Consider the following 132,083-nt stretch of genomic DNA (forward strand, 5'->3'; position numbering starts at 1 on the left):
TGATATAGAAGATCTCCCAGAATCCCAAGGAGGCTCTCCAGGGTGAGGATGGACAGAATTCCTACTGTCGTGACCATCAAGGCCAGAGTCAAAGAAAGCCACATAGCAAGAAAGAGTGAGGCATATAACCCTAGTAATCAAGTCACCTGTGTTTGGAATGACGTAGCAGGGGTCTTTGTGTAATTGAAATTGGTCTATGACAAGGTTAATCAGAGGTCAGGACAGGCTTCCTCCTCGGGAGTTAAGTTGTATCAGAAGTAATGCCAGAGCCAGGTGGTGGTGGCACATGCCTTTAATACCAGCACTCAGGAGGCAGAGGTAGGCAAATCTCTGTGAGTTCAAGGATAGCCTGGTCTATAAGAGCTAGTTCCAGGACAGGCCCCAAAGCTACAGAGAAAACATGTCTCAAAAGAAAAAAACAAACAAAAAAAGTAATGCCAAGATGAAAAAGGAGACCAAATATTGCCCAGTGAGACAATTTACTGAATCGGGGCGCCTGGAGCTCTGTGATCAGCAGTCACTATCCTGTGTTGGGAGACATGGCAAGATACCCCACCCACCATCTCTAACACCCCAGTGTTACAGATGAACTAGCTGGAAGAGAGACAGCCTTGCATGTATAAGCTCAGAGTCACAGCCCAGAACAGCCTGTATCAGGGTTGTAAGATGGCACAAGCAGGCACCTGAGTCTCTGGAATCCCTGGGCCTTTGAACTCAGACTGGGTCCAGCCTAGATTCCAGGAGTGTGCGCTGTAGGGTGCTCCATCCCCATATCTGCTTGGGAGTGCAGAGCTGTCTGCTTGGCCTCCCTCAAGTGGTGCTGCCCTGTGAGACTGCCCACAGCAGCTCTACAAGCCTGGTTACCACGAGGTCAGTTACATCCAGGTCTTCCCCATAGAATCAGTCCTCAGCTGTCCTAGCCAACTTCCTACCCTGCCATGACAGCGTATCTGTTGGGACTTCTCTCAGTTCCACGCCCGGCTTCTGCTCTGGGACCCTACAGAGCACAGACTACATTTGTCCCTGAGTCTGCGTTTCCTCAGCTAACACCTGCAGTGCTTGGGAAACCTTTGTTTCTGCCTCCCCCTAGCATGCCTGCTCTGCAAAGACCCCGAGCCTTGCCCAGCCGATATCTGGCACTTTCAGCCAACTTAGATGCTAACACATGTGTGCTGAGGCTAGGTGAGCTGCCCCCTCCAGCCCTACGGAAACTTCTGGTCTACAAACTCGAAAGTGAAATACAAGCATTAGTATTTTACATTGTCCATAATGCATCATTAATATAGGGCTAGGTATATGAAACACAGGCACCAAAGAAACCAAGAGTGTAGCAGGACCTCAAAACCCCCAATACAGCAATCACATACATTGGAATCTGGTGTGCACCAGCAAGGAGCTTTTATTGTTCATCACACTGACATGACAGGGCTCACTGGTTCCTGGAACATGGAGCGGGGCCTGTTTGCTGCACAGACACTAAGGTCCCAGTCCCACTTACTAGGCAGAAGGGAGGGAATATTTGAATTGAATTGTTGGATTATCCACTAACCTCCAGAACGTACTGAAGAAGTACTGTCCTGTCCTCGTGAAGCCCATGTTCACGTAGAGGGCTATAGCGCCTTGTTGCAAGAAGCTGGTCCCAAGGATGACATCACTGTAGCCCTGGTCCCTTGCAAACTGGAGGACAGTTCTGACCAGTGCTTTTGCTATCCCCTGTCCTCGATGCTGTGATGACACAGACAGGTGAAAGAGCTCCATCTGCTTCCTCCCTAATGGGGGATCCTTGACTGGCAGACAACCCACGATGCCCACCACCTCTCCCCCAGACTCAGTCACCCAGAAAGAGCCATGTGCATTCAGGTAGGACTTGGTGATGTCACTCATGTCTGTGTGCAAACACTTGGCCACATACTCCTTCCACGGCTGTCTGGCAAGGAGCCGCAGCAGAAGGAGCACAAAGAAGATACTCATAGCAGCTAGCAACCAGGAGCCAGACACCAGGATCATGGCAAGCGGCACCCCAAGTAAGAGCAGAAGGGTTCGGGGCAGCGTCAGCAGGTGGCGGAAGGTGGTGGGGATGTACTCCTCAGAGCCCCTTATGAACAAGTCCAGGACACTTTTATAGTCACTGTTCTGGTACTGGCGGATGTGATAAGGAGCCATGGCAGATTTCTAGGTCTCAAAATCAGCATCCGGGAGAGACAGGTATACCTGCCTGGCACTTTCCCTGAGGCATGAAGAGGAAAGAAACCATGTAAGTCCCCGACCTTCTGCCTCCCAACCTCCCAAGACCCATTTAGCCTCTCTTCAAGGGTGTATCTTCCTGCTGTCACCAGACAGGAAGCAGACACTGACACTGGGAGAATGTCTGTCCAGCAACACCTGACTATACCCTTCTTCAGCCTACTAGAAGCCTTCTGCAGCTCTGGGTACATAAAAAAGCCCAGTGCTGCAGATGGACCCCATGCACCCATTAGGTCACTGTCTGTGGACTGTGCATTACAGGCATTCTGTGTTTCCAGGTGTTTTCCTGCAGATCTCCTTCCCAAGGATTATAAAACTTTAGATGACAGAGCTGACAGAAATAAACAAACAAGACCACCCATTGTTGCAAACTTTTATCCTTGAGCCCTCAGGCAGGTTCTAGGACTCCAGTCCCATGCTGACACCCTCCCCACAGTGCTGCCAGTCTTACCTGCTACTGCACAACCAAGAGTGTCTGGAAGGGCATCAGCCTCTGGTCGCATGCAGTACAGGTAGTCTGGGTCTGCCTAACAACTGGTGAGCAGACTTGAGTTGGCACCTCACTGGTTGGCTCCTGGATATTTGTTAATCATAAAGCCCGGGGTCATAGATCTGGAAAGTGACATCCGGGAGGCAACCCCTATTCACTTTGTGAACTCTGAGTAATAATTTGTAGAGTACAGTGAAATGTAGATGCTCAACATTTTTCAGCCCATGGGAGGCCTGTCACCTGCACTGTTCTATCCAGACTGAGCAATCTCTGTCCTCTTTCAAGGCCAGCCTGGTTCTGCACATAACTGTTCAGAGCAGCCTGGTGTTGGGATGCACACACACTGGGCTCCCATGTCCTGTCACAGCAACAGGTTCTTATAGATGGACTTTTCTCTGTCCATGCTGTGCCTGGTCCTGACAAAATAAATCCTAGGGGTCCCCACACTGCCCTTCTGCCCCTGCCTCCTCACCACCAGCCTCAGTCAGCACTAGTGTCCTTTTCAGTCCCAGCTATGGTGCCATCCAGATGGCGGGCACTAGACAGGGCACAGCTGCCTGAGTTCAGGGCCTGCTCAGAGCTTAAACATCATGCTTCCCACATGGGTGACCGAAGGTGTTGCTCTCCTACAACAAGAGAGAGTGACATCTGTCTCTACAGAGTGTCCCTGTGGAAGGTGTCTCTGCCTCTGCCTCCAACCCTGGGCTGACGGCCAGTGGGAGCTGTACTGGCCCCATTTCCTCCAGAGCCACCTTAGCCAGAGAAGCAGGCTTTGAGCAAGGTGGAGCGAAGGCTATGGCAGGATCTTACTTTGTGGAAGTTTTCATGCCAGCAGAGAATGGGACACTCTCAGAGCTGTGACAAGGTCCAGTGGAGATGATGCTGAGATGTCAGGACAGTGAGGCTTCTCAGAAGGACGAGCAGAGCAGAGCCAACACCTCAGAAAAGGTTCATCTCCTGAGCACTGAGGGGAGAGAAGCAGGGAAGCTCCTGAGACAGCCCTTCTGAAGAGGGCCCTTAAAGGCATGTGCATCTAACACCAGCAGGAACCTGGTTATACAGGACCCAGAACACAGTCAAGTAGTGCAGATATCCCATTCCAGATGCACGTGAGACCATGTGGATGCATTTTAGCAGGGAAGCAAAGTGACAAGTGTGGAGAAGAGAGCCACTTGTTCGTCCCGGCCACCCAGAACCGAAATAATCACACATCAACTATATTAATTAAAATACTGCTTAGCCCATTAGCTCTAGCTACTTATTGGCTAACTCTAACATCTTAATTTAACCCATTCTATTAATCTGTATATAATCACGAGGATGAGGCCTACCACCAAAGTTCCAGCATGACTGACTCTGGGGGAAGCTTCAAAGTGTCCCTTTCCACCTCTTCTTCTCCTCAGAATTCCGTTTAGTTTTCCCCACCAACTCTGTTCCCCTATCGCTCAGCTATAGGCCCAAAGCATTTCCTTTATTAACCAATGAAAGCAACACATAGACAGAAGAACCTCCTACAGCATTTCCCCTTTCCTTTTAAACAAATGAAGGCTTTACCTTTAACATAGAAAATTACATATAGCAAAACAGGTGTCAAATAAGAATTACAGTTATACTATTTATATCTACTTTTCTTTTATCATAACTAAGGAAAACTATAAATTCTTCAACTCCATCAAAGACTCCAGAAAGATATACTATTGCCTAAGGAAACAGGTAGTACATTATAAGCAACTAAGAAAACTCTAGAATTGACAGAGTCATTTAGATACCTAGACAGTCACCCAAAGTTCTTCTGTATCATTGAGGTATCTATCTTCAGCCTACAGGCCCATAGTATCCTTCAGACATTTCCATGAAGCAGGAAATTTCAAAGACAATTCAGTCACTTTCTTCTGTATCCTACAGAATGTCTCATAGACTCTTTTATGAAGCAGGAACTTCATCATTTAGGCATCATGAGATGCCTAGAGATCATCTCATCTTTAGGCAAGTTCAGTAGTCATTTCTATGTGGGTACTGCTTGTCCAGTTAAGCAGTCTAGGCAAGAGCAGTTTCTTGCCAAAATGGCTAACCAACTCCATAAGGAGCCTCTTTGATGCACATCTTCCTCTTGAAGTTGCTTGGTGCTGCCAAGAGAAGATGTGTCTCATTGTCATGAAAAGTCCTAAATTATTAAAACACTTTAAAAAGCCATATTCTGAAGGTCTTTGAAAGAATTGAAGAACACCTATCTAAATGAAATATATCTCTATACATCTAGAAAATCTAACTAACATGATGACAAGCTTAAATATTATAGATGATATCTATTAACCTATATTTCTTAATTATACATTACATTTTTAAATGAACTACACAAAGACAATACCTTAGTCAAGATCAAAAACACATATACATATAACAAAATTGGCCTTAAATTTGTGTCAATAAACCAAGATCCATACCAATGCTAATTATTCATATCTACATCATATCTCCCTTTAAATGTAAAGAAACAATTATAAACAATATTTGGGAATATGGGCATAATTCTGTCCATAGTGCTTCTTGTTGTTTATTGGGTGAAGTATTTTCTTTGTGGGGTATTTTTAGGGTGTTCACAGTGCCCTTTCAGGGGACCTTGGTCCATGAAACCATATTGGTCTGGAAGCAATCCACAGGTTCTCATCTTCTGTAAAAACAAAAAAAGAACCTCTTTTCCAAAGCAACGTTTCCTTAGATCCAAATTTGGAAGTCGTGATGCCTTTATAATATACATGCTGGTTTAGCTTAGTCCCCATACAATGAAATGTCTCTTTGTACTTAACTCATTCACAGTCAAAATCTCAAAGATAACACAATAATATATGTAATCCATACTCTCTGTGCATATTTCATCTTTATGTGGCTTGTTTTTCTTTACTCCTTTTAATCTATGACTATCTGTACTGTCTCTTTAAAGACTTTACCCTTTTTTTAGAATTAACTTTATGACTCTCTATACTCTTTTTCTTCTCTCTTCCAAGTCTATGCACACTTATCCAACACTATGTCTCACCTGGATTTGTCTTTATTGCATATCTGTAATTATTTACTGTCCAGGAATGCTTTTTTAAAATGCTAAGTGCTTCTTAAAACTTAAGTGGTACAACGATTATGGTGTGTATGGTACTACTTGCTTGCTGGCCCAGTCTAAAACTTAAGCTGTGCAAATACTAGGATATATATGTTACTGACAGCATGGTGGAGCTGGTGGCAAATCTAAGAGCCAAGCACACTGCCCCACTCTCAGGCACACAGCCAATTCAGGTTGCCATTAAGCAAGCTGCAGCAGTCTGCTCACAAACCCCATCTAAATGATCAGTCTCCCAAAAGAACCAGAGGTCACGATGGCAGCAAAGCCCAGAAAGTTGGTATTTCAAAACTTGCAAGGTTTCTGCTATCGCTGAGTCAGGAAATCCTCTCTTAAAGGAGCTGCGACAAGCTGCCAACAAACAACAAGAAGATGTATTAAACTCTGTGGGGTTTTTGTCTAGAAGTTCTTTTCAATCCTTCTCAGGGTTTATGTGATTTAGTTGGCCATGTGGGCACTAATCTGTTGGAGAAGCGAACTGCTTGTTTGTCCTGGCTGCCCAGAACAGAAATAATCACACATCAGCTATATTAATTAAAACACTGCTTGCCCCATTAACTCTAGCTTCTTATTAGCTGACTCTTACATCTTAATTTAACCCCTTTCTATTAATTTGTATATCACCATGAGGTCATGGCCGACGAGCAAAATTCCAGCATGGCTGACTCAGGGGGTGGCTCCATAGCATCTCGCTCTGCCACTTCTTCCCAGCATTCTGTTTTCCCCCCGCCTTGCTCTGTTCCCCTATCTGCTATAGGCCCAAAGAAGTTTTGTTATTAACCAATGAAAGCAACACATACATAGAAGGACCTCCTACACCAGACAAATGTAGTAGTTGAGGCATATGAATGGTTCTGGCAAAACAAGGGTCCCAGGTGTGCAGGTGGCATGCTTCAGAAGCCCCTGGCCAACAAGATGTCTTGAAATTCAATCAGTCTGAGGTTCAAAGAAAATTCCTGTTCAATAGCTGAGAGTTAGGCACAATAAGAAGCACTTTGTTCCCTAATTGCTTAAAGGTCCTGTTTATCCAAAACACGGTGGACCTACCTGGGCTATTGTTTGCAAGGGGAGTCTCGTTCAATATAGACTGAGGAGACACCAGCACTAGCTGTGTGAAGAAGATTCGTGTGGCCTGTCCATTAGGACACAGGCCAGACATCTGCACCACTTGAAGACATTTAGTGCAGAAATGACCAGGATCAGCACCAGTCAGCTAGGGATAAGCAGGGCAGCTTCACAGCCTGCAGCAGCCTGCAGCAGAGCATCTGGGCTCACTCTTGGCTCTGGGTATAACTCAGCAGAAAACCCTGACTTCCCTCCCCAGAAATCAGCTGTGATGCTGACAGCAATGGAAAGAGCAAGGACAGGTTACATCACCTGAGCACAAAACACAAAAACACAGCCAAGCCTTGGAATTTTGCTTATTTATTTGAGCAAAACAGAAAGTTTTTATTAAGCAGAAAAAAGAAAGTTCTTGGTCTCTGAAAGGTGATCCAAGAGTGTCAACTCCTTTGCTGTTGTTATAATTATTTGGGTTTCTGGAAGGTTTCATCATGTAGCCTAGACGATCCAGAAACTCACAGAATCTTCCTTCTCCTTCACAAGGGCTTGGGATTAGAGGCATGCAGCACTAAGTAGTGTCTATTAAAAATGTGGACAAAAAATATATTATAAAGAACAAATTCCACAAAGTTAAGTTTCATTTCTGATTTGCTGGAATTGTCTAAGGATTTAGTGAAAGGAGGTATGGGTTCTTTGCTGTGCCCAGATTATGATCTCCAGAGAGAGACCACCAGAGAGGCCCAGACTGTAATTAACAAGGTTTATTACATAATGCCCAACTCTAACCCCACTGCAGTGAGGCAGAGAGGAGTTGAGCTCCTTCTACAGGGTTAGTCTTTAAAAATGTAACTACAAAGATGCTTTTTGGAGCTGTTTTGGCACGGGTGCTAGGTTTTTTGCTCTATCTCATCCTGCTGTGTCAGCTAGCTGTTTTGTTTTTCGAGCAAGGCCAACCTGTTTCTGAGTCAGGCCATCTTTATCAGCCTGTACCAGGTGGCCAGGCGTAATTTCTGGGTGGGAGGGGGAAAGGCCACTGTCTTCCTGGGACAACATTCTGCTAGGAAATTTCTTTTCACTCCTTTGAGAATAAGGGGTGATGGTCTTACATTCCCCACTCCTCTTGGTCCTGGGGGCGGGGAGGGAACACTCAATCATGAGCCAGCTTTGCTAACTTTGGCCAAATTGTCTCGTATTCTTTTGACTTATCATTTTAACCTGGGATTATCAGACGTTGCATTCTTTTAACTGCTTCCAGCTGACTTTGGGCATCATTGTCAAGGGTTAACAAAGGTGAAATGTTAGTCAAAAAGATAAAATTTAGACAATGGTGTATTTATCAGGAACATTTGGTTTGTGGACTTTGTTGAAGAGTCAGGGAGCATTCACATCGGCTAGACTGGTCCACATCAGTTTGTAGCATGTCCAAGGTCCACAGTCATATGCAGCAGGTTGTAGTCAGCAATTAATGCTTGTTTGTGTCTGCCAAGAGAGGGGAAACCTGCTGAGACAAATTTAAACTAGGAACAAAAGTTAACATATTTGAAGCTTTTAGGTCCATATTAAAATCCGGATTATAGAAAAAGCAAATAACAGATATCTATACAACAGTAAAAATAGACTCCTACTTTTGAGTCCTAGCAAAAATACAGATTTGGGTTAGAAAATCCTGAGCTTGTGACCCAAACAGTATGTAGTCATTGTTTTTCCACTTGTGAACTTTTATGTCCTCAGACTTTTACATATAATGAGCTAACAAGCTGGCTATAGCGTTGTGGAAGGATCTGGCTATCCTTTGCTCCTAAACTGACATTATAGTTGGCCTAACCATCAATACAATCAGAGATCTTTAGAAGGATAAATAAATTATATTTAAGTACAGACAAAATAGTTTTTAAAACTATAAAAATGACAGAGACCAGCCCATATACAGTCATACCCAGGTCTCCAAAGCATTGGAGGCAGATGTATCAGAACAGCAGGCTTTACCAGGCCCATGAGGTGCCTGTGGAAGAGGGACATGGAAAAGACTGATTTGATTTTGTCTAGGCAATAGTGGTACAATCAGTTCTCCAATGTCCACAGTCTGGGCTGGGTCCTGGCAGCAGGTCCAGCATCGGGGCGTCTTGCCCAGCGGTCAGCGTCATCGTTATCCAGGTGGAGACATCGTGGTGTCCCATAACTTCTTTGGAGACCTTGGGTCACTGCTAGGATCTATGAGTCTCTGTCTGATATAAGCCTTTTAATCGTTATTTTAAATGCCATACTTCATAGATCTCTGAAGTATTTAGGGCTGTCCAGGTATCTCTGATTAGACAAACTTTATTTTAAATTATTTGCTTTAAGCTTTAAAACATTCACAGGGGACTTATCCCTGTACTTATATCAGTACTTTGAGGATGACTGATTATTAACTTGTATTTCTAACAGTTTGTATCTTTAAGAAGACCAGAACTTTATACCATATTATTTGTCAGACTGAACATTTAAATTAATGATTTTAGCAAAGACAATGAGACTAAAATCTAAACATTAACAATATAGCTGACACTTATGGTGACTATCACCTGGCATTGGTGGTTTTTCTCTTTTTTTTTTAAGATTTATTTATTATGTACACAGTGTTCAGCTTCCATGTATGACTGCAGGCCAGAAGAGGACACCAGATCTCATTACAGATGGCTGTGAGCCACCATGTGGTTGCTGGGAATTGAACTCAGGACCTCTGGAAGAGCAGTCAGTGCTCTTAACCTCTGAGCCATCTCTCCAGCCCCACGGTGGTTTTTCTCTTGCAACTGTTTTTTCTTTGAGAGTCTAGTCTCAGCTGTTCTCGGTGGTAACTGACATTTTTGTGTATAACATTATATCAAAAAGACATTTAAATGTTTGCTAACCCAAATTTAATAACCGGAGCTCAGAGAAAAATTACAAGTGCAGAATTTATAATTACCATAGACTAACTTTTTAAGCATACATAATTTTTTAAAGAAATAACCATACCCCTTTAACAAGACAAACAAGGCTTTTTAAAACCAGAATTAACCATTAAACATTTAGGTACAAGAAATTATAGCAAACATCTTTTGGCCTTTTACAACTTTAAGTCTGGCTCTCTTTCTCTCTTTGTTTTATTGGTTTAGCCAGACATTTTTAGTCTTCTACCTTTTTTATTAAAGACCCTTTTTTGTCTCTTATGTAAATTTTTATTAAACTCTTTTTTGTGATTTTGTAACCCATTGGATATAAATGACGAAAACCCATATATATAATTCCCCCTGTGGAAACAAAAGCATTGCCAAACAAAGATTCTGTGTTTTTTGTTTGTTTAGTTTCTTAGTTGGAAGTAGTCAATTCCCTGTCGCCCGCGAGCAGGCCCCTCTCTCCTGCCCAAGGCAAAGACCCTTAAGATACAGAGAGAGGACATGGGGGCGGGACTGCTTTGGTGTGCTGCAGTCCGCCTCTCTCAGTCATTTGCTCCACTGTCTGCCTTCTGAAGAGGCATCCTTCTGCCCTCAGCCGGGTGTGGGCAGACTTTACCATCCATTTTTATTCTAGGTGTCTCTGGCCTTGGAGCCCCGCAGGCCCCACCGCAAAGCTCTGCCCGAGTCATCATCCCCAGAGGGACCTCAGGGCTGAGCGCGGGGCATGTGTCCAGCATGCATGGAGCTTGTCACCGCTGAGTCCCACCTCGGTCCTCTGCCACACTGCATTCCTCAGGGCTTGGTTCTCAGCGCCCAGGCAATGTGTTCCCTGTGATGTATTCCCTACCCTCTCTGCGGGCTGCAGCGCCCCATGGCTCATCGCCCCATGGCTCATCGCCCTCCAGCTGCTACAGGCCTTTCGCTCTCCCGCGCCCTGGCCTCGCCGAGCTGGGGACACCGGTGGCCCTGCTATCTCCGTCCCCGACGGCTGGTGCGCTGGGCGCGAGCCGCGCCGCCGCTGCTCTCCCCCGCGCTCGGGGGCCGAACCCCGGCATCTCGGCGCAGCTCGGGAGACGGAGGGAAGCTCTGTCTCGGTTGTTTCTCCCTCCTATAGGAAACCTTTTTTGATTATTCCCGGTGGGACAGCTGCTCCGGAGAGGCCCAGAGGGCCAAGGTGAAGAGGAGCAGACACAGAGGGGCACCGGCACCCAGAGGGCCTGGTGGCCCTGCCTTCCTACCCCTCTCCCTTCCCGAGAAAAGTCAGGCAGTGGCTGGGGGTCATGGCTGTGTTAGGAAGCATAGGAGTCGGCATGCCCCGGCTGCAGAGGCTCGAGGAGCGTGTACAGGTGCCGCACCACCTCGTCGGCCCGCCCGGTGTCCTGTCCAGCACGGCTGGAAGGGAGGGAGCGGGGACTGGGAATCGGCTGAATCCCCTGAAAGCCTGGCGGCCAGAGCGGCTGGAACAGGGGAACGGCGGAAACCGAGGTGAGAACCGGCCCTGGGTGACTCTAGGAGTCCAGGAAGGGCGGCGGCCTTGGCCGGTCCAGGCCTCCATCCTCCCTCACCCGGCCGGGCGCTCCTGCAGACCGCTGCCAAGGCCGCCAGAGGCCGCCAGGCGAGCCGCGTCTTGCCCTAGCCTACAGGTGCCTCTGTCCTCTCCTGCCAGCCGGGTTCAGCCTCCCTCAGCTCCAGCCTGGGCTTCCCTGCTGGGTTCCTGGCCTGACTTCCGACTGGGCTGTCCCGGAGCCACCTCCTGAGGCAGTTCTGAATGCAGAGCCCCCTACTCTATTAGCCCCCTCAAAGTAACAATATAGAGGACTTGGTCAGGATGGCCACCGCGCGAGTGGAGGACCATCCTTTCCACCTGGTGGATGGCTGCCACATCAAAGGTTTTGCCTGCTGGCCACCTACCTTTATTTATTTGTTTGTTTATTTGTTTATTGACAGTTACACTGTTGTTGCTTACATCCTGCCAGTGAGCAAAAGTTAAATTTAGGGGTGTGATGGAGTATTCCCCAAGAGAGGAAGAAAACAAAGCAACAATTAGCACATTAAAACACAAAAGACTTTGACAAATTCCTGGGACAAAATGCTCCCCAAAGGAGATCTCTGAAACCAAAAGGCTGCTTCTGAAGTGGCCACAAATGACTCCCGTGGCCACAAATAACCTGGGATCACATGGTCCCTGTCTACTGACCTGGGAGTAAACTCCCTGTCTCCAAATGACCTGGTCACAAGGGCCCTTGTCTGGAAATGACCAGAGACTGGGAGAAGTCCGGTCCCTGTCTAAAAATGGAAGATAAGGCGTCACTTGCTTCTTCAGATTCACTACAAGCTTGTTTGCTTCAGAAAAACCTGTCAATTTCAAAATCCTAAATCGGTAGACCGGTACAAATCGAAAGTAACAAAACAGCCATAGACACACAAACAAGACAAACAACAAAGAGACAAAGAGCTGCCGCTTACCAGAAGATGCTAATAAACCTCTGGACTCTTGTCCTGGTGAGATCTCTGCTGTTCCTGGCCGACGCACCAAATGTTGTGCCCAGGTTATGACCCCCAGAGAGAGACCACCAGAGAGGTCCAGATGTAATTAACAAGGTTTATTTAGCGTAATACAAACATGTTCGGAACCCATCTCTAAGTCCACTGCAGTGAGGTAGAGAGGGGTTGAGCTCCTTCTGCAGGGTTAGCCTTTAAAGGTGTAACTACAAACAGGCTTTTTGAAGCTGTTTTAGGTCTGTTGCTCTATCTCATCCTGCTGTGTCAGCTAGCTGTTTCTGAGTCAGGCCATCTTTATCTGCCTGTACCAGGTGGCCGGGTGTAATTTCTGGGTGGGAGGTGGGAAGGCCACTGTCTTCCTGGGAAAACATTCAGTTAGAAAATTTCTTCTTGCCTCTTTGAGAATAAGGGGTGAGGGTCTTACGTTCTTGATACACATTCAATAGCTAGTATTACTATTGTCAAATAAGAGGGTACAGACAACTATGGTCAATGTGGCATCAGTTACAGAGGGTGTATTCTGGTAGCTCAACAGTCTTGTTTACTGAGATTATTGCTGTCTTCTTAAAGGACCTTGTGATCTATAATCTGGTCATTGCACACTTAGCAAACACAATCTAAAAGCTTTCCAACAGGGAGGAAAATGTATCTTTATCCCCCCTGTTGGTTTTGTGTTTTTAACAGTGGGGAGAAGAACCCTTGGCATGCCTCAAGACAGTTTGCTCTTATTTTAAAAATCCTCATTTAAAAAACCTTACAATAGTTACACACAAGTCCCATTTTTCACCCAAAAATTCATGTTGAAATTTATCAATATCAGATATTTTAAACATAGGCCCTTTAGAAGGTAATGTTGACTTTGCCCTCATAAATGCACTAATTCAACAAAATAATTATCAAACTGTTTATCTCCAAAGTGACTCTATTTTAAAACTAGTTTGGCTAGGTCTATCTTGCTACCTATCTCTTGCTAATTTAGTCCCAGAGTCTCAGACCAAAAGCCTGAACCAAACTAAGCCATTCAAAGCAAAACACACAAGAACCCCCAAAACACAGAAGGTGGTCTAAGGCAGATGCCTCTACTACCACGTCCAGTGTCATACCCTGACTACCTAGAAGTCGAATTCTGACTCACCCCTCATCAATAACACCCCAAGAGTATCCTCACCAAGTCCTGTACACCAGTAACGCAGTTCTGGCCTATCAGGATGGTCACAGGGCCCTTCAGGAGGAATCAGAGCTGAAGCAAAAGCCCTAACTTCATGGCGTGGGATCCCACATGTAGTGTCTGGACCCTCCCTGACTCCTGTCTGACCCCAATGACCTGGCCTCAGCTTCCAGAGGTCAGGCCTCCCATCGGAGAGGTGTGTGTGTGTGTGTGTGTGTGTGCGTGCGTGTGTGTGTGTGTGTGTGTCCTTGTCCTCGGTCCCTCCTGCCGAGGTCGCTGTCCCAGGCACTCCAGGAAAAGTTCTCTGATGTGCCTCCCTCCCAACATTGGGCATCCCTGCGGCTGTATGGTCTGCAAGCAGTTCTTCCTGCCTCAACCTAGGACATTGCTTGAAGGGGGCGACTCGGAGCACACAACCACACAGCAGAGCAGCCTTCTGACCCTAGCAATCCCCTGGATACTACATTGTTTTCCACCAGCAGCAAGAGGCATGACAAATAAGAGCAGGATGGTCCTGGGCAACCTCAGCAGGAGGTGGTGGGATGTGCTCTTCATGCCCCTTATAAACACATCCAGGACACCTTTATGGTCGCTGTCCTGGTACTGGTGGATGTGATAAGGAGCCATGGGAAATTTCTGGGTCTCAAATCTTGAAATCCAGGAGACAGGTATACCTGTCTGTGCACCTTCCCTGAGCCCTGCAGAGGAGAGAAGTCATATGAGTCCCTTGACAGGTGAATTCCCAATACCCATTGTGGCCCTGTTCTTTTCTGCTGTCACCAATGAGGAAGCAGATGCTAACACTGGGAAGAGAGACTGTGTCAGCAGCACCTGATCACTCCCCTGCCTCCTCCCCGTTCCACCCCCAGTCAAGGCATCCTCAATGTCTCCCTTTCCTCTGAGTGTGTGTCTCCATCCGCAGAACAGGAAGAAAGAAGACCTGGTTTTAACGTTCCAGCTTGTGTGTGGCACACATAGAAACTTTTCCTTCTCTATTGTTACCCAGTTGCAGGCTCTTTGGTCTTCTGTACTGAGATGGCACTGCTGTGCATGACGATGTGGTATCCCTAGAACTGTGTTTCCTCTTCAGGGTTCCCATGCTCACATTCCAGAAAAGCCTCTCTTTCCCTACTGTAAAGACTGGATCCAGGGGAAGGCAAAGGGTTAATTCCCAAACACACCACCTTTAAATGCTGGGATAGCAGCCCCAGCTTTGCCTCTCTTTCCTCTCACCTGGCAGCACAGTCAGGAGTGTCTGGAACAGCATTAGGTAGAAACTGACGTCTGCCCTTCCTCTGGACAACAGCCCTGGAGAGGCAGCTCCTTGGTGGCTCCAGAATAATTGTAAACCAAAGGCCAAGACCTGGAGTGTGTGACAGTGGAGGTGGCACACATGGCCAGCTCTGCATGGCACACTGGGCTCCACCTTTGGGAATCCTGCTCTCTGCTTCCTGTTTCTTTCACTTCCTAGAGTTTTTGTCCAGTTCCCGGCCTCATTGCCTGAATAATCCTGCTAGGACAGTGGTTCTCAAACTCTGGGTCATTACCCCAGGCATATTGCATGACCCTTTCACAGGGGTCATGTAAAACCATAGGAAATATCAGATATTTACATTATGATTCATAACAGTAGCAAAATTACAGTTAAGAACTATCAACAATATTAATTTTATGGTTTGGGGTCACCACAGCGTGAAGAACAGTATTGAAGGTCACAGCATTAGGAGAGTTGAGAAGCCCTGCACTAGGAGGAACCTGGGGTCTGGCCGCACACACCTCCTGGCTCAGTTAGGGCCTTCATAGCAGGGCTTGTCCCTGCCTCAGCTGTACCTGTCCTACTACAATGGATCCGTAGCCCACACTGGCCTCCCCAGTTTTTATCCATCATGTTGAAGATCCAATTGTTGAGCCTCACGGGCCCTTTGCAGTCCCAGCAGATCCATTTTCCAAATGACAGTCCCCAGGCAGGGCAGGTGCCGAGCCATGCTCACGTTCAATGATCTTATCATACCAGCCAGCAGCAATACCACCTCACCCATAGAGGCAAGAGGCCTCAACTGGTACCCTTTTCCACATAAACATGGGAATATTTTTTTTTAAAAAAGTAAGAGAATGTTTTTTGTCAGAAAAATAGTTTTATACTTTAAAAAAATGCTGGCGGTTCCCAAGCGGCCTGCCCAAGATCCCCGGAGAGACGGTAGGCAGTGGGCTCTGGGAGCAGCCAGTGAAGTGGCAGGCAGACACATGGCAGGCCGGCAGGAAACAGAGACTGGATAGACACCACATGTAAAGTGAGATTGAAATATTTATTCAGGGGGTTATGAAGGGGAAGGAGAAAGGGAGGGCAGGCGAGAGAGAGGGACAGAGAGAGACAGAGAGAGGGGGGGGGGAAATGGGGAAATGTGCACAACCCCAAGAGGACAGAAAGAGTGTGTGATCCAAGATGGCGGGGAGAGGTCAGAGGTCGCCAGGAGTGGGCCTGGCTTGCACCTTAAAGGGCCAAAAGAATAATAAATAGAAAGGACAATTATATATATTTATTGAGCTTTATTTTTCTCTGCTCCCCTCCCTGCCTCTCCCCTTCCCCTTTCAATTCTCCCCCAAGGTCCCCATGTTCTCAATTTACTCAGGAGATCTTGTCTTTTTATACTTTCTACGTCGAAAGAACAATATTTTGTTTGTATTATTTATTTTCTAATATAGAGTCTCTTTACATAGCTACATAGGTGTTCTGAACTATGTAGACAAGGCTGGCTTCAAACTCACAGAGATCCACCTGCCTCTGCCCAGTGCTGAGATTAAAGGTATGTGCCACCATGCTCAATGAAAGGGAATATTTTAGATACTGAAGGATTTTGTATGGTGAAATAGATTTTGTCCTGGATAAAATGACTGCATTTTTTGAAAATGAAAAAGAAAGAAGAAAATATGAGGGCTAAAGCAGGAAGCTGAATGAGCTGCAAACAGCCCATGTGAGACGCACAAGGGTGGCCATCGCCATTACTGGGTCCTTAGTCATGGGCACTGTGCTCCCACAATATTACTAGGGTCCTTAGTCACAGGGCACCGTGCTCCCTCAATGTTACTGGGTCCTTAGCCATGGGCACTGTGCTCCCACAATGTTACTGGGGTCCTTAGTCACAGGGCACCAAGCTCCCTCAATGTTACTGGGTCCTTAGAGGGCACTGTGCTCCCACAATGATACTGGGTCTTTAGTCAGTGGGCACTGACTGCTTCCCCAGAGGGAACCACCCTCTGCAGAAGGGTTCCCCAGGAACGTCTTCCTGGGCGCCCTGCCTGTGATCTTTTTTGGGGGGCCGCAGATCATCTTCAGGCGCTACGGTTACTGAGCCTGCACATGAACAAAACACAGAAAACTTACTGACACGCATGAAACAAAACACAGAAAACTTACTGGCCGGTTGAAGACTCTACGGGTGGTAGTCCTAGTGGGCTTTAGGGGATCCGCGACAAGTCCCCTGTTAAGCATAGTTCTAGCCCCTGACCTGGGAGTTGCTTTTCTCTGGACTCCACAAATCCCAGCATGAAAGGAGGGGTCAGGACCAGTTCCACACGATCTTTAAGGGACCTCCTAGAAGAGGAACACGTGGTTTTTCAGGTCTGCATGGGTTTCTTGCTGTCCTGTCTCCCCGCCATGCGCTCGGCCACCCGAGACCTTCTTGGTTTGACCTAATTGGTCTTGCGCTGGCAGGGCTGCTCTTATTCTTAACACCCCAAAATGTTATGATGCCCAAATCTGTGCAATCGCCGCAAGCCAACAAGGAAACCAAGTCCCATATGTAAGAGCAAAGAGCCTTTATTTTAATCAAGTTTGCAAACTCGGTTTCTCTGTATGTCCACATGGGGGTCCCCAGGCTCGTCTGCCTCTTTTAGTTGTTTCCAGAGCTGGCACCTTACTACTTCAAGGGCCTTCAGATGAGCAGATAACGGTCTAGGAAGAACAACATCAGGATTATGTATCCCACCCGCCTCAGTAATCGGTGGCTGCCCCCCACATAGAATTTTATAAGGGGTGAGTTTAATTCGCCCTGGGGTGTTTCAAATCTGGAACAGGGCAAAGGGAAGGAGGGCTGTCCAGTTGTTTCCACTGATCTCTAGGACTAATTTTGTCAAGGTCTCTTTTAGGGTTCTATTCATCCTTTCTACCTGACCTGAGCTCTGGGGTCGGTAAGCACAATTTCCAATTGATCCCTAGTTGGGTGGCCAGTCCCTGACTTACCTGGGCAACAAAGGCAGGTCCATTATCAGACCCAATTACCTTGGGTATCCCAAACCTCGAGAAGATTTCTTCTATGATCTTCTTAGCCACCACATTGGCCGTCTCAGTCTTGGTAGGAAAAGCTTCTACCTAGCCCGAAAAAGTATCTATAAAAACTAATAAGTGTTGTTGTTTAATGCTGGCATGTTCCCTGTCAGGCTCGCAGAGCAGCTGCTAGTCCGACAGGGATGGCTGTGGGTCCCTGCAAGATCTCCAGGGTGGCAGGCTGGTCCCGCCATGCAGCCAGACGAGTCAGGCGGGCGGGTGTGGCGGATGGCGGAGTAAATAAACATAAGACTATACATAAAGTTAAACATTTATTACTTAAAGAAGAGGCAGAGAGGGGGCTGGAAAGATGACTTAAGTGGTTAAGAGCATTGCCTGCTCTTCCAAAGGTCCTGAGTTCAATTCTCAGGAACCACATGGTGGCTCACAACCATCTGTAATGAGGTCTGGTGCCTTCTTCTGGCCTGCAGACATACACACAGACAGAATATTGTATACATAATAAATAAATAATTTTAAAAAAAGAAGAGGCAGAGAGACAAAGAGACAGAGATAGAGAGATATAGAGACATAAAAACATAGAGACAGAGAGAGACACGTGTGCACAGAAGAGAGATGGGGACAGAAGAGAGGTTAAGATGGCGACCAGGAGGTCAGAAGTGGCTAGGAGTGGGCGTGGCTTTCCCCTTAAAGGGACCAGAGTCAAAGGAATAACAATAAGTACTTGTTACCATATCTGGCTGGCTTAATTACTGTAAAATCTACTTCCCAGTAGGCCCCAGGCCGGTCGCCCCTGAGCCTCTTCCCAGGAGTATATATGGAGTATCCTGCATTAGTCATAGCACAGGCCTTGCAGGTTTTGACTACTTCTTCTGCCAAGTCAGAGAGTCCTATAACATAATAGTCAGAGGCCCTAACAACATCTTTTAGTTTCTTGGCCCACAAGTGGGTCAGGCCATGTAAGTTGGTAACGTACTTGTGCCCTTCTTCTTGTGGGAGGACTAGCTTTCCTCCTCTGTCTCTACTGCCCCGTAATGGGTTCTTTACCAGTCCTAATTTGCCCATAACTTGATAGTCCTCGGGGGTGTATCTAAAGTTGGGTTCACTGATATCATGATAATCTTTAGGCTCTTTGACTGCCAGGGTCATTGCTCCTTGGACCGCCTGTTTAGCAATTAGGTCTGCCATCTGATTTTCTTTAGCCACAGCACCTCGAGCTTTTTGGTGTCCTGGACAATGTATGATGGCTACCTTCTTTGGCAAATGTATGGCCTCAAGGAGTCTCAAAATTTCTTCTTTATTTTTTATGTCTTTTCCTGCAGATGTCAACAGTCCTCTTTGTCTGTATATTGCCCCTTGTATATGGGCAGTGGCAAAAGCATACCTGCTGTCAGTGTAGATGTTGACAGACTTTTCCTCTGCCATTCGTAGAGCCTATATCAAAGCCACAAGTTTGGCTTTCTGGGCCGACGTCCCTTCAGGGAGGCTATGCACAGATTACTTGTTTCCCATCCACCACTGCTGCCCCTGCCTTTCGCTTACCTTCAACCACGAAACTGTTACCATCCTTATACCAGCTCAGACTCCCCGGCCAAGGCTGATCTTCCGATCATTTCGGGTACCAGCTTTCTTCTGCCAGAATGTCAGCGCAGTGATGAATAGGTGAGGAGTCATCAGTCTCAGGCAGTAGGGTGGCGGGATTGAGGACAGCAGGGGAGCGAAGTTCACCGGTTCAGTCAACAAAAGGTTTTGATAATGTGTCATATGAGCGTTGGTCATCCATCGGTCAGGGGGCTTTCGAATAATGCTTTCTAAAGCGTGGGGTGCCATTCCAGTTGTCTTTTGTCCCAGAGTGAACTTATCAGCATCTTTGACGAGTAGGGCTATAGCAGCAATAGCTTTCAGGCAAGAAGGCCATCTGCTGGCAACAGGGTCTAATTTTTTGGATAGGTAAGCTACTGGCCTCTTCCAAGGTCCCAAAGTCTACTAAGGACTCCTCTGGCGACCCCTGCTCTCTCATCCACATAGAGTAAAAGGTTTAGTTAGGTCAGGTAAGGCTAAGGCTGGGGCCATCAGTAGGGCCCTTTTAATCTCTTCAAAGGCTTTCTGGTGATCCGGGGTCCACACAAACACCCCCCTTCTTTGGTTAGGGGGAACAATGGGGCAGCTAGGGTCGCAAACCTGGGTATCCATAGCCTGCAGAAGCCAGCAGTGCCCAAGAATTCTCTTACATGCCTTGGTGTAGTTGGAGTTGGGATCTGAGTTACAGTCTTTTTCCTGGCTTCTGTTAGTCACCGCCTCCCATCTCGGAGGGTGTATCCCAAATAAACAACCTCCGTCTGACACAGCTGAGCCTTTTTAGCTGAGGCTCGGTACCCCAACTCACCTAATACCGTTAGTAATTTTTCAGTTCCTTGTCTGCACTCAAGTTCACTAGTTGTTGCCAGAAGGAAATCGTCAGCATACTGGAGCAAGGTTACATGTAGGTTTTCAGCTCTGAAGGTGGCCAAATCCCAGTGGAGGGCTTCATCAAAAAGAATGGAAGAATTTTTGAACCCTTTGGGTAGTCTTGTCCAGGACAGTTGACATATCAATCTGGTTTCCGGGTCTCTCCATTCAAAGACAAAAATAGGTGGGCTGGAATGATGTAACCTCAGGCAAAAGAAAGCATCTTTTAGATCTAGGACAGTGTACCATTTCTTATCTGGTGGGAGCAAGCTGAGAAAGTTGTATGGGTTGGGGACAGTTGGGTATATGTCCTGGACCCTCTTGTTAACTTCCCTTAGGTCTTGTACTGGTCTGTAGTCATTAGTGCCAGGCTTTTTGACGGGCAATAACGAAGTGTTCCAAGGAGACTGGTAAGGCACCAAAATACCTTGTGGTATAAGCCTCTGGATATGAGGTCTAATTCCTTCTCTAGCCTCTCAGCTCATTGGGTACTGACTTACTCCTGTGGGGGAGGAATCGGTCCTTAGTCCCACTACTACTGGGGGAAATCTCACTGTCATTCCCATACTCCCAGTCTCTGCCCAAGCCTCCATCATCTGTATTGCTCTCAACTTCTCTCCCAAGATCCCACAGAACAGGGCACTGAGCTCTTAACTCTTGGTGGATTTTCTAGGCCACAGATACAAAGTCTTTCTCCAATCCTCCCCACAACAACACGGTCAGGTGTGAGGCAGCAGTACTCCACTATCCTGCTTCCAGCTTCTTCCTAGTTTCATTGCACCTGCTGCAATGAAACACCATGACCAAAGCAATGAGGGGAGGAGAGGGTTTATTTGACTTACATTTCCATATTACTGTTCAGTGTCAAAGGACATCAGACAGAAACTCAGAGGGCTGGATCCTGGAGGCAGGAGCTGACACGGAGGCCTTGAAGGGATGCTGCTTAACACTGGCTTCCCATGACTTGCTCAGCCTGCTTTCTTATAGAACCCAGAGCACCTGCCCTGGGGTACCACCACCCACCGTGAGCTGGGCCCCCTCATATCAACAACTAGTTATGAAAACGTCTGCCTCTAGCCTGATCTTACTGAGACATTTTCTCAATTGAGGCCCCCTCCTCTCCAGTGACTCCAGCTTGTGTCAAATTGACATAAAACTAGCCAGTGCACCTCCAGTCCAACCTGAACAATCCGCCAATGAGAACCAAATATTCAAGCGTGGGAGCCTGTGGAAACCATTCTCATTCAAACCAGCACAATTGCGGAGTGGTTAATAGCGCACATTAAGACCTGAGCTTCCTACTGTGACTGAGAAAGACACAGCCATCTATATGTGGCACGTAAAAATGTGTGCTGTTGTGTCCATGATGCATATCCTGCCGTTTACTGCTGCAGCCAGTGTGGGCTCAGTTTCCTGGTCATCAAAGTTTAAACCACATGAGGTTGGTATTCTCTGCCCTGCCCACGTTGTCTTAAGTAGACCCTTTGAGCATTTTTGCTTAACAAATTGGCAGAAACCCAGGTGATAAAAGCGTGAGGTGTAGATGCATTTTGTGTCACTCTTCCTGTAAACTAGAGATGGAATGTGTGCTTTTATAGTCAGTACCAGAAGCTTCTGTAACCTGGTAGAGCAGTTGACACCTGCTCCCACACACACCCAGGGCATAGAAAAACCCATGGTTTGAAATCCTCATAGGAATGTTTCCCTCACCCCCACACATGTGAGTGAATGCATGTCTGTGTGTGAGGTGCATATGTTCATGTATTGAGTGCCACAGTGTTCTTGTGAAGCTCTAGAGGACGACCCCCATGGTCCTTGCTGTCTTCCAAAGGTCCCTGTGTTTCTCCACTGTGTACACCAGCCTATCTGGCCTTCAAGCTTCTTGGATTTTTGTGTCCCCAACTCCTATCTTGCTGTAGGAGCACTGGGGTTTCAGACAACTGCTATTGTGCCTGGCTTTACACACAGGGAGATAGAGATTTGAACCACAATCCTCGCACTTGTGTGGTGAGTGCTTTACCCACTGAGCCATCTCCCCAGTCCAAGAGTGCTTTTCAAATGAAAGTTACTGAGGTGTTGGCATTCTGTGTGTGACATATGATAAAGGTGTCTGAACCCTGCTGAGGAAGTTTCCGTATTACTACTGCTGTTACTAAGAACCAGGTGGTAATATTATCAAAGGGAAGGTTAAGAAGCCTGTGGCAAGAATTAAACCACAGTTGGCTGGAAAGTTTATAAAATGCAGTCAGCACGGCAGCAGAGTCACCATTAATAGAGTCACGGGAAACAATTGAAGTCATCACATTCCTGCATAGGACACAGCTCTAGGGCCAGAAGAGGCAGGTGCAGTGGAGAAGCAGAGGAATAGGGCAAACGTTGAGCTGCCTGAGAGAAAAGACAGTAGGAATACAAATGCTGACTGGAAGGTCACCTGGAGGTAGAGGCACGGGTGGTTATGTGCAAAGCCCAGAAGTCAGGGCTTGGTCCAGAGGAGCAAAGTGCAGCTGTGCACAGGGACAGCCATGGGAGGGGCTGGAAGGGAGTGTTGAAGGGCAAGGTGTGCTATGAGAAGCAGGGACCCCTACTGAGCAGGCAGGGACTGGGCCACACAGAAGACAATGCCTCGTTTTTTGTTTGTTTGTTTTTTGTTTTCTTTCCTTTTTATTTTTTTATCCTAGATTTCAGAGGCTTTGAAGAAATTTGGTATCTCAGAAAGGGACACTTCAGTTCTGATGGTTTACGTTGAAGAGGGAGATAACCAAATACACCACCAATACCTCATATCTCAAGTGTAAGGCCAGCAGGTGCCTTTGGAAAGCCTTCCAGAAATAGCAAAGCTCTCAGAAGTCAGAAAGGTTTGTAGTGCACATTTTTACGAGCTCAGTAGATGAATTACACTGATGCTGGTTTCTCATTACTGTTATGAATTTTGAACTATTAACTCTTTATTAGCATACAATAATGGTGTTCCTTCCATTTTCACAAATTCTATTGCATTTACTCATGGCTGCCTCCTCTCACTCCCATTACCTCTTGAACTTGTAAGAAACTGTGTGGACTGGAGAGAAGACTCAGCAGTTAAGATCACTTGTGGTTATTCCAGAGGGCCTTGGTCTGATTCCCAGCATGCTCATAACCTTCTGTAGCTCCAGTTCCAGGGGATCTGATGCCATCTTCTGGCTCTCATGAAAACTGCACACATGTAGTACTCATCCCAACATGCAAAACACCCTTACAAGTAAAATGAGGTTGAGAAATACTACAATAACTTTACAGATATTGGAAAGTATTTGTGGATGAAAAGAACCGGGACATACAAGTTTGTGTAATGATTTCAGAATGGAGTCACTGAGAACTAAAAGAACAGGGATTTCTCTCAATATTCCATGACTATATGAAGTTAATCCCTAATGTGGGCTCTTTAATACAAATGTGATTTGCATGTTGCTACATCCACAGCTGTCACGCCAGTGTAGCAGAAATGCTGACTGGGCAGGCAAGTGTTGCCGGAGGATTGGGATCTGTGCTTCTCGGAGCTGTGTTTCAGGCAGTCCCTTGGCAATCAGTTGTGGTGTAATGCCACCTGAGTCGCCATTTGTACTGACTCGACCTGGCTGTCCTTGGCGCCATATGTCTGTCTTTTCCCTTGTCTGTGTGTTCTTTGTGATCCTTGCATATTGCTAACAGATCAGACTATTCCAGGCAGTCGTGGATACAAAAAAGACTGCTGAGGACATTTTTGAGCTCTGCCCCACTATTCATTAAAGCCTTTAAGGAAATAGCCAGTTCTGGAAATTGGGAAGTCATCGTTAAAATAATTCCTTAATGTGGATCAAAAGGAGTTGCTCTTATCAGGAGAAACCTTAGAAGCCTTCTGTAGGAAAACAGCTGCAGCAACACTAGATGTTTGCCTGAGAAATACGTGCAGTTTAACAGGAGGTCTATGCAGCCTTCCTTATGGCCAGAATAAACCTAGGCTAATTACAACATCTGACCCTGAGAGTCGGGGAGGGAAGAGAGTTGAGATTAATGGTATGAGACCAGTTTCAGACAAGTTTGAGATCATGTCTTTAAAATTTCCTAGCAGAAAGTTTTCCCAGGAAGATAGTGGCCTTCTCCTATCACACCCCAACATATTCTGAACACAAGGTCACTTAGCCCAGCCAGCCGCCTGGTACAGACTGGGCGGAAGTCTTTGTGCCCAAGTCAAAGCATTTTCAAAGATTCTTTTTGTAAACTGTTTTATGCTTTTTTTTATGATCTGATGATGTATGCCTTTGCCAAGTGCTTTGTTTGTAAAAATATAAAAGCCTCGCACTGAAAAAGTAAAATTGCAGCAGCATTTTCTCAATCACATTGAGTATGACTGTCTGTCATTCCTTGCCGTTTCTGAATTCTCCTGAGCCTTTTGCCCTGATTCCCCCACGGTCTGAGTGGCTCACCTGAGCTGGTCCATATCAGCATGTTTAGGAGATTTGCTTTTTATATTAATAATTACAATTTTTAAAATGGATATTTGGTATGATTGACTAATTTCCAACTACTTTGAACACTTTAAACATATTTGTGATATCAAATCATCAATACCATAGTAAAGTGATAATGCCACATATAAACGTGTGTAATAACAGTGACTGGACATGCAGGCACTCATGGATTGTCATTCACTTTACAGGCATACAAACTGTCACCACAAGAAGAGAGCATTGGGACATTATTGGATGCCATCATTTGTAGGATGTCAACAAAGGATGTTTTATAAGATGCCCAAAATACCAACACATGATCTCAGAGTTAATCACTAGCTGTTCTTTCCTGGTCATGAATTAACATATTCATCACTGAAAGAGGGAAAAAGAAATCACATTAGCCTGCTTTTTCACTTCTTAGAGATGATTCCTGTCGTGGTATTTGTCATTGTCATCTAGTCTTCTATTTGTATTTCAACGTATTTTATTTTTATACAATTGAAAGAAAAACTGTAAGCCCCTAATTACGGATACAGTGTTCATGGTTCCTGCTCAGTGAGTCATCCTTCAGTTTGCATCTCCCCTTGTACTGCTGGTGTGTCCACGTGGCTCTTCTCAGCTTCTGGATCCTTAGTACTTTATGTGTAAGTATTTCTTTACCTCTAAACCTGGTGTGGTGACTCCATCCTCCATCCCAGGTACTCAGGAGGCTGAGTCAGGAGAAAGCCACAAGTTTGAGGTCAGCCGGAGATAAGCCACAAGTTCCAGAACATCGCAGAGGAACGCTCTCACAGTTCAGGTCTACGGTTGTTCTCTAGGTACACCATACCCAGAATCCCCTTCTCAGTGCACCTGACTATGCTGGGGGCAGAGGATGAGGCAGAGCCAGTGAATCTTCCCCAGGATTCTTCCAAAGGAAGGAAGTTTTTATTCTCTTCCAGTTACTATGGAGAGATGCTGCACGGTATCAGCATCCTGTCAAAGGTGGTCACTAGGTACTACATTGGTTGTGCACTGGAACTTTAGCTCAGGGGAGTGCAGTCACCTCTTGTGGATACTGGCGGTCTTTGGGAGATATAGAAGATCTCTCAAAAGCCCAAGGAGGTTGTCCAGGGTGAGGATGGACAGAATTCTCACTGTGGTGACCATCAAGGCCAGAGTCAAGGAAAGCCACGTAGCAAGAAACAGTGAGGCATATAACCCCAGTAATTAAGTCACCTGTGTTTGAAGTGATGTTGCAAAGGGTCTTTGTGTAGTTGAAATTGGTCTTTGACAAGGTTAATCAGAGGTCAGGACAGGCTTCCTCCTTGGGAGTTAAGTTGGATCAGAAGTAATGGCAGAGCCGGGTGGTGGTGGCACATGTCTTTAAATCCAAGCACTCAGGAGTCAGAGGTAGGCAAATCTTTGTGAGTTCAAGGATAGCCTGGTATACAATAGCTAGTTCCAGGACAGGCCCCAAAGCTACAGAGAAAGCATGTCTTGAAAGAAAAAAACAAACAAACGAAGAAAGTAATGCCAAGATGAAAATGGAGCCCAAATATTGCCCAGTGAGACAATTTACTGGCTCATGGGTTGGTTCCTGAAGCTCTGTGATCAGCAGTCACTATCCTGTGTTGGGAGACATGGCAAGATACCCCACCATCTCTAACACCCCAGTGTTACAGATGAACTAGCTGGAAGAGAGACAGCCTTGCATGTATAAGCTCAGAGTCACAGCCCAGCGCAGCCTGTATCAGGGTTGTAAGGTGGCACAAGCAGGCACCTGAGTCTCTGGAATCCCTGGGCCTTTGAACTCAGACTGGGTCCAACCTAGATTCCAGGAGTGTGCGCTGTAGGGTGCTCCATCCCCATATCTGCTTGGGAGTGCAGAGCTGTATGCTTGGCCTCCCTCAAGTGCTGTTGCCCTGTGAGACTGCCCACAGCAGCTCTACAAGCCTGGTTACCATGAGGTGTCAGTTACATTCAGGTCTTCCCCATAGAATCAGTCCTCAGCTGTCCTAGCCGACTTCCTACCATGCCATGACAGCGTATCTGTTGGGACTTCTCTCAGTTCCACGCCCAGCTTCTGCTCTGGGACCCTACAAATCTTGTCAGCACAGACTACATTTGTCCCCGAGTCTGGCGTTTCCTCAGCTGACACCTGCAGTGCTTGGGAAACCTTTGTTTCTGCCTCCCCCTAGCATGCCTGCTCTGCAAAGCCCCTGAGCCTTGCCCAGCTGATCTGCTGGGACAGGACAGCACACAGATATCTGGCACTTTCAGCCAACTTAGATGCTCCCACATGTGTGCTGAGGCTAGGTGAGCTGCCCCCTCCAGCCCTATGGAAACTTCTGGTCTACAAACTCGAAAGTGAAATACAAGCATTAGTATTTTACATTGTCCATAAATGCATCATTAATATGGGGTAGGAATATGAAACACAAGCACCCCAGAAACTAAGAGTGTAGCAGAACCTCAAAATCCCCAATACAGCAATCACATGCATTAGAATCTGGTGTGCACCAGCAAGGAGCTTTTATTGTTCATTACACTGACATGACAGGGCTCACTGGTTCCTGGAACATGGAGCGGGGCCTGTTTTCTGCACAGATGCTAAGGTCCCAGTCCCACTTACGAGGCAGAAGGGAGGGAATATTTGAATTGAATTGTTGGATTATCCACTAACCTCCAGAACATACCGAAGAAGTACTGTCCTGTCCTCGTGAACCCCATGTTCAGGTAGAGGGCCATAGCGCCTTGCTGCAGGACGGTGGTCCCAAGGATGACATCACTGTAGCCCTGGTCCCTTGCAAACTGGAGGACAGTTCTGACCAGTGCTTTTGCTATCCCCTGTCTTCGATGCTGTGACGACACAGACAGGTGAAAGAGCTCCATCTGCTTCCTCCCTAATGGGGGATCCTTGACTGGCAGACAACCCACGATGCCCACCACCTCTCCCCCAGACTCAGTCACCCAGAAAGAGCCATGTGCATTCAGGTAGGATTTGGTGATATCAGCCATGTCTGTGTGCAAACACTTGACCACATACTCCTTCCACGGCTGTCGTGCAAGGAGCTTCACGAGAAGGAGCACAAAGAAGATGCTCATAGCAGCTAGCAGCCAGGAGCCAGACACCAGGACCATGGCAAGCGGCAACCCAAGTAATAGCAGGAGGGTCCGGGGCAGCATCAACAGGTGGTGGAAGGTGGTGGGGATGTACTCTTCAGAGCCCCTTATGAACAAATCCAGGACACTTTTATAGTCACTGTCCTGGTACTGGCGGATGTGATAAGGAGCCATGGTAGATTTCTGGGTCTCAAATCTCAACTTCTAGGAGAGACAGGTATACCTGCCTGGCACTTTCCCTGAGGAATGAAGAGGAAAGAAACCATGTAAGACCCTGACCTTCTGCCTCCCAACCTCCTAAGACCCATTTAGCCTCTCTTCAAGGGTGTATCTTCCTGCTGTCACCAGACAGGAAGCAGACACTGACACTGGGAGGATGTCTGTCCAGTAACACCTGACTACACCCTTCTTCACGCTACTAGAAGCCTTCTGCAGCTCTGGGTACATAAACAAGCCCAGTGCTGCAGATGGACTCCATGCACCCATTAGGTCACTGTCTGTGGACTGTGCATTACAGGCATTCTGTGTTTCCAGGTGTTTTCCTGCAGATCTCCTTCCCAAGGATTATAAAACTTTAGATTACAGAGCTGACAGAAATAAACAAACAAAGCCACCCACTGCCACAAACACTTATCCTTGAGCCCTTGGGCAGGTTCTAGGACTCCAGTCTTATGCTGAGACCATCCACCCAGTGCTGCCAGCCTTACCTGCTACTGCACAACCAAGAGTGTCTGGAAGGGCATCAGCCTCTGGTCGCATGCAGTACAGAAGCCTGGGTCTTTCTAACAACTAGTGAGCTGACCTGAGTTGGCACCTCACTGTTTGGTTCCTGGATATTTGATAATCATAAAGCCCAGGGTCACAGAGTTCTCTGGTGATATCTGGGAGGCCACCTCCATTTACCTTGTAAACTCTGGGTTAATAATTTGTAGATCACAGTGAAATGTGGATGCTGAACAGTTTTTACCCCCATGGGAGACCTGTCACCTGTACTGTTCCCTCCAGACTGCAGTTATCTCTGTCATCTTTCAAGGCCAGCCTAGTCCTGCACATAACTGCTCAGAGCAGCCTGGAGTTGGGACCCACACACCCTGGGTTCCCATGTCCTGTCACAGCAACAGGTCCGGTAGCTGGACTTTTCTCTGTCCATGCTGTGCCTGGTCCTGATAAAATAAATCCTAGGGGGTCCCCACACTGCCCTTCTGCACCTGCCTCCTCACCACCAGCCTCAGTCAGCACTAGTGTGTAGAAGGCCGCAGCCACATTCTCCATTATCAAGATGGCGCTGACATCCGGCTTCACCGCCAGGTGAACGCACATGTGCTCGGTAATTTCCCACTGAGTCCCCACCTACTCCCGAGGCATCACCTGGGACTGGGAACAATGGACCTATCCAAGAGTGACACGTCAGAAGCGAGGTCTGTTTCCTTTATAAGGGTTGGGTTCCATCTTATCTGGGTCTCCGCCATGTTGGCTGATGCCCGCTCTCCCAAGGTGCATTAAAGCTTTACTGCAGAAGTATCCTATGTGTACCGCGTGGTTCTTGCTGGCGAGACGATAGCGCGGGACATCTGGTGCCGATACCCGGGAAGAAGAAGAAAAAGAAGAACTTTGCACCGCCGGAGACCCCTTGGACACAAGGAGGATTCAGAACTGCAGGAATGCGTGCTCAGAGAGGTACGTTCTAAAGTACAGAGAGCATATCAGAAACTGAGCAGCAGTGGGAGGTTGTGCGCGCACCCAGATAAGTTAAAAAATGACCCTCCGGTAAAGAATGGGGGAGACAGAAAAGAAAATAAGTTAAAAAGGACCTCCCAGTGATTTTAAAAAAGTAAAAATGGGGGAGAAGGCTGATTTACAAGGTCAAAAGCTTTATGTTATGTTATATGTGTTGTCTTTTGTGTACTGGACAGGAGAGGGATATTTGAATTTGGGAGCTGCTAAAAAAGGTAGTTTAGATTTAAGGCATGGGCTTGAGAGTGTGATGTTTTGGGAGAGAGGTTCTGTTTTCGCCTCCACGGAGGATGGGAGCCTAAGTATGTGCTTGAGATCCACGTGGTTTGAATCACCGAGACCTCCTGAAATGTTGTAGTGTTTACCCCTAAAAATGCAACGGCCCAATTTCAGCAGGAAGCAGCCAAAGAGACTAAACGACGCCCAAATTCCCTAAAAGATTAAATGAGGTCCTTGCAGAGCAGCAAGCCTGCTTCTCTGAGTTCAGCTTTGCTCCATGCACCGGTTTGGGCTCGGAATGGGTGCAGCTGGGGCTGGAGGGCGGCTGGAACGGAGCTTTGCTCTGTGGCTATGGTGGGGAGCACGTTGCGCCGGCTCAATTGGTGTGGCTCGGTTGGTGCCTGGCCTGGAGGATGTCACAACAATGCCGGGAGTGAGAGCGGTGCCACAGGCAGCCGGGCCAGAAGGCTTACAATGTACCAAAAACTGTGCTGGTCTCTGAGGGTAAAATGGCTCTGATTCCATTTGGCTATGCTAAACGATGCTAACTTCAGACAGGGCTGGTCGTATTTATCATAATAAAAGCGCAATTAAGGTTTAAATGCAGTAAACAGGCAGTACCGTATTACATCTACATAGTGCGACTTAAGTTTTTAAGAACTGCTTAGCATTTTAAGAACTCAAGTCCTCCTGAAAGATTGCTGTGTACGCTTGGCTTGTCTGGTGTTTCAGGATCCGCAGGGAGGTGGATGCGAAGGGCCCTTGGATTTTGGGGTGATTGGGTCGTTGGCTGGATCTGTGAGAGTTTACAGCCGCTTTTGCTGTGGCACAGGTGTTGAGAGTTGGCTAGTAGGGAAGCGGCCCTGTTCGCCGCCTCTCCCATTGGCCCCTTGAGCCGCAGGCTCTGGCGCGGACCTTGAGTTATTGCCGGCCTGTGCAGCCTTGGTCTGGGTGTCGGCTCCCGCCACACTCCGCCACCAACACAGCCTCAGACCTCAGAGAACGAGGCTAGCCCCGCGGGGAAGGCAGGGGCGCCTGGGGGTGGAGCCGCCACTTCTTGGCCCGGGACACAGGGATCCGCGCAGCGAGCAGGCCCAGGGCCGCACACAGCCCTTGGATGGCGGGCGGGCTCTGGAACCCAAGGCCACCGTACCGGCAAGGAATACAGGAGCCAATAAATCTTAAACCTTATATCAACAAACAGGGCCTGGGTTTTTCCTAGGCGCCACTGGGGCAACACGGCCCATACCGTAAAAAACAGAGATCCCCATATGGGTTCCCTAATGGCCACGTCATCTTAGGACTCCAGGCTGGAAACAGGAAAACGGTTTTCTCATATTTTTAAAACAATAATCTCATCTATGCCAGATTTAAAATGGTTTAATTCTAAGGCCTACTATAATGACACAGACAAACAAGATTGCTCTTTAGAACAGAGACCTATAGGTCTCTAAGTTCAAGACCAGCCTACTTCCAGTACTGACTGTGCTAAATTTTTACACTGAGTTTTTTAATACTCTTAAATGTTATTTTGGGAGAAGAGTTTGTTTATGTTTTTTTCTAGAAATGCTACTATTCATGCTGTGGATTCATCTGTCCAGAGGCCTGAGGACAAAGCCTCTGCTATGGAGCTGTCTGGCCTGATTGCTGCGGAGCTGGCAGATTCCTGAGGGATGGTCCAGCTCCTGCCCTTGGTCTGTCAGTTATTGCTATGTTGTTGTTGTACATTGCAATGTTGTTGTTGCCATGCCATTGCTATGCTGCTGGATTTCCCCTTGTTTTGTCAGTTATTGCTTGCTATCAGTTTCCCTTATCCTGTCAGTTATTTCTGCTAAACACTATGGGTATCTTCAAGATAGGTTACAAAATGCCATGGTTATTTAAATTAAAAATTGGATAAATATCTATTTAAACAAAAAGGGGGGGAATAATATAAAGGAACTGCCCCCGATGCCAAGAATGGCCATCGCCATGGCTCTGTTCACCATAAATTTTTTAAATCTGGATGATAATGGCCAAAATGCTGCAACACGACATTGTTCGGATCCGCAGCGGCCCAAAGATTTGGTTAAGTGGAAAGATGTGCTTTCTAATGAATGGAAAGGCCCGGATCCCATCTTATTGAGATCCAGGGGAGCTGTTTGTGTCTTCCCACAGGATCAAGAAAGCCCATTCTGGCTGCCAGAGCGATTGACCCGAACAGTGAAGAGTGATCCACAACACACGGATTCGCCTGAGGACCTAGCTGCTGTTCCTCCTGCCATTTTGCGGATGGATGACAGAGCACCGATGGAGGACACTCTCAGCCTTCCTGAAGCTGTTACCAGTCAACCATAGGATGGCGGTGTCTCCCCGATTTTTTACAACCAATAAGACTCTGGGCCCCCTCCCTACCGTCCTAGAGATGATTTATAAGCTTGGCCGTAGGACTCCAGTCCTGGGCCGTGTCTCTCATTCCCCTACTTCAAAGAATGGGTGGGGGTGGAAATGTTTTGGAACAGTCCTATACTATGGATTAGTGTTTCTCCTCTGGATGGTCTGCTGACTCAAATCCCAAAATCGTAGGGACAAAGTGGTTATTGCACAAGCGCTGGCTGCCCTGGAACAGGGGGCCTCTACTGATGTGTGGTTATTTATGTTAAAGCAGTAAGGTTTAAGCCAACCAGCTCCTGCACCCCTAGGACTGTGGTCCATTGCACAGGGTGGAGTGCTTGGCTTAGCTAGCCCTGAAGGTTGTCGAGCTGAAGAGCATCGCACAGAGAATGGTCCTCTCTGAGAGATAAGTCGCTCTGCTTAAGGGTTTCCTGCCATATATTCCCTTTCCCAGAAAATTGGCAAAGGGCAGGCCGGATAGGTTCCAGGTGTCATGAGCCTAGGGACAGATTCCGTGTAAGCCCATTTTTATGTTTTCATTTTGGGAAGTGCGACCTCTATCTTTACCTTCCTAGGGAGTTGCCTTTCTGCAAAGAAGTAAAATTAGGGGGAGATGTAGAAGGCCGCAGCCACATTCTCCATTATCAAGATGGCGCTGACATCCGGCTTCACCGCCAGGTGAACGCACATGTGCTCGGTAATTTCCCACTGAGTCCCCACCTACTCCCGAGGCATCACCTGGGACTGGGAACAATGGACCTATCCAAGAGTGACACGTCAGAAGCGAGGTCTGTTTCCTTTATAAGGGTTGGGTTCCATCTTATCTGGGTCTCCGCCATGTTGGCTGATGCCCGCTCTCCCAAGGGGCATTAAAGCTTTACTGCAGAAGTATCCTATGTGTACCGCGTGGTTCTTGCTGGCGAGACGATAGCGCGGGACACTAGTGTCCTTTTCAGCCCTGGCTATGGTGCCATCCAGATGGCAGGCACTAGACAGGGCACAGCTGCCTGAGTTCAGGGCCTGCTCAGAGCTTAAACATCATGCTTCCCACATGGGTGAGCTGAGGTGTTGCTTCTCTACAACAAGAGAGAGCGACATCTATCTCTACAGAGTCCCTGTGGAAGGTGTTCTCTGCCTCTGCCTCCAACTGTGGACTGAAGGCCAGTGGGAGCTGTACTGACCCCATTGTCTCCAGGACCAGTAGGATCATTGCAAGGTGGAGCGAAGGCTATGGCAGGATCTTACTTTGAGGAAGTTTTCATGCCTGCAGAGAGTGGGACACTCTCAGAGCTGTGACAAGGTCCAGTGCAAAGATGCTGAGATGTCAGCACAGTGAGGCTTCTCACAAGGATGAGCAGAGCAGAGCCAACACCTAAATAAAGTGAGCACACCTTTCAACTACTAGAGACCCCATGTGGGGACTCTGCTCTGTGCTGTTCCAGCAGTCACTGGGAGCATCCCTGGACCCCACAGCTTTCAGTGGTTTGCATCAGGGAGAGCAACCCTTCAGGCAACAGTTTAAGAACTCCAGTTTAGCAGAAGGAGCAGGCTGCTTGTCGTCCCTGCCGGCATTTCTTACACCTGAAATAATCACACAGAAACTGTATTCATTTAAACACTGCCTGGCGCATTAGATCTAACTTCTTATTGGCCAACTCTTACATCTTAATTTAACCCATTTCTATTAATCTGTGTATTGCCACATGACTGTGGCTTACCGGCAAGATTCTAACCGGCATCCGTCTCAGGCAGGCGAACCATGGCGTCTGCCACTCTGCCCTTCTTCCCAGCATTCAGTCTTGTCTACTCCACCTACCGAAGTTCTGTCCTATCAACTAGGCCAAGGCAGTTTCGTTATTCATCACCCAATGAAAGCAACACACAAACAGAAGGAATTCTTAAACCACTCCAGCACTCAGGAGGCAGACACAGGCAGACCTCTGTGAATTTGAGGCCATCCTGGTCTACAGAGCAAGTTCCAGGAGAGCCAGAAATTCAGAAAAACCAGATAGCTAGAGAAACTCATCTCAAAGAAAGAGACAAAAACAAAACCAACAAACAAGAAAAAACTCTGAAGCAGGAAACTGGCTTGCAGTCTTACATACAATGATATGTGTATGTGTCTGGTCCCTAGTTTGGGGGATGGAACCCGGACTTTGTGCTAGTATGCAAACACTCTACATCCACATTTTGCTTTTAATTTTTAAATTCATTATGACATAAGAAGTCTGGCAGCCAAGACCTAGCTTGGTGGTACAGGCCTCTGAGTTTAAGACTAATCAGTTAAACAATAAGACCATGTCTTTAAAAACAAAAAAGACTGATAGTTTTACCTAAATTGGGATTACAAATTGCTCCTGTAAAAATACAGAGAGGAGATTCTGTCAATTACATAGGTTATAAAATAGGTTTACCGAAAATTAGAATACAAAAGGTACAAATTAGGAGGTACTGATTGCGAACTATTAATGACTATCAACAATTGTTAGGAGACATTTCCAGTCTACAACCACATGATTTAATAATTCATTTAAACAAAACCTTAGATAGTGACAAGGACTTAAATAATCACAAGGAATTAACAGCTGAAATGTAAAAAGAATTGATGGACATTGAAGAGAAAGTATAGGAGGCACATGTAGATAGAAGGAATCCAAATCTTAATTGTGTTCTAGTCATATTGCCTTCCAGAATTTCCCCTACAGGAATTTTAATTGAAATGGAAGATATTATCTTAGAATGGATATTTTTACCACATAAACCAAGTAAAAAATTAAAAACTTATATGGAAAAAGTCTCTGAATTAATTATAAAAGGGAAATAGACCCAGCAGAGATGATAGTGCCTCGTACTCCTGATGAAATTAAAAAATTATGGGAAGACAATGAACCATGGCAAAGAGTTTGTGCTGATTTTTTGAGAGAAATTAATAGCAATTATCCAAAAGTGATAGAATTAACCTTATAAAGAAAACTACTTGAATTCTTCCCCAAATTGTATGTGATGCACCAATAACTGGATCCTGTACATTTTACACTGATGCCAATAAATCAGTAAAGGCAGGTTACAAATCAGAAGAATTAAGTAAAGTGGAACAAAGCCCTTATAATTCTGTTCAATAGCCAGAGTTAGATGCTATTCTCATGGTACTAAGGGATTTTAAAGAACCTCTCAATATAGTTACTGATTCACAATGTGCAGAAAGAGTTGTCTTGCATATTGAACTGCTGAATTTATACCAGATGATACAGAATTGTATCAAGGTTCAAGACATAATCAGGAATGGGCTTTATCCCATATACATAAACACATCTGATCCCATATGGGTCTGTCAGGTTCTCTAGCACAAGGTAAGGCAGAAATTGACAGATTGTTGATCAGAAATATGATGAAGGCCTCAGAATCTCATAAGAAACATGTAAACAGCAAATTTTTAAAGAGTTTTATATTACATAGCAACAAGCTAAGGAGATTATAAAGAGATGTCCTACTTGCTCTTTCTATAACCAAATACAGCTACCTGCCGGAATTAACCAAAAGGGTACACAAAGGAATAAAATATGGCATATGGATGTGTTCCACTTTACAGAATTTGGGAAATTAAATTAGGTACACCACACCATTAATACTTATTCAGATTTTCAATGGGCAAGTGCCTTAAGCTCAGAAAAGGCTGATTCAGTAATCATGCATTTGTTAGAAGTTATGGCCATCATGGGTATACCTGCACAAATAAGGACAGACAATGGTCCAGCATTTGTCTCTAAGAAAACAGTTTTTTGCTTATTATAATATAAAGCATATTACAGGTATACCAAACAATCTTACAGATCAGGCAGTTATAGAAAGTTCAAATTGAACTATAAAGGATATGCTAAACATAAATGGATGGAAAATACCCCCAGAAATAGGTTGCATAATGCTTTGTTAACCTTGAATTTTCTTAACACTATTGAGAAAGGAACAAAAGCAGCAGAGAGACACTGAATAATGGAAAAACTTCTGAATAAATCAGTCGGTGTATTTCAAAGATGTCCTGACATCACAGTGGAAACCAGGAGACGTGCTACATTGAAAAGGGGATTTTGCACTTGTTTGCACAGGAAAAAAGTATTAATACCATTAAAATTAATAAAGATTTGGTTTATAAAAGAGAAATGTCTTAAGAAATAGAAATGACAGTTCGAAGCAATTCTAGAAGAATTGTTCCCTCTCCAAACAAAGTTTGTCCTCTTGGTTATTGACACTAGATAGGGGTTGATAATTACTCATATAGGGTTGGAGGTTGGGTTAGAAATTATGTAGGCCCAGAGATCTAAAAAAAAAACAGGGAAACATGAATAGGCTAATAGGTATATTAGTGTGAACTTACTAACACTAATAATAATAATAGTGAGTACTAGAGTGAATATTTGTGAGCTATAATTTATATTGGTATAGATTTTTGTATATTGATACAAGTTCAAATTATATTTGTTATATGAATATGCTCCTATTTCTGTTTACAATATTTGTACACCTATGCATTTTGTCACAGTGTGTGTGTGCATGCTTCTACCTCTGTTGAAGACATTTTGCATATTCATATTGTTTTATATATTTCTACTTATGATCAAGATATTTATACATTGTTTACATTTTGATGTCAGTGTCCTGCTTTACTGCATAGTTGTTTATAGACTGTTTAATATTCTGATGCTGAGATGTCAGCACAGTGAGGCTTCTCAGAAGGATGAGCAGAGCAGAGCCAACACCTCAGAAAAGGTTCAACTCCTGAGCAGGGAGGGGAAAGAAGCAGGGAGGGGAAAGAAGCAGGGAAGCTCCTGAGACAGCCCTTGAAAAGAGGGATCTTAAAGGCACATGTGTCTAACACCAGCAGGGACCTGGCTATACAGGACCCAGAACACAGTCAAGTAGTACAGATATCCCATTCCAGATGCATGTGAGGTCATGAGGATGCATTTTAACTAGGAAGCAAAGTGACAAGTGTAGAGAAGAGAGCCGATGTTCGCCCAGGCCACCCAGAAGCAAAATAATCACACATCAACTATATTCATTAAAACACTGCTTGGCCCATTAGCTCTAGCTTCTTATTAGCTAACTCTAACATCTTAATTTAACCCATTCTATTAATCTGTATATAATCACGACGTCGTGGCCTACCAGCAAAGTTCTAGCATGACTGACTCTGGGGGCAGCTCCAAAGTATCCTTTTCCACCTCTTCTTCCCAAAATTCTGTTTAGTTTTCCCCGTCTAGCTCTGTTCCCCTATTGCTCTGCTATAGGCCCAAAGCAGTTTCTTTATTAACCAATGAAAGCAACACATAGACAGAAGAACCTCCTACAGCATTTCCCCTTTCCTTTTAAACAAATGAAGGCTTTAACTTTAACATAGCAAAATTACATATAGCAAAACAGGTGTCAAATAAGAATTACAGTTATAATATTTATATCTACTTTATCTTTTATCATAACTAAGGAAAGCTATAACTATAAATTCTTTAACTCCATCAAAGACTCCAGAAGGGTATAATATTGCCTAAGGAAACAGGAAGTACATTATAAGCAACTAAGAAAACTCTAGAATTGACAGAGACATTTCAATACCTAGACAGTCACCCAAAGTTCTTCTGTGCCATTGAGGCATCTATCTTCAGCCTACAGGCCCATAGTATCCTGCAGACATTTCCATGAAGCAGGAAATTTCAAAGACAATTCAGTCACTTTCTTCTGTATCCTACAGAATGTCTCATAGACTCTTTTATGAAGCAGGAACCCCATAGGATCATCTCATCTTTAGGCAAGTTCAGTAGTCATTTCTCTGTGGGTACTGCGTGTCCAGCTAAACAGTCTAGGCAAGAGCAGTTTCTTGCCCAAATGGCTAACCAACTCCATAAGGAGCCTCTTTGATGCACATCTTCCTCTTGAAGTAGCTTGGTGCTGCCAAGAGCAGATGTGTCTCATTGTCATGAACAGTCCTAAGTTATTAAAACACTTTAAATGTCATATTCTGAAGGTCTTTGAAAGAATTGAAGAACATCTATCTAAATGAAATATATCTCTATACAACTAGAAAATCTAACATGATGACAAGCTTAACTATTATAGATGATATCTATTAACCTATATTTCTTAATTATACATTACATTCTTAAATGAACTACACAAAGACAATACCTTAGTCAAGATCAAAAATACATATACATATAACAAAATTGGCCTTAAATTTGTGTCAATAAACCAAGATCCATACCAATGCAAATTATTCATATCTATATCATATCCCCCTTTAAATGTAAAGAAACAATTATAAACAATATTTGGGAATATGGGCATAGTTCTGTCCATAGTGCTTCCTGCTGTTTATTGGGTGAAGTATTTTCTTTGTGGGGTGTTTTTAGGGTGTTCACGGCACCCTTTCTGGGGACCTTGGTTCATGAAACCATATTGGTCTGGAAGCAATCCACAGGTTCTCATCTTCTATGAAAAGAAAGAAGAACCTCTTTATTCCAAAGCAATGTTTCCTTAGATCCAAATTTGGAAGTCATGATACCTTTATAATATACATGCTGGTTTAGCTTATCCCCCATATAATAAAATGTCGCTTTGTACTTAGCTCATTCACAGTCAACATCTCAAAGATAACACAATAGTATGTATAAGCCAAACTCTCTGTGCATATTTCATCTTTACATGGCTTGTTTTTCTTTAGTCCTTTTAATATATGACTATTTGTAATCTGTTTCTTTAAAGACTTTACTCTTTTTTTTTTTAGAATTAACTTTATGACTCTCTATACTCTTTTTCTTCTCTCTTCCAAGCCTACGCACATTTATCCAACACTGTCTCATCTGGTGTAGAGAGCTGCATGGAGCCGCACCTAAAAGATGGCGCCAGCTTCTGCCTTCCGCGATCCTGAAAGTGAGCACTCTCAGTGGTAAACAACACCTTATTTGGCTAAGGCCAGTGCCACGGACCGGCTCAGGGGAGCCACTCAGACTGTGGGAAAATCAGGGCGAAGGCTCAGAAGATTTCAGAAATCAGCGATGAATGACAGTAAGACACCTTCAATGTGATTGAAAATGCTGCTGCAACTTTATTTCAATTAGTGTAAGGCCTTTATACTTTACAAACAAGGAACTTGGCAGAGGCATACATCAGCAAATTATAAAATAGAAAAGATCAGCATAAAACAATTTTACAAAGAGAATCTTTGAAGATGCTTTGGCATGAGTACAAGGACTTTTGCTCTTTTATATTTTGTTAATTAAACTCCTTTTTCTTGCCTTTAGAGAGGCCACTGCCCTTGAGCCAGGCCATCTTTATCAGCCTATACCAGGTGGCTGACTGGGTTGAGCTAAGTGACCTTGTGCTCAGAAAGACCATTATCTTCCTGGGAAAACTTTCTGCTAGGAAATTTTATGATCTCAAACTTGTCTGAAACTCATCTCATACCATTAATCTCAATTCCCTTCCCTTCCCGACTTTCAGGGTCAGATGTTGTAATTAGTCTAGGTTTTCTGGCCATAAGGAAGGCTGCATAGGCCTCCTGTTAAACTGCATGTATTTCCCAGGCAAATGCCTAATACTGTTCTCCTGTAGAAGGCTTCTGAGGTTTTTCCTAGTAAAATTAACTCCTTTTGTTCCACATCATCAAGGAATTATCCTAATGATGACCCTGCCAATTCCCAGAACTGGCAACTTCTTTTAAGGCTTTAATGAATGGTGGGGCAGAGCTCAAAATGTCCTCAGCAGTCTTGTTTGTATCTGCAACTGCCTGGAATAGTCTGATCTGTTAGCAATATGCAAGGATCACAAAGAACACAAAGACAAGGAAAAGACAGACATATGGCGCCAAGGACAGGAGGTCGAGTCAGTGCAGGCAGCAACTTCAGGTGGCATCATGACCATAGCTGATTGCCAAGGGACAGCCAGGGACATAGCTCCGTGAAACACAAATCCCAATCCTTAAGGCAACAGTCCATCCAGTCAGCATTTCTGCTACATTGGCGTGACAGCCATGGATGTAGCAGGCCAGGATCACGCGATGATCGTAAGCTGCTTACGTATAAGTGGACCTATGGACAGTGCCCACATGGCGATCCAGGATTGGCTGCCCAGCTACTTAAGGGCTGGGAGGACCTTGCCCAGAGAGAGAAACTATTGTAACAAGGTCCTGAGTAAACTGCTTGCAAGAAGAGCTCCGGTGTTGCGTCTTCCTTGCTGGTCAAGGCGGTCGCGACAAGTGGTGGCCCGTACAGGGAATCTCCTCTCCTCTCCCTGGAGCCCAGAACTTGCAGAAGTCAGGGGGTGCACCAGAAAATCCTCAAGGTAAGATTGGGGATCCGCGACCAAAGCAGGTTATTTGCTCTCTCCAGTAAACAAAGGGAGAGCGGGGAAGTAGAGCTGTGATTAGAGTGGACAAATCGAAAGTGAAAGTAAAGCCTACTACAGCAGATGGGCTACAGGTCTGTAGAGTACATTTGGTTCGCTAGCCCGACGAACTGAAAGTAAAATTGCTGGATACTGTTGATGGATTAATACTTGCTCTTAGCAGCTTGGGTTCTCTTGAATACAGTGTTCTGGTTCATCATTTTTACTTATTGCTGTAGGGAGTGTATTGAGAATCCTCAGTGAATAGACATGGGGGATTCTCCTTCTCACCCAATTTTTCTGGCTTTGAACGAGCTGCTTCGTTCAAAAAATCTAAAACTTAAGAAAAGTACCTTCTTTTACAGTCCTGCACATGCCTTTAGATGTCTTATTTTTCTCTCCGTTTCCCTTTTTCTTGGAGATTTTCATTCTTTTTAATGTTTTCCTAAGGGTTTCTCTATCTTCTTCATCCGTTTCTGTCTCTGTGTCTGGTGTCTCTGGGTTTGGCCCTATCTCTGAGCTCGAGGAGACAGAAGAGTCTGATTCCTCCAATTCTGACAGGCTAGGATATAATCGACCCCCCTCATTGGACACCATGTCAAAGCCCAGATCATAAGTCAAAGCAGATTGCACCAGGTTTTGAATTTACCCCTCCTTTAGGAAGATATTCCTTTAATCTTGCTAGTAAGAAAAATACGTGGCCCTGGTTTCAATGGATTCTTTCTAATGAAAGAGGGGCCTTTTCATCCCTAGAGCCTTTTGCTGCCCTTCGTAATTTGACTGTCCGGCTACTTAACATCTTTGCCAGCCGAGATACGAAGGGAGTTCTTTCAAATGTTACTATAAATAAAATGATGAACAACCTTACCGTTTCTGCCAGTCCAATGTGCTTAAAGGCACCCTTCTTCTTTTTGTTGACTAATATTACCAATGCCACAGAGGATGTGATCTATTGTACTACCTCTAAGGCAGCTTGCCTCTCAAGTCAATGCTGGAATGGTACTTATAACACAGCTGTGGTGATGAGAGTTCCCACATATGTTCCCATCCCAGTCAGAGTTGATACTGGTGCCTTCCCAATCGCTCATTTGCTCAGAACAAAACGAGACTTTAGGATAACAGCAGCCCTAGTCTCTGCAATTGCTGTATCTGCTGCAGCTGCCACGACAGCTGCTGTTGCCATGGCTGCAACAACTCAAACAGCAGAGACAGTTAATGAAATCGTGGAGAGGACAGGCTCCACAATGACCACTTTGAAATCTATCGATGGTCATTTAAAAGCTGGCATTTTGACAGTAAACCAAAGAGTAGACCTCTTGCAAGAGCAAGTGGATGATTTAGTAACCTTAACCAGTGTAGGATGTATTCATTCCCTCTCCTCTTTATGCATTACTTCCAAATTGGCTGAGAATTTTACAAAGAACGGTAACCTGAGCCGGCAGCTGAGCGCATACCTCCAGGGAAACTGGAGCAAAGAGTTTGAGAACCTGATGGACACCTTGATCAACCAGATTATTTTCCTGAATGCCACACGGCTGGAATTACCTACTGCTAATGCTTTTCTTAATATGCTGAAACAAACTTTTAGTTATTTTAAGGAGTGGGTGGGAATAGGAGCCCTGACAGGCCTAATGGTGCTTGCCTCCCTGGTATGTCTGTGGTGCATTTGTCGCATGAGAACCTCACAACGTCGCAATGCAGCAATGATCATTCAAGCCTTCACGGCTATTGAAGCAGGACAGTCCTCCCAAGTTTGGTTAACTACTTTAAAAGATATATAAGCACAGGATGCGAGGCTTGTGCACTGCACTTGAGGGTAATTATATCTACCTCAAGAAGAGCAAGTCTGATTGCACGTGGGTCGGTGCCTAACTCCCACCTCTGTAAAAAGGGCACCAAGCGGGTCTAGTGTTTTCTGGGTGGAAGACACCTGGATAAACAATAGTACATGCTTCATTTTTAACAGAGATCAGACCTCTACTCTTGCCTGTTGCTTTTAAAACAAAAAAAGGGGAACTGTAGAGAGCTGCGTGGAGCCGCACCTAAAAGATGGCACCGGCTTCTGCCTTCCGCGATCCCTAAAGCAAGCACTCTCAGTGGTAAACAACACCTTATTTGGCTAAGGCCAGGATCACGCGATGATCGTAAGCAGCTTGCGTATAAGTGGACCTATGGACAATGCCCATGTGGCAATCCAGGATTGGCTGCCCAGGGCTACTTAAGGGCTGGGAGGAGCTTGTCTAGAGAGAGAAACTATTGTAACAAGGTTCTGAGTAAACTGCTTGCAAGAAGAGCTCCTGTTTGCATCTTCCTTGCTGGTAGAGGTGGTTGCGACAATCTGGATTTCTCTTTATTGCATATCTGTAATTCTTTACTGTCCAGGAATACTTTTTATTTTAAATGCTAAGTGCTTCTTAAAACTTAAGTGGTACAACTATTAAGTTGTATATGGTACTACTTGCTTGCTGGCCCAGTCTAAAATGTAAGCTGTGCAATTACTAGGATACATATGTTACTGACAGCATGGTGGAGCTGGTGGCACCTCTGAGAGCCAAGCACACTGCCCCATTCTCAGGCACACAGCCAGTGCATGTTGCCAATTCAGGCTGCCATTAAGCAAGTTGCAGCAGTCTGCTCACAAACCCCATCTAAATGCTCTGTCTCCCAAAAGAACCAAAGGTCACGCTGGCAGCAAAGTCCAGAAAGTTGGCATTTCAAAACTGCAAGGTTTCTGCTTTCGCCGAGTCAGGAAATCCTCTCTTAAAAGAATTGTGGCAGGCTGCCAACAAATAGCAAGAAGATGTATTAAACTCTGTGGGGTTTTTGTCTCGAAGTCCTTTTCAAGCCTTCTCAGGTTTTATGTGAATTTAGTTGACCACGTGGGTACTAATCTGTTGGAGCTGCGAACTGCTTGTTTGTCCCGGCTGCCCAGAATGGAAATAATCACATATCAGCTATATTAATTAAAACACTGCTTGCCCCATTAACTCTAGCTTCTTATTAGCCAACTCTTACATCTTAATTAAACTCATTTCTATTAATCTGTATTTCACCACAAGGTTGTGGCCGACCAGCAAAATTTCAGCATGACTGACTCAGGGGGTGGCTCCATAGCATCTCTGTCTGCCACTTCTTCCCAGCATTCTGTTTAGTTTTCCCTGCCTAGCCCTGTTCTCCTATCACTCTGCTATAGGCCCAAAGCAGTTCCTTTATTAACCAATGAAAGCAACACATACACAGAAGGACCTCCTACACCAGACAAGTGTAGTAGTAGAGGCACGTGAATGGTCCTGGCAAAACAAGGGTCCCAGGTGTGCAAGTGGCATGTTGCAGAAGCCCCTGGCCAACAAGATGTCTTGAAATTCAGTCAGTCTGAGGTCCCAAGAAAATTCCTGTCCAATAGCTGAGAGTTAGGCACAATGAGAAGCACATTCTTCCCTAATTGCTTAAAGGTCCTGTTTGTCCAAAACACTGTGGACCTAGCTGGGTTATTGTTTGCAAGTGGAGCCTCGTTCACTATAGACCAAGGAGACACCAGCACTAGCTATGTGTGGAAGATTCATGTGGCCTGTCCATTAAGACACAGGCCAGACAGTGACATCTTCGTCACTTGAGGGCATTTACTGTAGAAATGACCAGGGTCAGCACCAGTCAGCAAGGGATAAGCAGGGTAGTTTCACATACTGCAGCAGCCTGCAGCAGAGCATCTGGGCTCACTCTTGGCTCTGGGTATGACTCAGCAGAAAACCCTGGCTTCACTCTCAGCACTGCCTTCCCTCCACAGAAATCAGCTGTAATGCTGACAACAATGGAAGAGCAAGGACAGGTTACATCACCTGAGCACAGAACACAGGAACACAGCTAAACCTTGGGATTTTGCTTATTTATTTGAGCAAAACAGAAAGTATTTATTAAGCAAGAAAAAGAAAGTTCTTGGTCTCTGAAAGGTGATACAAGATTGTCAACTATTTTGTTGTTGTTGTAATTATTTGAGTTTTTGGAAGGTTTCATCATGTAGCCTCAATTATCCAGAAACTCACAGAATCTTCCTTCTCTCCCACACGGGCTTATGATTAGAGGCATGCAGCACTAAGTAGTGTCTGTTAAAAAATGTGGACAAAAAATATATTAAAAAGAACAAATGCCAAAAAGTTAAATATCATTTCTGATTTGTTGGAATTGTCTAAGGTTTTTAACAAAAGGAGGTATGGGTTCTTTGCTGTGGCCAGATTATGACCTCCAGAGAGAGACCACAAGAGAGGTCTATTCAGCATGATACAAACATGTTTGGAACCCAACTCTAACCCTGCTGCAGTGAGGCAGAGATGAGTTGAGCTCCTTATTCATGGTTAGTCTTTAAAGGTGTAACTACAAACAGGCTTTTTGAAGCTGTTTTAGGTCTGTTGCTCTATCTCATCCTGCAGTGTCAGCTAGCTGTTTTGTTTTTCGAGCAAGCCCACCCTGTTTCTGAGTCAGGCCATCTTTTTCAGCCTGTACCAGGTGGCCGGGTGTAATTTCTGGGTGGGAGGTGGGAAGGCCACTGTCTTCCTGGGAAAACATTCAGTTAGAAAATTTCTTCTTGCCTCTTTGAGAATAAGGGGTGAGGGTCTTACGTTCTTGATACACATTCAATAGTTAATTACTATTGTCAAATAAGAGGGTACAGACAACTATGGTCAATGTGGCATCAGTTACAGAGGGTGTATTCTGGTAGCTCAACAGTCTTGTTTACTGAGATTATTGCTGTCTTCTTAAAGTACCTTGTGATCTACAATCTCGTCATTGCACACTTAGCAAACACAATCTAAAAGCTTTCCAACAGGGAGGAAAATGTATCTTTATCCCCCCTGTTGGTATTGTGTTTTTAACAGTGGGGAGAAGAACCCTTGGCATGCCTCAAGACAGTTTGCTCTTATTTAAAAAATCCTCATTTAAAAAACCTTACAATAGTTACACACAAGTCCCATTTTTCACCCAAAACTTCATGTTGAAATTTATCAATATCAGATATTTTAAGCATAGGCCCTTTACAAGGTAATGTTGACTTTGCCCTCATAAATGCACTAATTCCACAAATAATTATCAAACTGTTTATCTCCAAAGTGACTCTATTTTAAAACCAGTTTGGCTAGGTCTATCTTGCTATTGCTCTCTTGCTAATTTAGTCCCAGAGTCTCAGACCAAAAGCCCGAACCAAACTAAGCCATTCAAAGCAAAACACACAAGAACCCCCAAAACACAGAAGGTGGTCTAAGGCAGATGCCTCTACTACCACATCCAGTGTCATACCCTGACTACCTAGAAGTCTAATTCTGACTCACCCCTCATCAATAACACCCCAAGAGCATCCTCACCAAGTCCTGTGCACCAGTAATGCAGTTCTGGCCTATCAGGATGGTCACAGGGCCCTTCAGGAGGAATCAGAGCTGAAGCAAAAGCCCTAACTTCATGGCGTGGGAATCCACATGTAGTGTCTGGACCCTCCCTGACTCCTGTCTGGCCCCAATGGCCTGGCCTCAGCTTCCAGTGGTCAGACTTCCCAACAGAGAGATATGTGTGTGTGTGTGTGTGTGTGTGTGTCCTTGTCCTCGGTGTCTCCCGCCGAGGTCACTGTCCCAGGCACTCCAGGGAAAGTTCTCTGATGTGCCTCCTTCCCAACATTGGGCATCCCTGTAGCTGTCTGGTCAGCAAGAAACTCTTCCTGCCTCAACCTAGGACACTGCTTGAAGGGGGCGACTTGGAGCACACAACCACACAGCAGAGCAGCCTTCTGACCCTAGCAATCCCCTGGATACTACATTGTTTTCCACCAGCAGCAAGAGGCGTGACAAGTAAGAGCAGGACGGTCCTGGGCAACCTCAGCAGGAGGTGGTGGGATGTGCTCTTCATGCCCCTTATAAACACATCCAGGACACCTTTATGGTTACTGTCCTGGTACTGGTGGATGTGATAAGGAGCCATGGGAGATTTCTGGGTCTCAAAACTTGAAATCCAGGAGACAGGTATACCTGCCTGTGTACCTTCCCTGAGCCCTGCAGAGGAGAGAAGTCATATGAGTCCCCTGACAGGTGAATTCCCAACACCCATTGTGGCCCTGTTCTTTTCTGCTGTCACCAATGAGGAAGCAGATCCTAACACTGGGAAGAAAGACTGTGTCAGCAGCACCTGATCACTCCACTGCCTCCTCCCTGTTCCACCCCCAGTCAAGGCATCCTCGATGTGTCCCTTTCCTCTGAGTGTGTGTCTCCATCCGCAGAACAGCAAGAAAGAAGACCTGGTTTTAACGCTCCAGCTTGTGTGTGGCACACATAGAAACTTTTCCTTCTCTGTTGTTACCCAGTTGCAGGCTCTTTGGTCTTCTGTACTGAGATGGCACCGCTGTGCATGACGATGTGGTGTCCCTAGAACTGTGTTTCCTCTTCAGGGTCCCTGCATCACAGAGCTATGTTCCCACGCTCACCTTCCAGAAAAGCCTCTCTTTCCCTACTGTAAAGACTGGATCCAGGGGAAGGCAAAGGGTTAATTCCCAAACACCCCACCTTTAAATGCTGGGACAGAAGCCCCAGCTTTGCCTCTTTCCTCTCACCTGGCAGCACAGTCAAGAGTGTCTGGAACAGCATTAAGTAGAAACTGACGTCTGCCCTTCCTCTGGACAACAGCCCTAGAGAGGCAGCTCCTTGGTGGCTCCAGAATAATTGTAAACCAAAGGCCAAGACCTAGATTGTGTGACAGTGGAGGTGGCACACATGGCAAGCTCTGCATGGCACACTGGGCTCCACCCTTGGGAATCCTGCTCTCTGCTTCCTGTTTCCTTCACTTCATAGAGATTTTCTCCAATTCCCGGCCTCATTGCCTGAATAATCCTGCTAGGACAGTGGTTCTCAAACTCTGGGTCATGACCCCAGGCATACTGCATAACCCTTTCACATGGGTCACGTAAAACCATAGGAAATATCAGATATTTACATTATGATTCATAACAGTAGCAAAATTACAGTTAAGAACTATCAACAATATTAATTTTATGGTTTGGGGTCACCACAGCATGAAGAACAGTATTGAAGGCCATAGCATTAGGAGAGTTGAGAAGCCCTGCACTAGGAGGAACCTGGGGTCTGGCCGCTGGCCATGTGCACACACCTCCTGGCTCAGTTAGGGCCTTCATAGCAGGGCTCGTCCCTGCCTCAGCTGTACCTGTCCTACTACAATGGATCCGTAGTCCACACTGGCCTCCCCATTCCTTATCCATCACGTTGAAGATCTGATTGTTGTGCCTCATGGGTCCTTTGCAGTCCCAGCAGATCCATTTTCCAAATGACAGTCCCCAGTCATGGCAGGTGCTGAGCAATGTTTACGTCCAGTGATCTTCTCACACCAGCCAGCAGCAATACCACTTCACCCATAGATGCAGGAGGACTAAATTGGTACCCTTCTCCACATTCATGAGAATAGTTTTTTAAAGTTTTTAAAGAGTAAGAGAATTTTTTTGTCATAAAAATAGAAAGGACATTTATATATATATATTCATTTATATATATAATTATTATATATATTCATTGTATATATTATATATTCATTATATATTCATTTATATATATATAAATTTATATATATATATATATATTGAGCTCTACATTTTTTTCTGCTCCCCTCCCTGCCTTTCCCCTTCCTCTTTCAATCCTTCGCCAAGGTCCCCATGCTCCAAATTTACTCAGGAGATCTTGTCTTTTTATACTTTCTACTTCAAAAGAACAATATTTTGTTTGTATTTTTTATTTTTTAATGTAGGGTCTCTTTACATAGCTACATAGGTGTTCTGATCTATGTAGACCAGGCTGGCCTCAAACTCACAGAGATCCACCTGCCTCTGCCCAGAGCTGAGATTAAAGGTATGTGCCACCATGCTCAATGAAAGGGAATATTTTATATACTGAAGGATTTTGTATGGTAAAGTAGATTTTGTCCAGGATAAAATGACTGCATTTTTCCAAAATGAAAAAGAGAGAAGAAAATATGAGGGTTAAAGCAGGAAGCTGAATGAGGTGTAAACAGCCAATGTGAGACGCACAAGGGTGGCTGCTGCGGGATCTGCTTCTGTTCCTTCAGCCAGTAGACTTTAAGATACCAGACCACTTGGGCATGGTCTCGTTTGCTTTAAAAAACAGTGGCAGCCACGTGCACTCTGTCACGTGAAGGCATAAGTGACTTCTGGGTTGCTCTTCTCTACCCCTGGATACTGGGTTTCTGGTTCCATGTATGGAATTGATTTATTTACATTTACTTTGTTGAGCAACTCATATTTCCCAGTTTTTAACAAATAATAAGGCAGACACTGAAACAGGACCTGGTTTCTGTCACCCTTGCAGTGGTTCGAGTCATGACTCAGCAACAGTGCTACCTGCTGGATAATAGGTAATATGGCAGTTTTCATTTCCAACGCAAATTTTACTGCTTTCTTTACTAATACAATGGATTATACCATGCGAGGTTTATATGACTATGGGGATACCTCAGTTTACTGGATACTAGGTTTCAGTTTTCTTTTTCATATTCTATCATTAAGGAAGAATATGGTACTCCTAAGAATGATACAATCCTTATGGACTAATAATGAAAGGCTACTTGAAAGGATTAAAATTATTGAAAATCAGAGGTTATCTGAACAAGTGGATACTATGATAGGCAAAATTGACTCCATATCCAAGGGTACTAGGAAGTTACCTGAAAGGGTTCAGGTTGTTGAATTTGATGTTCAGACGTTCTCACAAAATTTTGATAAGGTAACAGACAGAATGTACCTCCAGGATGGGAATCTACATGATATCCAAGAAAAGTTCAAGGAGGACATGTTATCTTTGAAGGAAAAAATTAAAACCTTGAAATCACAGGTGCAGAATGGGGACCAAAAAATTGATACCTTAGTGAAATCACTAGAATCACATGCAGGTCAGGAGATTCAGGCTTTAAGAAAGACAATGATAAAAGGATTTGAAATGATTGAAGAAACTATTGGATCTGGTGAACAGAGTAAGAAGGCACAAGGACAGGATACAACATCACCACCGGCTGTCAGAAGTGGTTTACCCAGGGTTTTAGCATCATACCCTGTAATTTACTCTGACAAAGCATTAACTTCTAAAGGCTCAAAGGGAGTCAAAGAAGGTAGATGGATGCCAATAGGAATGAATCATCTAAAAGAAATTAAGCAAGCTGTCGTTAATTATGGCTTGCACTCTGTATTTGTTAAGGAAATGATAAGGACTTGGGCTTCTAATGTCGGAGCTATACCCCACGATTTCTCTCAGTTAGTGTCTGCAGTATTAGATGATGAACCTTCCTTGATGTTTGGAACTTATTTCAAAGAAGAATCCAAACATATGGAACAGCAAGGAAAAGCAAAAGGTGTTGAGGTTTCCCAAGATCAAATTCTTGGTGTAGGAGTGTATTCTGATCCACAGGTCCAAGCTCTATACGATGAAGAAGTATTGTCCCTATGTCACAAAGCAGCCCTGAATGCTTGGAATAGAATACAAGATCCAGGGAAAAGGGTCAAATCATACACCAGGGTTAGACAGGGACAGAGAGAACCCTTTACTGATTTTTTGCACAGATTAATTAAGGCTCTGCAAATAGGAGTAACAGACCCAGAAGCTAGACAAATAATTCTTGAATCTCTGGCTTTTGAAAATGCAAACATAGAATGTAAAAAGATAATTGGGCTTTAAGGTCTAGATCAGCACCTATGGATGAACTGATTCAGCATATGATGAATGTTGAGACGCTTGGCTATAATGATGAATCTTGAGTAGGAGAAGCGATTTCCAAAGCAATGAGGCGACATCAAACTGCCAGGTGTTTTAATTGTGGTAAATTATGATATCTGAAAAGGGATTGCAGGCAAAGAATTTCTAGGAAATAATATCTCCTCTGGGAATGACAAAAATAGGAGACCTCGGTCTTCAGGTATATGTAGGAGGTACGGTAAAGGCCAACATTGGGCCAACGAATGCAGGTCAACAACAGACAGACAAGGCAACCCAATACCATTGGGAAACCCCTTGAGGGGCCTCTCACAGACCCCCAAGCCAAAAGTGGCCCAGTCATTCCCAGTTACAGTGGAGAACGTGTTTCACCAAGAAAATTAAAAGCTCCAATGTTTACTGTAAAAAGCAATACTGGTCTAAATGATGGGTTACATATGGAGGATGAGTCAAAAAATCCAGTAGGACAGAGTAAACATATATTTTGGCAGACTTCTATTAACGATCAAAGACCAAAGCTAAGAGTCTGTATAAATGGCATTTTTATTGAAGACTTATTAGACACAGGTGTGGATGTAAGTATCATTACTCCAGAATCTTGGCATCTGAATTGGCCTCTTCAAGAGGTAGATGTTCAGTTCCTGGGAATTGGAACCCTATCTTGTGTAAAACAAAGCACGAGATGGGTTGAATGCATAGGGCTTGAAGGCAAATAGGAAGACTAAGGCCATATATAGCCAACATTGCAATAAATTTATGGTGCTGTGACCTGTTACAGCAATGGAATACCCAGATTAACATTCCGGTAGTTCCAGGAACTCATAATTCTGGGAAGTATATAATGAGGTATTATGGAAAAAGGCCCAGCCATTCAGGCTGTACAAGAACATATAGCAACTAGCAAACCTTTAGAGGTACCAACAGCCCTACCTTTAAAATGGTTAACTGAGAAGTCAATATGGCAGTGGCCTCTAGCTGAAGATAAATTACAGGCTTTGGAAGAGCTGGTACAAGAGCAACTAGATGTTCACCATATTGGAGAATTAACCAGCCCTTGGAATTCTCCCGTGTTTGTTGTAAAAAGTAAATCTGGTAAATGGAAAATGGTGACAGATCTAAGAGCTGTCAACAAGGTAATTCAACCTATGAGTCCTCTACAATCTGGAATTCCTTTGCCTTCTCTATTACCAATAGCTGGAGCCCGTACATTTTATACTGGTGCAAATAAATCAGGGAAGGCAGGTTACAAATCAGAAGAATAGAGTAAGGTGGAACAAAGCCCTTATAATTCTGTCCAGAAGGCAGAATTATATGCCATTCTTATGGAGCTAAGGGATTTTAAAGAACCTCTTAATATAGTTATGGATTCACATTATGTAGAAAGAGTTAACTTGCATATTGAAACTGCTGAATTTATACAAGATGATACAGAATTGACGTCATTGTTTGGTGTAGGAGGGTCATCTGTCTATGTGTTGCTTTCATTGGTTAAATAAAGAAACTGCCTTGTCTGTTTGATAGGACAGAATTTAGATAGGTGGAATAGACCGAACAGAATGCTGGGAGAAAGAAAGCAGAGTCGGGCAGATGCCATGGCTCTCCTCTCTGAGAGGGACATAGGTTAGACTCATCCCGGTACGCCACAATCACATGGTGATATACAGATTATTAGAAATGGGTTAATTAAGATGTGAGAGTTAGCCAAGAAGAGCCTAGATAAAATGGGCCAGGCAGTGTTTAAATGAATACAGTTTCCATGTAATTATTTCAGGTGTAAGCTAGCCGAGAGCTGGGCAGTGGGAAGCAGCCCACTGCTCCCTTTTACTACAATTGTTTATCCAGGTGCAAGACATAATTAGGAATAGGCTTTGTCCTATGTACATAACACATATTCAATCCCATATCGGTATGCCTGGTCCTCTAGCACAAGGTAATGTTGAAATTGATCAATTATTGATTGAAAGCGTGTTGCAGGCCTCAGAATTTCATAAAAAAATCACGTCAATAATAAAGGTTTAAAGAAAGAGTTTTCTATTACATGGAAACAAGCTAAGGAGATTATAAAGAGGTGTTCTACTTGTTCTTTCTATAATCAAACACTGTTACCTGCAGGGAGTAACCCAAAGGAATGAAATCTGGCAGATGGATGTGTTCCACTTTATGGAATTTGGGAAATTAAAATATGTACATCACACCATAGACACGTATTCAGGTTTTCAATGGGCAACTGTCCTGAGCTCAGAAAAGGCTGATTCAGTATTCACACATTTATTGGAAGTTATGGCCATCATGGGTATACCTGCACAAATAAAGACAGACAGTGGTCCAGCATATGTATCTAAGAAAATGAACCGCTTTTTTGATTATTATAATATAAAGCATATTACAAGTATACCAAATAATCCTACACATCAGGCAGTTATAGAAAGATCAAATTGTACTATAAAGGATATGCTGAACAAACAGAAAGGGATGGAAAATACCCCCAGAAATAGATTGCATAATTAACCTTGAATTTTCTTAATGATAATGAGAAAGGAACAACAGCGGCAGAAAGGCATTGGATAATGGAAAAGTCTGCTGAACTAAATCAACCAGTTTATTTCAAAGATGTGCTGACCTCTCACTGGAAGCCAGCAGATGTGCTGTATTGGGGAAAAGGTTTTGCTCTTGTTTCCACAGGAGAAGAAAAATTGTGGATACCATGAAAATTAATAAAGGTTCAATTTGAAGAGGAGAAACCTCTTGGAAAGGAGAAATGACAGCTCATCCACAATGATGATAATCATACAGGTGGTAAGAAAAACATATAGAATGGGAGCAGGGTTATGTTCTTAGCTCTGCAGGAAAACACTCATCTTTGAAAAATTCAAGGGACCCTGGATGTTTGAATACTGACAGACGGAAAAATAACTGCCCAATAGGGACTATCAAGAAAACTGAACAGGTTCTGTAAATATAAAAATCTAAGATATACTATATTATATTTCTAAATTTATAGAGATGGTTTTGGAGTTGGACTCTGGCTCAGTCCCTCTCTAATTCCGAGCCTGTTGTTAAGAGAAAAACCCAGAGTTTCTGGAGTTTCTGTCTCATGTCAAGAGCCATGATATGGGACAGAAAGAAATATGAGTTTAGAAAACATCTTTGCTTTTCTTTATATTTATCATACTTTTCATTGAATATATGTATGTCTGTATATGTCTATATAATTAATGTTTAAGTTTTCCACAATGAACTATGAGTTTTTCCTGCAGTGACATTTGAAGTTTCCAGGAAGAAGATGGGGCCCCATAACAACAACTCCACCTGGTTGATATGGCGTCATGATACTGATAGTGCTACTACAAGACCTGTTTTGGGTACCAGCTGCATAAGATAGTTCCAACTTGGTTAGCTGAAATGGTACACATCTTTTACAACATTCCGGCCAGACCTCCACAAAATACTCAGAAACTATTTGCAATTTTAAAAGACCTTGATCTTGAAATTTAACCATCATTTTACTTTCACAGGATCCCCCAGAAAGAACGTTGCCCCCATGACAGCTGGAAGTAATTCTAGAGGACAACATCCCCTCTCCCAGTAAAGTTTGTCCTTGGGTTTAGGGATATCATTTAGGGGTTGATTATAATTAGAATACAGTTGAGGATTGGGGAAGGAATTTTATAAGCTCAGGGATCTTTTTGAAAAAAAAAAGAGGAATAATTGGATGATGGGATAATAGATTGGTACTTGTGAGTTATTGTTCTTAGACAATTATATTAGTATCGATTCTTGTATATTGATACAAAGTTAAATTATATTGACTATTGTATGCATACATGCTTCTACCTCTGTTTAAAACAATTTTATGTAATGATATATATATATATTATATATATATTATATACATGCAATATATATATATATTATATATATATTATATATATGCAATATATACCATATTGCAGTGTACATTTCTACCTCTGATTAAGATACTTATATATTGTTTATGTATTAATATATATATATATATTTACCATATTGCAATGTATACTTGCACATTGTTTCCATTTGGAGGTCATTGTCCTCATTTATTGCACAGTTGTTTATTGTCTTAGTCTTTAAGTTAGATAGGTATTGAGAATTATATAGATCAATAGTCATCTATGTTTGTCATTTATAATTAGACTAATCAGGTTCTTTAGATACATAGAGATTATATTCAGTATAGATAGATAATCTTCAACCTCTTCAAAGAGCTGCAGAAAATGGCCTTTAATCTAACTCAGAGTTCCATGGTAGTGAGACACAGTTGCTCTGGGCAACACCAATCTATTCCCGAGAGAATGTTGAGCACCAAACACTCCACCTGGACCCTTTCTTCTTGGCAGAACTGGCCTTTGGGCAAAGAAATGCCCATACCTCAACCACTGACGGAGATACAGAGTATCCATAAATGGATAAAACAGGACTGTCATATCCTGCCAAGACAGGGTAAGATAGTTTTGAAAAGTTTCTTGCCTTTGAAAATGGTATGTCAGTTACGTTAGGCCTTAGCCAAAGTTGGTTGCTTCAATGCTGCAAACGTGACTTTGGGTGATTGCCCAGGTAGCCAGTTGTCTCTGTGATTTGTTTCATGTTTTGGAAGTTGTTTGATTGCACTTCCAAATTACTCAGATAACATTTTTTCCCTTCTCAGATCTTCGATGGGGTTGAAGACTATATAAATGTAGTTACTATCCTCTCATGACTTGGCCAAGTTATTTATTATACAAGACTTAAGCTAGTTAGAATAGGATATTTATTCTTATTGTATATAATTTCGTAGTAGGTTTAGAACTCTCTTACTTAAACAAAAGGGGGAGGTACTGTGGGAGCTGCTTCCACTTCTTCAGCCAATAGACTTTAAGATACCAGTCCACTTGGGTGTAGTCTCGTTTGCTTTAAAAACAGCAGCAGCTGTGTGCTCACTCTCTTGCTTCAGGCTCCACTTCCGACTACTAGACTCCTTTTCTGATTGTGCAGAGGGCTGTTGTCTGGGACAGTGATCTATAAGTTTTTCCCTTTTAAATAAATAACCATTCTATTAATCATAATTCCAAACTGGTGTGAGATTGTTTGTGACTTATGCCTTCAGTTGGCCATCGCCATTACTGGGTTCTTAGTCATGGGCACCGTGCTCCCACAATGTTACTGGGACCTTAGTCATGGGTACTGTGCTCCCACAATGTTACTGGGTCCTTAGTCATAGGTACTGTACTCCCACAATGTTATTGGGCCCTAGGTCAAAGGAGACTGTGCTCCCACAATGTTACTGGGTCCTAAGTCAGAGGGCATTGTGCTCCCACAATGTTACTGGGGTTCTTAGTCAGAGGCCACCATGCTTCCACAATGTTACTGCGTTCTTAGTCAGAGGGCACTGTGCTCCCACAATGTTACTGGGGTCCTTAGTCAGAGGACACTGTGCTCCCACAATGTTACTGGGGTCCTTAGTCAGAGGGCACTGTGCTCCCACAATGTTACTGGGTCCTTAGTCAGAGGACACTGTGTTCCCACAATGTTCAAATGATAGTTTTTTTGTACATCAAACAATAAAAGTTTGTAACCAGTCCCTATAAATGATAACAGATATTTATAACCCACCAGGTCGTGGGGCCAAACCTTGATCAGGTTTGACCAGAAGTTTGAGGCATGCGGCCCCCAGAGCAGGTGGAGGGAACTCATCCACCAGCACGGGAGGGGCAGGACGCTATGCAGCACTGGGGGAAAAGATTGTTAATCTTTTTAGGCCATAGCAATTAACCTCAGATTCTCTGTTTAGTGTTTGAAATCCTATTGGGGTACATTTGCCTCCTACAACTGTGCCTGGCAGCCTCTATACCTTGTAACAGTAAAGCTGCATAGCCCAGTCATTCGTCCATACAAGCATGCTGCCCCACACCCACGTGCTTGGGGCCAAGGCTGACTCTTTTTATGAAAAAAGATATGGCTATGCTTATGGCCCTATCTCTAAAGTCCTGTAAGTGATCACAATATCAAAGTCAAAGAAGTCATGATTTGAGTCTGTCCCATATCATCAGCATCAGTATAAGTCAGTATAAAAACACAATAACACAGAGACACACAAGACAATGGACAGGACAATGGCGCAGGACTAAACCAAAGACACAGCTTCAAGCTGTTTTGCGGGTGTGACCCGCCCCACTATCGAAATGAGACTGCTATCCACACATGTCTCTACAGAGAACTGACCATGCCACCCGTGTGTCACACCACAGAATTGTGAGGCCGCTACCTGCCTGCTTCCCCAGAGGGAACCACCCTCTGCAGAAGGGCTCCCCAGGAACGTCTTCCTGGGCACCCTGCCTGTGATTTTTTTGGGGGGGGCGCAGATCATCTTCAGGCGCTACGGTTACTGAGCCTGCACATGAACAAAACACAGAAAACTTACTGGCCGGTTGAAGACTCTACGGGTGGTAGTCCTAGTGGGCTTTAGGGGATCCGCGACAAGCCCCCTGTTAAGTTGGGGGCATAGCCCCAGCCCCTGACCTGGGAGTTGCTTTGCTCTGGACTCCAAATCCCAGCATGCAAGGTCCTGACCCCTCCCTGGGTGGGGGGGGGGTCAGGACCAATCCCACACGGTATTTAAGGGGCCTCCTAGAAGCGGAACACGTGTTTTTTCGGGTCTGCATGGGTTTCTTGCTGTCCTGTCTCCCTGCCTTGCACTCGGCCACCTGAGACCTTCTTGATTTGACCTAATTGGATTTCTTGCACCGGCAGGCCTGCTCTTATTCTTAACACCCCCAAATGTTATGACGCCCAAATCTGTGCAATCGCCGCAAGCCAACAAGGAAACCAAGTCCCATATGTAAGAGCAAAGAGCCTTTATTTTAATCAAGTTTACAAACACGGTCTCTCCATATGTCCAACGTATTGGAATAACTAGACAGCCCTGAGCTCAATTAGAATTGGGTTTTTATAGTAGTAAAGCTGGGGGTGAGGGGTCTCTGAGGTTCAGGACCCCTGATTTAGTGATATTTATCTAGGGGTGTCCTGGTGAGGTGCACTGGCAGGTGATCCTATCTAAAGATGTTGGAATGTTAGGCATTTCCTCCTTTGAATGGTCTGCTCTTGGGTAGGAATCGGGTTATCTGAGCTTGTGGTTATCCTGCTACCAGGCATTGCTTCAGGGTAAACTACTGAGCCTTGAGCCTCTTATTAAATTTATCAAGGGCCAGAGTCCTACTCTGGCAGGTGATAATGGTTGGAAGTAAAGAAATTCCTTTGGGTGACCTACCTATACTTAGCTTATAATGACTGGTCCCCACAAACACACAGTAAACTGAGCCTCAAACACTCTGAAAAGCTGTGAGTCTCATCCTGGTGGATAGTTTTCAGTTCACATGAAGAACTTGAGGATGTTAAACACAGGCTGAGAATAAAGCCGACACTCAACGTCATACCTCAACTTCTAGAACCTTTGTAACTCCCGACAAGGGGACAGAATAGAACCAGTTCTCCTCGGCGTCGGCAAGCAGCGGCAAGTAGTGGAGAAAGTTCACAGCAATTCATACAGATTTAGGCTGACTATGGCCACCAGGATCCGGAAACAGGGTGCCGGGGAACCTATTTACCGAAAAAAAACTATTAGGAACTTCCGGGAGTGGCGAGCTTTGTTTCCGAGGGGACGGTCTTCCTGTAAGGACGTGAGACTAATGATGAGTTCCGCCTGCGGGAATGGTAGCTCTCTCTTCGCAGTCACAGTTTTGTTGGCGTAGCGTGAATCTCCTGTCCCCAGTGTTTGTCACGAGCCCTCCCAGGCCTCGGGTGGAGAGCAATGTCGTGCGGAAAGGCCGCTGGGTTCCTCGCTCCTGGGCGCCCCCTACAGGCGGTGCCCGAGGCTGATGCAGGTGGAGTCGCCTGCGAACCGCGAAGCCCCTAAGAGGCCCCAGCATTGGGAGAGAGGCTTGTCAGAGAAGTGCCCGGCGGTGCCCTGGACAGGGACCTTGGCGGGAGGGACCGAGGAAGGAAGACCCGGGGACAGGGAAACCCCGTTGGGAAATCTGGCCCCTGAAAAGAGTGGCAGGACATCGGGCGGGGGAGGAGGCAAGCAAGGTCCATAAGCTACCTGTGGAAACCGGTGCCATAAAGTTAGGGCTTTTGCTTCAGCTCTGATTCCTCCTGAAGGACCCAGTGACCATCCTGATAGGCTAGGATTTCATTACTGGTGCGCAGGCCCTTGATGAGAACGCTTTTGGGGTGCTGTTGATGTGTGTGTGTGGGGGGGGGGGATAGTGAATCAGAATTCTTTTTGAAGGTAGAGTCAGGACACGGGTACTCGACCTTGTATAACAGTGAGTGGCATCTTTATTGAACTACATTCCTCCTGGGGTGAGGTGTTTTGTTGTTCGTTTTGTGTTTTGGGGCAGGGTCTCTCTGTGTAACCAAGATAGTTCTGGAAATTAGTCAGTAGACCAAGCTGGCCTGGAACTTAGAGATCTGCCTGCCTCTTAGTCAGGGAGCAGGTTAGAAAGCTAGGAAAACTTGCATTCATAATAGAATCACTCTGGAGATATAAACCATTATTTTGATAATAATATTACTTGGTTAAAGAATTTTTGAGTGCAAAGTTCTAATTGCTCTGGAGATAAATCATTAACTTTATAGTCATGAGTGGATTAATGATTTTTGAGTACAAAGTCCTAACATCTTCTGAAGTCTCCATATTGCCCCTCTTTTTAAGCTCTCACAGTGGGAGCTAATTTCAATATGAATTTTACAGGCATCAAACCAGATCAATACTAAATGATGATTCCATGTTTGTGGCCGAAGTGCCTCTGACACTAAACCAGAACAGATTATTCTGAGTTCTTCTCCCTTACTGTGAAAAGTCAGGCCAGGGTTTGATTCCCAATGCCCACACTGCAGTTCACAAAAGTCTATTATTCTTGTTGCATTGAATCCTTTCCTCTGGCTGTCACAGGTACCAGGCAAGAATCCAGTATACAGACATATGTGCAGGCACACACACAAGTGAAATGGATATCTAAGCAGGGAACATCATTTTTTTTCCTTATTATATGTACTTAGGTTTTGTTTGATGACTGTAGAAAGTTCATGACATGTACAACATAATATTTTAAGAGCACAATAAAAATGACCTAATAATTTCAGAACTCAAGATGTCTATGTTTTGTTGTTTCCTGCAGTTTTTCTGTTCATGTTTTTACATGAGAGATCATCCCGATCAAGTCGTACCATATCCTTCCTTAATTTGATGCTAACATGGAAAAAACTCTCAGGACATTATTTACAAAACTCTGCTTTTTTTTTTATAACAGAAACCCTCAGATATAATTTAGGAAAACAGAAATAGCTTTCTATTGTGTTTAAGTTTTGTGTTTTTTTAATTTTAATATTTTACTTGTATGGATGTTTAACCCGTGTATATGTATGTGAACCATGTGTCTGGCACCAGTTGCGGTCAGAAGAGGGCATTGGTTGGGACTGGAGATACAGATGGTTGAGAACCACCAAGTGAGTGTTGGGAATCGAACCCTGGTCCTCTTCAAGAGCAGCAGATGCTCTTAGTGGCTGAACCAACTTTCTGGCTCTGTGCTGTTGCTTTGTTTTCTGAGGCAGGATCTCCTGTGTCTCAAGCCAGCCTGGAACTGCATGGAGCTTTGTAGTTGAGGGTGACTTCAATATTTTTCAGATGGAAATGTAACTTGATGCACATTTAATAGGATAAAATAGGACGGGTGTAAACAAGGAAAACACTCAGGAGGAAGGGCTGGTGCCATTTTGTTTGCAGAGAAGAAGGAGTCAGAAACTGGAACAAACTGGGATGTTGAGGAGGACATTCCAAGACTGCCCCCAAAGTAACTAGGGAACATAATATTAGGATTCAGGTGCCAAAGTTAAGTATGACCCGCTTAATCTGCATGTGTAAAAGTGCAGAATTCTGTTTAGTGTAAGAAGTTTTGCATTAAATATATACGGTTGTTTGCTTCTCAGAAAATGACAGGGCAACTTTTAGAAGTGGTTTCTGTTACCCAATACTAGAAACTTTCAAGTACAGTTTACTAGCTCTGCTGCCCTCAGCACCAGTACGCCGCTCGAGGAGTGTACCATTCAGTGTAACACAGAAGTGACATTTTAGGTCTTGTTGTTTCACTTGTGGGTTTAGATATATATGCTGGCTAACTCATCTCTGCAGCCAAAACTTCAGGTTTTTCAAAGGTAGTTGTATTTATGTTTGGGGTTTTATTCTAGATGCTCACTGTAGTTTTGCTTTTGTTTTTGTGACAAGATCTCACTGTGTAGCTCTGAGTGTTCTGGAAATCACTGAACTTTTTTATGTTAACAGTTGTGTAGTTTATAAGATTATCTTGTTGCTCTAACCGCCATCTTGACAAAAGCCTTCAGAGTCACCTGAGAAGGGGGTCTCGGCTGAGGGACTGTGCAGCTCATACTGGTCTGTTGACCTTTCATGATGGACTGCCTTGACGCTTGTGATGTAGAAGGGCCTAGCCCACTGAGGGCAACACAATCCCCGGGCAGAGGATCCTAGACTGCATTAAAAACGCTAAGTAAGCAGAAGGTAGTGACTGAGTCAGCAAGCAGTGTTCCTCTGTGAATTCTGCCTTTGGATTCCTGGATGTGTAAGCCAAATAAATCCTTTCCTCCCTCAGCTGCTTCTGGTCAGGATGCTTCATGACAGCAGCAGAAATGAAGCTAGGTCAGAAACAGGAAAGTAGAATGCAAGGATTTTGTTACGTTGGTTACAGATGAGTGTATTTTCACAAGCATTTCTAGGTCCTGGGGAAGGAGGCAGGGGGATGGAGGTACAGCGCAAGTCTAGGATAGCGAGACTGTCAGGAGAGAAACAGAGAGGACACCAGGGGGAAGACGAATGCTGTCTTTGACATCTAACGACCTGCTGTGGTCTGTTCCTTTTGTTCAGTAGCGTCCTCCTTGTCTAGGAAATGCAGTTATCTCAGCAGTTGGACCTGTTTCCTGAATGCAGAGTGACCCTTCTGTTATTTAAAGATGTAAAAAATGCAGGAGACTTGAGAAGAAGGGCCATGGAAGGATCTCTCTGTGGCTCATTAATAAATCCTAATATGGTAAGTACAAAATATGAGAATGAATTAACCATGCCAGGCATTTAAGAATATGTTAATTTTACCTTAAATTTCTCTCATATTTAGGTAGAAAATATTGGCTCTAGTCACACTTGGTGTTTTAAGTTTAAAACAGCATATAGAGTCTGAAGGGCTCAGTAATACTGGTCTCTTCTTAATCACTGCAAATTTCTCCTTTCCAGCCAACCAGCATCCATCATCCCAGTGCCTCAAAGGTTTCTTTCAGTAGTGCTGGTCTCTTAATCTTGGCTGACTTCTCAGTCCCAGCTTCCAGATACCACAGAGTTTTCATACAGAAGGCCAGGCCCTGTAGAGCCTTTGCTTCCTCTGAAACTTCACAAGCCGGACCTCCATCATCTGTATTGCTCTCAACTTCTTCTCTCCCAAGATACCACAGAACAGGGCACTGAACTCTTAACTCTTGGTGGATTTTCTAGGCCACAGATACAAAGTCTTTCTCCAATCCTTCCAACAACAACACGGTCAGGTCTGAGGCAGCAGTACTCTACTATCCTGCTTCCAGCTTCTTCCTAGTTAGGTTGCACCTGCTGCAATGAAACACCATGACCAAAGCAATGAGGGGAAGAGAGGGTTTATTTGACTTACATTTCCATATTACTGTTCAGTGTCAAAGGACATCAGACAGGAACTCAGAGGGCTGGATCCTGGAGGCAGGAGCTGACACGGAGGCCTTGGAGGGGTGCTGCTTAACACTGGCTTCCCATGACTTGCTCAGCCTGCTTTCTTATGGAACCCAGGAGCCCTGCCCTGGGGAGCCACCACCCACCGTGAGCTGGGCCCCCTCACATCAATAACGAGATAAGAAAACGTCTGCCTCTAGCCTGATCTTACTGAGACATTTTCTCAATTGAGGCCCCCTCCTCTCCAGTGACTCCAGCTTGTGTCAAATTGACATAAAACTAGCCAGTGCACCCCGAGTCCATCCTGAACAATCCACCAATGAGAACCAAATATCCAAGTGTAGGAGACTGTGGGAACCATTCTCATTCAAACCAGCACAATGGCGGAGTGGTTAATAGGGCACATTAAGACCCAAGCTTCCTACTGTGACTGAGAAAGACACAGCCATCTATTTTTGGCACGTAAAAATGTGTGCTGTTATGTCCATGATGCATATCCTAACATGATTGTCAGTATTCCTTCAAGGGGATAACTGCATTGTTTCCTCTGCTATGTAAGACAGGTACCAACTTTCCTGCTTCCCTACATGGTAACAACAGGGCTGGGATTGAACACCTCACCCAGCCATGACATCCCCCTCTCCAGCATCTTTGCCTTGGTTACCTCATCTGTTACACAAGTACACTGATTTCATTGAATATTGTGGATTAAAGAAAACAATGATGTTGAAGTTTAGGATTGGGCCTGTTCTGTATTAGTCTTCAGTAATCTCGTAGCTTTGAAGTTCTGTACTCCGTGTGTGTGTGTGTGTGTGTGTGTGTGTGTGTGTGTGTGTGTGTGTTGCAGCAGCCTTTTTAAATAAAGACTATAAGAATGGTGATCCACTGAACGGCTGGACTAGAGTAAGATCAGGCAGGGCACATGGTCTGGGAAGCTGCTGATTCTCTGTACTAATCCTTGTTTTCTCTCTAGTAGATTGTCGATCCATTTCAGGTACTTGTGGCAGCAAACAAAGCCATTCATCTCCACAAGCTGGGAAAAATGAAGACAAGAACTCTGTCCACTGAAATTATCTTCAACCTCTCCCCTAATAACAACGTAAAGTGGTGACTCTTTACTTCTGTCATCTCTTCATGGTAGCAGGTGCCCCTCCTGCAGTGTAGCTCTGGGGTCAGAGTCCTCCAAGGTAGATGTTAGCACTAAGCCATGGTAGTTATGAATAGAGGTGAAGGTTGCCTGCCGTTTACTGTTGCAGCCAGTGTGGGCTCAGTTTCATGGTCATCAAAGTTTAAACCACATGAGGTTGGTATTCTCTGCCCTGCCCACGTTGTCTTAAGTAGACCCCTTGAGCATTTTTGCTTAAGAAACTGGCAGAAGCCCAGGTGATAAAAGCGTGAGGTGTAGATGCATTTTGTGTCGCTCTTTCTGTAAACTAGAGATGGAATGTGTGCTTTTATAGTCAGTACCAGAAGCTTCTGTAACCTGGTAGAGCAGTTGACACCTGCTCACTTACACACCCAAGGCATAGAAAAACCCATGATTTGAAATCTTCATAGGAATGCTCCCCCCACCCCCACACATGTGAGTGAATGCATGTCTGTGTGTGAGGTGCATACGTTCATATGTTAAGTGCCACAGTGTTCTTGTGGAGCTCTAGAGGACGACCCCCCATGGTCCTTGCCGTCTTCGAAAGGTCCCTATTTTTCTCCACTGTGTACACCAGCCTATCTGGCCTTCAAGCTTCTTGGATTTTTGTGTTCCCAACTCCTATCTTGCTGTAGGAGCACTGGGGTTTCAGACAACTGCTATTGTGCCTGGCTTTACACACAGGGGATCTAGGGATTTGAACCACAATCCTCCCAATTGTGTGCTGAGTGCTTTACCCACTGAGCCATCTCCCCAGTCCAAGAGTGCTTTTCAAATGAAAGTTACTGAGGTTTTGACATTCTGTATGTGACATATGACAAAGATGTCTGAACTCTGCTGAGGAAGTTTCCGTATTACTACTACTGTTACTAAGAACCACGTGTTCATATTATCAAAGGGAAGGTTAAGAAGCCTGTGGCAAGAATTAAACCAGAGTTGGTTGGAAAGTTTATAAAATGCAGTCAGCATGGCAGCAGAGTCACCATTAATAGAGTCACGGGAAACAATTGAAGTCATCACATTCCTGCACAGGACACAGCTCTAGGGCCAGAAGAGGCAGGTGCAGTGGAGAAGCAGAGGAATAGGGCAAACGTTGAGCTGCCTGAGAGAAAAGACAGTAGGAATACAAATGCTGACTGGAAGGTCACCTGGAGGTAGAGGCACAGGTGGTTATGTGCAAAGCCCAGAAGTCAGGGCTTGGTCCAGAGGAGCAAAGTGCAGCTGTGCACAGGGACAGCCATGGGAGAGGCCGGAAGGGAGTGTTGAAGGGCAAGGTGTGCCATGAGAAGCAGGGACCCCTACTGAGCAGGCAGGGACTGGGCCACACAGAAGACAATGCCTCGTTTTTTTGTTTTGTTTTGTTTTTTGTTTTCTTTCCTTTTTATTTTTTTAATCATAGATTTCAGAGGCTTTGAAGAAATTTGGTATCTCAGAAAGGGACACTTCAGTTCTGATGGTTTATGTTGAAGAGGGAGATAACCAAATACACCTACAATACCTCATATCTCAAGTGTAAGGCCAGCAGGTGCCTTTGGAAAGCCTTCCAGAAATAACAAAGCTCTCAGAAGTCAGAAAGGTTTGTAGTGCACATTTTTACAAGCTCAGTAGATGAATTACACTGATGCTGGTTTCTCATTACTGTTAGGAATTTTGAACTATTAACTCTTTAGTTAGCATACAGTAATGGTGTTCCTTCCATTTTCACAAATCCTATTGCATTTACTCATGGCTGCCTCCTCTCACTCCCATTACCTTTTGAACTTGTAAGAAACAGTGTGGACTGGAGAGAAGACTCAGCAGTTAAGATCACTTGTGGTTATTGCAGAGGGTGTTGGTCTGATTCCCAGCGTGCTCATAACCTTCTGTAACTCCAGTTCCAGGGGATCTGATGCCATCTTTTGACCTTCATGGGAACTGCACACATGCAGTACTCATCCATACGTGCAAAACACTCTTACAAGTAATATGAGGTTGAGAAATACTAAAATAGCTTTACAGACATTGGAAAGTATTTGTGGATGAAAAGAACTCGGACGAACAAGTTTGTGTGGAATGAATTCAGAATGGAGTCTCTGAGAACTGTAAGAAAAGAGATCTCTTTCAATATGTGGTGACTATATGAAGTTAATCCATAGTATGTGCTGTTTCATAGAAATGTGATTTGCATGTTCAGGAGATTTCCTTTTTATATTAATAACTACACTTAAAAAGGATATTTGACATGAGTGACTAATACCACCTACTTGGAACACTTTAAACATATTTGTGATTTCAAATCATTAATGCCGTAGTAAAGTGATAATGCCACATATAAATGTGTGTAATAACAGTGACTGCACATGCCAGCACTCATAGATTGTCATTCACTTTACAGGCATACAAACTGTCACCACAAGAAGAGAGCATTGGGACATTATTGGATGCCATCATTTGTAGGATGTCAACAAAGGATGTTTTATAAGATGCCCAAAATACCAACACATGATCTCAGAGTTAATCACTAGCTGTTGTTTCTTGGTCATGAATTAACATATTCATCACTGAAGGAGGGAAAAAGAAACCACATCAGCCCTTTTTTTCACTTCTTAGAGATAATTCCTGTCGTGGTATTTGTCATTGTCGTCTAGTCTTCTGTTTGTATTTCAACGTATTTTATTTTTATACAATTGAAATAAAACTGTAAGCCCCTAATTACGGATACAGTGTTCATGGTTCCTGCTCAGTGAGTCATCCTTCAGTTTGCATCTCCCCTTGTACTGCTGGTGTGTCCACGTGGCTCTTCTCAGCTTGTGGATCCTTAGTATTTTATGTGTAAGTATTTCTTTACCTCTAAACCTGGTGTGGTGACTCCATCCTCCATCCCAGGTACTCAGGAGGCTGAGTCAGGAGAAAGCCACAAGTTTGAGGTCAGCCGGAGATAAGCCACAAGTTCCGGAACAGCCTATAGGACCATGTCAAATTCTGTCTCAAATAAATAAACCCCTTCTCATAACAACCTTAGGTGTGTATGTCTTAGTGCAGGACAGGTAAAATAGTATAGCAATATTAACTAAGTCTCAAAATCATGTAACTAGTATTTAACCATATTTGATGGTTTCATTTTTCTTTCACTTTATCTTTTATTTTATTGAATCAGTGAAGATAGGCCTGGTCAACGGTTACCAAAGCCTTCTGAAGACCCAGAGAAATTCTTTCCACCACAAAGGTCATCTGGCTCCTGCTGCACTTAACACCACCCTTGTAGTCTGACAGCCGGTACAGAGGACACGCCTCTCTCCGGTAAACCTTGATTTGGACAGGTAGTGTGCAGTGCTGGAGCTGAGGCGTGGTCTCTGGACTGGGGGTTGGTTAGGCCACAGTGACAGCCAGTCCAAAGCTCACTGGCTCAGCACTTCAAGCAGCTCTTATCTCCATGGCACTGGGATCAGAAAAAAAAAAAAAAAAAAAAACTCCAACAGGAGTCTAGGAGCCCTGTCTTCTGGAGGACTTCTGACCTGGGCTTTTACATTGTTACATCGCTGAACAGGAGCTCTGAGGGTGGCATAGTGACTTAAAATCAAATACATGTAAGTGGCAGATACTATTCACCTCATTTTATTCTAACAACTTCAAAAACGGTGACTCCATGTTCTTCCCACATGTAGTCAATTCCACCTTTTGGTCCCCTCTTGAACTTCAAAGCCATGGTGACCTCTCACAGTTCAGTTCTGGGGTTGTTCTCTAGGTACCCCATACCCAGAATCCCCTTCTGAGTTGCACCTGACTATGCTGGGGGGGGGCAGAATATGATGCAGAGCAAGTGAAACTTCCCCAGGATTCTTCGAAAGGAAAGAAGTCTTGATTCTCTTCTAGTTACTATGGAGAGATGCTGCATGGTCTCAGCATCCTGCCTCATGGGCGGTCACAAGGGACCACATCGATTGTGCAGCTGGAACTTTAGCTCAGGGGAGTGCAGTCCCCTCTTGTGGATACTGGTGGTCTTTGGGAGAGATAGATCTCCCAGAATCCCAAGGAGGCTGTCCTGGGTGAGGATGGACAGAATTCCTACTCTGGTGACCATGAAGGCCAGAGTCAAGGAGAGCCATGTAGCAAGAAAGAGTGAGGCATATAACCCCAGTAATCAAGTCACCTGTGTTTGGAATGACATAGCAAGGGGTCTCTGTATAGTTGAAATTGGTCCATGACAAGGTTTGCCAGCAGTCCAGGGCAGGCTTGATTTGGCTGACTCCTCTCGAGTTTAACTGTTATCAGTAGTAATGCCAAGATGAAAAAGCAGCCCCAATATTGCACAGTGAGACAATTTACTGACTCAGGGCTCCTGGAGCTCTGTGATCAGCAGTCTTTAGCCTATGTTGGGAGACATGGCAAGATACCCCACCCACCATCTCTAACACCCCAGTGTTACAGATGAACTAGCTAGAAGAGAGACAGCCTTGCATGTATAAGCTCAGAGTCACAGCCCAGCGCAGCCTGTATCAGGGTTGTAAGGTGGCACAAGCAGGCACCTGAGTCTCTGGAATCCCTGGGCCTTTGAACTCAGACTGGGTCCAACCTAGATTCCAGGAGTGTGCGCTGTAGGGTGCTCCATCCCCATATCTGCTTGGGAGTGCAGAGCTGTCTGCTTGGCCTCCCTCACGTGCTGTTGCCCTGTGAGACTGCCCACAGCAACTCTACAAGCCTGGTCACCACGAGGTGTCAGTTACATCCAGGTCTTCCCCATAGAATCAGTCCTCAGCTGTCCTAGCCGACTTCCTACCCTGCCATGACAGCATATCTGTTGGGACTTCTCTCAGTTCCACGCCCGGCTTCTGCTCTGGGACCCTACAGAGCACAGACTACATTTGTCCCCGAGTCTGGCATGTCCTCAGCTAACACCTGCAGTGCTTGGGAAACCTTTGTTTCTGCCTCCCCCTAGCATGCCTGCTCTGCAAAGACCCCGAGCCTTGCCCAGCTAATCTGCTGGGATAGGACAGCACACAGATATCTGGCACTTTCAGCCAACTTAGATGCTCCCACATGTGTGCTGAGGCTAGGTGAGCTGACCCCTCCAGCCCTACGGAAACTTCTGGTCTACAAACTCGAAAGTGAAATACAAGCATTAGTATTTTACATTGTCCATAATGCATCATTAATATGAGGCTAGGTATATGAAACACAGGCACCGCAGAAACCAAGAGTGTAGCAGGACCTCAAAACCCCCAATACAGCAATCACATGCATTACAATCTGGTGTGCACCACCAACGAGCTTTTATTGTTCATTACACTGACATGACAGGGTTCACTGGTTCCTGGAACATGGAGCGGGGCCTGTTTGCTGCACAGACACTAAGGTCCCAGTCCACTTACTAGGCAGAAGGGAGGGAATACTTTAATTGAATTGTAGGATTATCTACTAACCTCCAGTATATACTCAAGAAGTACCGATCTATTCTCCTAAAGCCCATGTTCAGGTAGAGGGCCATAGCATCTCGCTGCAAGACACTGGTCCCAAGGATAACATCACTGCAGCCCTGGTCCCGTGCAAACTGGAGGAGAGTTCTGATCAGTGCTTTTGCTATCCCCTGTCCTCGATGCTGTGATGACACAGACAGGTGAAAGAGCTCCATCTGCTTCCTCCCTAATGGGGGATCCTTGACTGGCAGACAACCCACGATGCCCACCACCTCTCCCCCAGACTCAGCCACCCAGAAAGAGCCACGGGCATTCAGGTAGGACTTGGTGATGTCAATCATGTCTGTATGCAAACACTTGGCCACATACTCCTTCCAGGGATGTCTGGCAAGGAGCTTCAGCAGAATGAGCAGAAACAAGATGCTTATAGCAGCTACCAGCCAGGAGTCAGACATGAGGACCATGGCAAGCGGCACCCCAAGTAATAGCAGGAGGGTCCGGGGCAGCGTAAGCAGGTGGCGGAAGGTGGTGGGGATGTGCTCCTCCATGCCTCTTATGAACAAATCCAGGACACTTTTATAGTCACTGTCCTGGTACTGGCGGATGTGATAAAGAGCCATGGCAGATTTCTGGGTCTCAAATCTCGGCATCCAGGAGAGACAGGTATACCTGCCTGGCACTTTCCCTGAGGCATGAAGAGGAAAGAAATCATGTAAATCCCCGACCTTCTGCCTCCCAACCTCCTAAGACCCATTTAGCCTCTCTTCAAGGGTGTATCTTCCTGCTGTCACCAGACAGGAAGCAGACACTGACATTGGGAGGATGTCTGTCCAGCAACACCTGACTACACCCTTCTTCAGCCTTCTGCAGCTCTGGGTACATAAACAAGCCCAGTGCTGCAAATGGACCCCATGCACCCATTAGGTCACTGTCTGTGGACTATGAATTACAGGCATTCTGTGTTTCCAGGTGTTTTCCTGCAGATCTCCTTCCCAAGGATTATAAAACTTTAGATGACAGAGCTGGCAGAAATAAACAAACAAAACCACCCATTGCTGCAAACTTTTATCCTTGAGCCCTCAGGCAGTTCTAGGACTCCAGTTCCATGCTGACATTCTCCCCACAGTGCTGCCAGCCTTACCTGCTACTGTACAACCAAGAGTGTCTGGAAGGGCATCAGCCTCTGGTCGAATGCAGTACAGTCCGGGTCTGCCTAACAACTGGTGAGCAGACCTGAGTTGGCACCTCACTGGTTGGCTCCTGGATATTTGTTAATCATAAAGCCCAGGGTCACAGAGTTCTCCAGTGATATCCAGGAAGCCACCCCTATTCACCTTGTGAACTCTGTGTTAATAATTTGTAGAGCACAGTGGAATGTGGATGCTCAACAGTTTTCATCCCCGTGGAAGGCCTGTCACCTGCACTGCTTCCTCCAGACTGCAGCTATCTCTGTCCTCCTTCAAGGCCAGCCTGGTCCTGCACATAACTGCTCAGAGCAGCCTGGTGTTGGGATGCACACACACTGGGCTCCCATGTCCTGTCACAGCAACAAGTACTGTAGCTGGACTTTTCTCTGTCCATGCTGTGCCTGGTCCTGATAAAATAAATCCTAGGGGTCCCCACACTGCCCTTCTGTCCCTGCCTCCTCACCACCAGCCTCAGTCAGCGCTAGTGTCCTTTTCAGCCCCAGCTATGGTGCCATCCAGATGGCGGGCACTAGACAGGGCACAGCTGCCTGAGTTCAGGGCCTGCTCAGAGCTTGAACATCATGCTTCCCACATGGGTGATCCAAGGTGTTGCTCTCCTACAAGAGAGAGCGACATCTGTCTCTACAGTGTCCCTGTGGAAGGTGTCTCTGCCTCTGCCTCCAACCCTGGGCTGAAGGCCCCATTTCCTCCAGAGCCACCTTAGCCAGAGAAGCAGGCTCTGAGCAAGGTGGAGCGAAGGCTATGGCAGGATCTTACTTTGAGGAAGTTTTCATGCCAGCAGAGAATGGGACACTCTCAGAGCTGTGACAAGGTCCAGTGGAGAAGATGCTGGGATGTCAGCACAGTGAGGCTTCTCAGAAGGATGAGCTGAGCAGAGCCAACACTTCAGAAAAGCTTCATCTCCTGAACACTGAGGGGAGAGAAGCAGGAAAGCTCCTGAGACAGCCCTTGGGAAGAGGGCCCTTAAAGGCACGTGTGTCTAACAGCAGCAGGGACCTGGCTATACAGGACCCAGAATACAGTCAAGTAGTGCAGATATTCCATTCCAGATGCACGTGAGGCCATGTGGATGCATTTTAGCTGGGAATACAAGGGTCCCATGTGTGCAGGTGGCATGCTGCAGAAGCCCATGGCCAATAAGATGTCTTGAAAGTAAAGTCAGTCTGGGGCCCCAAGAGGAACCCTGTCCAATAGCTAAGTTAGGCACAATGAGAAGCGCTTTTTTCCCTAATTGCTTAAATGTCTTGTTTTTCCAAAACACTGTGGGTTTATTTGGGTTATTGTTTGCAAGGGGAGCCTTGTTCAGTATAGACTAGGAGACAGGCCAGACAGTGACATCTGCACCACTTGAGGACATTTAGGGTCAGCACCAGTCAGCTAGGGATAAGTAGGGCAGCTTCACAGCCTGCAGCAGCCTGCAGCAGAGCATCTGGGCTCACTCTTGGCTCTGGGTATGACTCAGCAGAAAACCCTGGCATCCCTCCCCAGCACTGCCTTCCCTCCCCGGAAATCAGCTGTGATGCTGACAGCAATGGAAAGAGCAAGGACAGGTTACATCTCCTGAGCGCAAAACATGGAAACACAGTTAAACCGTGGAGTTTTTCTTTATTTTGCAAAACAGAGAGGATTTCTTTCAGCAAAAAAGAAAGTTCTTGGTCACTGAAAGATGATGCAACAGTGCCAACTCTTTTGTTGCTGTTGTAATTACTTGGCTTTCTGGAAGGTTTCATCATGTAGCCTAGACTGTCCTGGAACTCAGACTCTTGCTCTTCCCTCACATGGGCTTGGGATTAGATGCATGCAGCACTGACAGGTTTTTAAAAAAACATGCACAATGAGAAAAGAACAAATACCACAAAGTTAAATTTCATTTCTGATTTGCTGGAATTGTTTAAGTGGTTTTTTTTTTTTTAAGGGGTGGGGGAATAGTTTCTTGATACACATTCTATCTCTACTCTTGCTAATGTCAAATACAGTGTACAGAAAGCTATGGTCAACATGGCGTCAGTTACAGAGGGTGTATTCTGGCAGCTTACTGTTGTTTACTGCGATTATTGCTGTCCTCTTAAAGTACTTTGTGACCTACAATCTGGTCATTGTAATGTTTTTTGAGACAGGGTTTCTCTGTAGCTTTGTAGCCTGTCCTGGAATTAGCTCTTGTAGACCAGGCTGGCCTCAAACTCACTGAGACCCGCCTGTCTCTGCCTCCCAAATGCTGGGATTAAAGGCTTGTGTCACCACTGCCGGCTAATCAAACAAAATCTTTCCAACAGATTGAAAAAAATGTGCTGTTCCCCCCCCTTCTTGGTTTTGTTTTGTTTTTAACAATGGGGAGAAGAATCCTTGGCATGCTCGAGATAGTTTGCTCTTGGTGTAACCATTTAAGAAAACCTTAAAATAGTTAGATACAGCTCCCACTTCTCACCATGTTGAACTTTATCAATATCTCTTGCTTATTTAGTCCTAGAGACTCTGACCAAAATCCCTAATCAAAAGAAGCCGTTTAAAACAAAACAAAGCACACAAAAACTCCCAAAACACCTCACCCAGTGAGGTATTAGCAACAGGAGGAATCAGAGCTGAAGCGAAAGCCTTAACTTTATGGCATAGGGTCACGCAGGTGGCATCTAGACCGTCTGACTCCTCTCCCACCTGGATGCCACAAAGCTCTCCACCAGGAACCTGAGGGAAGAGACACAGAATGACGACAACGATGTGGTTGTGCAGAAGGAAGTGCCCTTCGTGCTGGCGCAACTCACTGTCAGTTTCCTGTCTCAGTTTTGGAAACAAAACTCGCCACTTCAAAAGTGCCGGATCTCCGCCCAAGTAAAGGGGGTGATCATCCTGAGGGTGCTTCTGCAGACTCCTCACCCACGAGGGCAGCATGTGGATGCAAAGGGGAGCAGTCTTGATGGAACCTTCCTGTGGAAGGGATCCATGCCATGGGTAGAGGCTGGAAATTGATGTCAACTAAAGGTTTATGTTGTGGCTTTCGAGAGATGTCCCCCACTTCCTTCCTGTTAAAAGAAAAGTATTATTCCTAATGAAGTGAGTACACCTTTCCACTACTAGAGATCCCACTATGGGGACTCTGTGCTGTTCTGGCAGTCATGGGGAGCATTCCTGGACACCACAGCCCTCAATGGTTTGCTTCCAAGACTTAACATGAAGTACGATCTCTTTATCTAGAGTAGTTTAGGAAGGTGATGTGTAATCCCTGAGCCTTCCAGCTAGACTAAACGTGACATAACTTGCTTCCCATTTTCCTTGTTTGGAGTTTATCTTTATGGTTTTCTTTTTTTTAAAAAAAATAATTAACTAATTATTTATTTATTATGTACACAGTGTTTAGCCTCCATGCCTATAGGCCAGGAGAAGGCACCAGATTTCATTACTGATGGTTGTGAGCCACCATGTGGTTGCTGGGAATTGAACTCAGGACCTCTGGAAAAGCAGTCAGTGCTCTCACCTCTGAGCCATCTCTCCAGCCCCTCTTTATGGTTTTCTTTGCATGGAAGGTGTATAGTGATATGTGCAATAAAGATAAATGCAAGGGTAGGTATGCTAGACTGCTGTATTTAGGATAATGAAGAAAGGACACCAAAAGCATAGTTTGAATCAGTGACTGGGGAAAGTCAAAAAGGAAGTCCCTGTGTATATCCGGGAGAGCAGCACTTCAGACAACAGTTTAAGAACTCCAGCACTCAGAAGGCAGAGCCAGGCAGATCTCTGTGAGTTTGAGGCCAGCCTGGTCTACAGAGCTAGTTCCAGGACAGTCAGAAATCCAGAGAAACCAGACAGTCAGAGAATCCCGTCTCAAAAACAAAGTTTTCTGTATGTAAAATGATACAAGCACTTTGCAAGGGTTTACTGCTTTAAAAAATTGAAGTGAGCATGGGGATATAACCCAACTGCTAAAGTTCTTGCCTTGCAAGTTGGAAAACTGGGTTGGATCTCTAGATACAACTTAAAATAAAAATCCCACACTAAAAAAAAAAAGCTCTGTGTGGCATTGCATGCTTATAACCCCAGCTCAAGGGAGGCAGAAACAGTGGCACCACCCAGCTCATAGGCCAGCTGGCCTAGCTTATCTGATTAAGTTCTTTTTTGTTGTTGTTTTGGTTTTTTTGTTTGTTTGTTTTTTGAGACAGGGTTTCTCTGTAGCTTTAGAGCCTGTCCTGGAACTAGCTCTTGTAGACCAGGCTGGCCTCAAACTCACAGAGATCCACCTGCCTCTGCCTCCTGAGTGCTAGTATTAAAGGCCTGCGCTACCACCGCCCAGCACTTGATAAATTCCAAATTACTACAAGACCTGTCTCAAAAAGAGATAGATTGGACTGGGTGTCCATACCTTTAATCCCAACACTTGGAGGGAGAGGCAGGGAGATCTCTGTGAGTTCCAGGTCAGTCACAGCTTCATGGTGAGATGCGATCTCAAACATGAGACAAAGATGGATGGTTCCTGAGGAATGCTATTTGAAGTTGTCCTCTGGCTTTCATGTACAAGCACAAATAGACACAAAGTGAAAACATTCCCAAGGCAAAGCTAGTGTGTAGCAGGTTCACTGCATTGGTATATCCCCATATAATTACAAACAAGTAGACATGCCACAGATCTGGAGTCCATTGTGAGCTGCTCTCCCAAGATTCAGCAAAGCTGCCAAGTCAAGAGAACAGAATATCCCCCATATAATTACAAACAAGCAGACATGCCACAGGCCTGGAGTCAATTGTGAGCTTCCCTCCCAAGACTCAGCAAAGCTGCCCAAAGTGGAAGAAATCTTGCCTACATTTGCTCCACTTCCGTTGTAGCCAAGAAGGCCCAGAAAACACACCTTGGGTTTTTACAATTGGTGTATATGGCAATATGATTCATGGGGTCAATATATTAAAGGGCCTTCTGTTACTAATGAAGTCTGGACCAGAAGTTAGACTGTTCTGGCATCCCAGGCTGCTACAGTACTGCTTCATTCTGTGACAGGGATAAACCCAATGACGTTGAATGACCAGCAGCCAGACATATAAAGAGTTCACATTGATTCCATTTACATGAAACAAATCTATAAGGCCATTTCAGATAGGCAATTCTTTGGAAAAGGTGTGGGTGGAAAGGGTTACAGATATGTTCTAGGTTCACTGTGGTCTCAAATATAGATATGCATACAAATACACCAAAGCAATTTTAAACATGTATAATGAATGCCAATTGTATATTTAAAATTAAAAAAAAAAACCACAGTGAGATGGGGGTGGTTAAGAGCACTGACTGCTCTTCTAAAGGTTCAGAGTTCAATTCCCAACAACCACATGGTGGCTCACAATCATCTATAATGAGATCTGGTGCCCTCTTCTGGCCTGCAAGGATACAAGCAGACAGAACACTTTATGCAAAATAAATTTAAAAAATACAGTGAGACAACATATTTTAAAATCAAAATTGCTAAAATTTGAGTTAAATAGCTCAGTCCTTAAGGGGATGAAGAAGTGGGGACAGGTGGATCTCTGGGAAGCTCTATGCCAATGAAACACCATCTTAAAAACAAAACAAAATGCCAGGCGGTGGTGGTGCACGCCTTTAACGCCAGGACTCAGGAGGCAGAGGCAGGCAGATCTCTGTTGAGTTTGAGGCCAGCCTGGTCTACATAGAGTTCCAGAACAATCAGTGCTACACAAAGAAACCCTGCCTCCAACAACCAAAAAACAAAACAAAAAACCCCCAAACCAAACCCAAATCCAAAGTGGACATACCTCTGAAGAACAGTAGACAGTGCCTCTGAGGAACAAACATCAGAGTTGTCCTTGCCCTATGCACACACTGACGATACTAATTGTTAGTCAGGGTGTAATCGGGACACTCAACTCTTCTTGATGGGATACAGAATAGTACATCTGTTTTGGGATGTTTTAGTTTATTATAAAGTTAAACATACATGGCAGCAATCCCACTATCACACTCAAGGGAAAGAAAAGTTGTTCACATAAAACCCTATACAGAGTTGGGCAGTGGTAGCACACACCTTTAATCCCAGCACTGGGGAGGCAGAGGCAGAGGCAGATGATCTCTGCGAGTTTGATGCCAGCCTGGTCTACAAGAGCTAGTTCCAGGACAGGTACCAATGCTACACAGACACTGTCTCGAAAAACCAAACCCCCAAAAATGTACACATAAAAGGTTTATGGCAAGTTTAAAATTAAAAACATCAGACCTTAAGTATCTTTTAGCTGGTCAATGAATAAGCAATGTGCAAGACAACTATATAATGAAGTAACTCAGCAACAGAGGGAAGAGTGACCAGCCAATCCATTCTGTAGCACAACCTCAAAAGCAGTATCTAAATGAAAGAAACCCTACCCAGAAGTCTACACACTAATTCCAACTGCACAGCATTTTAGAAAAGAGAAAGAAACTGCATGAGCTATGAAACTGTAGCAACTGGGAGGATGGAATTTGGGGCTGCTGGAGTTTCCTTTGTTGGGAGCACTGAAGTGCATCTAGAAAGAGATGCATTTTAGTTTTCTTTTTAAAGTCATCTCAGAGCTATGGCCGGGCTTCGTTCAGATGCAAGAGACCTTTATATAGCATACACAAGTTGGATCAAAAGGTTTGACAGGGTGTTCTACTGTGAACTTGTGTAAACTCACGACTGTTCTTGTGTGTTAAATTGAATATAATCTTAATCCCCATGTCATGCAAATATAAGCCTGAACAAAAAGTTATTGATAAATTGTTACCCTCAATGTAACTGATATTGGTGTTCTCAAAGGACTCAAGTGTTTGTAGTAAGCCGTCAGTAGAAGAGATCAGGTCTATCAATCATGTGTTAAACAATTTAAATGTTCATGACTGCCGGATCTATAAACACCTGCTGAGATCTTCTAGAAAGCAGACCCTGAGGCAAGAATTTAGGTCACTGGCATTTTCTTTGGGGTATATACACGAGTGGTGAAGAAAAGGTCTGAAGCGGGGACCAAAGCCATGTGATATAATGTGCTGCACAGCTTTAGGAAGCCAAGAAGACAGCAGGTAGCCTGGCATGGTGTTTCTAGTCTGGACGGCTCTTTAAGTGACACTATGTAAGTAATCCACAACAGGACAGGAAGGGTGTTTGTTTGCTAGGCTCTTCCTATTCTCCCCAAGGGGATTGGATTTTCCACCTTTCCAGATCATCATTGCACCTTCTCTACCAGTGGCCCAGAAAGCCTGATCCCATGGCCTATTGTGTACCATTCTCCTTTATTTGAAAGTGGGGTCATAAAAAAAGACCTGATGTGGAACTAGACATACTATGTAGGTCCAGAGTCAAGTGTCTTAATTGGCTTAGAAATCTTTGGTTTTGTTTTTTCAAGTCAGGATTTCTTCTGTGTAGCTCTGGCTATCCTGGAACACACTCTGTAGAGCAGGCTGCCCTTGAATTCAGAGATCTGCCCGTCTCTGCCTCCAAAGTGCAGGGAAGGCAAAAGAGGGTATACCCTCCCTTGGAAAAAGAACTGTCATACAGGATGGGTTCAAGGACTCTGACATGGTGGCACAGAATCTGGAGTAGCATGATACATAAATAATGACACAAGGTACAGTGTGTAGAAAGAGATCATTCATTGGGGGTAGGGTTGGGGGAAAAGACTAGAGTGGTTCATATAGCTGAATATGAGTGGCTGGCTCAGAGACCACAGGACAGATCACACCAAAGAACAACTTTAAAGACAAGGCAAAGTGTATGGCCTAGTATAACCACAAAATGGGTATACAAAACACAATGAAGAACTCGAAAAGTCAGCTTGCGGACAGATACAAAAAGCCTTGGCAGGGAGAGGAACACGGAACCCCAATGCCATAAACCACCTGACACTTCCAAGAGGAAAGGAACACATAAGAACTTGTTTTCAGGACACAATTCTGGGCAACTATTAGTGGTACTAGAAAAGATGTTTGATTAGGATTCCACATGTGATCCCTCCTAATGTGAGTGTATTAAACACATAACAGTCAAGATTAAAATGTAGGGCTGTTTTTTTCTTTTTTTAAAGAGTTAACTCTTAGAAATTAAAATTTAGAGCTTGGCATTGGAGCCTGTACCTGGAGTCTCCCCAGCTCAGGAGAACTAGGGCAGGCAGACTGCTTGAGTCTTGGAGTTCAAGGCCAGCCTGGACAACATGCTGAGACCCTGTGTCTGGTTTTTTTTTTAAGGCATATAGAAAATCTTCTTTTATATTTTTACGATGTTTATATAAATCATATAGATATTAAGATCAGAAGGGGACTGGAGGTATAACTCAATAATAGAGCACATGTCTAGCATGCACGGGGCCCTAGGTTCAACTGCAGCACGGCTAGCTCGGTATATCAGAAAAATACTAAAAAAAGAAATTACATGAAAAGGCTAAATAAAAATAAAATAAAATCATAAATAAATGAGAGGTCTCAGGAAAGAAATCTAACATCCAACTAGAAGTTGTCTTAGAGTTAGGGATTAATGCTAGTAAATAGCATTAAATAAGATGGTTTAGTGGTTAAGGACAGTGGTTGCTGTTCCAGGACCTGGGTTCGAATCCCAGCACCCACACAGCAGCCCACAACTGTCTGCAACTCCAGTTCCAGAGGATTCGACAACCTCACACAGACATACACACAGGCAGAACACCAAGCATAAATAAATATTCAATTTTTTTTCTTGCAATTTACCAGACTGAAAGGATTCACTTGGTCTGTATCATTGCGGATAGAAATTATGACATCTGAGATATAGAAGACTCTAAGACTTCAAGAGAAAAATTTACAGGGCACAGAAAAATATTCTAGATCAGAAAAGATTTCAACAACCAGCAGTGAGGTCGCAAACAGCAGCACTGGGAGTGTGCACCTGGAACTGCAGCTACAGGAGCAGAGAAACAAACGGATGCACTTCTGTGATTCAGCTATTCAAACCGTTTACATCCCGCCCAGCTCTGAGAAGACATAACTGACCAAATGGGAAATTAGTCATGAAAGTCGTACCCTGGGAACCAGGAGTCTTAAAGAGGGTTCGAAGAAAAGACAAGAGGAAAGAGCCCAGGTCAGGAGCTGTCCCGGGTGTAATCAATCGGCAGTGTGCTTCCTCTGGACTAAGTTGTTTCCTCAGATCCTATGTTAAAGCTCTAAGCTCCAGCATTTGAAATACTACTGCATTTGGAGACCAAGACTTTAAAGAGGCAAATAATGTTAAAATCAGGTCTCTAAGGTGAGCCCTGATCTAATGACTGACATCTTTAAGAGAGAACTACAGAGCATCTCAGCCTCACAGCACCTGAGCCTGTGGGAGGAAGGGGGAAGAGATGTAAGACACAGTGACCACATGAAAACAATGAGGTTCAGCCATCTACAAAAACCAATTCTTGCTGACTCCTTCACTTTGCCAGCATTCAGAACTATGAGAAACAGAATTCCTGCACATTGCATCACCCATCTGATACTCCACGATAGCAGCCCTACCAACCAAACTTGGTACCTAACCTGAACACTTTAAAAATTTCCAGGAAAAGAGTCAAACCAAAGAGCACATCACTCACACTGAGACTGTCTACAGGGCCACTGGATATAGAGGATGAATTTGTGATGTATCAATGAAAAATGGCCAAATGAGGCAGAAATGTGAAGCAAAGGGGAGACTTAAAAGAACCTACAACCATGAACACCATGGCTCATGCAGACTAACATTTACCTAGTAACGTGAATGTCATCAAAAGCTGGGAAGAGCTTTGGGGTGGGCAGGCTGAGGGCTAAATGTTCATGTGCTGTAGGAAGAACTCATCAACATATATTATCACAAATTGGAAAATCAAGAAATGGTGATCTGTAAGAGTATTCCTTAAACAACAGAGGAAGATACACAGAATAAGGCAAAAATACTTGAGCTGGCTACCTCTATGACTTTATAATTGAATGTTTTTTACATGGTAATCTCAGGAAAGCTACCCGAGAAAATATTCATGTGTGCCTTTAAAATAACAATATAATTTTAAAAACTACATAGATAGACCACTGGAAACTTTAAAAAGAAGTGGCTGCTTCCTTTCACTAGGCCTTTGGATGGTGTGACATGGACAGAAGCCAGACCAGTGTGTGTAAGAATGAAAGCTCAGTTATCCAATGATAAGCGAGGCTTTTAAGAAGGTGTTGGTAATCCAAAGGTAGAGACAGGAAGGCAGCAGAGCGCATGCAATGACCCTCTGCTGGCAGTGTCCTCCGCAGAAGCTGCTTTGCCAAGCTGTTCTTTACACCTTCAAAGCTGGATGCTCTGCTCTACCTGCCCCGGCTTTGTCCTCTTATTTCACAATTGCCTGATCCAGTTTCTTACAATGCTAAACCTTCAGATATATTCTGGGGAAGAATTCTGCAGGGGGAGCCTTGGAGCAAGAAGCACTTTGAATCTCTGTTAAATGTGGTAAGTAGAGAAAAACTTTAAGAGTCATCACTTGAGCGTGAAGAAACCTGACAGAGCAAATTAGTCCCATTAGGCCAGACTAGAAGAGCTGCTGAAGCTTCCTCAGGGTCGGACTTCACATGTCCACACACGACAGAGAAAATAGCTACCATATGTGGCATCAGCATTACAAATTCTCAAAATCAGAGGCTTTAAAGACAGAAGCCAAATTAATTGCCCAGGCATTCATCAAACGCTTGCTGTGGACTATATGACGTGTCATGATGAGCAACTTCCTGAGTGAGTTCTACAGCAGAAGTAATTAGCACCCCAAGTAGCTTGAAGTGTGTTCCAGAGGAAGAGCACCACTGCATTGTGGGAGGCCCCTGGACAAATCCTGAACAGAGGGCTGCAGGGTCAGTACCACCTGTCTTCCAGGATAACCAAGGATGGATACAGTCCTAGTCTGTTTGACCTTTAAAATCTACAGAGGTTTTCAAGCTTTCTGGACAGTTCTACCCTGTTGGTAGCAGTGACTCTGTCAGATAAATTATAATTTAACTAGCATTCTGGTTATTGGTTAGTTTCCTCTTGCCCAACTTAACAATCAGTCCCTAAAAATTTACACTTCTCTGGGTTAGGTGGTTAACCTGGCAGTTCAATAAGAAGTTGGTTAAATTCTGACCCTGATCACCAAGGAAAGAACGCTGAACAGAGTCCCATAAGTAAAGAGAGAGTAAGTGCCAAATAAATTGTCTATTGGCTAGATTTTTAGTAGGAAATTTGAACAGTTACGATAAAAAGACACCCCTGAAGACTGTTAGTAACAGAACATGGTAAGACACTATGAACCTTTTTGCACCTACACATACAGTTACAAGTATGGACAGAGGAAATAGACAGGGAAAATAAAAGGCAATTAAAACATTTGCAAGTTAATAACAGTTTACCCATTCAGAAACCTTTGAGAAAAGCTGAGCCTAGAATGAGAAGTGTTCTGGACTGCAATAGCCATCAGTAATGCAATTCATCTTGAAACTTAACACACAGAAAGGAACATCTTAAAAAGTTAAAAAACATTTTTAAAAAGTTAAAAAATGTTAAAAAAAATGTTTTAATTGCTTTGACCTGATTTTATTAAAAGTAATCCAGCTGTCCTCTGTCCAGCTCTGATTTCAGGTGGCCCCTGTAAGAGCCCATCCACGTGTGCCTCACTGGATTCATCCCTAGTAGGCTGGGTAGAACGGCCTCTGGTAACTACCGGAAATCCACTTCTTATTCTGGGTTGCTTGACTACCATTTTGCTTCACGCTCCAGAAGAATCTTCTCTGAAAATAGTACTCTTCAGCCGGACCAGGAAGAGGGATAAGGCCTCTCTGGTAAACACTCTGGTTGTGTGAAAATTTTCTTAAACAAGAAATAGTAAATCATTGTCAGGATTAACATTTTATAATAGACTTTATAAAATAACAGATATTCTGATTTTACTCTTGCCTACCTAGATGACTCTATTTTTTGTAGAATGGAGCTAGGACTGAGGAGATGGCCCAGTGAGTAAAGCTCTGCTGCACAAGCATGAGGACTTGGGGCTGGATGCCCAGAACCCAGGGAAAACTGAGAAACACTAGCATGTGTCTGCAATCCCTATGATGAGATGAGGGAAAAGACAGGGGATCCCTAGAAGCTCGAGGGAAACTGGCTTAGCATGTGCAGTGGAACACAGGAGGCTCTATCTCAGACAAGGTGGGGTGTGAAGGGTAATAGTAGAGGTTATCTTCTGGCCTCACACGCATGCCCTCTACACACACACACACACACACACACACACAGTCAAATATGATTAGCTGTTTCTTTGGTCTCTATACCTTTTGATCTTTTTGACTGTTGTTACAGGAAGTTGTGAGCAGCCATGTAGATACTTGGAATCGAACCTGAGTCTTCTGCAAGCCAGTACACTTAACTGCTGAGCTATCTTTCTAGCTACTGTATTTTAGTATTATAAACAAGCTTTAATTTCAGTGGCTTTATAAAATGTCACAGTATGCTTATGGTTACTTAAGTATATGACCACTCAGAATCACAGGTTACTACCAGTTTTCCTACCATCACATACTACCGTATGCTGAGCACCTAGTTCTGTCTGAGACAGTAGGATTTGAGAAGTATAGTCTCAATATGGAATTGGCCAGGTATGACCATCTTTATAGCTATTAAAACTGATTCAAAAGGGTTACTCCCACTCTCAAGGTTACCATCAGCATCTTTCTGATAGTGTAACAATGTAACAACTTGCTTTAACAGATGTAGCAGGCAACAGCCATAGTTACGGGTTGTTTCAAAATCTTCATCTCAAAGAATGGAAATTAGAGATGTGGTCTCACCCAAGATTGCACACGGTGTGAATGGCAGAGTAAGGAGACAAGTTCACACCCAGCCTGATAGTCATGGCCCTCAAGTGCTCATAAAAACCACAATTAAATTAGCAGCTAGGAGTATCCAACAAGCTGTGGTAGTTATCTTAGGTGGCATCTGGACTAAAGTTAGTGGGGCATTACTGCTGCATCTGTCAACAAGAATGTCTCTGAAAAAGGCTGATGCACGAAGAGCAGACTGCGTAAGGAAGATCTGCCTTCCATGTCCCAGGCACCACCGCCTGGCTGGGACTGCAGGAAAACTACAAGGGCAGAGGAAAGGCAAATTTACGCTTTCCTGACCTCCCATCCCCTCCCTCATGGTTCCTCAGGTTTTCCCTTAGGACTCTTGACAGAGAATTACCATGTTCCCTGGGTCTGGACCACACTATTGGCAACCTTGGGTCTCCAGCTTACAGAGGGCTTGCTGAGAAACTTTTCATCTTACAGTCATGCATGCCAATCACCCTAGTGAAGGCCCCTTCTCATCTACCTGTCCACTTTCTCTCTTCCACTTGTCTGGAAAATCCTAATAGACTATTTTAACTGAATTAAGAATTTCCCCATTTCCCATGTGAAATACTTGTATGATTTAATCTGTTCAAATCATTTGTAACTATCTCTATTAGGATATTATTATCCTTCAAAACTTGTTATCTTTCTCTCTTCCTTGAGACAGAGTCTCATTTAGTCTAGGCTAACCCTGCACTCACGATATAGCCAATGATGAACTCCTGATCTTCCTGTCTCTACTTCCCAGTGCTGGGATTGCAGGCACTGACTACCCTGCCTGGTTTTGTATTTGTTCTTTAAATGATAGCCTTCTTTATTTCAAAAACTATGTAGCCTAAGAATTCAAGATTAATAAAGCCTAAGAATATAGGGGCATACCTCAGAGGTCGAATCTTGGGTCTGATTCTGTGTACAAGTGTCACACACACACACACACACACACACACACACACACACACACACACGAATGAAAGATTTTATTTCCCAGTAACAACATCTAACTCTTCCTGGATTAAACTAAATTTAAAAATAGTAAAATAAAATTTTCATTCTCAATTGCCTCTGAAGAGCACATTTCCCCAAGTACTTGGTTTGCAGAGCAGTGTGAGCCCTGCTGGCTGACAATGGAAGAAAATACCAACTGCTGGCTATTGTTACAATGCACTTTCCTGGTCTGAAGTAGTTTCCATCTCAGTTCTAAGAAAGGGGGAAGTCCGGGTACCTGAACAATTGCTGGGAGTACTGGGACTGGGTGTAAAAATGTCGGGAAGGTATTGGACGACCAGCAGGCCAATGGTTCCGAGGTCCTTGGTTCACAGGCTTCTTAGTGCTGTGGACTTGTTCAGTAAGATGTGCTGAGTCTTCAAGATCACCTGACTTAGACGTGCTAGTATTCCGTTTCCTAAAAGAGAAGTATCCCATGGTGTCACCAGATTACAGTTCTAGTGGCCAGTTTAGTAACTATCTCCTTTGGTGGGTGAACAGAGTACCTCAACTCCCCTACTCCTGTTTGTTTAGTGCTCAGTAAGTGGACAAGATGCCTGGATAATGTGCTACTTGAATTATACTAAAGAAGTTTCCCTAACCAAAATCTCACTTAGCAAAATGGAAGACTTACTTTTTGACACGACGATTCTGCAGGTTTTCAATGTAGTTCTGTCTTTCTATGCAGTGCCCCCGGCAGCTGTTGAATACTGAGGAGTGGATGAAGATGAACTTAGAAATAGTGGCACAGAAAGAAATCTTACCCAGGAAAGCAAACCAACGCTCCTACTCACTGACTGTCATTAGGTTGCTGTATCTCACATATCGCTTACAGATATGTTCCTTCACAAGCTATTGGCAAGACTACCTTATAGTGCTATTATTTTTCTTTCTTTTGGTACTGGAGATAAAACTCAGGGTTCCACACACACTGAGCAAGTGCTCTACCATTGAGCCACATCCCCAGCCCCAAGAGGTAGTTTCCTCTCTTCTCTCTCTTCACTATCTTTCTGGCATATATTGGATCATATGAATTTTGTTCTCCAAAAATTGAAAAGTGGCTCTACACTTCCAACTTTAGCTTTTATAGGAAGGGAAAAATGGTGACACCCCCCATACTTACATTCAATTGCATCATCTGGCCTCATGCCTTCTACATCAATCAAATATCTAACAAAACAACATAAGTTGGGTCACTTAAATATACCAAAAGAAAACAAAAATCAGAACAGGTCCAATTTCACTTACAAGTGGAGACATAAATCCTAAGAAAATACTACATATCTAATCCAACAGTTACAGAATGGCATGCCATGACCATAGGAAAAAGACTACCCCAAGATTGACCAACTTTAGAAATCTATTAATAAAGATACTTACATTAATATAATAATATAAATAATAAAGGAAATTCATGACCAAACTGGCAAGTGCTTAAAAGGCAGATTCAGTAGTCACTTTCATCAAAATGTTTTTTGAACTAAAATACAGGAGACTTTCTTAATATTACTGTGTATTCATCAGCAACCAACAACATATAAAGCAACTGGGAAAAATATTAACAGAGCTAAAATACTGGGAAACCAACTGGATGGGTCAAAAACAGGAGCTACCATCACTGTCACCCATTCTTCCCTCATTCTCACCTTCAATCTACCACCAGGATCCTGACAGCCACATCCTTCCACCAAAATGCCCTTGACATCTTGGTCCAAGAGACCATTATACTTCAATTCATACAAAAACCTAACAATTCCTTGCCTCTACCTCTTTAGAGCATTCTTTACTCAGAAGTAGATGGGTTCAGTATACCCCCAAAAGGTTCAAAAACAACAAGCAGAAACAAACAGACCAAAACACTGCTCTGTATGGCCTAACTATGGCTCCTGCCTGCCAGAAGAGCTCCACTTGTTTGCCACACTTGCTGCACTGCCCACCGACCTCCTCCAGCGAAGCATATGCTATACTACTCTAGGCTCCTAGCTGAACCTTCGTCTACAGTCTCTTCAGTGTCTCTACACAGCTAGCACTAGTTCAGCCTTCAGATAGTCTCTCAAACTTTCCATGCAAATGTACTGTCTTCTTGACAGTTAGGTCCAAGCCTCCCCATCATGGCATCATGTTCCTATCCTCCTCAGCACTTGACAGTGATAGTTCTAGAGTCTTCTTGCTATTATCTTTACTATTATAGTCTTCCTTCCTTTTTCAGAGGCAAATTAAATATTTTTACCAGCAGCCATACTGCTCATACAAATTAGATCTCAGCAAAGCTCTTCTGAATGGACAAACATAATGTTGCACAGAACAGCAATTCCTTAAGAACCATCAGACCACACCCTAATTCAGTATCTGCATGTCATGTGACATTATTGCTGAGTCAGGGGCATGTGGATTCAAAGATGCACATACCACTTTTATGTTTTATTATACCCCAAACTTGTGACTTGCATGTTTGTCAGTATGTAAAAAAACAAACAAACAAAAAAAAAAAAAACCACCAGTATAATCTTTAAAAAATAAGGTCTCCAAATACTTTCACAGGGAGGTACCTACCACATATTAAATTGTAACTCTGGATGTTTACTGTACTCTAAGCCATACAGATGCACTCTCTCTGCATCTGTAAAGTCTACAATGGTAGTCTCTGGGTGGAGAAAACACTGCTCTATATTTCACTCATTTCTATGTATGCTTACATTACCATTGTAATCAGACAAACACACTAAACACTATTTGCTTTTGGGTTGGCAACTCACCTGCAAATGAGGTAGCCAGTCCTGTTTAGGCCATGGGTGCAGTGGACACCAATAAGTTTGTCTATAAAACAGGAAATGCAGAATTAAGTAAAGGAAACAAGATATACCATAAGTAAATTAAAGACAATTTTCTAAAGAGCAACACAAATTAGTGAAATAATACTGCTATGTTGAAAAGTGGCATTAGAAACACATTATCAAGAATCACCTACCAAAAGCTCACTGTTGTGGAAATTTTGTAAAATCTGGTTAGATACAATGATGCAAACTGTAGAAGCAGCCATTTGGTTAAGCTGCCTTACCATGAAGAGGAAACTAGAATGTGTTTCTGTGTGTGCAACACTGAAGTTTGAAACTGGGCCTTTGTAAGCCAGGCAAGTGCTCTGTAATTAAGCTACAGACTTCATCCCACCTTCATTTTGATAATAAATAACAATGACAATTGTACTCAAAAGGGAAACAGCAGGAACACCTGAAGTGTGCGTGGCAAAGATGAAATTCTACTGGCCTGCCCATGCTCTGTTCTCTTGGGAGACTACTTCACTCCTAACCTTGGTCTTCTAGGGAACTGACTCACTCCTTAACCTTTGACTTCTGTTGTCTCTATGCAACTTGCAGACCCTAAGATTCTTAATCTTCTACATATCACCCTTTAACTACAGGAAAAGGTAAACACTTCCATCATATTACACATTTCTCACTCGAGTTTTGTTTCTGTGTGGCCAACAAAAGGGAAAACACTTTATTACTACCAGCTGCCATTTTCAAAGACAACATACTTAAATTAGAATATTAACAATATCAAAAATCTGAACTATCAAAAGTCTGGAGACTGCGCTGGAGAGATGGCTCAGTACTTGAAAACACATCTGCCCTAAAGGGCCCAAATTTGGTTTTCCAGCACCTATGTCAGAAGACTCACAACTCTAGGTGGAGGGAATCTGAAGTCTCTGGACTCTTAAGTACCTGCATTCATACATACATAGCAACAAGCACACACACATAATTAAAATAAAAAGGATTTTAAAAGAGTTTCCAGACCTATTTGAAATGCACAACAGAGTTCAGACATAAAAGAAAAAGAAACTACAAGGACTCACCATTGTCTTTGTTTTTCTTTAAAAACTCTTTAACTGCACATTTGAACTTAAGAATAGTGCCATTATCAGGTACCTGATGGCCAGCTGTAAGAATTTTTATGTAAGAAATAGTTTCTGGCAAATCCTACAAAGTAAAAAAAAAAAAATGTACATTATTTCATTTGCATATAATGAAGATTTGAGGAGCATGAGTGTAAGTAGATACTAATAAACTTACTATCACAGCAACTCTGACTACAGAGCCACTTCTTACAAAGCTGTTCCCACCAGGAAACAGCGCTTGATTTTCATTAAAACTATGGGACAGTCACTAGGTATACAAAACACACCAAATTCCACATGGATGAGGGTCTATATGGTGTGACTAAAAAGTATGTGGACAGTTCTAATTATTTCACCTTACTGTGTCTTCACAAAACAGTAATAAGCTGAGCAAAAAGAACTGTGGATAAGAGAAAGAAGTGGGAAGGGTAGGCGCTGGAGAGATGGCCCAGAGCGTAAGAGTGCTTGCTGCTCTTCCAGGACGCAGTTCAGTTCTCAGCACCCATGTCTGATGGCTCACAACAGCCTGGAACTCCTGCTGCAGAGGATCGGGAGTCCTCTTCTGACCTCAGCAGGCACCTGTACACATGTGGCAGACACAGACAAGCAGATACAGCCACACACACAGCCACCCCCCAACACACACACATACACGTAAATTTTAGAAAAAAAAAAAAAGATCGGTTAGGTGAAAAATATGTAACTCTGGATTTAAGTGGAAAACACTATCATGATTTTTACAGAGTTCTTAGCTCTGTCCACAGAAAAAGCTTCAGAACAATGTCAACAATGTCAATGAATATACCTGACACTCACATGCCTGAAAAATTATCCCCACTGAAAGGAAACAAAGCCTTCTGAAAAGGCTGAGTCAGGCTGGGGCAGGGAACAGTTAAGATGAGTCCGGAATTCTTTCATGCAAAAAAGTAATCAGAGATGATCAGGACATGTCAAAAGATTAGGACTAAGAAATGGTTTAATCTAGCTGAGGAACTTTGGCAGCTAAGAGCTACCTGGGAAGGGAGAGTCAGTTTTCTTCAGGACTGCAGCCCTGGGTAGTTGGCCATGTTCCAGAAGGTGGTATGACACCCACGTGCACTTGGGCAGCACTAATTCTGAACTCAGTGGCGTTGGGCCTTTAATCCCAGCGCTCAGGAGGCAGAGGCAGAAGCAGGCGGATATCTGTGAATTCGAGGCCAGCCTGATTTATAGAGCGAGTTCCAGGCTTCCCAAAAAGCCTGTCCCAAAAAGCAAAAGTGGTGTCGAGGTAGGGTAGAGAAATGGCTCAGAGGGTCAGAGCTGAAAGAAGCTCTAACAAGAGCAGTACTTGCTGCTCTTGCCAAGGACCTGGGCTAGGTTCAGTTCCTAGCACCCATATCAGGCACAAAAACACCAGTAACTCCAGGTCTAGCGAATCTATTACCTTCTTCTTCCACTGCCCACAGGCACCTTCAAGCATGTGGTGAACATACAAAAAATAAATAAATAAGTAAAAATAAAAAATAAAAAAAAGAAGGGCAAATCACATAAAAAAGAAGAGATGACACTGGGAGTGCAGACCAGGAGGAATCAGCTGCGCTGTGGGGTAACTGTGATCAAAAACAAATTATTCATGTGTGAAATTCTCAAGAATATTTTTCAAAAAGTTTTAGGGGCCAAATGGAGAAGTTCCAATTATCTAAAGAGAGGCCTTCCAGCAGTGCTCCAACTGGAAAAAGCAGCTGCAGAGGAGTTTGTAATGAGAGGAAAAATTGAATAAATTCTGACTAGTCAATATTGGCAGGTATTAGGGACCCAGGAGATTACTTTGATGAAGTTGTTACAAAGAGGAAAGAATCCTGTTGACACCACTGAGTAAATAAACAAGCAGAAACTTCATTAAATGAACATGAATGGTAACGTTCACCTTGTACAGCCTGGTATGGTGGCATACACCTGTAATCCTAGACAACTGGGAGGTTGAGGCAGGAAATCTTGAGTTTGAAGTCAGCCTTTGCTACACAGCAAGAGCCTGTCTCAAAAAAGAAAAAAGAAAAAAAGAAAATCAACTTTTGAAGCTTCAAAGGAATTAACAGATCAGTTATCAATAATTACTAATAACTTAAGAGACAACCACTGATTATATGCCCCTTAATGGAAGAACACATGACCACCTATGAAAATGTCTCATATCAGGCATAGTGGCACACCCTTATAGTCTATGTGTCCCAGTAGGCTGGGCAGAAGGACCACTTGAACACAGGAGTTCAAGATCAGCTTGAGCAATATAACAAGAACTCATCTCAAAATATACAGAAACACTGGAAACTGTCATATTAAAGAAAATCAAGGCAGCCAGACCAATGGTTCACAGTTAAAAGCCTTTACTGCTCTTGTAGAGAATAAGTTCTGGTTCCCAAAACTCATATAGCTACTCCAGCCATCTGTAACTCCAGTTCCAGTGGATCTGACACCCTTTTCTAACTTCTGTAGGTTCCACCATGAATGTGGTGCACATAAATTGATGATAGCACACAAACATACATATTAAAATGAATAAAGATTTCTAAAAAAGGAAATCAGTCTGGGTGTGGTGGTCCATGCCTGTAATCACAGTATTTAGGAGATAGAGGCAGGAGGATCAGGAGTTTAAGGACATCCTCAGCAATTGAGGACAGTCCTGGCTATTTGAGACACTATCTAAAGTTTAAACAAAAATTCAAGGCAGGTGGAGTACTGAATATCTGTAATTCCAGCATTAGAAAGACTGAGGCAGGAAGACCATGTGGTCAGCAAGGGCTACATATTAAGACTCTGTTTCAAATACCAAATCCAAAACAAAACAGTATGGAAAAGAGGGAAGGAAGGTAGGAAAAGGAAAGAAAAGGAAAGGGAGAAAGGAGAAAGGAAAACAGTCTTGAATCTGGTTGTGCTAGCCCACTGGCAGAGAACAAAGGACTCTACCAGCACGTGGAGGCACACAGCTAACATTAAAGCATACGCTGGCTGGCTCTCTCCAAGACAGAACTCAGGAGAGGGACAAAAAGAAAGTGAAAGAGACATGGACAGCAATGTCTTGTCTTAACCAGATTTGACAGACAACCAACTTCAAACTGACAATTTTGATGACATTTAGGAACGATCAGATTATATATCTGACGTCAAAGAACTGATATTAAGGAAAAAGTATTGTATTTTGCATATACATGAATATCAGAAAGTAGAGGTAAATTCTATGATATTTGAGGGTTCCTTTAAAATAAGATAGAACATGCTGGGCCTGGTAGTGCACTTATTCAATCCGAGCACATGGGAGGCAAGAGTAGGTAGATCTTTGTGGGTTGAAGACCAGCCTAGTGCACATAATAAATTTCAGACCAGTCAGGGCCACATGATGAGACTTTCTCATGAAAAAACAGATAAATCCCCCAATACAAACACACACACACACACACACACACACACACACCCCACACATGGAGGATAAGGAAGGCAGAAAGGGGTGAAGTAGATAGGGTCCATAATGAAATACAGCATATATACATAGCTTAAATATTGAACCAGAAAAGAGAAAGATTCTGTATATGCTTCAATAAACATTGGAAACAAAATTAGTGAAATAATTCAGCACAAAAAGACAAGTATTACAAGTTATTAGGGCTGAAAAGATGGCTCAATAGTTAAGAGCACTGGCTGCTCTTGCAGAAGACTCATGTTCAATTTCCAGCACCTACACAACAGTTCACAACAATCTGTAATGCCAGTTAGGGGATAAAATGCCGACTTATAGCCTCCACAGCCACCAGGCTATGTCTGCAATGTACATACATACAGGCAGGCAAAAACACTCATACAAATAAATAAAAATAAACCTTAAAAAAATGTACTTGATGGGTGGTGGTGGCACAAGCTTTTAATCCCAGCACTTGGGAGGCAGAGGCAGGTGGGTCTCTGTGAGGTCAAGGCCAGCCTAGTCTACAGAGTCAGTTCCAGGACAGCCAGAGCTGTCACAGAGAGAAACCCTGTCTCGAAAAAAAAAAAAATTCTCTATTAATAAGCATAACTTTCACACAAAGATACTTCCTTTTTTCCTCCTACAGTACACAGATTATTACAAAAAGCCACAACTAGTCAAAACACAGAGAACAACTGACTGTGAGCTGCCCAGCCCCAACTGATACATCTCAAGCACAATCCTTCCATCTCAGACTCAGAGAACATCTCAGAAGAGGAACATAGAAAGGTAAGAGTCCAAAGACCAGGAAGTCAGTTGCAAGATGATATTTTAGAGATGCGACAGAAAAGGCTCCACCCATGAAATTTCAATAATATGGGTGCTTACACAAGACCTGAACAATAACACCAATTGACATGCCAACATGGATGGGAGAAATTGCAGAGGGCCCTACCCTAGATGAAGAACTACAGGCAATTAAGAACAACTGAGAGATGGAGAATTAGTCTTCAGATATAAGCACCCTAAAGTGGTCAGTCCTAAAAAAAAAAAAAAAACATACATATAAGTAAAATTAAATGGACTCAGCAGGCTACATTTGTATAGTTATTTGCATATACATGTAGCAATAATTAAGTGTTAGAGGCTATGAATTTGAAAAGAGGAGTTAGGAGAGGTTAAAGGAAGGAGGAGGGAAATGGTGGAATTAATATTTTAATTAAATTTAAAAATGCTACATTATGCTACTTGAATGAGATACTAAAACTGATAAATTCATATTATAAAGCAGGCAAGAAGTTACTAGGGGACTGGAGTGTGGGAGATGGGTGAATTAATGTTCAGTGGTTACAAAGCTTTTGCTAATGAAAGAGACTTAAGTGACAGCCACTAAATATTATAGTTCAATTCATGTCTCCAATCTAGTGAGTGTATGTATGTGTGTGCTGTTGCTGCTGCTATTGTTAAGACTTAATTATGTAAGTCCAAGCTGGCACTGAACTTGTGATCCTCCTGCCTTAGACTCCTAAGATCTGGATTGTCGTCATTCACTACCATGCCCGGCCTCCAATCTCATTTCAACATGAAATCAGGGAAACTTTGCTTTTCCTTTAAAATTATTACTACCCATGAATGAAGCTCAGTTTTCACATCAGCACAGGATGGAAGCTATTAAATTACTATGAATTATTTTTTTCATTTAGAGGTTCTACTTACCTCTGCTTTATAATAGCGCTGAGTATATGTTAAATCAATTATCAATCCAAGTTCTTCATTTTGTTCTTGAATTTTATTAAAAAGATCCAAAGGAGAAAAGTACTCTTCTGGCATAAGCTCTGCTTCAAATTTCTGTCAGAGTGAGGTAAGAGAGAGCAAACCTGCTTCAAGTCCTGCACACAGTTTGTATTTATTCCAGCCCCATGAGATACACACACAATGAGAACAAGGGCAGTTTCCTCTCTTCTGGAAGCTCGTAACAATCTCTCCTTCAGTGGTAGTGGGGGGGGGACTCACTTTGATATACATATTTCTGTGTTTGTGTCCACTGCCTGAATGCCTTCAGAATGTCCTAGTCAGTATTAACGAGGTATGAAAAAAACAAAAGCCTCTTCCTATCTGTCTAAGCCTCAGAACTAAAATTCATTTCACAAACAATTCCCCACAAGTTGTACTGGATTTCCAGGGGAGGAACTGCCCTATCAACACAGTGGCTACTCAACTATCTGGTTCAGTCAGGTGGACAAAAAACACAACACAGTTACAATTATTCTTCATATTATAGTTAGGGCATTATACTGTCTTTTCCTTAAAATGAGATACAGATGTAGACTTTACTGCTCTGTGAATCTCATTTCATGTTAGTAGTGACATAAGATGGGAACTAGAGAGCAACCAGGTTGAGAGTCAGTGTTCTACAAGGGGAATTTAGACTTCTGAAAAAATCCTGCATTAGCTTTCACTTACCTTTTGCAAAGGAACTTTGAAAGCAATGAAACGAGTCCCAGGCATCCGCTGTCCAACTGGGAGATAGTCTCTCCACCTATGACAGAGTATTTGTTAGTCAAACTGAATACCAGCCTTGCCTCCCCAACAGAATAATGGGGCACCTAGCACACACAGAAAGTCTCTTTATGAGAATGTCTGCTCTGCCCTTTGCCACTCAACCTATTCTCTTTCAACAAATAACAACCTACACTTTCTTCTTCCTGTTTCCATCTTGAAAACAGATACAAACAACACAAACAAGAAATTCCTAAAACCAAAATGGCCAGAACTTTCACGTTCCTGATAAACCCAGCCCAGCATCAAATACCAAGGTGATATATCAGACATGAAGGCAGAAGGGGATTGTGTCAGAGGAAGGTGACTAAAGGGGGCGGAGGACACAAGAGGCAGAGGAGGGGAAGGTTATGTGTGGGGGTCAGTGTGAGCAAAGAATAATGACATACATGTAGAATGTCACAATGAGATTCACATTTTGTGTGGTAACTAAAAATATTAAAACCAGCCAGTAGAAATGCATACCTACACACTGACTGTGAGCTCAGATTCAGTGCGCAGTGTTTGTGGTTTCCACAAGAGTGACAATTCAATGTGTAGAAGTCTGCTAGTTCTTCTACGAATAGACAACCTGAATTTCCAGGGGGCAGCCTGGAGACTCACAGATGAGTTGGTCTCTGTCCATGAATTACAAATAACCAGGGTTCATCCAGTATAGAACATCAGAAAGTAAGGACTGAGCGCAAGAGATTGGGCTGGAGACACAGACAACCTCTGAACAGTGAAACCTAGTGTGTAGGCCATGACAAAGAGTTGGCTTTTTATTTTATTTAAAATAATTTATTTGGCTTTTCATGACAGGGTTTCTCTGTCTAGCTTTGGAGTCTTTCTGAACTCACTCTGGAGACCAGGCTGGCCTCGAACTCACAGAGATCCACCTGCTTCTGCCTCCTGAGTGCTGGATTAAAGGTGTGCGCCACCACCATCCGGTTGGCTTTTTAGTTTTAAAGTCAAGCTTTACCTTACATCTAAGAGCTTTTTCTCAATTACTACTTGACACTCAGTTTAAATGATTAACTATATAAGAGTATGTTAAGAATGGATTAGAAAGAAATGAGAGTGAAAAAAATGGACACCTGTCTTCTGCACCGTCAAACAAGTTCTGCACTGGGCGACGATAGAGGAAAGCTGACAGACTCTAAAATTACTCAGGAGATAAAAGGAAGTGCTTACTCAAGTCTGAGAAGTCAAAGAGGGCATTATGTCCATTCTGGATGTCAGGTGTCGCTCCTTAGTGGAGGTGAAAGCTTACTGAAGTCTGGGAATGGGGAGAGGACAGTCTGTCTACCCTGGGTTTTATCTTCCAATTGCTTAATTGTGGAGATAAAAGATTTGTTTAATTCTAGTAAGAGGATAGGCCATGTTGACCACGCCTGACTTCAGCTATTCCATATTTGTGGAGATAAAACAACCGACTTTTGAAATACGGGAAGGGGGGCCGGCAGTCGCAAGCAGAGTTCACACCATCTGTGAGCAAAACCGTACACCTAAAGACTGGCACGGGCAGGGAAGCCTCCCTCAAATGACAGCTCCGCCTCCAGAGTTCTAGAAGCCACAGAATCTCTCCGGCCGGGAATGAGCGCAGGGTGTCTCCAGCTCAGACCGGATGTCTCACACAGCGCCTCAACACGACTCCCAGACCGGCAGCCGCGCCCCGAAGCGCACTTCCGCGCCGGCCCGAGCTCCAGACAGAGCCCCGTCAGGACGAGACTGAGACCTTAGAATGCCGGGGCTGGGGAGGTTCGGCGCGGAGGACTCTGGGAGGCGGAAGAGAGCAAGGCCGCGGAGAAGACACTAGGCCTCCACGGCAGCCGGAACGACCCAGCCCGGAACCAAAGCACCATACCTTTCCGGGATGTAGTTTTTGCCCTTCTTCTTCTTCGATCGGCCCCGACCGCGACCATTGCGGCCGTAATGCCGCTGGCTCATGTGAGCGTAGCTATGCCGCCCACCCAACGCCAGACGGGCCAGAGCGGCCAGGGTGGCGACCTCAAGGCCGCCGGAAGACGCCGAGGGATCCAGAGCGCCCTCTCAGAAACGCGCTGTGGTCGACGCCTCTCTACTTAGCGTGCGTCGTGGCCCGCCGTGATGACGTCACACGGCGCCAGCCCTTGGTTCCAATAGTGCCACCTGTAGCTGGAGGCCGGTATCGCGCGTACCCATCTGCTGACCTGCCCCGCCCCCCATCCCTGCTTCTTCACCCGTAGTCAAACGTTTACGTTTTTCTATGTTGTTCATGGATTTTACTTTCTCACATAGGTGTGACCTTTTGCCGCCGAAAAGAAATATACCAAAGGTTTTATACAACATATTTCTCCTTATTTAAATATATATTTTTTCTAGTTTTAAATGGCATAGGGCATTTAATTGATCATAATTGACATAATTAAAAGTACCAACCTTTAACCAATCTCAGTTCCTGATTCCTCCCCTCTTTCTGCTCCATCTTCCCCCCACCCCATCTGCTCATCCATTCCTCAAAGAGGGTGAGGCCTCCCATGGGGAATCAAGAAAGTCTATCACATCACTTGAGGCAGGACAAAGGCTCTCCGCCCTGTATCTAGGCTGAGAAAGGTATCCCCCCATAGGGAATAGTCTCCAAAAAAATCACTTCATGCACTAGGGATAAATCCTGGTCCCATTGCCAATGGCCCCACAAACTGCCCAGGCCACACAACTGGTCACCCACATTCAGAGGGCCTAGTTTAGCTCAGGTCAGCTCTTTCTGTGGGTTTCCCCATCATGGTCTTGATCCCTTGACTCATATTATTGCTCCTCCCTCTATAGGACTGGACTTGAGGAGCTTGGCCCAGAGCTTAGCAGTGGATCTCTGCATCAGATGCAAAAAAAAATCTTAATAAAATATTTGTAAGGTGAATTCAAGAAAATTACATCAAACTGTGGTTAACAACCACGATCAAGTAGGTTTCATCCCAGAGATGCAGGGAATGTTTAGCACATGCAAGTGAATGAATATAATAAATCAAAAATGGACTGAAAGACACAAATCACAAAGTAATCTTAGTAGATGTAGAAATGGCTTTGGATGAAATTCAAACTCTCTTCATGAAAAGCCCAGAATATGTTTCAATATGTTAATGACTATATGCAATAAACCAATATTACACTACATGGGGAAAACTCAAGCCATTTCCACTAACATGATGAGCGAAACAAGGGTGTCCAGTTTCTCTACTCTCATTGGGCGTACTGCTTGAAGGCTTTGCTACAACAGTAAAGCAAGAAGATAAAATGTAGGGATACAAATAAAGATGCACTGAATGCACCTAGAATTGGGTGCCGCAACTATGGAGAGGAAATCACTTGAAAAGCTGACTGTAGAAACTGCGGACCAGGGTCAGCCAGGATTTGTTTAAATGGAATTGGAACACAGGAAGTAGATACTATAATGTGTCAATATTGGAGTTCAGTGAAAATGATTCTACCACAATACCCAGCTAACATTTCTTATTTAAATTACCACACACTTGGAGTTGTGGGAGCATTTTGTGGTACGTGTCTTTAATCCCTGCACTTGGGAGGCAGAGCAGAAAGATCTTTGTCACTTCAGGGCCAACCCGGTTTACACAGTGAGTGAGATCCTGTCTCAAAAGAAGCAAGTAAATTAATTAAAATAAAAAATAAATGACAAACGTCCCTCATTGTCTTAGTCATTTGAACATTTGGTCTCCAGTTGGTACAGGAGTTGGGGGAAGTCTTGGAGGTGTGGCCTGGGTGGAGGAAGTATGGTACAAGGGGAGGATTTGATATTTAAAAACATCTCCAATTCGGTTCACTCTCCACTTCATGCTGTGGTTCAGAATATGAGCTCTCAGCCTCCTGTTCCTCGCCCCGTCCTGCTACTTGCTACCATGCCTCTGCTCTGCCATTATTGACTCTAACCTTCTGGAACTGTGGTCCAGCTAAACTTTCTTCCATAATTGCCTTGACTGTGGCATTTTTTATCACAACAACAGAAAAAGTAACTATTATGGTGTCTTTCAAGCTTAGTCCCCAGTTAAGGTTTGCTGCTAGGTGATGGAACCTTTAAAAGTGGGTCAGGGCTTCGAGTCATTGGGAGCACATCATTGCAGGGATAGGGAGAGCCAGCCCATCCCCTCCCCCACTTCTCTCTCTTCCGATATAGGGTCTTACTGTGTAAGTTTGCTGACCTGAAACGTGCTATTTAAACCTGGTTAGCCTTGACTTCACTCCACCTGTGTCTGCCTCCCGAGTGCTGGGATTAAAGGCACACACTACCACACCAGATCACTCTCATCTTTTTAAAGGCTCGGACCCTCGCAGCCTGTTCAGCGCCGAGTGGGCTAAATACCCAAGAATGTCTGTACTGCTGATCCTACTGCCTTCACCTACCAGTTTGTGGGATTACAGGCCATCTATCATCACACCCCTTGGATTAGAAAGTGCTAAAGAGGGATCCCAGGACTTCATGCATAGTAGGCAACTACTACCAGCTGGGCCACATCCCCAACATGGCTTCCTGTTCTTTGTCCAGTCTCGAAGTGAGCAGCTGCTCTACTGAGTGTCCCTTGCCATGACATCCTCCCATAACTGCCTTGATGTGGAAGCTCCAGCACTAGGGGAGCTTTCTCTTTAGAAGATGTTTCTTATGATAAAAAAAATGATGACTACCACGCCACAGTTCTCTCAATCTTATCACAGCACCCCCTTACCTGTGGTGACTGGGAATTCTCTTGATTTCCATGAGAACATAGATAAAGCAGAGACTTGTTTGGTTTATAGAAGCATACATACGTGTGTCTATATATTCTATAGGTATAATATGGAAGTGGGCTATCTGAAGTAGGATACTAAGCTAAAAGGAAAGTGAATATTTTCAAACATTCACTGATTTAGGTCATATATCCATATGTTAAATCTTCCACATATAGTCACAGAAAAAAATCATATTTCCAAGTAAGGGGACAGGGTCTTCAAGGTGTGTCTCTTTTTACTCTATGCACCCCGGAACCCTGCATGCAGAGGTCATATCTCAGGGCCTCATGTTGACATTTTCTGTACATCTTAGTCATTCGGACCTCTTTCCTTAAACTCTTTACTGAGAAAGTACTGAAATGCAGCAGATGTTGAACAACTGCCACCACTGCGGTGAGAAAGAGCATCCTCAGGGTGGGTATCCTTTATCACTGTGGCTGATCTGAACACTCCAGCGCATCCCAGGGCTGCTCAGACTAAATCCGCAGATCCCGAGCACTGGGTGGGAGAAGAGCAGCAAAGAGGAACAGGATGGCAGGTTTGGGGTCAGGTCATGTGTGGCATGACTGCCTCTCCCGACCTGTCTTCTTTCTTGTTCTTCTGACATTAAACCATTCTAATTCTCCATCTCAGTTTTGTAGCTCAGGTTATAAATGTCATTTCTCAGCCGGGCGGTGGTGGCACAGGCCTTTAATCTCAGCACTCGGGAGGCAGAGGCAGGCGGATCTCTGTGAGTTCGAGGCCAGCCTGGTCTACAGAAGTTAGTTCCAGGACAGGCTCCAAAGCTACAGAAAAACCCTGTCTCAAAAAAACCAAAAAAAAAAATGTCATTTCTCCAAAAGCAGAGAACCTAAAGAGCCACTTCCTACAAGAGGTCCGGCAAGGAGTACAGATAGTGCCTGCCAGACAAGGCTGGTGTGAAGAGCAGAAAGAAAGGAGGGCTGTGTGACAGCTACTCGGCCTGTGCCTGGGGACTGCGCTGTGGTCACCAATGGAAGCCGGTCACTTTAATGGTCTAGGTCCTTTTGGGGACATAAAGGCCAGTGACTCAAAAAATGTCAACCACCAATGGTGATGTGAAGGATTCCCACAGGTTGACCTTATGTGTCCAAGCAGGTGACTTAAGGACAGAGACCTGGGACCTTTATGCCATATTTGCAGCAAGAGACCTGACCAGAGTGACGGTTTGCACCAGAACATGGGTGTTTCAGATCTCAGATGTGGGAAGTTTAGATCCTGTGCTTCTCCCAAAATCTTTCTGTACTCATTTCTCTTCCTAGTCATATGCAGCAGGTATAGTTAGTTTTGGCTCATGGCACCGTGGTGTTCTGGCGTTGGACCAAAATGTACGCTGGAGTCACACACACACACACTGCTGTCAGGTTGTTGTGTATGCTGGTGGTGATGGTCTGCAGAGGGCTGAGCTGTTCTGTTCCAAACATTTATCTTTTTAAAAGATTTTATTTGTTTTTATGTGCATTGGTATTTTGCCCACATGTATGTCAGTGTGAAGGTACCAGATCCACTGGAATTGGAGTTACAGACAATTGTGAGCTGCCATGTAGTTGTTGGGAATTGAACCCGAGCCTTCTGGAAGAGCAGTCAGTGCTCTTAACCACTGAGTCATCTCTCCAGCCCCTAAACATTTCTAAAATACCAAGGAAAAGGAGTTTATTACTTGGTACTTTGTGTTAAAATGTCACTAAATTCGGGTGATCTTCAGAAACAAAACTGAAGGTTTTATTATCAATTCAAATTCACTAGAGACTGCTGATCAGCAGGGATAATGTTTACTGCCAGCCTTGCCTGGGATCCAGAACATGCATGACAGCACAGCTACAGACAGGACTTAGATGACGGTTATCTGAGACAGACAATGAAGGGCCACCAAGATGTCAGGAAAGAATAAAGTGCAGGCCTGAGAGACCCTCAGTCCATAAAGTTCTTGTTAAACCCTGTGAGGACCTGAACTTTAGGCACTGGATCCAGGCTTTTATAATAATATTAATAAAATAATAATACTAGACCGGGCATGGTGGCACATGCCTTTAATCCCAGCACATGGGAGGCAGAGGCAATCGGATCTCTGTGAGTTTGAGCCAGTCTGGTTTATAGAGTGAGTTCCAGGACAGCCAAAGATACACAGAGAAACCCTATCTTGAAAACTCAAAATAATAGTAATAGTAATAATAATAATAATAAATCCACACAGGGTGGTATATGCTTGCAACCCCAGCTCTGGAAAGCCAAAGACAGCCAGCCTGACCAGTGGTGTGAGTTTCCAGACCAAGGAAAGATCCTTTCTTAGAAAAAAAATGAGGTAGGCTACACCTGAAGATCAATACCAAAAGCTGATGGCTAATATCCACACTTCTTTGAAAACGCATTCACAAGTATGCATATGCCAACTCTCTCTCTCTCTCTCTCTCTCTCTCTCTCTCTCTCTCTCTCTCTCTCTCTCTCTCTCTCTCCTTAGTTGTTACTGAAGACAGTGATGGGGCAACGCAGTAAGAGGCTAGCAGTTGTGTTCCGTGGCTCCAGGGGTATCCAGGGAGCTTAGATTCAGAGCTGGAAAGTCAGACCTGAACAGAACTACAGTTTGGACATCTCCATGCTGACAAGGCTTCTTCTTTCAAAATGTGAAGTCTCAGCTTAAATCCTTTCCTTTTCTGTAGAAAGAGAAAGAAGTGTGAAATGTTACCTTCGACAAGAAATTAAAAACCTTCCACAAAAACTATCAATATAATTTATTTTGGGGGGTGTTATGGTAAAAATAAAACCCTGCAGTTCCCCAAGGGGAACAGCAGCAAACCACGAGGGCCAGTGGGTCCCAGACAGGGGTCGTGTGGTGAGTGAGAAACCAAGATGAATAGGCATGCCATGAGAGTAAGGTTGGATGTTTATTTAGCGGGCTATGGAAGGGAGGGGGAAAGGAGAGAAGGGGAGAGGGGAAGAGCAGAGAGAGAGAGAGAGAGAGAGAGAGAGAGAGAGAGAGAGAGAGAGAGAACCAGAGAGAAGGAGGGGGAAGGGGAAAAGGGGAGAGAGGCATAAGCTGCCTCTTCAAAAGAGGCAAAGGAAAGAGGAAAATGAAAGACTGGCAGGCTGGAAGTGGAAGACAGGTGGTGTGTGTGTGTGTGTGTGTGTGTGTGTGTGTGTGTGTGTGCAGGGCTTGTCTCTTAAAGAGAAAGGACAGACCCTTACGGGGGTACTTTGATCAAACTAGTGGTTATGATGCAGAAAGTCTCTATGAGGAGGTAGCCCTGGCCGAATCATGGTATTGTTACAAAAGTTGGAGTCTCTTCTGTAGGTATCACACCTGGGAACCCACTGCTGGTGTGTTGCCTGGAGGAAGCCTCAGAGGACTTAGCCCCCAAGTTCATCAGCATTAGCCATGCATCCTGGGGAAAGTAAGGTGTTAACAAGAGTTAAGTTAGTCACCTCAGGTTCCTGACTTGGAAAGGACTTGTGTAGAAGTGGTCCCCATTGCATCCGGGTCAGCCACACAGGAGTGAGACCGGAGCTCACTGGTAGGGTAAGGCAGTGCTGGAGGACAGGTGTCTGAAGTCTGGAGCCCCAAGCACCACAGGGAATGCTGTGCCCCTTGTCTGTGTCCTCAGTCTCTTGCTGACAGAATCCCACTTACTCTACCGTGGTAACAGAACCTCGTGTGACGAGTGCTGTGTTTGCGTGTCCTGTCACCCTGACTGCTGTGTAAAAATGGTGTTTAACTTAAGCCAGGTCAGTTTGCTGAAAACTTGTTGGAAGTTAGACGCCTTTTAAGGGTTCTGTATAGATCTGAAGTATTCTGTGAGCTAGAGGTCAATGGCTGCATTTCTTGGAAGTTTTAAAATGCTCAGTACCCCATGCAAAACAGTGACTGACTTTCTAAAAAGGTCACTGGATCCTCACCCCTGGAGGGCTCCTAATCTGTAAGGAGCTTGGTCAACGTGAGTGCTGTGCCTAGTAGATTACTTGGTCATTCATAAAATCTAGCGACCCATCTTCAAATACCTGTAAGAAATGAAGGAGTGCTGCATTGTGAAGTATTACTTTAACTATGCAAAGGTGTGTTGCGTTTGTTTATGCTGCATTTGTTTAATTATGTAAAATGTGTTGTTGTTTTACCTTGTCTGCCTAAGGCACCTGATTGATCTAATAAAAAGCTGGACCCCCAATAACTAGGCAGAGGAGGGATAGGCGGGCTTGACAGACAGAGAGAAATAAGTAGGTAGGAGGAGGAATCTAGGCTCAAAAGAGAGAGAGAATGAGGGAGAAAAAGAGGGAGACACCCGGGCCCGGTCAGCCAGACGTGGAGTGGGACATACAGAATAAACAAAATGCAAAAATCCCTGAGGCAAAATGTAGACGAAGAGAAACAGGTTAAATTATGCTGTAAGAACTAGTGGGACAAGCCTAAGGCCAGGCACTCATAGTTAACAATAAGTCTCTGTGTCTTTATTTAGAAGTTGGTTGGCAGCCCAAAGAAAAATTCAACTATAGGGCTGTGCTCTGAGGCTTGGCCTTCAGACCTCCCCTCCGCTCCCATTCCCACGTTCCCACGGTCCCACATTCCCACGGTCCCACATCCTCTCTTCCTGTACCGCTCCTTCCTGCACGGCCTGTGCTCTGGGAAACACTTTCTAATGTCTTACCCACAGCTCTGTCAGCTTCCATCCAGCCCTAGCGTCTGCCTTCTGCTTTTCTTGAGGCTTCTCCAGCTCCTCTCCAGTCAGTTATATCGACTCAACCCCCATAAAACTCTCAGAGATCTTCTCAGCCTCGATATATTTGAAATCATTTCTGATAGTGCCATCATTTGTCAATAGCTAGATTCTAACTTCCTGCAGGCGAGGCCTTGAGTCTCTCATTTTGTGTCTCCTGTGGGCGGAGACACGCCTCTGAGAATGGACGGAGCGATCGCTGGACTGAAAGGGAGACTGCCGGTCTTAACCCATCACCCGCAGATGCAGTTGTCACATTGCTGTGGCTCTGTCCGCAGGTCTGCGCTGTCCCCTCTGGCTGATCAGGCCTATCAGACCCAAATGCTGATGTGGCATGTCTGTTTTACTGTGTTCTTCATATGATAACATACACACAGCTTCTCTGCGGAGTTCACAAAGGGATCCACTCTCGTGGCCTCCTAGATAGGTTTTACAAGCTAGACGCTTTAGTAATACCTTCTTAGGGGACAAAATTTTGTTTTCTTGTGGAGGAGCTTGGCATATAAACTGGCTTCAAAAAGGCTAAATCTACAAGTAAGAATCTACTCAGATCATCCCACTCCCTAAGGGATGTGTTGTGCTTTTATTCTCTGAAAGCCAGGCTGTTGGATAATATTATGACATAACAGGAAGATCTGAAGGTAAGAGAATTTCAGTTGCATGGGATTATGTTCAATACTTTGGTAGACCCTTATAGGAAATTTTCAGATATAGTCAGGGAGCAGTGGGTGTGTTGAGAATAGTTAGTTTTAGCTCATGGGAAAATACCTATGGATGGGAAGTGCTCCTGTGTTGGGTAGGAATACAGCTGGCAGCTACACACTAATTAATTTGTAGCTGTCTGCTGGGCTGTTTTGTAAGATAGTGTCGATGATCAGCAGGACTGAACAGCTCTGCATCATACCTCTCCAAACCCCTGAGTGAAAGGAGTTTACTTGATATTTTGTGTTGTTTTAAATGTCACTTAATTCATGCACTCATTAGAAAAAAAAAAACCAGAGGCTTTATTTTCAGTTCAAATTCAATAGAGACTGCCAATCAGCAGTATAAGCTTCCTGTTCAGCCTTTCCTGGGATATAGAGTATACATGTTGGCAAAGCTACTAAATAGAGCCGTAGGTGACAGATTACTGGGTACAAACAATGAAGGTGCTTTAAGATTCCAGATCTGAGAGATCCTCAGTCCATAAAGTGCGTTCCAGGCAACGTGAGGACCTGTGTTCTGGGCCCAGAGCCCCAGTATCAACGATGATGATGGTGGTGCTGGTGATAAAGCAGGAGGGTGGTGCACACTTGTCGTCCCAGCACTGGAGGGCGGGGCGGGGGGGGGAGAGACAGCCTGGTTGCTGGTGCCTGCTGGCCAGCAAGGCTCACCCAATCGGTGAGTTTCAACACCAATAAAAGACTCTCTCCCAGAAAGTAGGCCACAACTGAAGATGGACACTTAAAGCTGATGGCTATGTTCCACACTCACATACACACATACACACATACACCTGAACACACACAGCACACAAACAGCAGTAGGGTATTGGGGGTATTTGGCTTAGCTATTCCCAAAGACAGCTATATGGTAATTCAATAAGGGTGTGGTGACTGTGCTACATGACTCTCAGGGTATGCAAGGGAGCATAGATGTCTAAATATTTTCTTTCTCTGCACAAGAACCAAGAATAGGAGTTGGCTCAGAATATTGCCTTCTAGCATGAGTCGAAAAAATTTAAACAACAGTTGTCTATTGATATCATTGAGGTGGACTCTGGTCTAACTCGGTTAGTGGTGGCTGTTGCAAAAAAAAAAAATCCCAGTGAGGAGGTAACCTCCAACACATCAGGGTCATCCACAAAGACTGAAGCCTGGTAAATAGAAACCCTACCCACCAAGCCACTACAGGTGTGTGACCTAGAATATGCCTATTATGATGTGACTCGTGCTGGGGCACATACCATTAGGAAAGATGTGGTCCCTGTGCGTCAGCATCAGTCACTCAGGGTAAAGAACTATTATGCTAAAATATTTGACCTCCAGCATATGAACATCATCCACTCTGGCTGGAAATGTGCTATGCTCACAAGGCCAGGTAAGTCACCTCTGGTTCCCGAGTTGGAAAGGCCTGTATAGAGGTGGTCCTCATTTTATCTTTGAGGCTGGGAAGTCAGCAATCCACTAATGGAGGCAAAGAAGAATTCAGTTCCATTTCAGAGGGGAGAAAAAAATCATGAAAGGGATGACCGAACTTGTGTCCAAAGCCTTGTTGCTACGACCTTGCTGGGCGAGTCCAGCAGGCACTCATAGTTGGAGTCTCAGCACCGCAGCTTTTCCAGGTTCATTGATCACCCTGCAGCCCGAGGTTCTCAAGAGGCCCTCACTTCCATAGAGGGGACTCTGTGTAGTTCTCCCCTTGAGACAAGTCTCTGCATGGCTCCACAGGATGACAGCAACATTCTTTGACACCTAAACTCAGTTCTTCAGGGATGCATGTAGAGTGATTGGCCCATATGGCTGATCATTAACTTCCACAACAGACATCTCCAAGGTGGAGACTCTGGAACACTGGTAGCTTGGCTCTGTCTACTTCTGAAAGGTAGAGGCCAGAGACCAGAGGAATCAAGGAAACTTAAGCCCACAACGAGTCCAGGAGACCTGGAGTTCTGTTGTCTAAGGAGAGAGGAGTACATGACAGTCTCAGGAGAGACCCAGAGGAAAATTTTCAGCCTGTTTGTCCTGTGTGGTTCTCAGCTGGCTTCATGGTACCCACCCATGTTGAGAGTGGACCTTGCCCACAAAGGCCTTGGACCTACATATCAGTTTCCTTAGAGACACCTTATTCCATCCAATCAGGTTGACACTAAATTCCGCAGTCACAGCTTCCAGTCAGCTGTGGCCAGAGGATGGCGAAGGCAGCTTTGTGGTGCCATCATGGGAGAATGGCCTGTGCTGAAAATCTCAGGGATTCCCAGGGTGCCACCTCTGAGTTCTGCTAGTGCAAAGCTGGACCCATGACCTCAGACTTTTCCTTCTTGTTCATTGCAGTTCACTCGTACAGTCCAGGATAGGAGTGTGAGGATTAGAATTATTAGGCAAAAGGAACGTAGATACAGGAGAAATAAGAGACAGAAACATAGGACAGTATCGGGAGGAGGGACATCCAGTGAATACTGAAAGTTGCCTGTGGTTTATTTCCATTGGCTTAAATACCCCACCCCAAAAGGTAGGGGTAATACAGAAACTGCATTAACTTGACACAAGGACTGACCAGACCAACTGAAGGATTACAGGCTACATTCTTAGTTAAACATTCTGTTGCTAAAACAAGACAATGCTCATGCCCTAGCCCAAAACATTCTGTAGGCAAACCACTCCCTGGGTGGAATCCACACTTATCTTCCTAAGGTAGTAGGAACCTAGTTTGATCTTTAGACTTTTGTTTGAGGTAGAAACTGATCTACTTCTCAATATCTGAAATACCAGGTCTGGGTATTAGCCACACCTGTTGACAATAACCTTGAGAGAGCAGAAATTCCAACTCTTCAACCTTTAGTCAAGATAGAATGGACAACTCCCATGGGCTCTGTTAGTTAGACTTGGCTTTGATTATCCAAAAGCTTTACGTGTTAAGATGTAGCCAGGTTGTGAGCATGCATGGACTAACTGTGCAGTTTCATGAATCATTAAGCAAACTATGTGCATACTTAAGTAAGGAAACAGGACCCTGTGAGGAGCCTGCTCCAGCACTCCACCTCCTTCTTCCAAGAGTGAGACCCCTCCTGTTCCCATCTTCCCTTCCTCTTATTTTTTTAGAGTTCACCTCCTAAATCTACATCCCTTCACTCTGTTCCACAGCTTTCTTGAAGCACAATTTTAAGATTTGTAATTTTTGAGCCAGCCTGTGGTGGTGCAGGCCTTTAATCCCAGTACTCGGGAGGCAGAGGCAGGTGGACCTCTGTAAGTTCGGTGCCAGCCCGGTCTACGAGAATGAGTTCCTGGACAGGCACCAAAACTACACAGAGAAACCCTATCTTGGACCAAAAAAAAATGTAATTTTTGTATCTAGCTTCCTCTGCTTAACCCCTTCAAGATTTATCCACATTCTGGCATGCAGCTGTCTGGTGTGTGTGTGTGTGTCTGTGTGTGTGTGTGTGTGTGTGTGTGTGTCTGTGTGTGTGTGTGTGTGTGTGTCGTGTGTTTGTCTCTGTGTATGTGTCTACATATGGTGGAGTAGGTGGAGCAGTGGAGGAGGGAAGAAAAGGTAGCGGGGGGGAGTTAAGATACTGTGATGGCAGGACAGTGCCACATTAGAAGTCTACAATATTTGTATAGGGAGAAAGCACACAGCCCTCAGAGTCAGGGCTGAGGTCAGAGAACTGAAGACAGAGAGAGATGGTTGAGCTTCTGTGTGAAGGAGTCATGAACACCCTTGTCAGGCAGCCATTGCCTTGGGGAGGGGGAGTAAAAGGTCTGTTGTTGGGCAGGGCATGGCAGAGGGGTTAGAAGCTGGAGAGTAAAGTTTGGAAGTGTTGCTGTTTAGACTTCGGACAGACCTAAGCATGACTGAAAGGCATGGATCAAAGGCATCTAGCCACCAGGAAGCTCCCCGCTAGGAGCACATGGAGACCCTGACCTTATTTTTCCTTCCATGAATCAGGAGGACAGAAAATTGTCACCGCTTCCTTCTCTGCATCACGGACTAGAATGTTTCTCTGAATGACTTTCTGAACTTACCTTCAGGGCTCTCCATACTCTTACTTCTCTGATCCCTTCCAACGGATTTTTCTTCATGTTTTCTAGGCCTAAGCAAGGGCAACATGTATGTATTTTATTTCAGTTTTACAAAAATCACGCCTACGTTACTATAACATGATGTTTTGAAATGTGTAAATATTGTAGAATATAAAGTTAATTATGATGCTTGTGGTGGCTATTTTTGGTTGTCAATTTGACTATATCTGGAATTAACTAAAACCCAAGTGGCTGGGTATAGTTGTGGGGGATCTTTCCTTAATTAAACCATTTGAAGTAGGAAAAAAATCCACTTTTAATCTGGATATTTTGAGTTGGGAAGGGCTACCTTTAATCCTTTCATCTGAGCCACACCTTCTGCTGGCAGCGTATATAAAGAGAACAGAAGAAGAAAGCTCGCTCTTCGCCTGCTTGACCTCACTGGCATTAGAGCCTACATCTTTGGGATTCTAGTGTGTACTGAAGTCAACTGGGACATATAGCCTTGTGGACTGAACAACTCGAATTCTGGGACCTTTCTGTTGATAGATAACCATTGTTGGACTAGCTGAACCACTGCCTATAAGCCATTCTAATAAATAGTGTTATATTAATAAGCATAATTATTACAACAGTACACATATCGTTAATTATTAATGCATTAACAATATTATTATATACTCACTCTACCAGTTCTGTTCCTCTAAACACTGGTACAGATTTTGGCACCAGAAGCGGTTCTAGATAATAAATAGCAGAAGCTTGAGGAACAGCTGAATGACAGAGGATGAAAAGGGATAAAGAGAAATTAGGAATATGGAGAGGAAGATAAGAAGCTAAAGAGTTCGGGGTCAGAGCTATGAGCACCAGAACCTGAGATATCCTTGTCTTATGATGCAGTGAGACAATGGCTCGAGTGGCCTGGCCAAGGAGAATGTCTCTCCTTAGTGAGTCTATTCAGGCTACCAGAAACTGACTTGAGGGCTGGAGAGATGACTCAGTGGTCAAGAGCATTGCCTGCTCTTCCAAAGGTCCTGAGTTCAATTACCGGCAACCACATGGTGGCTCACAACCATCTGTAATAAGGTCTGGTGCCCTCTTCTGGCCTGCAGGCATACAGACAGAATATTGTATACATAATAAATAAATAAATATGTTTAAAAAAAAAGAAACTGACTTGACAGTGTATGTCAATCCTCTTTGTCTTTGCTAACTTTATTAAGCTTCAGCTATTTGGGTAAACTGAATCATGCAAAGAAAAAAAAACTATGAGATTTTATAATGGTACACTATGGAAGAATTAAGAAAATAAAGTTCCCAATCTCACTATGGGCCGCATTTACAATTTAGAGTTTTATTTTGACACCAAAAGAGCTTCAATCCAAGAACTGCAATTTTTTAAGACTCAAACTTATCAGGGGTAAAGCTGTAAAATGCCAATCTTATAAAAGCTAACGGTAACCAAGACATAAAAGTTAATGGTAAACTACCTTATAAACGGTCAAATTCTTTAATGTGCTCACAACTACAGCAGTCATGCTAAGTACAATATAATTAGTTTACAGGACGAACCTATATTTAGTCTTCTATGTATGTTTTCAAGGTCAATCTGAAGCATGTTGCTAAAAGCAAGTAAAGTTTATTAAACCAGGTATACTTAAAAATGGCCTTCAAAACTCTCCAGGGACATGCTGAATATGCACTTAAAATGCTTAGGTAAAAAGAATTCCTGTAATAAATAAGGTTTCCTCCAAAGAAGATGGCTCCATGTGGGTTGTGGTGATGCTACTGGGCAAGGAAACTATCCCAAACCTCACCCTCTGCCAGTGTCCTACCTGAACTGTGGACAAGCAGGACACTGGAGAATTGACCGCCCCTCTTTGCCTACCTAAGGTAGGCCATCCTCTCAAGTCCCTCACTGACAGGTGATACTTATAAAGATACTTATCTCGGATCTACTGAGTCTGGCAGCCAAAGGCCAGTGCTGCCCAGTATGGAAGTCAAAGAGTTAATGCTGTCCTGTGTTGCACTGAAGGCTGATGCCACTCCACCTTCCATGGGGGATCTCCATGAATAACTGTCCAGGTAGCAGGTAAGTCTCTGTCATGTTAACTGATACAAAGGCCATTTGGTTTATACTTACTGTTCTAATTTATCCTTCTCAGATTTCGGATGATGCTGGTGCTAACTACAGCCTTATCAGCTTAACAGCAGAGCCCTGGTCAGTCCATCTCACATATGAAAACCAGACCTTGCATTTTTAGAGCTGCTAGGTCTCCTCTTGAAATGGAAGACTAGTTTGTCTTGCTTGCTGACAGGCTTTATATTCAAAGTTGAACAGATTTCAATGTAACTTTTCCACTATTGCTTTATTTGAAGGAACTTGCTTTACAATGGCATAATCAAGTGTTTATGTCTCATGGCAAATGACTGAGCAAAAGAGGTTTAAAATGTATAACTGCAATTTTTTTGTTTTATTTTTTTGAGATAGAGTTTCTCTGTAGTTTTAGAGCCTGTCCTGGAACCAGCTCTTGTAGACCAGGCTGACCTTGAACTCACACTTAAAATATAAATAAATATTTAAAATATAAAATTTTAAATTTTAATAATTTAAGAGTGCATCTCATGGTACTAAAAATGTCTCTCTCCAGTCTGTATGTATGCCCCAGGACAGAAGAAACAATGTCCATACTTTTAACCAAGAATTGTTTCCTGGGTGCCCGAGCTTTTGCTATGGCTCCAAGGTGTGAGTCTGCTCCAGCTGTCTGCAGACACTTGTTAAATGCTTTTTCTACAATGAAGATGTCAGTACATATTACAAACAATAGTAATAATAGCTTTTGTGACTTAAAAAAAATCATGTATGCTTCAGGGAGTCTCGACCTGGACCCACCTGTCGCAGGTCAAATGAATTCCAGGTAAGAATTCCTATCATGTCAGTCAGCAGCCTAAGCTTCCCTGCCTGCTGGCTATTCCTGAGGAGTAATTCTCTTTAAGTTCCAAATTTTACCTCTGTCCCTGGTCTATATCTGTCCCAGCAGATTTCTACTTGATTGACAGACACCGTCCAAGAATCAGCTGCAGACTACAAACTGCTCCAAACGGCCATGTGCCCTAGACTTGCAGAAGGCTGATGTAAACCAACCCAGCCAATGTGATCATTCCCTGTCTCTTCAGCTGGGTCACAGCACTCTGTGAAGGGAAAATGGAAAGCCACTTGTTTGGGAACCAGCATCCTACATAGTGGCATAGATTTATGAAAGAATACATAATTAACTTTCACTCACTTTCTGCAAAGGAACTTTGCATCATGAGCCCTAGGTATCCTCTGCCTGCCAAGAGATGGTACCTTTCCACTTGCTACAAAGGATTGTGGTTAGCCAGATTCTGTGTCTCTGATAAAACTCAGCCTGGCATGAAACACTAAGGGGACATTTAGGAATGAAGTAGGTGGGATTATATCGGAGAATAAAAGGGTCTTCTTAAAGGAGGGACAGTAACACGGATGTAACGGGACACAATAGGTCAAGTAGTATTTCACACATGTGGAATCTAAGGTTGACAAATATATATGTATATATATACACATATAAATATATGCATACACATATGCTTGCTATGAACACATAATGTGAAGATTTGGGGAACGGGATCTAGTGGTGGGTGCAAAGGATGAGAGGGGAACTGTGGAGGAATGAGTATGAGCAAAGGATAATAATTATGTGCATGAAAAGACAATAAGAACCTGGGTTTTGTATGCCAAGTTAAAGTTTTAGTGAAAATATTGGGAGTAATGAATCCACACACACACAGGCCGAAAAGACTCAAATTCCATCCTTTCACAGTTAAGTGTTTTCAGTCTCCACACAACTGTCATCAATTCCACCAGCAGGAAGCTCCAAATTCTTACAGGAGTAGACAACCTGAACTTCAGCCGTGCCAGAGCTCAGCATGGAGAGCCAGAGCTGGGGTAGTTTATGTCCATGAATCACGGTAAGCAGGGTTCATTCAGTATAGTGAAGATCGGAAAGTGAGGGCTGAGAAGCAAGGACCCAGGCTGGAGACATAGAGGACCTCAGAGGAGTGGAGCCTGTTACGACAGGCCATGACAAGGACTTGGCTTCTTATCCCTTTTTCTCTATATTTGAGCTGTCGCCTCACAGCATTTCCATTTTAAAGAATTCACGATATTTAGGATTTCTTGTGCTAAAAAAAATGCACCAGAGGGAAATGAGGGTAGATAAATGGACAACTCTGTCTGTCTCAACAGGTCAGGCCAGTTCTGCACCAGGATGTGGAAGGAGAGATGCTGCCACACCCTAAGGACACCCAGGAGACAAAGCACAGGACTTACTAAAGTCTGGGGACGGGGAGCGGGCAGTCTGTCCATCCTGGGTTTTAAGCATTGTTTGTTTGTGGAGATAAAACAAAGAATTTGATGAATTCTGGGGTGGAGAGAGGCAGGTCTGGCCGTGCTTGGCTCGGTTATTCCTTACTTGTGCATAAAATCTGGGAAGGGGAGCAGACAGTCGCAAGAACTAAATGGTTCACCAGCACCTGTGAACAAAATCGAACTTTCAACCAATGAAAAGGACAGGGAAACTCCCTCAAATGACACTTCCGCCTCCAGGGAGTCCCGGAAGTGACGGAACATCTCCAGCTGTGACAGAGGGAAGGGCGGCTGCAGCTCGGACTGGATCCCTCCCTCACACTGTGTGCAGCTAAATAGCAACCTGAGGACTGCGGATCCCTGTTAATCACGCAGGACAGAACTAGATCGCCAGAGCGCCGACCTCCGGACGACCAGAAGATACCCCTAGTTCCACAGCAAGGAACTCCCTGTCCTGTCATCGCTAGTGTGCAAGTGTAGTGGCTCACTGTGATGACGTGAGTGGAGGCTGCGGAAAAGCTTGATTTGTCAGCCTGGCTTTGGTCCTAACAGCGCCCTCTGTAGCCCAAGACAAGTAGTGCAGGTGTGCTTAGTAGTGCTCCCTGCTGCAATACAGGAACAAAAGTGCGATCCTCCTCCCACCCTGCCACAGATGCCTGTGTGTTCTTTACAATATAGTCAAATGTAGACATTTGTTCATACTATTTACTTTCACACATGTATGTAATCATTTTGTGCAAATTATAAACACTACATTTACATTTTCCCCAAATTGTGCATATATAACATAATATTGCATACCTATCTTATAAACATACATATATACATGCTATATACACATTTACATCCATATTAGTTTTAAAAGCATATTTCATTGATATTGACTATAAGTCAACGTATCATAGTTCATTTAACCTGTCCAATAGTTATAGACCTCTGCCTGTTTACAAGGTGGGCTTTTTTGTTTGTTTGTATGGTTTTGGTCTTCTGTGATAGAAAACGCTGTAATGTGAGCATCCTTCTAAGTGTATACAGGGAAGAAAGAAGCACATGCTAGTGTTTATAACCATTCCATCAATTATCAAAAACTGGGTCAGCCCACCCATCCACTGACAGCCAGCTTTACCGGTGTCACACGGCAGGTGCCATGGCAGCTGTGCACAGCACGGCTCTATTCTAGCAAACACCAGAGAGACCAGAGAGAAAAGAGGAACTCGAGTGCAAGATTCCCACGGCTCCTGGGCCCGCTACGGAATCTCTGATTTGTCTACAAGTGGACAAGGACAAGGCATCTGATGTCAGAGCAGTGGAGTGAGTCCCAGAGCAGAATGGGGAAAACTATGCTCGCCATTAGCAATAAGTTATAGACTAGTCTGTAGCTTCTGAAAATGCCTCCCATCCACTCACGGTGATATTCACAGCAATTTAGATCTGTGCAAGCTGACTAAAAGGCCAGAGTTATTTTTAAAAATGGCTGTGAATTCATTCAGTGAATGACTGGGCAGATGACTGCTGGAAACTTCTGGCTGATGGTCATACTTTAGTCGATTTTAAAACCGCATGTATTTTCAACTATGAAAATTTTCCTACAGTTAAAAAAAAAGTCAAAATTAGTAAGTTGTTAATTGGAAATAGAAGCCATATGTTAACTTTGAAAAGATTGTAAGCATAAATTAAGCACATTCTAAATTGACTTTAACAGATAAAATTAAAATTTCTGGAAATTACAGAAAATTGTTGGTGTACTGCCCTAAGAACAGATGGTACACATACCAATAGGCAGGGAAATACCCAAATGTGGCATAAAGCTCTCAGGAACTACAAAAGCCAAATGGATCTTTCACTTCAAACCTGAAGCATTAAATAACTTGAGAATAAACTCACTATAAATTGACCTAATAAATTCAGACTTATTGATGAACAGAGATGCAAGAATTGTTAATAAAAAATACTTGCGAGTGGAATTCAAGAAAACAGCAAAAAGTAATTCTCTAGCATGACCATGACTTCATTCAGAAGATTCAGGAATGGTTCAACATCAAATAAATGGACTCAAAGACAGAAATCAGTGATGAGATAAGGAAGACCACTCCCTCCACTCTCCTTCAATATTCTTCCTGAAGTCTTAACCAGAGCAGTAAGTAAAAGAAACGGAAGGGACTTTGCCCATATTTGCAGAGGCTGTGCATCTCTGTGTGATGCCTAAGGCACCACTCAGCACAGCCTCAGAACACAAAATCAACACAGAGTGCAGGGCAGAGAAGGGAGCAGAGGAACTGCTCGTCTATGTGTGTGAGCATCACATTTCCACGAAAATGACATTTCCACAGGCTATGCTGAATCAGGAATGCTCGCACAAGTCCACGTAGTTCTGGCTTAGTCCCAGCTGAGTTCTATTACAAGAGGATGGAAACTTGCAAAATGGGCCTAGGCTTCTGATCACTGAGAGTTTGCCTTGAATGGGACCCTGTTTATCCTCCGCCCACACACCCGCCACACACACATTTTCTTTATATAGGCAAGATCTCTCATATTTGCTCTGTATGTAAGGATGTCTATCACCTTTTGACCCGTCTGCCTCCACCTGCAGAACACTGGGGTTCTGGAGCGCATATCGTCACACCAAGTATTTTAAGTCGCTGGAGACAGAGCCAAGGTCTTTGTACACACAAGCAAACCACCAACTGAACTACACACCAGGCCCCTCTTTCTCTTGTTTGTCCAGGCTGTAGAGAAGGGCCTTGCTCCACTGAGTGTCTCTTGCATTTGACACCCTCCCTTGTCACAGGACAAAAATGCACAGGACCAAGTGACTGTGAGGCAACAAACCTTGCTTGTTCTAAATCTCTCAGGTGTTTTTTATGACAGAGCTGACTGTCACACCGCACTGAGTTGGGTCTTACTATCCCACTCACCCTGACCCGGGCAGCTGTGCATTCTCCTGATCTCCATGAGAACACAGGAAATAGAGATGACTCTGACTCACAGAGACACCGCATAAAGGAGGGTGTGTTCTCACGTACCTCTAATCCCAGCACCCAAAAGCCAGGAGCAGGTGAAGACCTGTGTGAGTTCAAACCCAGCCTGGGCTACGTGGAAACTTTGTGGTTTCTAGCCGCAGGCATTTGAAGTATGGCGCTGAGCTAAAAACAAAACAAAGTTTGGAATTATCACAGCGCTTCAGGCCCTGTATTGTGCTGCCAGCTCTCCACATACAAACACTAGGATTCCTACTTCACAATCTTCATGAGAAACCTAACTAGAGCAGACGGATGAGGGTCTACTCATGCAGTACTCATCTTCATGGGCCCGTCCGTGAGTACGCAAAGAATGTAAATCAAGACTTAGCCATGGAACAAATGCTACAGTTAGGCAGAAAAAGAGAAATGATAAGAAACAGATGCGAAGATGGTCTGATCTGGCCCAACCAAAGTTAGGCAGGGCTCAAGGAGAAGAAAGAAGAGACCTGCAGACTGGAGGCTTGGACCCTGGACAGCCACATCTAGGGAACTTCTCTCTCCTCAACTGAGCTCCCAAAGAAAGGAGCTCCCCCACCCCTTTCTCCTCCCTTTATGTTTAGAGGGTTGTGGTTTTTTTGCATACATATGGATGTGCACCATGTGACTGTTGTCCAAAGGGCCTAGAAGGGGGGCATTGGATCCTTTGGGACTTGTGGATGTGCCAATGGTGGCTGGCATAGGAACCTAGGTGGCATGGAGGAGCTGTCTGTGCTTTTACTGCTGAGCTACTACTTGGGTCACAAAAAGAGCTTTTCAAACATGTCCTCTGCTCCATAAAAGTCACTGATGGATTGAAAATCAGATTGAATGACAAGCTTTCAAAATGGCTGTTTTTACTCATCATGGAGGTCCCCTTCCTTCCCAGCAAGGACATTATCTGTCCATGTAACATATACTGCTGTTATCTATTTATGTGACTATCACGGGTCAATGACAAATGACTTGATCAATGACCCCTTGTAAACATGTGACACTCTCCCTAAGAGTCTTGGAAGCAGGAACTGTCATGTCTGGGTTGTGTGCTTTCAGCTGCCCAGATGGCAGCCATGTAGGACTGCTCTAGCCTTCCTGCAGGGTGTCAACTCTGTCCCTTTTATACATGGCTTTTGAGATTCCTATTGGCTTTCACCTGCTCCATTGCATCATTCTCCCTCTCAGCCAATCAGCATCTGACAGTCTTGGGGCTCCCCTGGAGCTGACTGACAAAATTCACCTCAGTGTTCAGCATCTCTGATTCTGGACACACATGATTTTTGATTCTGAACCTAAGAAACCATATTCCACCCCATGATCCAAATCCTACTACTGAATTTATATTCCCATCCTGACGATGTAAGGAAGGGAAAGAAAGTTTAACATTAATTTATTAGTCAGACCCCTACACTTGGAAGAGTTAAAACAATGTGGGATAAAAGGGAAGGTTCTGAACCACAGTCTGGTCTTAGTCTTGACATTTACCTGTAGTCTTAGCTCTGACATTTCTTGGGGTTGTGACACGGGAAAGAGCATTTCCTCTTTCACGAAACGTGTCTTCACCTTCCTTGGTGAGATGACATGCTGGAAGGCTTCGGGCTCTCTGAGGTACTGAGTCTTTAGGAGCATGGACCAGGGAGTTCCTGGGACTGTTTAAGCTGAGAGAGAGAGAGAGAGAGAGAGAGAGAGAGAGAGAGAGAGAGAGAGAAATCTGGGTATGCAGAAATGAACTCTCAGATCCAAGATGCTTCACGTCAACCACTGCTCTCCACACGGTTTTCAACATTTCGAAGTTGATGCTGATTAGCTGTTGTTGGGGGCATGAGGGGAAACAGTTACCACATCTGCCACTGTTCAATCAGAAGCTGAGCCTGGCTGACTTTTACTAGATATAAGTCCCTTCCTGTCGCGTGGCTGCACGTGTGTCTTCCCTGACACTGTGGGGCAGAGGAAAGTCTCCTTTCCCTGACAGAGTGGGACTGTTTGTTACAGTCAAGAGCTGTGCTCCCTCTGATGCTGCACACTGGGTCAAAGACAGGCCCCTTCCTGGTAGAGGAGCTCACCCATTTTTAGTGAACAGTTTACAGGTAGCTACACAACCCTGGAGACTAACTTAAAGAGGTTAGTCAGAGCCCGGCGACACACCTGGTGACACACACATCTCAGGTACTCAGAGCCAGAGGAGTTTCAAGGAAATAAAGCAACACTGCCAGCGTTTGGTGTCTTCCGTGTAATTACAGAGAACTAAAGAGGGAGGAGCAGCTGGCAGCAAGGAGGCTGATGCTCAGGGAGAAGCAGTTTGGGCTGTTCACAGAAGGCACAGGCCTCCTGGACCTGGAAACTACAAAGAAGTTAGAAATATGAGGGAGGAAAAAATTAGGATACAAGGAATGGAGAACATGGATGTGTTACCATGGTGATGAGGACTGAATGCTGAAGGGAAGCCATGTGGAGGAAGTGGGAGGGAGGAAGGGAGTGGGAATTTGGATTGGTATGTATGATGAAAAAAGACAGTTTTCTTTAAAAAAAAAATAAAAATAAAAAATAAATAGGAAAAAAAAACTCAGGGTGGGAATTTCACAGTGCAGGGTAAACGACGATTTAGTGAACACGTAGGTTAATAGACCAGGAAGTAAACTGAGCTGGGACAGGGTGTGACTGGGAAGACCAGCTTATCAGGAAAGACACCTTTGGTGTTTGCTTTCTCTCTGATTCCTTGAACACTGGCTACGCTCGGCAATGACAATAATAAGCTTCCATAAATACATTACAGCGACAACCCTTAGCTGAGTGTCTGGGCTCATGGGTGAAACTCCAGCTCCCAAGTGGCTGGAGCAGGAGGATTGGTGCTGGTTCTTGGCAGTTCTAGGATGGATTATGAATTACAAGTCATCTCTGGGCACAAAGTCTCAATTATTCCCGAATTCGTCCTGCACACATGCTGCTGACCGGGTTACAAAGGGCTGAGAGACAGTGCGGGGTCCGTTATTTTGTCCTGACCTTCAGAGAACACTGGAGTGCAGAAATCATTTACAACATGTCCGCAAATGACGTGCATGTATATATTTATATCCATAATTTGCCATCCTGGTCACTTGCCCCTTGTCAGAAAAAAATAGCAAATGCCAAAAAGGAACACTGAAAACGTGCAAGTGGATGACTTCCTCCTGAGAGAGCTAATACTGAAGTCCACCTTGTCTGACGGTCAGAGAGTTTGGAGATTGACACACAAAGTTGCAGGCACCAACTCAGGATGTAATTAATTGTTTGGTTCTTTTGACATTAAGATAGCTCCATGTCATCCTGACAGGTAGTCAGAATACGCAAACATACTTCTGCTCCTCCTTTTGTAACATGACGTCATTTGGGGAAGGGCAGACTTCAGGATGCATGATCTAGAGCACCTTTGTTACCTAGACTACAGAATGCTAAGGATTTGGTGTCTCAGAGTGATAAAGCGATTGACTGTGTGAGTTATCCTTCGTATCATGTTAATAAAGTCTTTTGTTACCTTCTCTCCCTGCCCCCCCCCCGTTTACACTGAGTATAAAAACTGTGGAAAAAATAAATGCAGGCAGATTTCAGAGTTTTGGTTATCACTGGAATATCCTCCTGGTATTATTCTATGTTTTCTGTCTTATTTTTATGAATCTTCATATTCTTTACTTATATTTCTAAAATTCCCATGCCCCAACCCTGGTAAGAAGTATTTTTATTGAGGCCGGTTCTCTACAATCAAGATCTACAACACCTCATGGATTCTGTAGGACAGCTCAGAAAACAGGGGGATCTGATCCCCTGACAGAGACAACTTTACAAAAACATTGAAGATAGAGAGTTGTTATTCCAAAAAGACTGAGGTCCCATGCCATGTTTGAAAAATGTTTGAACACAGTAGACACGGTTCAGGAGAACTTGGATATAAGTGCGAAGGAGCGTGCTGAGACCTCTAATTGGGACCAGTTTACGGCTTATCATCCTTTTAACTGCCATAGCTAGACCTATTGTTTACTACTCCTTGGGGTTGTAATCAGCCCCCACATTTTATTTTTCATTTTATTAAAGTTTCTGTTTATTCTTTGTTTCTTTGACATCAGGCATCTCAATCCCATCCCATTTCCTGTCCCTTCATATCCGCCCTCTGCCATTGTAACCACCACCACCCCAAAAATAAATAAAACTTAAGAGAAAAAAAAAGGAAAAAATTCATCATGGCAGCTGCAGTGTGACACAGTGAGTCACGCAGTAAACACTTTGTCCATGTATCTTTACTTGCAGGTGTTCATTGCAAGGAGTCATTGGTCTGGTTCAAGGCCTCCTGTTTCTGCTACACTATCGATGCTGGGCCCTCACTGGAACTCCTCTTGGATATCCTGTTGTTACCCTGTGTTGTGGGGATCCTGCAGCTTTGGATCTGCAGGATGGAACCCTTCACGTGCTCCAGCAGATCATAGATGGGGCGGATGTTAGGGTGGATCACCTCATAATCCTGGTTCTGGGTCTGGGTAGTTACAGGGCTGGCCAGTCTGCCATCTCTCCCTTGTCCTCACCACCAGGGTAAGCGCTCCTGCATTGCCCCAGCTAGTTCATCCCTTGCATCAATGAGTAAGGTAGCCCCCACATTTTAAATTCGTTACTAATTTACATTAGAAACAAACTAGTTCCATTAAAATATTAGTTCTATATGCTCAGTACCAGTCTGTACTTAGTCACCAATCAATAATTTAATCATATGATCTAGAAGTAATGGAGACCGCAATGGCTACAGAAACTTCATTTTATGTTAGGTATCTATCTATCTTAGTTCCTACTAGACATTTGTTTCTGACTCCTGTCTTTGGAAGAAAAGTTCCAAGTAGTCCTGACACCATAACCCCATCCAGAAATGTAGAGCCATGAACGTCTGCTTGTTGAGACATGACTGCTTTATTTTATTTTATATTTTTTTTGCCTTCTGTAATCTGTTTGCACAGACATTCAAGGACCATTTTGAGGTTGCTTTGACTGTAGTGGCATTTCATTTCTATTTTAATAAATAAAGTTTGCCCAAGGATAGAAAAAGTAAAACAGCCACACTGCTCAGCTTTATAGACCAGGCAGCAATGACACACACCTTTAATCCCAATAGCCACACTAGAAACCTGCCGGTAATGGTGCAAGCTTTTAATCCCAGTCCTAGAGAGGAATATAAAATGGGAAGAGACAGCTCTCAGACACAGTCTCATTCTGAGATTCCTGGAGGCAGGATCACCATTTCAGATTGAGGTAGAGGTCAGAGCCAGTGTTTGACTGTCTTTTCTGACCTTCAGGTTGAACCCCAATGTCTGTCTCAGCGTTTTTATTAACCATGCTACACTTGACTACCTAATCTTGACAGAACAGAACAGCTCTTGAATTGCTTGGGCAGATACTCTAGGTCTTTTTGTAGTTTTCTCAATTAAGAATCCCTAGGGAAGGATTGGACAAACCAGAGGGTTTAAGGACATCACAAGGAAATCCACAGAATCAACTAACCTGGACTCATAGGAGCCCACAGAGTCTGAACCAACAACCAGGGAGTCTGCATGGGTCTGACCTAGGCCCTCTACATATATGTGACAATTATGTAGCTTGGTCTGCTTGTGGGACTCCTAACAGTGAGAGCAGGGCTGTGATGCTTTGGCTGGCTTTGGGGAACCTGTTCCACATACTGGATTGCCTTGCCCAGCCTGAATACAAGGGGCGGAGCTTAGGCCTATCACAACTTGATAGGTCATGTTTTGTTGATATCCATGGGAGGTCTGCCACTTTCTGAGCAGAAACGCAGGAAAGTGGACAGAGGAGAAGAGGGTGTCTTGGAATATTTGTTTACACTGAGTGAAGAGCTGTCACTGTGATCAATAGCTGTGTGGGAGAGAATAGGCAGAACTTCCAGGCAAAGAGAAGTGAAAGGGAGGAACCTAGGGGCAGGGTTTACAGCAGCAGACTCAGAGCACGTTGGACACACCGTACTGAGGAAAGGCAAAAGTCACGTGGCAGAATGGAGATTAACAAAAGCAAGTTAATTTGGGTGATAAGAGCAAGTTGGAGACAAGCCTAAGCTAAAGGTCAAGCTTGCATAAGAGTCTCTGTGCTGTTAATTGGGGGTTGGTGATCCAAAGACAGTCTGACAAGAAAGTTTACTACGGGGGGGGGGGTGTAAATCATGGTTAGGATGTAAAATAAATAAATTTAATAATAACAATAATAAGAAGAAGAATCCTCTCCTCACCCATTTCATGCAGCAGCCTCTAGTTTGGCTCAGAGATGGTTGTCCTGCTACCAACTTCAATAAATTTCACTTTTTATAATCTCATTTGGGCCTGGAGTCTTTTCCCAGGGGTTTCAAACTCTGTAACATCACCTTCCACCATGGAATAACAGGGAGACTCTGCTCTGCACTCACTGAGGTAGCGAGTGTTTAGGAGCACAGAATAGAAGGAAACCAGGGCCTCCCAGAGCACCTCAGCAGAAGCAGAGAAAGAGCTGTGTATAGACAGGGGCCCTCAGAGCGTCTTAGGATGCTTCACTGCAGTGGCAGCCCCCACTCAGTTCTCCTCAGCAGCATTTCCAGGTTAGCGCTGCTCCACAGTGGCGCTGGGTGTGAGGGGAATTGGCTGCCACATCTGTCACCCCTCCATGAGCAGGGGTTGTCTTTGCTGGCATGGATGGAGAGGCAGCTGTGTCCTACTCAGGGCTCAGTGTGAGACCCTCCTGGACCTGGGGTTTGCGGTTAGAACTGGACCTTCAGGAGAGAGAAAAGGGACTGTGTTTGATGTCTCGGGAACAGGGGTGACCGTGTTCCCTGCTGTGAGCCTCCAGACAGACTCTAAAGTAGTGTCAGTGCCAGGACTGAGTTCAAGTGTGTCACCTCAGCACTTGGGGGCTGAGGTACCTGGGTCACTGTCTTATTCAATGTCTTATCATTGGGAAAAAGACACCACGACCACAGCCATTCTTATAAAGGAAAGTGTTTAATTGGTCCTTGCTTACAGAGGTTTGGTCCATTTCATCAGAGAGGGAAGCATGACAGCATGGTGCTGAAGAGGAAGCTCAAGAGTTTTGCATCTGGATCAGCTGGGAGTGTGAGTGAGCCATTCGGCCTGACTTGAGTTTCTGAAACCTCAAAACCCATTCCCTAGTTACACACTCCCTCCAATAAGGCCATACCTATTCAACAGGACCATGCTTCCTAACAAGGCCACTCCCTATGGACCTGTGGGGCCATTTTCATTCAAACCACCACACAGCTACCACTAGCTCCTGGCTAGTCTCTGCTGCATGATGACTTCCTAGCAAGCCTGGCCTGGAAGTTAAACCCTATCATGTTTTAAAGAATTTTCTTTCTGGTGTAGTGAGGAGTTGCGGGCAGGCCTGCTTTTCATCCTGCCCAGCTCCCGCACAGCTAGCTTAGCCCCAGAAATAATAACACATAAGTTGTATTCATTTAAATACTGCCTGGCCCATTATCTCTAGAGAGTTAATTACTGGCTAACTCTCACATCTTGATATTAACCCATTTCTAATAATCTCATGGTAGCACCATGAGGTAGTGGCTTACCGGAAAAGATTCAGCATGTCTGACCTGGTGGCTGGCTCCATGGCGTCTGGCTCATAGCCCTCTTCCCAGCATTTTGTTCTGTTTACTCCACCTACCTAATTTTCTGTCCTATCAAGGGGCCAAGGCAGTCTCTTTATTGACCAATGAAAATAAAACAATAGACAGATAACCCTCCTCCATCATTCTGGTGTAAATATTTATTATGAAATCGTGTTTAAAGAAAGCATTGATTTAATCCTATTTTTTTTATTAAAATTGTTTTAGAGTGTGCCATTGTGCCATGAAGTCTGTGGCTGCTATCCTGCCTCTGCCACTCAATTCCAGGATTGCAAGCCTGTATCCCAGTGCCCACTGTGGGCATTACTTAAGCAACACATTGCTGACGATCTTCCAGACACACAAAGGAACTTGCTTTCATAACCTCTTGCTTATCTGGTGGCGGGGAGGATAGCGACATTAAATCCTGGAGCTCAGACCCCCAGCGCCATCCAAGTGCTACAGAATGTTTGACCTCTGGAGATCCAAGTGAGGAAAGTCTCACTACCCTTGAAAATAAAGGTACTTTGCACGCAGTCATATGTGGCAAATTTAAAAGTCCTGGTGCCCTTTTCTGTGTTTATAACAGTTAACAACACATCTTTTGCCCAAGTGGTAACCTCTCACTTTCTCCCGCATGCGAGTGGGGTCAGAGCAAACAGGTCAACACTGTGGCCAGTTTGCCGTCAGAGTGCACCACACTTTTACAATGAAGCATCTGACTCCTGAGCAGTGTCCGAGACAGGCTTGTGCAGAGCTCTGGGGCACGGGCTCATTCGTGGTCTCAGAGGAGCGCTTCCTTCTCCTGCCTCCCAGCCCTGGACCTAGACAGCCTTAGACAACAGGGACCGAGTCTGCCTTCCTCACTGTCCCTCAAGTGTGCCTGCCACGTCAGCACGATAGACACTGAGTTGATGAGCACTGCCTGCCATCACAATGCCTTCTGCTTCTAGCAGGGACTGCACTGTGGGAGGCTTGAGCTGTGCTCCCTCCAAGCTTAGGTGCTCCCTCAATACCTCAGTGACATCGGGAGAAGCCTGTGTGGTGACTGCTGGGTTTATGCGTAAGCACAGCCCTCTGATGTGTGCACAGCCACTAATAGCTGCTTCCAAGTCTTCCGGTGCTAATCTCAGTAAATAGGCTGTTTGTAAGGTCTGCTCCTTAAGGTGAATGCTCCCCATGAGCTCCTTCAGACTACATTTTCCAGGGGCACAGACCCGAGTCCCTACTCTACCACTTTACTGCCATATAGGTATGCCCGGCTTGGGAATTTTCTATTCTTGGGCAGCAATATGTCAGTCTCCTGCCACAAGAGAGAGTGTAAATTTTAAGTGCTCCTAGCCAGAATGTGGAAACAAACAGTAAACTGTTCTGTTCTCCTATATCAACCTGGGGGAAACACTCTAGAAATAGAAGCAACCATTTAGGAACAAGGACATGAGTAAGAAGCCTTCGTGCTATGTTACAAGATTTTTAACGTGAGAACCTGAGTTTCCATCCCCTTTCCCGTGACTGGTCCCTCACTCGACCTGCCCTCCTGTTCATGCTTCTCACCTGTGCGGACAGTACGGAACTTGACAATGTCATCTTATTAATCGGGTTTCCGGCAGCTCGCACCTGTGCTCGTCCTTGCGTCGGGTAGCAAAGTTGGTGCTGTCATGACTCGGGAATTTCCTAGTAGGCGACCTGGTTCTCGAGCCTGCACCCACATGGCCCAGCTGTTAGACAAGAGCTGGCGGGTAAGCAGGGTGTATCCACATCGGTGAGTGTTTCGTCTGCCCTTTCTCCAATCAAGCAGTCAGTCACAGCATATCACTGGTGTGTGGCAGAGCCCAGATTCCTATTCTCTTCATCCTATCGCTTACTGAGTGATACAGCAAAGAGGTTAGCTTTCCCTGTAGCCACAGAGTCACCAGAGGACTGTGGACCACCTAAGGAGATGTGTATGGCTCTCAGTAGCTCAGGCCCTGGGGAAGGGTTTCCTGGGCATGACGTCACTGATCGTCACAAGGCTGTGTGTGCTGAGTAGGCACATCACCTTCCTGTTCCACAGAGGGGGAGCAAACTCAGGTTCAGGAATGAGCTCAGATCCCACACTCTCCATTTCCAAGATTGTGCAGTTCCTATATCAGGGGTCATCTAGAACATGGGTTCTTTTTGTTTTCTATTTTTCATATTCTGTAAGGTGAAGGCATTCCCTCAAGATCATAAAAAAACTCCCTCATGTCCTCCCCACTCCAAAGACAAGTAAGTCTCAGCAGGAACTCACGGGTCCTCCCAGACACCAGTTTGTCACACGGGGTTTCTGAGCACACCCTCCTCTGAAGCAGTTTGTGACACAGTCGTGAATCTTTCCTGGTTCTTGGACTGATGTGTTGGTGAAGGTTAACAGCATCCCTGGGTCCAGCATCCCACTAGGGTCTCCAGGGCACACGGCCTCATACCTCTGAGCAGTCCTGGTGACTCCTGTCATCATCACTTGATCTCTAAGGTGAGACTGTGTCCTGATGAGAAACAAACACCAAGGTGCTGCATCAGCAAAGTTCCATATTGTTATTGGGAGTGGAAGAAAGAGGCCGCTGTTTTGATTTCCTGTTTTGAAGTTGAGCAGTATAGCCTGTTTCTTCGAGGTTCTAAGGATCACTAACTCTGTCCTCAGTCTCCTGAGTGCTGGGATGACAAGCAAGCACCATGTCAGCTTAGCTATACTTCTTGATAGCTACTGTTTGCCGAATGTGCTGGTTGACTGAAGAGTGCGAATCTTTCTGCGGGAATGAGGATGGAAGGGAGTTGGGATTTCAGGGTGTGCCTCTTCTCACTCCAGGTGTCTCTGAAACCCCGTGTGCAGAGACCACACTTCCTCAGGGCCTCATTTAGGCATTTGGAAATTTTCTATACATCTTAGTCACTCTGCTCTGTTCCTTTAGATGCTTTGTGGAGAACAGAAAAAGGAGAGTAAATATGAAATCACTGTTGGCACTGGGACAATGACGGTGGTCTTACCTGTCTCAGTGGCTGCCCTAAAATCTCCAGAGCAGCACAGAACTGTGCACACAGAAGTCTCAGATCCTGAGCACTGGGCAGAGGGAGGAGCTGGTGCTGCCTCTGCAGAGCAGTACAGACGGGCAGCATGGCAGGGCAGGGGTTTCGATGCGCGTGAGACACGGCTGCCTCTCCCGATCTGTCTTCTTTCTGTCGCTCCTGACATTAGAACTGTTCACATTCGCCATCTCAGTGCTACATCTCAGACTGAAAAATCGTTTTCCAAAAGCCAAGAGCCTGAAATGTGACCTAAAGCGATACACCAAGGAATATGAACAGCATCCGACAGCAAGGTCAGTGTGGAGATCACAGAGACAGAGGACTGTGTGTTGGCTACTCAGCCTGTGCTGGGCTGTACTAGTGGAGTCTGTGATTTTAACAGATTAGTTCATTTGTGGGGCATAAAGGCCAGTGACTCAAACATGTCAACCTCCAACACCCACATGGTTGTGATTCTCACATTCAGCTTCTGGGCCCAAGAGGGTGACCTGAGCACAGACCTCTGTGAAATTTCTGCCACATTCACAGCAAGAGCCCTGACCGCAGCGACCTTTCTCACTACAACATAAGGTGCTTCAGACCTCAGCTGTGGAAAGTGTAGATCCTGTGCTTCTCCCTAAAGCCTTTTGTACTCATCTTCCCAGTGGTATGCAGCGGGTCTTGTTGGGCATCGTTAGTTTAGTGTCATGGAGATGAGCCCAGGGCTCTGCGGTGCTCCGGGGTTGGGCAGGAATGTACACTGGAGTCACACACACACACACACCGCTGTGTGTCTGTCTGCTGGGCTGTTCCGGGTGCTGGTGCTGATAGTCAGCAGAGGGCTGAGCCGCTCTGATCCAAACATTTCTACAGCATTGAATGGTGTTTATTGATAATATTTTGTGTTTTTTACCTGTCACTGAATTCAAGTGATCTTCAGGAGCAAAACTGGAGGCTTTACTTCCAATTGGAATTCACCTGAGACCCCCAAGACAGCCGGTTCAACTGTGGAGCTGGTTCAGCTGTGCAGCCTTGCTCGGGATGCAGTATACACAGGTACGAAATGGAACTGTGGGTGTTAGGGGACAGACAATGAAGGTGCACCGAGATTAAAGAACAGAACTGTAGATGACAGGTTACGGGGGACAGACAATGCACCAAGATTACAGCAAAGACTTAAATGAAGGCTGGAGAGTCTCAGTCGATAAAGTCCTTGCCAGGCAGGCACAAGGACCTGAGCTTTGTCCAATAACCCAGCACTCATAATAATAAAAAGTAATGCGGGGCTATGAGAGCTTGCGACCCAGCACTAAGAAGGCAGCTACAGGTTGACCCCGGGACTCACTGGCCAGCCAGCCAGGCCAACTGTGTGAGTTTACAGACCAATTATAGACCCTTTCTCAGAAAAAATAAGGTAAATCACCCTGGAAGAGCACATTGAAAATCTATGTCTAACCTCCATACTCACTTGCACACACATAGGGACCAACACACACGTGAAGTCGGGACCTGAGAAGATTGAGACTTAGCTGTTACTGAAGATATCCATATAGCAACTGAGTAAGGGGTAGTGGCTGTGATTTACAGCACCAGGGTTATGGAGGGGCACATGGACTCTATGCTGAGACGTCAGGCCTAAACAGAACTACACTTTGGTCGTCTCTGTGCTGACAAGGCTTTTCTTCCGAAATTTGAAGTATTAGCCTAAATCATTTCTCTTTCTGTAGAAGAAAAAAAAAGTGAAAGAGGAAGTAGAAAAGAACAATATGTTCTGGGAAGACGTAAACATCTTAGAAAAATCCTCAGGATTTGCCAAGGGGGTCTCTGGTCCAGCTGGGCCAGTGGATAGTGGTGAAAAAAGTAAGAGTGGGGAGGTGGACCCAGGTGCAGCATGGTCATCTCCAACGGCTGAGGCCTCTTCTGTAGGAACCACACCTGACAAAACCCTGCTGGTGCATGGCCTAGAGGAAGCCTCTGACGAGTTAGTCCCCAGCACATTGGCATCAGTCACTTGGTCTTGGGAAAATATGGCATTAACAAGGCCAGGTAAGTCACCACATGTTCATGACTTGGAAAAGACTTGTGTAGAAGTGGTCCCCATTGCATCCGGGTCAGCTACACAGGAGTGAGACTGGAGCTCACTGGTAGGGGAAGGCAGTGCTGGAGGACAGGTGTCTGAAGTCTGGAGCCCCGAGCACCACAGAGAATGCTGTGCCCCTTGTCTGTGTCCTCAGGCTTTCGCTGCCACGGTCCCACTTACTCCGCTGTGGTAACAGAACCACGTGTGATGAGTGCTGTGTTTGCGTGTCCTGCTACCATGACTGTCATGTAAAAATGGCCTTTAACTATCATGAGTCAAAACCTCTGCTTAAATGAGGAAGAACTTCAAACTGCCATGCTGTGTCTCAATTAGAAACCGGTGAGTGAGTCAGTCTTCCCCAGCTCAAGGGAGCTACCCATCTCAACAGCATTGCTTTATTGACGACGCTCTGTGACTATATACCTAAGCCGCCCCTCATCAGGCCCTCTGCAGATGGAAGCTCTGCAGTACTGGTAGCTTGACGTCCTACGTGTGGGAAAGGCACAGACCAGGGAAGCCACTTGTGAGAGTGTCAGGCTGAGGCGAGAGACCTGAGGAAGCAGGGGCACACAAGTCCACACCTCAGACTCCAGAGGCCAGCAGACAGGGAGGTCTGGACTAAGGACAAAGAAAGCCTGCCCATCCCAGGAGAGGCGCGGAGGAAGGGCCTTTCTCTGTACCTGTACTCATTCTGTGCAGCTCCCAGATGCTTGACATTGCCCACACAAGTTGAGGGTGGATCTTGCCTACTGAGTTCGTGAACCCACACATAAGGTTCTTTAGAAGCACTTCACAGTTGAGTCCCCTCAAGCCCAGAGCAAAGTTAGACTTGACCTGATGTTTGAGAAGAAATTTTCTTCCCAATTGTGGTATCCTAATGGGAAGTGGAGCTCATGCAGGGAATCCCAATGACTTAGCATTTCTGTCCCAGGATACCTGGTCTTGTTTGGCAGCACAGGGTCCCATGACCCCAGACTATTCTCTTCTGTCCATTGCAGTTCTGAACATCAAAGTCTGTGCCCTGTGGTCATTACACATGATTTGTGCACACAGTTCCTGTCTGAAGGCACACTCAGAGAAGGACAGCAGTTGTGGTGTCCTGTGTGGTACTCTGATAAAGATATGAAAACTTCCTGATTGGAGACTGCTCCTTCCCCCTTGGCTGCCAGTGACTCTCCGGGAACATACCCAGGGTCTGAATCTACACAAACCACTCCACAGAATGAGCAGTGCATGGCAAGGCCTGGCCACCCTGAATTGGATAACTTTTCATCTGATTGTTTTTCAGAGACCCTTGAATGATCAATTTGTTCCAATGCGATAGTTAAAAATATTCATCCTGCCAGTAGCTAATGACAGTATTCCCAGCCCTTTGCAAACCAAGGCTGGAAGTTTCCGACAAGGTCAAGGCCAGCTTTGGATAGAGAATGAGACGTTGTCGCCCAGGAAAAGAAGGCAGGCAAGCAGGCAGACAGGCTGGCATGAGGCAGGGAGGCTGCCCCGCTGACTAATTCTTAAGAGAGGACTCTGTCCCCTTGTGTCCTCTTCTGAGCTCCCCCTGAGCAGTGGGCCTGGGAATGGGAATCATCTAAGGTCTTCGTATGTGTCCATAAGGTGTGCGGTCCTTTGCAGAGATGGAAGGGACCCTGGGATAGAGAGCGCTGAGCTGTGTGTCCACTAGGAGATGTAAGAACTGTGAGGAAGGTGAGACCACTGAGAGAGAGCTTGAACCCATCCCCCACTTCCAAACAAGCCCATGAGCGATGGGACGCAACCTCGCCAAGGCCTTAATGAGGAGGCTGGAGCAGGGAAGCTACTGTAGGCAGCAGAGCGGTGGGGCTCTTTCCAGAGAACCCCAGGAACCCTGCGCAGGCCAGCTAGGCCTAGCATGTGCTAGGGGGACATCTCGGGTTCATCTCAGCATCTGTGACTTAATGCAGTACCCCAGAAAAGCAGAACGGCCAAGACTGTGAAGCACTGAGGTGAGGTAGAAAAATGAGAGCCATTCACTCTGTGTGTGTGTGTGTGTGTGTGTGTGTGTGTGTGTGTGTGTGTTGGGGGGGTGACATGTGCTAAGAGAGAGCAGGACTGAGAGCCCCAGGGAAATGTGAAGACTTGTCTTCTCTTAGCAGGTGAAAGAGGAGGAAATCACAACACATGCACTGCCCCAGGGCAGAACAGAGGGCCCTGAGTATTTAGCACCTGAAGAGTGAGGAAAGACCGTTTTTTATACAGGAAGAAATGGGGTTGGATCCATGTCAGCAAATGTGACCTTCCCGAGGGCAAGCCTCCTCTTCTCCACATCTTAGAAGGACTGGCTGAGTCTTTCCCTCAGCAGAGTCAAGCCATTCCATCTCTTTTGTCTTTGAGCACACAGGACTGCTTGTGGCCTAATGTTGAGGACTTTAGAGACATTTCTAAACTTTATATTATTAAAAGCAATTCTTCAGAGTTCCAGTTCCTTTTGAGACTGGGGTGAAAGTCAGCCGTCATACGGCAGATGCATACATGCTCTCGAGACCATGGGCCTAAAAGCTGTACATATGAAGAATTGAAATGAGCCAAGAGAGTTCATTTTGATGGCTGCATTTTTTTCCTTCATGGAGCTGCACTTGACTTTGTGCACACCCAGAGAGCTCCTCCATCATATTTTCAAGTGTTTGCACACACCGTGCACACTTACGATGATCTTCAAGGAAAGAAAGAGAGAGAGCTTCTGAATGATTTCTTGTTTCAAGGCCTGAAGCTCACAGGGCAGTTTTTTTCTTGGGATGTGACAGGTGCAGCTGCAATCAGGTGGTTGTTTCTCCATTTGGAGAGATCACAGACACCTGAACTCAGATCTCGGGAAGTGCTGACGGGTGAGGCAGGCTCCTGTGCCTTCATCCTTTTCTGTTCAACTCTATAAATCCTTACGGTTGGCAGCTGTTCCTGGGGACACAAATGGGAGATCACACAGAAAGTGAGCCCCTGTTCACATGAGACAGTGTGTACTATGATCTTCAGGAGGCAAGGACAGGGCACTGTGGGGCTCAGAGGAAGAGGGATCACACCTGAGGTGATAAGGTGACTTATGTAGAGGAACCAATGGGGCTTTCATGGGGGAGGGGTCAGCACTGGACAAGTGCACTGCACTCCTGCATCTGTGAGCAGTCCTGTTGGCTGGGAGGTGGTTGGCATCAGAAAAGGATGCAGATATCTGTTAACATGACCCATCAGAGCCAAGGCCTTTATTGTCGGGTGTGGGCGGGAAGAACAGTGGGGCTTCTGAGTAAATGGAGCCCTCTTCAGGTTATTTTGGGCAGAACAATGATGTGACCAAAGCAGACTCCAGAGGTCAGAATGAAGGCGTTGCAAAGCTGGTTGAGGTGGGGAGGTCAGGTAAGGTTTGAAGCTGCTAACTTCCAATGATGATGAGAGGGTGATGGCTGTGTGTGTGGGAATTGTGGGATTCAGAGATTCTGAGAATGAGGACTAGAGGTTGACGAGTCTGTGACAGGGCAGACTTGGAGCTGGGCTCCAGGGGACGGCACTGATCCTCCCGTAAGCATCAGTAGCATGTCTAGAGAAGGACTGGCTTGGGAAAGGTTCACTCCCAGCATGTGGATGTCAGGTCTGTAGGGCCATTGCTGGCAGCTGGAAGGAGAGGAAGCCAGATGAAGGCAGGTGTGGAGCAGGGGTCTTCTGCATGGAGTTGGCCCAGGAAAACTGGGAAGTGGGGAGAGCTGACTACAAGAGAACCAATTCCCTGGCAGCTGAGGAGGAGCTCTTGAGGGGAGCAGGGACGCAGTGGGGGATGAAAGAACAATGAGGCTGCAGGGGAACCGGTTATGGGGTTCACAGAGGCCACACAGTAGGGACAGTGGGAAAAGGAATTCAGGGTGAGATCCAGAGCCAGGCTCCAGCAGGAAGAGGATTCAGATCTCCCAGTGGAGGTGGAGCTCATTGAGGATGCTGGTTTAATGAGTTTTAGGCCATGGTGGGCAGAGGCTGCCACGTTTAAAGAAGACAGGAATCTGGGTGTACTGCACACTCCTGCGACACAGGAGGGTTGCACCAACTCCTTCTAGACAGGAAGACTTTGTCTCAAAAAAGTAAAAACAGTGAATCTGATGGTTTTTTCCATGGCATATTGAGGCATGGATCTAGGGGACAGGAGAGTAAAGGAGTCCTTAGTAGAGCTGGGTTAACAGGGAACTGACAAGGATGAGAACTGTCAGATGGTTTGGTCATGGTTTTGAGACGTTTGGTTTTTTGCTTTTTGTTTTTTTCTTTGATTTGACTTTAGTTATCCAAATGCTTGATATTTTACAATACAGCTTACTTTTGA

At 44.6% G+C, this 132,083-nt stretch overlaps 5 protein-coding genes and 3 long non-coding RNA genes across 10 annotated transcripts; 2 read left to right on the forward strand and 6 right to left on the reverse strand.

Annotated features, from left to right (window-relative positions):
- Nucleotides 1–1,374: 1,374 nt before the first annotated feature.
- Nucleotides 1,375–3,921, reverse strand: LOC146894139 (N-acetyltransferase 8F1-like). Of its 3 annotated transcripts, XM_087907088.1 has the most exons (3): nt 3,545–3,919; nt 2,696–2,818; nt 1,375–2,227 (listed from the first exon to the last, which is right to left on the reverse strand). In XM_087907088.1, exon 3 carries the CDS (start codon nt 2,161–2,163, stop codon nt 1,498–1,500), a length of 666 nt encoding a protein of 221 aa, XP_087763214.1. In that variant the 5' UTR covers nt 2,164–2,227; nt 2,696–2,818; nt 3,545–3,919; the 3' UTR covers nt 1,375–1,497. The 3 variants fall into 3 exon arrangements, with proteins under 3 accessions (XP_087763214.1, XP_085546700.1, XP_085546699.1); XM_085690574.2 differs by lacking the exon at nt 2,696–2,818 and having other exon boundaries at nt 3,545–3,921; XM_085690573.2 differs by lacking the exon at nt 3,545–3,919 and having other exon boundaries at nt 2,696–2,837.
- A 3,334-nt stretch (nt 3,922–7,255) lies between these two features.
- Nucleotides 7,256–13,020, reverse strand: LOC146894138 (uncharacterized). The gene is made up of 2 exons (XR_015002239.2): nt 12,293–13,020; nt 7,256–8,387 (listed from the first exon to the last, which is right to left on the reverse strand). It is a non-coding gene; the product is annotated as an uncharacterized LOC146894138 (long non-coding RNA).
- Nucleotides 13,021–17,297: 4,277 nt separating this feature from the next.
- On the reverse strand, nt 17,298–18,405 carry LOC148121699 (uncharacterized). The gene is made up of 2 exons (XR_015737972.1): nt 17,737–18,405; nt 17,298–17,448 (listed from the first exon to the last, which is right to left on the reverse strand). It is a non-coding gene; the product is annotated as an uncharacterized LOC148121699 (long non-coding RNA).
- A 3,543-nt stretch (nt 18,406–21,948) lies between these two features.
- LOC148121700 (uncharacterized) lies at nt 21,949–25,222 on the forward strand. The gene is made up of 2 exons (XR_015738090.1): nt 21,949–23,084; nt 24,905–25,222. It is a non-coding gene; the product is annotated as an uncharacterized LOC148121700 (long non-coding RNA).
- Nucleotides 25,223–27,190: 1,968 nt separating this feature from the next.
- Nucleotides 27,191–28,650, reverse strand: LOC146894140 (N-acetyltransferase 8F1-like). Its single transcript, XM_085690575.2, has 2 exons — nt 28,511–28,650; nt 27,191–28,042 (listed from the first exon to the last, which is right to left on the reverse strand). Exon 2 carries the CDS (start codon nt 27,975–27,977, stop codon nt 27,309–27,311), a length of 669 nt encoding a protein of 222 aa, XP_085546701.1. The 5' UTR covers nt 27,978–28,042; nt 28,511–28,650; the 3' UTR covers nt 27,191–27,308.
- A 10,305-nt stretch (nt 28,651–38,955) lies between these two features.
- LOC125388443 (EKC/KEOPS complex subunit Tprkb) lies at nt 38,956–65,881 on the forward strand. The gene is given in 5 exon segments (XM_087907093.1): nt 38,956–40,460; nt 61,215–61,377; nt 63,013–63,135; nt 64,583–64,759; nt 65,558–65,881. Coding segments are annotated over 4 exon segments (528 nt in total). The 5' UTR covers nt 38,956–40,460; nt 61,215–61,236; the 3' UTR covers nt 65,645–65,881.
- Nucleotides 65,882–68,402: 2,521 nt separating this feature from the next.
- On the reverse strand, nt 68,403–70,559 carry LOC146894141 (N-acetyltransferase 8F1-like). The gene is made up of 3 exons (XM_087907094.1): nt 70,541–70,559; nt 69,718–69,836; nt 68,403–69,261 (listed from the first exon to the last, which is right to left on the reverse strand). The coding sequence occupies exons 1-3, from the start codon at nt 70,555–70,557 to the stop codon at nt 68,531–68,533; spliced, it is 867 nt and encodes a 288-aa protein (XP_087763220.1). The 5' UTR covers nt 70,558–70,559; the 3' UTR covers nt 68,403–68,530.
- A 10,734-nt stretch (nt 70,560–81,293) lies between these two features.
- Nucleotides 81,294–95,535, reverse strand: Dusp11 (dual specificity phosphatase 11). Its single transcript, XM_048416634.3, has 9 exons — nt 95,325–95,535; nt 93,383–93,458; nt 92,636–92,767; nt 87,445–87,568; nt 86,345–86,405; nt 84,712–84,758; nt 84,223–84,298; nt 83,827–84,006; nt 81,294–81,588 (listed from the first exon to the last, which is right to left on the reverse strand). The coding sequence occupies exons 1-9, from the start codon at nt 95,405–95,407 to the stop codon at nt 81,408–81,410; spliced, it is 960 nt and encodes a 319-aa protein (XP_048272591.1). The 5' UTR covers nt 95,408–95,535; the 3' UTR covers nt 81,294–81,407.
- Nucleotides 95,536–132,083: the final 36,548 nt, after the last annotated feature.

This window comes from Myodes glareolus, chromosome 6, assembly GCF_982192425.1.
Source record: "Myodes glareolus chromosome 6, mMyoGla1.1, whole genome shotgun sequence".
Taxonomy (NCBI): Eukaryota; Metazoa; Chordata; class Mammalia; order Rodentia; family Cricetidae; genus Myodes; species Myodes glareolus.

Bases quoted from the DNA above. Each gene is read 5' to 3' on its own strand.
- LOC146894139 (XM_085690574.2), bottom strand. From the start codon at position 2,163: ATGGCTCCTTATCACATCCGCCAGTACCAGAACAGTGACTATAAAAGT.
- LOC146894140 (XM_085690575.2), bottom strand. From the start codon at position 27,977: ATGGCTCCTTATCACATCCGCCAGTACCAGGACAGTGACTATAAAAGT.
- LOC146894141 (XM_087907094.1), bottom strand. The intron at 69,262-69,717 runs GTAAGGCTGGCA...TTCATGCCTCAG, and splicing joins TCTTGGTTGTACAGTAGCAG to GGAAAGTGCCAGGCAGGTAT.
- Dusp11 (XM_048416634.3), bottom strand. From the start codon at position 95,407: ATGAGCCAGCGGCATTACGGCCGCAATGGTCGCGGTCGGGGCCGATCG. The intron at 86,406-87,444 runs GTGAGTCCTTGT...CCTGTTTTATAG, and splicing joins AAAGAAAAACAAAGACAATG to ACAAACTTATTGGTGTCCAC. The intron at 84,299-84,711 runs GTAAGTATGGGG...TCCACTCCTCAG, and splicing joins GCCAGATGATGCAATTGAAT to TATTCAACAGCTGCCGGGGG.